Genomic DNA, 144,179 nt, shown 5'->3' on the forward strand with positions numbered 1-144,179 from the left:
TTCCATAGATGGAGACATTTATGGTGGCCTATCCAGAACTTTCCTTACAAGGGAAGGGAAGAAGGCCAAGCCCCCCCCCCCCCCCCCCCCTACAGTTCCCAAAACATCACTTACTCTTGATGCTCCACCAGATCAAGGTTGGGAAACAAGACATACAAAGATGTGAAGTTGTCGTTTTAAAAACTGTTCCCCCAAAGCAGTTATCAACCGATATCAACTGCTGCATCACTTGTAGGCATCAGGTCTTTATTAGATAACATTACATTACTCCACTAAATTTTGATTGTTTCTCCTGCACTAGATAACTGTGGCATTTTTTGAAAATAATATTTTAACTCATGTGATTTTTGAAAATAATGAACACATTCTTCCTGTTAATGTTACCAACACAATAGTTTTAGAATTATTCTAGATCTATGTCCAAAGCAAAAAAAAAAAAAATTGAATTTTTTTTTTTTTGCATGAAAATAAAAGCTACCAAAAACGCATTTTTGTCATTTTCAATTATTTTTTTTTACCTTAGAAAGACTCATTTTAGATGACTGAAAAAAAATTGGGCATATATATTACAAACTTTGCAGTAACTTTACCAATTTCTACACTTCTATGTTGTTTAGTTTAGAAAATATGGATTCTCAAAAATGGGACTTTTTGAAATCAGTTTTTTTTTTTACCAAATTTTGTTTTAAAAATCGCATACCTTTTTTTATTTATTGAGATATTTTTATAAAATTTGTGGCATAGAGCTTACAATTAAAAGTTCTTTCATGACATTCTCACTCCAGAACAGAGTTTCTTCCAGGCATCTCTTCGGGGGGGCTTTGCCCCCCCCGAAAATTTTTTACCGCCCCCCCGAACGAAATGAAATTTATATAATTTATATAGAAAATATATAATGTCCGCCCCCCCGAAGAAAGTTTACCGCCCCCCCGAAGATTTCAAGTGCCCCCCCGGAGAAAAAAGTCTGGAAGAAACACTGCTCCAGAAGTCTGCAATCAATAGTTAATTTCAGTTTGGACTACCTACTACTAGGAGCTCTGAAGTTAAACATACTTTAGTTTGTCGGCCTTATGGTCTGTCAGCCTTTTGTCCTACACCTGTTCTGATGAACATATATTTTTGTCCTTTTTTACTTTCTCGTATATACTAAGTATAAAGAAAGTCTTGTAATCGTGCACAAAAATCACTTAATATTTTAACAATTTTCACCGTATTACACCTCAGTCCTTCTTCACATCCGAAGTATAGAGGACTTATTTTAATCGGGCAAAAATTATCAATCCAGATTTATCAAAATTAAAAGGTTTTATGCGTAATCCAGTCTGAAAAACTGGGCTTTGCAATTCTGTCCGTATGTCTGTGTGTAAACACGATTACTTGAGTACCGTTACAGCTAGGTTGATGAAATTTCATATATAAGTATTTTATCAAAATCGTAGATCTGTATCAACTTTTGAGCGATTTCCGATAACCGGAAGTGGTACTTTTTCTACTTTGAATTTTTCAAAAGCCTATAATTTGAGTACTATTTCAGATAGGTAAATGAAGTTTCACATGTGAGTAAAAGATCTAATTTTCTAACTTCTGTTAAATTTTGAGTAATTTCCGTTGACCGGAAGTAGTAATTTACGCTACTTCCGATTTCTCAACAACAAAAAAAATGTAAATTTTTAAAGTACTTATAATATTGCGCACTAGTATGCACTTTTTTATTTGGCGTTCACTTGGTGTGCAAATCTTTTGTCTGCGAGATTTTATTCTATTTTTAAAACTTTAAGTACTTAAAATGGATTAATCCCCTGTTGTTTTATATAAGAACTAGCCGTCCCGGCCAGGCCCTGCTCTGGCTTCTGTGAAAAACCTTTCTGTTAAAGACCATTACCTGTGTGTTTAGTAATCATCATAAACCCGACATTACCCACCCAAACCACAACCAACCAAAACCAAAACAACAAAACGCAAACATAACGCTAACACAATTACAAATACAAACGAAAACAAAAACCTAACAACAAACCCAACCACAACCACCAATACAAACACAAAGAAAAAACAAACAAAAAAGCAAACGAAAACAAAAACCTAACAACAAACCCAACCACAACCACAAACACCAATACCAACCAATAACAACACACACAAAAAAACGAAAAAGCAAACGAAAACAAACCAAATCCAAACGCAAAACCAACCAAAAACACAAATCCAAAGAAAAAAACACAAACAAAAACGAAAAAAGAAAGGACAAAAACGAACCAAATCAAACCGCAACCACTAACGCAAACCCAACCTAAACACAAAGAAAACACTAACGCGAACATAAACGCAAAGTGCTCATAGTCTAGCCCGGTGCGGAATCGCCTGTTTTAGCTTAATAAACGACTATAGTACCCCAACTTATTCATAGTCTTTTGCACTCACTTAAACGAACGCGCCTGTTTCAATTTAATGAACAATTATAATACTCCAAGCTTATCCGTAAAATACCTACAACATTTGCACTTGATCAATCCCCGCTAATTATGTAATTTTTTTTTCCCAACACCAAAACAAAGTAATAAAAAGTAAATTTTTTCCACTAATGCAATGGTTTTATAAAGGGAAGTAATTGTGTTTTCCTAATTTATCAAAGTAAGTGCTATAGGACTAAATAAAGACATAATTAGAATTTTTGTAAAAGATGATATTTTTTTAAAACTTGTGTTTAATGAACATGCCGAAAATTATTACTTTCAGTTTGATAAATGAAAATTATTTCCCAAAACTTTCAATATTAATTTTTTAACTCATAAATTTAGACCATAAGGACTTTAATTATCTAACACTTAAATCCATCGAAGATCCACGACAAACATATGTGTTACATACAGAATTGAGCTTTATATATTAGATATTCGAGAAAGTTTAGGGGAGACCACTCGCGGTTTATTTCTCATTTACGTTAAAGCTACACTTGCTATTTTTTTTTTTTTTTTTTTTTTGCTAGGACTAGGACGGTGTAAAAAGTTTTACACACGATACATTTGAGATATTTTGTTTTTTCCTATTTGAATCGAATCATACGGGCTTGTTGCTGACCAGAAGAAAGCAAGCAACAGGCGGTTTTCTGTTGAACTCTGGTAGTTTGGTGCAGTGTTTCTTTCAGACTTTTTTCTCCGAAGGGGGGGGGGGCACTTGATATTTTCGGTGCATTTATATACGGTTTTTTTTTAATATTTGTTTTATTCCTATAAATAAAAAAACTGAAAACTATCGGGAAAATTCGTTTTTCTCCCTGGCGATATATCTTGACAGAGTCAATGTCACCTCCGTGCAGATGTCAAATGTGTATGGTGGGTGTGTCCAATGTGTGTGGTGGGTGTGTCCAATGTGTGTGGTGGGTGTGTCCAATGTGTGTGGTGGGTGTGTCCAATGTGTGTGGTGGGTGTGTCCAATGTGTGTGGTGGGTGTGTCCAAGGTGTGTGTGTCCAATGTGTGTGGTGTGTGTGTCCAATGTGTGTGGTGGGTGTGTCCAATGTGTGTGGTGGGTGTGTCCAATGTGTGGTGGGTGTGTCCAAGGTGTGTGTGTCCAATGTGTGTGGTGGGTGTGTCCAATGTGTGTGGTGGGTGTGTCCAATGTGTGTGGTGGGTGTGTCCAATGTGTGTGGTGGGTGTGTCCAATGTGTGTGGAGGCTGTGTCCAATGTGTGTGGTGGCTGTGTCCAATGTGTGTGGTGGGTGTGTCCAATGTGTGTGGTGGGTGTGTCCAATGTGTGTGGTGGGTGTGTCCAATGTGTGTGGTGGGTGTGTCCAATGTGTGTGGTGGGTGTGTCCAATGTGTGTGGTGGGTGTGTCCAATGTGTGTGGTGGGTGTGTCCAATGTGTGTGGTGGGTGTGTCCAATGTGTGTGGTGGGTGTGTCAAATGTGTGTGGTGACACATGGAGTGACTCACAAACAACTTGTTGCAGCCAACTCTTGGTTGAGTACACTGATTTACAGCAAACTATGCCAATACAAGGCTGACAGAGACAGAATGAAATCAAACTATGCCAATACTAGGCTGACAGAGACAGAATGAAATCAAACTATGCCAATACAAGGCTGAAAGAGACAGAATGAAATCAAACTATGCCAATACAAGGCTGAAAGAGACAGAATGAAATCAAACTATGCCAATACTAGGCTGACAGAGACAGAATGAAATCAAACTATGCCAATACAAGGCTGAAAGAGACAGAATGAAATCAAACTATGCCAATACAAGGCTGAAAGAGACAGAATGAAATCAAACTATGCCAATACAAGGCTGAAAGAGACAGAATGAAATCAAACTATGCCAATACTAGGCTGACAGAGACAGAATGAAATCAAACTATGCCAATACAAGGCTGAAAGAGACAGAATGAAATCAAACTATGCCAATACAAGGCTGAAAGAGACAGAATGAAATCAAACTATGCCAATACAAGGCTGAAAGAGACAGAATGAAATCAAACTATGCCAATACAAGGCTGAAAGAGACAGAATGAAATCAAACTATGCCAATACTAGGCTGAAAGAGACAGAATGAAATCAAACTATGCCAATACAAGGCTGAAAGAGACAGAATGAAATCAAACTATGCCAATACAAGGCTGAAAGAGACAGAATGAAATCAAACTATGCCAATACAAGGCTGAAAGAGACAGAATGAAATCAAACTATGCCAATACTAGGCTGAAAGAGACAGAATGAAATCAAACTATGCCAATACAAGGCTGAAAGAGACAGAATGAAATCAAACTATGCCAATACAAGGCTGAAAGAGACAGAATGAAATCAAACTATGCCAATACAAGGCTGAAAGAGACAGAATGAAATCAAACTATGCCAATACAAGGCTGACAGAGACAGAATGAAATCAAACTATGCCAATACAAGGCTGAAAGAGACAGAATGAAATCAAACTATGCCAATACAAGGCTGACAGAGACAGAATGAAATCAAACTATGCCAATACTAGGCTGACAGAGACAGAATGAAATCAAACTATGCCAATACTAGGCTGAAAGAGACAGAATGAAATCAAACTATGCCAATACTAGGCTGAAAGAGACAGAATGAAATCAAACTATGCCAATACTAGGCTGAAAGAGACAGAATGAAATCAAACTATGCCAATACAAGGCTGAAAGAGACAGAATGAAATCAAACTATGCCAATACTAGGCTGAAAGAGACAGAATGAAATCAAACTATGCCAATACAAGGCTGAAAGAGACAGAATGAAATCAAACTATGCCAATACAAGGCTGAAAGAGACAGAATGAAATCAAACTATGCCAATACAAGGCTGAAAGAGACAGAATGAAATCAAACTATGCCAATACAAGGCTGAAAGAGACAGAATGAAATCAAACTATGCCAATACAAGGCTGACAGAGACAGAATGAAATCAAACTATGCCAATACAAGGCTGAAAGAGACAGAATGAAATCAAACTATGCCAATACAAGGCTGACAGAGACAGAATGAAATCAAACTATGCCAATACTAGGCTGACAGAGACAGAATGAAATCAAACTATGCCAATACTAGGCTGAAAGAGACAGAATGAAATCAAACTATGCCAATACTAGGCTGACAGAGACAGAATGAAATCAAACTATGCCAATACAAGGCTGAAAGAGACAGAATGAAATCAAACTATGCCAATACAAGGCTGAAAGAGACAGAATGAAATCAAACTATGCCAATACTAGGCTGAAAGAGACAGAATGAAATCAAACTATGCCAATACAAGGCTGAAAGAGACAGAATGAAATCAAACTATGCCAATACTAGGCTGAAAGAGACAGAATGAAATCAAACTATGCCAATACTAGGCTGAAAGAGACAGAATGAAATCAAACTATGCCAATACAAGGCTGAAAGAGACAGAATGAAATCAAACTATGCCAATACTAGGCTGAAAGAGACAGAATGAAATCAAACTATGCCAATACAAGGCTGAAAGAGACAGAATGAAATCAAACTATGCCAATACTAGGCTGAAAGAGACAGAATGAAATCAAACTATGCCAATACTAGGCTGAAAGAGACAGAATGAAATCAAACTATGCCAATACTAGGCTGAAAGAGACAGAATGAAATCAAACTATGCCAATACTAGGCTGACAGAGACAGAATGAAATCAAACTATGCCAATACAAGGCTGAAAGAGACAGAATGAAATCAAACTATGCCAATACAAGGCTGAAAGAGACAGAATGAAATCAAACTATGCCAATACTAGGCTGACAGAGACAGAATGAAATCAAACTATGCCAATACAAGGCTGAAAGAGACAGAATGAAATCAAACTATGCCAATACTTACTAGGCTGACAGAGACAGAATGAACCAGTAGAAACTCAATTTTAGCCCTTATTTTGCGTAAACTGTAGTAGAAATTGATAACTATAACCAGTTAATATTTTAGCTTATTTCTAATGAGTTCAGTAATCAGAGAAAAGCAAAAACTTCTGATGGGGTTGTAGTCGGAGATATGACGTCATTTCAGGGTGGAGGTCTGGCTTTTTGTGATGTGTGATAAAGGAGGGGGAAGGGTCAAATAAAAGATGTGACATCATGGATGAATGCAGAGGCATAGTAGCTACCCTTCCCGGCGCCTGGGGACAAACTTTTCAATTTGCACCCCCCCCCTCCCCCTCAAACTTTCGATTTGCACCCCCTCAAACTTTCAATTTATTTTTCCAACCCATTTTGGCGCCCCCTAAGGTCGGCGCCCGGGGACATATGTCCCCCCCCCCCTGCTACGCTACTGAATGAATAACCTCTGAAATAAAATACTTATAGAATAATTTCATTACTCAGTATAGTTTTATTTACAAAGACAAGAGTTTGTTTCAAGCAATATCTTGAGCTGGTAAAATACTTATAGAATAATTTCATTACTCAGTATAGTTTTATTTACAAAGACAAGGGTTTGTTTCAAGCAATATCTTGAGCTGGTAAAATACTTATAGAATAATTTCATTACTCAGTATAGTTTTATTTACAAAGACAAGGGTTTGTTTCAAACAATATCTTGAGCTGGTTGGCTGATCAAAGCTAATGGTCCCAAACAACTTTTACAAAAACTAATAGTATTTAGCAATGCACAGAATGGCACAGATATCTGTCATCTATCTGGCACAGATATCTGTCATCTATCTGGCATCTATCTGGCACAGATATCTGCCATCTATCTGGCATCTATCTGGCACAGATATCTGACAGTTGTGTCAACTTGACCCAACTGTCCAGATGTCAGTGGTGGACAATCAACAGACGGGCACGTCCTTTAATTAGATGAATGGGTCAAGGCCACTTAACACAGCCAATCAGAAGGTCCTCTTCAACTAGCCAATCAAAAGGTCCTCTTCAACTAGCCAATCAGAAGGTCCTCTTCAACTAGCCAATCAGAAGGTCCTCTTCAACTAGCCAATCAGAAGGTCCTCTTCAACTAGCCAATCAAAAGGTCCTCTTCAACTAGCCAATCAGAAGGTCCTCTTCAACTAGCCAATCAAAAGGTCCTCTTCAACCTGCTGTTTTCCTCCTTGAGTCTCTGGATCTCCTCCAACAGGGCGGGGTTGATCTGGCATTCAGCAAACCCTAGCTCCATTCTCTTCTGAAAGGTCAAGGTCACAGAAACTTGACTGATACATTCATTAAGTTTTGTGCCAGTAACAAGTTTTGTGCCAGTAACAAGTTGTGTGCCAGTAACAAGTTGTGTGCCAGTAACAAGTTGTGTGCCAGTAACAAGTTGTGTGCCAGTAACAAGTTGTGTGCCAGTAACAAGTTGTGTGCCAGTAACAAGTTGTGTGCCAGTAACAAGTTTGGTGCCAGTAACAAGTTTGGTGCCAGTAACAAGTTTTGTGCCAGTAACAAGTTGTGTGCCAGTAACAAGTTGTGTGCCAGTAACAAGTTGTGTGCCAGTAACAAGTTGTGTGCCAGTAACAAGTTGTGTGCCAGTAACAAGTTGTGTGCCAGTAACAAGTTTTGTGCCAGTAACAAGTTGTGTGCCAGTAACAAGTTGTGTGCCAGTAACAAGTTGTGTGCCAGTAACAAGTTGTGTGTCAGTAACAAGTTGTGTGCCAGTAACAAGTTGTGTGTCAGTAACAAGTTTGGTACCTGGAGCTGAAAGACCTGTTTGATGAGCTCCACCTGCACACACCAGAACTCCTTGTGTATAAAATCCTTCAAGTCCTCCAGTTCCTCTCTGACCAGATTTCTCAGGAACTCCGCATGAAAAACTTCAGGATTTTTCTGCATTGAAATGTTTGTTGTGGGCTGGAAGAAGGACAAAATTTCAGAAAGGTTTGTTTCTGCCACACGTCTTATCTCACACAATGACCATCCTACCACCATCTTATACCACCAATCTACCATCATCTTATACCACCATCCTACCATCATCTTATACCACCATCCTACCATCATCTTATACCACCATCATCTTATACCACCATCCTACCATCATATTATACCACCATCATCTTATACCACCATCCTACCATCATCTTATACCACCATCATACCATCATCTTATACCACCAACCTACCATCATCTTATACCACCATCATCTTATACCACCATCATCATCCTACCACCATCTTATACCACCATCCTATGATCTTATACCACCATCATACCATCACAATCTTATACCATCCTACCATCTTATACCACCATCATACCATCACCATCTTATACCACCATCCTACCATCAACATTTTATACCACCATCATCTTATACCACCATCCTATAACAACCATCCTACCACCATCTTATACCAACATCATACCATCACCATCTTATACAACCAATCTGCCATCATCTTATACCAACAATCTACCATCATCTTATACCACCATCCTACCATCATCTTATACCACCATCTTATACCACCATCTTATACCACCATCTTATACCACCATCATAAATCACCATCCTACTACCATCTTATACCACCATCCTACCATCTTATACCACCATCATATACCACCATCTTACAATCAACATTTTATACCACCACCATACCATCATCTTATACCACCATCCTACCATCATCTTATACCACCAATCTACCATCATCTCATACCTCCGGCCTACCATCATCCTACACCACCATCCTACCCTCATCTTATACCGCCATCATCTTATACCACCATCCTACCATCATCTTATACCACCATCATCTTATACCACCATCCTACCATCATCTTATACCACCATCCTACCATCATCTTATACCACCATCTTACCATCATCTTATACCACCATCCTACCATCATCTTATACCACCACCATCTTATACCACAAATCTACCATCATCTTATACCACCATCATCTTATACCACAATCGTCTTATACCACCATCTACCATCATCTTATACCATCATCCTATACCACCATCATACCGTCACCATCCTACCATTCTCATCTTACACCCACATCCTACAATCATCCCATATCGCCATCCTACCATCAACATCTTAAATCACCATCCTATCATAAGCATGATCTACACCAACACACCCTACCACACCAACACACCCTACCACACCACCTCTACACCCTACCACACCACCTCTACACCAACACACCATACCACACCACCTCTACACCAACACACCCTACCACACCACCTCTACACCAACACACCCTACCACACCACCTCTACACCAACACACCATACCACACCACCTCTACACCAACACACCCTACCACACCACCTCTACACCAACACACCCTACCACACCACCTCTACACCAACACACCCTACCACACCACCTCTACACCAACACACCTTAACACACCACCTCTACACCAACACACCATACCACACCACCTCTACACCAACACACCATAACACACCACCTCTAAACCAACACACCTTAACACACCACCTCTACACCAACACACCATACCACACCACCTCTACACCAACACACCTTAACACACCACCTCTACACAAACACACCCTAACACACCACCTCTACACCAACACACCATACCACACCACCTCTACACCAACACACCCAACCACACCACCTCTACACCAACACACCTTAACACACCACCTCTACACAAACACACCCTAACACACCACCTCTACACCAACACACCTTAACACACCACCTCTACACCAACACACCATACCACACCACCTCTACACCAACACACCATACCACACCACCTCTACACCAACACACCCTACCACACCACCTCTACACAAACACACCCTAACACACCACCTCTACACCAACACACCTTAACACACCACCTCTACACCAACACACCATACCACACCACCTCTACACCAACACACCTTAACACACCACCTCTACACCAACACACCATACCACACCACCTCTACACCAACACACCATACCACACCACCTCTACACCAACACACCATACCACACCACCTCTACACCAACACACCTTAACACACCACCTCTACACAAACACACCCTAACACACCACCTCTACACCAACACACCATACCACACCACCTCTACACCAACACACCATACCACACCACCTCTACACCAACACACCATACCACACCACCTCTAAACCCTACCACACCACCTCTACACCAACACACCTTAACACACCACCTCTACACCAACACACCTTAACACACCACCTCTACACCAACACACCATACCACACCACCTCTACACCAACACACCATACCACACCACCTCTACACCAACACACCCAACCACACCACCTCTACACCAACACACCTTAACACACCACCTCTACACAAACACACCCTAACACACCACCTCTACACCGACACACCATACCACACCACCTCTACACCAACACACCATACCACACCACCTCTACACCAACACACCATACCACACCACCTCTACACCAACACACCATACCACACCACCTCTACGCCACCTCTAAACCCTACCACACCACCTCTACACCAACACACCTTAACACACCACCTCTACACAAACACACCCTAACACACCACCTCTACACCAACACACCATACCACACCACCTCTACACCAACACACCATACCACACCACCTCTACACCAACACACCATACCACACCACCTCTACACCAACACACCATACCACACCACCTCTACACCAACACACATTAACACACCACCTCTACACCAACACACCATACCACACCACCTCTACACCAACACACCATACCACACCACCTCTACACCAACACACCATACCACACCACCTCTACGCCACCTCTAAACCCTACCACACCACCTCTACACAAACACACCTTAACACACCACCTCTACACCAACACACCATACCACACCACCTCTACACCAACACACCATACCACACCACCTCTACACCAACACACCATACCACACCACCTCTACACCAACACACCATACCACACCACCTCTACACCAACACACATTAACACACCACCTCTACACCAACACACCATACCACACCACCTCTACACCAACACACCATACCACACCACCTCTACACCAACACACCATACCACACCACCTCTACGCCACCTCTAAACCCTACCACACCACCTCTACACAAACACACCTTAACACACCACCTCTACACCAACACACCATACCACACCACCTCTACACCAACACACCATACCACACCACCTCTACACCAACACACCATACCACACCACCTCTACGCCACCTCTAAACCCTACCACACCACCTCTACACCAACACACCTTAACACACCACCTCTACACCAACACACCATACCACACCACCTCTACACCAACACACCATACCACACCACCTCTACACCAACACACCATACCACACCACCTCTACGCCACCTCTAAACCCTACCACACCACCTCTACACAAACACACACTAACACACCACCTCTACACCATACCACACCACCTCTACACCAACACACATAGAACACCAACACACCCTAACGCAACACCATTACTACCAAAAGTTAGCAGATATCTGCCAAAATCTTGTATTTCTAATTTCATTTAGATTTTTACAATTTATTTCTGTATGAAAGAAATTATCCTTTGGTAAATCTTACATATAATAGCTACAACTATCAACCATCAAAATGTTAAAATCTGTGAAAACATGGAATGACAGTCACAAATGGGGGTTGTCTGTTGGAATGTGTGAATTCAGGTGTGTGATGTCAAGTGTGTGATGTCAGGTGTGTGATGTCAGGTGTGTGATGTCAAGTGTGTGATGTCAGGTGTATGATGTCAGATGTCAGGTGTGTGATGTCAGATGTCAGGTGTGTGATGTCAGGTGTCAGGTGTGTGGTGTCAGGTGTGTGGTGTCAGGTGTGTGATGTCAGATGTCAGGTGTGTGATGTCAAGTGTGTGATGACAGGTGTGTGATCTCAGGTGTGTGATGTCAGGTGTGTGATGTCAGGTGTGTGATGACAGGTGTGTGATGTCAGGTGTGTGATGTCAGATGTCAGGTGTGTGATCTCAGGTGTGTGGTGTTAGGTGTGTGATGTCAGATGTCAGGTGTGTGATGTCAAGTGTGTGATGACAGGTGTGTGATGTCAGATGTCAGGTGTGTGATATCAGATGTCAGGTGTGTGATGTCAGGTGTGTGATGTCAGGTGTGTGATGTCAAGTGTGTGGTGTCAGGTGTGTGATGTCAGGTGTGTGGTGTCAGGTGTGTGGTGTCAGGTGTGTGATGACAGGTGTGTGATCTCAGGTGTGATGTCAGGTGTGTGATATCAGATGTCAGGTGTGTGATGTCAGGTGTGTGATGTCAGATGTCAGGTGTGTGGTGTCAGGTGTGTGATGTCAGGTGTGTGATGACAGGTGTGTGATGTCAGATGTCAGGTGTGTGATCTCATGTGTGTTGTTAGGTGTGTGATGTCAGATGTCAGGTGTGTGATGTCAAGTGTGTGATGACAGGTGTGTGATCTCAGGTGTGTGATGTCAGGTGTGTGATGTCAGGTGTGTGATGTCAGGTGTGTGATGTCAGTTTTGTGATGTCAGATGTCAGGTGTGTGGTGTCAGGTGTGTGATGTCAGTTTTGTGATGTCAGATGTCAGGTGTGTGGTGTCAGGTGTGTGGTGTCAGGTGTGTGATGTCAGATGTCAGGTGTGTGATGTCAAGTGTGTGATGACAGGTGTGTGATCTCAGGTGTGTGATGTCAGGTGTGTGATGTCAGGTGTGTGATGTCAGATGTCAGGTGTGTGATGTCAGGTGTGTGATGTCAGGTGTGTGATGTCAGGTGTGTGATGTCAGGTGTGTGATGTCAGGTGTGTGATGTCAGGTGTGTGGTGTCAAGTGTGTGATGTCAGATGTCAGGTGTGTGGTGTCAGGTGTGTGATGTTAGATGTCAGGTGTGTGATGTCAGGTGTGTGATGTCAGATGTCAGGTGTGTGGTGTCAGGTGTGTGATGTCAGATGTGTGATGTCAGGTGTGTGATGTCAGGTGTGTGATGTCAGGTGTGTAGTGTCGGGTGTGTAGTGTCAGGTGTGTAGTGTCAGGTGTGTGATGTCAGGTGTGTGATGTCAGGTGTGTGATGTCAGGTGTGTGGTGTCAGGTGTGTGATGTCAGGTGATATCAGGTGTGTAGTGTCAGGTGTGTGATGTCAGATGTGTGATGTCAGGTGTGTGATGTCAGGTGTGTGATGTCAGGTGTGTGATGTCAGGTGTGTGATGTCAGGTGTGTGATGTCAGGTGTGTGATGTCAGGTGTGTGATGTCAGGTGTGTGATGTCAGGTGTGTGATGTCAGGTGTGTGATGTCAGGTGTGTGATATCAGGTGTGTAGTGTCAGGTGTGTGATGTCAGATGTCAGGTGTGTGATGTCAGGTGTGTGATGTCAGGTGTGTGATGTCAGGTGTGTGATGTCAGATGTCAGGTGTGTGGTGTCAGGTGTGTGATGTCAGGTGTGTGATGTCAGATGTCAGGTGTGTGGTGTCAAGTGTGTGATGTCAGGTGTGTGATGTCAGGTGTGTGATGTCAGATGTCAGGTGTGTGATGTCAGGTGTGTAGTGTCAGGTGTGTGATATCAGATGTAAGGTGTGTGATGTCAGGTGTGTGGTGTCAGGTGTGTGATGTCAGGTGTGTGATGTCAAGTGTGTGGTGTCAGGAGTGTGATGTCAGGTGTGTGATGTCAGGTGTGTGATGTCAGGTGTGTGGTGTCAGGTGTGTGATGTCAGGTGTGTGATGTCAAGTGTGTGGTGTCAGGTGTGTGATGTCAGGTGTGTGATGTCAGGTGTGTAGTGTCGTGTGATATCAGATGTCAGGTGTGTGATGTCAGGTGTGTGGTGTCAGGTGTGTGATGTCAGGTGTGTGATGTCAAGTGTGTGGTGTCAGGTGTGTGATGTCAGGTGTGTGGTGTCAGGTGTGTGGTGTCAGGTGTGTGATGTCAGGTGTGTGATGTCAGGTGTGTGATGTCAGGTGTGTTTACCTGTGTCGGGGCACCAGACTGGCCCAACATGAACTTGATCTCAGACTTGAGATGCTGGTGGTGCTCCCTGAACTGTTCACTCAACAGCTCCTGAACAAGGTGGCGGATGGACCAGACAGCAGGGGCGGAGCTCCCGTCTGATGACAAGACAGTAGGGGCGGAACTTCTGTCTGATGACGAGACAGACTTAACAGGGGTGCTGGTATCTGGAGACATTTGAGTAAAACATCTACAAGCACATGCTACTTGGTGTTAGCCCACCAGCCCACACTAGACAGACAGACAGACAGACAGACAGACAGACAGACAGACAGACAGACAGACAGACAGACAGACAGACAGACAGACAGACAGACAGACAGACAGACAGACAGACAGACAGACAGACAGACAGACAGACAGACAGACAGACAGACAGACAGACAGACAGACAGACAGACAGACAGACAGACAGACAGACAGACAGACAGACAGACAGACAGACAGACAGACAGACAGACAGACAGACAGACAGACAGACAGACAGACAGACAGACAGACAGACAGACAGACAGACAGACAGACAGACAGACAGACAGACAGACAGACAGACAGACAGACAGACAGACAGACAGACAGACAGACAGACAGACAGACAGACAGACAGACAGACAGACAGACAGACAGACAGACAGACAGACAGACAGACAGACAGACAGACAGACAGACAGACAGACAGACAGACAGACAGACAGACAGACAGACAGACAGACAGACAGACAGACAGACAGACAGACAGACAGACAGACAGACAGACAGACAGACAGACAGACAGACAGACAGACAGACAGACAGACAGACAGACAGACAGACAGACAGCACATCACCTACCACTTTTCTTTTCTGCTAGTTGACTGGTGTTTAACCTGAAGTAAGAAAATTTCAACAACTATTTAGTTGACAACCTACGTCTTCAAGTCAGCTATTTTGTTAACTTTAAGGGCATGGGCGGGTGATAAAAAGCAAATTATCCAAAATGGTTATTTATAAAACTAATACTTTTATATCTAGTATATAGTTATAACTCAGAGAGGTAAGTCTAAAATTTGAAAAATGGGCGAAAATTGCCTGCTGTTCCCATGGCGATGGTGGCCATCTTGGAATGTTTTACAATTTTAACATTGAAATAGCTTTTTTAGATATTATTGAAATTGATCCAAATTTTCTCTAGTTATTTTGTAAACATATACCTACAAAACTGATATTACAAATTTTTTAAAAATTGTATGGTTTTTCTTTTAAAGTTAAAATGGTGCATTTTTTGCACAAATTTCAATTTTTTACTTTCTTGTATAGAGAAAGTCTTGTAATCGTGCAAAAAAGAAAATATAGATTTTTACAAATCTCAACGTTTTACACCTCATGATACGGAAAAACATAATTTTGCAATCTTGTCCGTATGTCTGTCTGTCTGTGTGTAAACACGATAACTGGAGTACCGTTACGGCTAGTATGGCTAGGTTGATGAAATTTCATATATAAATATTTTATCAAAATCGTAGATCCTGATCAACTTTTGAGCGATTTCTGATAACCGGAAGTGGTACTTTTTCTACTTTGAATTTTTCAAAAGCCTATAACTTGAGTACTATTTCAGATAGATAAATAAAATTTCACATGTAAGTAAAAGATCTAATTCTCTGCCTTCTGTCAAATTTTGAGTAATTTCCGTTGACCGGAAGTACTAATTTATGCTATTTTCGATTTCTCAAAAAACGCATGTAAATTTATAAAGTACTAATAATATTGCACACTATTATGCACATTTTGTTTAGGCGTTCGCTTGGTACGCAATTCTTTTTTCTACGAGATTCTATTCTATTTTTAAAAGTTATTTAAAATCATGTCTGTATTCCGAGTTATATAAGAATATTTGAGAAAGTTTAGGGGAGATCACTCCCGGTTTATTTTAAAGTGACTTTAAAAAAAATATTTGTAAAAACTCAAGTATTTGAAAATATAATTGATCAGAATTGTTACTAACATGTATTTCTATAATCCTGTAAGTTTTTATTGAAATCGCATATGCCATCTTTGAGTTATTTTGATTTAAAGGGTAAATAAAATCCAAGATGTCCCCATCACCATGGTAATGGCAGGAAACTTTTGGCCATTTTGAACTTTTAGACTTAATTCTTTCAGTTATAACTTATATTCTAAATATGATAGCCTTAGGTTTATAAATAAGCATTTTGGATAATTTGCTTTTCATCACCTGTCCATGCCCTTAAGTCAGCTATTTTGTTGAGTACCCATGTCCTTAAGTCAGCTATTTTGTTGAGTACCCATGTCCTTAAGTCAGCTATTTTGTTGAGTACCCATGTCCTTAAGTCAGCTATTTTGTTGAGTACCCATGTCCTTAAGTCAGCTATTTTGTTGAGTACCCATGTCCTTAAGTCAGCTATTTTGTTGAGTACCCATGTCCTTAAGTCAGCTATTTTGTTGAGTACCCATGTCCTTAAGTCAGCTATTTTGTTGAGTACCCATGTCCTTAAGTCAGCTATTTTGTTGAGTACCCATGTCCTTAAGTCAGCTATTTTGTTGAGTACCCATGTCCTTAAGTCAGCTATTTTGTTGACTATCCATGCCCTTAAGTCAGCTATTTTGTTGAGTATCCATGCCCTTAAGTCAGCTATTTTGTTGAGTACCCATGTCCTTAAGTCAGCTATTTTGTTGAGTACCCATGTCCTTGAACTTTGATACTGCAGTCACAAGTTGACAGTACCTTGATTGTATCAGGTGACTTCCATTTGATCCAGGTGACTTAAGAGGTGTTCTGTCAGTCCTCTGGTGTGGGGGAGACGATCTGTCAGCCCTCTGGTGTGGGGGAGACGATCTGTCAGCCCTCTGGTGTGGGGGAGACGATCTGTCAGGCCTCTGGTGTGGGGGAGACGATCTGTCAGCCCTCTGGTGTGGGGGAGACGATCTGTCAGCCCTCTGGTGTGGGGGAGACGATCTGTCAGCCCTCTGGTGTGGGGGAGACGATCTGTCAGCCCTCTGGTGTGGGGGAGACGATCTGTCAGTCCTCTGGTGTGGGGACTCCCCATTCGGAGGAAACATTAGAGGACTGACATCCAGGTTGATGTCATGTGGAGGTTTGTCAGCTGTATGATACATTTTAAAAATGTCAACTGTATGATACATTTTTAAAATGTCAACTGTATGATACATTTTAAAAATGTCAACTGTATGATACATTTTAAAAATGTCATCTGTATGATACATTTTTAAAATGTCAACTGTATGATACATTTTAAAAATGTCAACTGTATGATACATTTTAAAAATGTCAACTGTATGATACATTTTTAAAATGTCAACTGTATGATACATTTTAAAAATGTCAACTGTATGATACATTTTTAAAATGTCAACTGTATGATACATTTTAAAAATGTCAACTGTATGATACATTTTAAAATTGTCATCTGTATGATACATTTTAAAAATGTCATCTGTATGATACAATTAAAAAATGTGAAAGCTTCTACACTTAAAAATATTTTGTTTTAGATATAAAAGCAACTAGGCTTAGTGGTTAAGTTTTAGGTTAAAAAACAAAATGTCTCAGATAGGTTATTATGGTTTAGGGTATCTATGTGTTTACCAAGTGAAGTTGCCAGTAGATTAGGGTTATCAGCAAACCCATGAACTGCAGTGCTGGAGACATGGGATAGATCATTGACTGAGTTCTCTGTTGATGCAAGAATCTGAACAAAATGAAAAGTACACATTATTCAGGGTACTGACCATGACTCCAGATATAATGTTCTCATTTCTACACTTTAAAGTTTGATCATGTCTGTATATATGTCTACTAGCTGTATAACCGTGCTCCGCCACAATGAATCTTTTTTAAATGTACCAACTTAAGGCTGCAGCCTTCTCAGCCCCCCCCCCCCTTACTGCCTGGGGCATCTGAGTTTTGTGGGTAAACATGCACACCAACAACTAAGATCCAATACAGCACCTCAACATCAAAACAAAAGGTCACACATTTTAAATTACATCATTTCCATCACATTGATGAAACGCTTCTAAAATGTCAATCAGGTTGAAACAGCGACCTAGAGGGGGTCTAAGTATGTCTGAGATAAATAACTAATTTAAAAATTGCTAAAAGCTTTGAATCAATGAATAACAAATGTGGTCTAGTAGGAAGTGTAACCATATAATACCTGCATAAGGAAGGAGTTATTGCCCATTAATGAACTGCTACCATGTAAACTGTTGATACTGTGAGAGTCATTACGCAGAGGAGAGAACACACCTTCACCTGGAAGATAGTGAGTGGACTCTAGTCAATGAGTGGACCCTGGTCAGTGAGCGGACCCTGGTCAGTGAGTGGACCCTGGTCAGTGAGTGAGTGGACCATGGTCAGTGAGTAAGTGGACCCTGGTCAGTGAGTGGACCCTGGTCAGTGAGTGAGTGGACCATGGTCAGTGAGTAAGTGGACCCTGGTCAGTGAGTGGACCCAGGTCAGTGAGTGGACCCTGGTCAGTGAGTGAGTGGACCCTGGTCAGTGAGTGAGTGGACCCTGGTCAGTGAGTAAGTGGACCCTGGTCAGTGAGTGAGTGGACCCTGGTCAGTGAGTGGACCCAGGTCAGTGAGTGAGTGGACCCTGGTCAGTGAGTGGACCATGGTCAGTGAGTGGACCCTGGTCAGTGAGTAAGTGGACCCTGGTCAGTGAGTGAGTGGACCCTGGTCAGTGAGTGGACCCTGGTCAGTGAGTAAGTGGACCCTGGTCAGTGAGGGGACCCTGGTCAGTCAGTGAGTGAGTGGACCCTGGTCAGTGAGTGGACCCTGGTCAGTGAGTGGACCATGGTCAGTGAGTGGACCCTGGTCAGTGAGTGAGTGGACCCTGGTCAGTGAGTGGACCCTGGTCAGTGAGTGGACCCTGGTCAGTGAGTGGACCCTGGTCAGTGAGTGAGTGGACCCTGGTCAGTGAGGGGACCCTGGTCAGTGAGTAAGTGGACCCTGGTCAGTGAGGGGACCCTGGTCAGTGAGTGAGTGGACCCTGGTCAGTGAGTGGACCCTGGTCAGTGAGTAAGTGGACCCTGGTCAGTGAGTGGACCCTGGTCAGTGAGTGAGTGGACCCTGGTCAGTGAGGGGACCCTGGTCAGTGAGTAAGTGGACCCTGGTCAGTGAGTGGACCCTGGTCAGTGAGTGAGTGGACCCTGGTCAGTGAGTGGACCCTGGTCAGTGAGTGAGTGGACCCTGGTCAGTGAGTAAGTGGACCCTGGTCAGTGAGTGGACCCTGGTCAGTGAGTGGACCCTGGTCAGTGAGTGGACCCTGGTCAGTCAGTGAGTGGACCCTGGTCAGTGAGTAAGTGGACCCTGGTCAGTGAGTGGACCCTGGTCAGTGAGTGGACCCTGGTCAGTGAGTGGACCCTGGTCAGTGAGTGAGTGGACCCTGGTCAGTGAGTGAGGGGACCCTGGTCAGTGAGTGAGTGGACCCTGGTCATTGAGTGAGAAGTCCAAAGTAAAATCTGACCTAAATGAGTGATGTCAGCAGCAGCAACAGATTTGTTATACATCCAAGACCTCTCATTCCCAGACTGCTCTGCTACTGAAGCATTGCTTTTGTTGCCTACAGGAGATAATTCAGTTTGATCACACACATATTTAGTGTATTCTACCTAAGACATCTAAACTTGTATTCTACCAAATACATGCTAGTACATATAAACATTTATTCTACCTAACACTTCCTAGTACATACAAACAAAAAAAATTTGTATCATTGTATTTTGTTTTCTTCACTAGTTTGTAACTTTCAATTATAAAGGTACTTTATCTCAATAAATTTATATGTACCACATTGGGTCTCTGATATTTATTTAACCATTAATAGTTTAATTTATGGTATTTCATAAATTATTTTAGGCCCTATTGCTTTTTCTGCAGTGTCACCTGTATGATCCCCTAATATTATTCCTGCTATATTTATTCTCTGACATTTTACATTTTATTAATACTCGTTAGATTTTCGTGATATCTTGTATTCTATGACTTAGTACAGTCTTCACAAATGCCCAGAAGACACTCGCATGAATGCCATTTTCCCAAAAATAAAATATTTAAATATATTATTAAGTAGAAATTCTTAATCCAATTATAATTAACAATTTGTTGATTGATAGAATTCTAATGATACAAACTGAGCCATACATAATACATTCTCAGCTATGTGAACAATGTCATCTGAAGAAAATTGTGCTCAAATATGAAGACATTGACAGAAAAGGAGAAATAATTTTGATTGTGGATCAATAGGTGCCACCAGTTACAATTCTCTTTGGGCTAAGGCAGGGGTCGGCAACCTTTTAAAGAGGAAGAGCCAAAAGTTACAATTTTCAAAATTTCCCTAGGTATAAAGAGCCACTAACATTTTTTTATTTCAAATATTTTATTTTTTTATTAAGATTATTAGTATTTGTTCACGGAGCTGGAGAGCCGCATCTTGATATCAAAAGAGCCGCATGCGGCTCGTGAGCCGCAGGTTGCCGACCCTTGGGCTAAGGTTATGATTCATCCTGTAATTTCTAATTTGTTTAAGGTAGCTTTTAGAGCCAACTTGGCTAGGTCTAGATAGCTTTTAGAGCTTTTAAATGCACTGAGAATAAGCAAATAAAACTAATTTGCACCCTTTAATAAAAGCTTTGGTTGCTAAAATTTGTAAAAGATCTCAGTTAGCAATGATCCTATAAGTTCACAGACTACTAGGTAAAATAAGTTCAAATAGACCAAGAAAAAAATGGCAGGTGTCAATGATCCAATAATTTCACACAGACCAAGAAAAATGACCAGAGGTCAGAATGATGTTGGCTCAACAAGGTGAGTGATGGTCATGGAAGCATTTATAAATGTAGTTTAGTCCAGCAATGGTCATGGAAGCATTTATGAATGTAGTTTAGTCCAGCAATGGTCATGGAAGCATTTATGAATGTAGTTTAGTCCAGCAATGGTCATGGAAGCATTTATAAATGTAGTTTAGTCCAGCAATGGTCATGGAAGCATTTATAAATGTAGTTTAGTCCAGCAATGGTCATGGAAGCATTTATAAATGTAGTTTAGTCCAGCAATGGTCATGGAAGCATTTATAAATGTAGTTTAGTCCAGCAATGGTCATGGAAGCATTTATAAATGTAGTTTAGTCCAGCAATGGTCATGGAAGCATTTATAAATGTAGTTTAGTCCAGCAATGGTCATGGAAGCATTTATAAATGTAGTTTAGTCCAGCAATGGTCAGGGAAGCATTTATAAATGTAGTTTAGTCCAGCAATGGTCATGGAAGCATTTATAAATGTAGTTTAGTCCAGCAATGGTCAGGGAAGCATTTATAAATGTAGTTTAGTCCAGCAATGGTCATGGAAGCATTTATAAATGTAGTTTAGTCCAGCAATGGTCATGGAAGCATTTATAAATGTAGTTTAGTCCAGCAATGGTCATGGAAGCATTTATAAATGTAGTTTAGTCCAGCAATGGTCATGGAAGCATTTATAAATGTAGTTTAGTCCAGCAATGGTCATGGAAGCATTTATAAATGTAGTTTAGTCCAGCAATGGTCATGGAAGCATTTATGAATGCAGTTTAGTCCAGCAAGTGCCGTCAAACTTGAAGTTTTTTACATCATCCAATCTGATTCTCTGTTTACCAGGTATCAGGGTCAGTTGGGCAAATAGAAAATATCAGGGTCAGTTGGGCAAATAGAAAATGAATGAAGCAGCGCAATAAATGCTGGCATATTACTGGACTGTTCCCATAACTGATGTTGATAAATGTTCAAATGTCCTAGTTTTATTTTTTTTTTTTACTGCAAACTGGAATTTTGCGTCAAGTTTAAGTCAAATTTTGAAAATTTTGAAAACATTTTATTCTCAAATCCCTATTTCCAGGATAACCAGGATAAGTGGTATGCCTGTATGTCATGAGATGACACCAGTGTGTCATGAGATGACACCAGTGTGTCATAAGATGACAAGCTCGAGTCAGTATTCCTACCTTCAGCTAGAGGTGAAAAAGCTTCTAGTCCAGTAAGATGGAAGTTGTTGAGCTGTGAGGTCCTGGGGGAGGAGTGGGCTGAAAATAGTGGAAACTAACATAAGGGCTACGTTGTTTAGAGAGTCTAACATAAGGGCTACGTTATTTAGAGAGTCTAACATAAGAGCTACGTTATTTAGAGAGTCTAACATAAGGGCTATGTTGTTTAGAGAGTCTAACATAAGGGCTACGTTATTTAGAGAGTCTAACATAAGAGCTACGTTATTTAGAGAGTCTAACATAAGGGCTACGTTATTTAGAGAGTCTAACATAAGGGCTACGTTATTTAGAGAGTCTAACATAAGGGCTACGTTATTTAGAGAGTCTAACATAAAGGCTACGTTATTTAGAGAGTCTAACATAAGGGCTACGTTATTTAGAGTCTAACATAAGAGCTATTATATTGAGAGAGTCTAACATAGATTGGGCTCAACTCACATGCATTTTGGTTCAAGTTTTCACTAGCTAAAGGTGTAGATGGAAGTTGTCTGCGACTGACATTATCATTCTTGGAATCTTCCTGAAAAGTTGAATATAATGGTCAACAATTGAACAAGTGTTGGTCAACCATTTTGTTGGTCAACCATTTAACTAAACTGTAGACAAACAACCTTAACCAACTTCTTAAAATGACAATGGTGCCTCCAGCCACCAAGAGCTGCTTTTGAACAGCAGATTTACTTGCACACGAGAACTTCTTCAGCCTTCAGTTCCCTCATACCCAGACATGATTTTACAATCAGTTCCCAAATACCCAGACATGATTTTACAATCAGTTCCCTCCTACCCAGACATTATTTTACAATCAGTTCCCTCCTACCCAGACATGATTTTACAATCAGTTCCCTCCTAACAGACATGATTTTACAATCAGTTCCCTAATACCCAGACATGATTTTACAATCAGTTCCCTAATACCCAGACATGATTTTACAATCAGTTCCCTCCTAACAGACATGATTTTACAATCAGTTCCCTCCTAACAGACATGATTTTACAATCAGTTCTCTCTTAACAGACATGATTTTACAATCAGTTCCCTCCTAACAGACATGATTTTACAATCAGTTCCCTCCTAACAGACATGATTTTACAATCAGTTCCCTCCTAACAGACATGATTTTACAATCAGTTCCCTCCTAACAGACATGATTTTACAATCAGTTCCCAAATACCCAGACATGATTTTACAATCAGTTCCCTCCTAACAGACATGATTTTACAATCAGTTCCCAACTACCCAGACATGATTTTACAATCAGTTCCCAACTACCCAGACATGATTTTACAATCAGCTCCCTCCTACCCAGACATGATTTTACAATCAGTTCCCTCCTAACAGACATGATTTTACAATCAGTTCCCTCCTACCCAGACATGATTTTACAATCAGTTCCCTCCTAACAGACATGATTTTACAATCAGTTCCCTCCTACCCAGACATGATTTTACAATCAGCTCCCTCCTACCCAGACATGATTTTACAATCAGTTCCCTCCTAACAGACATGATTTTACAATCAGTTCCCAAATACCCAGACATGATTTTACAATCAGTTCCCTCCTAACAGACATGATTTTACAATCAGTTCCCTCCTAACAGACATGATTTTACAATCAGTTCCCAACTACCCAGACATGATTTTACAATCAGTTCCCTCCTACCCAGACATGATTTTACAATCAGTTCCCAAATACCCAGACATGATTTTACAATCAGTTCCCTCCTAACAGACATGATTTTACAATCAGTTCCCAAATACCCAGACATGATTTTACAATCAGTTCCCTCCTAACAGACATGATTTTACAATCAGTTCCCAACTACCCAGACATGATTTTACAATCAGTTCCCTCCTACCCAGACATGATTTTACAATCAGTTCCCAAATACCCAGACATGATTTTACAATCAGTTCCCTCCTAACAGACATGATTTTACAATCAGTTCCCTAATACCCAGACATGATTTTACAAAGGCTGACAGGACAAAGGCTGACAAAGGCTGACAGGACAAAGGCTGACAGGACAAAGGCTGACAGGACAAAGGCTGACAGGACAAAGGCTGACAGGACAAAGGCTGACAGGACAAAGGCTGACAGGACAAAGGCTGACAGGACAAAGGCTGACAGGACAAAGGCTGACAGGACAAAGGCTGACAGGACAAAGGCTGACAGGACAAAGGCTGACAGGACAAAGGCTGACAGGACAAAGGCTGACAGGACAAAGGCTGACAGGACAAAGGCTGACAACGACTGACAGGACAAAGGCTGACAGGACAAAGGCTGACAGGACAAAGACTGACAGGACAAAGGCTGACAGGACAAAGACTGACAGGACAAAGGCTGACAGGACAAAGACTGACAGGACAAAGACTGACAGGACAAAGGCTGACAGGACAAAGGCTGACAAAGGCTGACAAAGGCTGACAGGACAAAGGCTGACAGGACAAAGGCTGACAGGACAAAGGCTGACAGGACAAAGACTGACAGGACAAAGGCTGACAAAGTATTAAGTTAGCCAGATAAGTGTATGTAAAGTATTAAGTTAGCCAGATAAGTGTATGTACAGTATTAAGTTAGCCAGATAAGTGTACAGTATTAAGTTAGCCAGATAAGTGTATGTACAGTATTAAGTTAGCCAGATAAGTGTATGTACAGTATTAAGTTAGCCAGATAAGTGTATGTACAGTATTAAGTTAGCCAGATAAGTGTATGTAAAGTATTAAGTTAGCCAGATCAACACATTACTTTCTATGGCTCTCCCAGACTTGTTTTGATACATTACCTTTTTGATGAAACTTAAATGGCGTACTGAAGATTTATGTGCTGCTAGACTGAAGACAGGAGTGGAGGCTTGGCGCATGTCATAGAAGAATATTTTCCCCCTGGACGTGCCAACAACAACAGTAGCCCCATCATGCATCATGTCCACAGATGTCAGTGGCTGCTCCGCAACAATGGTTTTCACAGGTCTGAAACAAAGTTCAAGTCAATACACACGTATAAAAACTACTAACTAGCCCGTCACTACACACATATAAAAACTACTAACTAGCCTAAATCAATACACACGTATAAAAACTACTAGCTAGCCCAAATCAATACACACGTATAAAAACTACTAGCTAGCCCAAATCAATACACACGTATAAAAACTACTAACTAGCCCAAATCAATACACACATATAAAAACTACTAACTAGCCCAAACCAATACACACGTATAAAAACTACTAACTAGCCCAAATCAATACACACATATAAAAACTACTAACTAGCCCAAATCAATACACACGTATAAAAACTACTAGCTAGCCCAAATCAATACACACGTATAAAAACTACTAACTAGCCCAAATCAATACACACGTATAAAACCTATTAACTAGCTTATCAATACACATGTATAAAAACTACTATAGTAGCTCACCCTAACCTTTAAAACTAAGATAGAAAAACTAAGATAGTGTAGAAAAATTGCAAAAATTACTATAGAAGAAAACATGTTCTATTTAGAAAAACACAAGTCGTTAAAAAAACAAGTACTAGAGTGAAAATCAGAGCAAAACTACAGGTCTTACGATTTGTTCTGGACATCATAAAAAATGGCTCTTTTGTCCAGGCCGACACTGACCATCAAGCAATCGTTGATGGGAGAAAATGCCAGATCTTTGGCAGGTGCCTGGTGGCTGGTACTGAAGGAATGCAGCAGACGTCTGGAATTGGTGTCCCAAACATTTATCACGCCGTCATCAGAGGCAGACACTAATGAAGCTTTACGATAGGGATTGTACTTCATTTGACGAATGGCCTGCACAATATACAGTTGACATATTTCACATCTGGGAGAGTATTTTACACTTGCTAGCTGACATTAAGAATATCAAGGTTGAAACAAAGGACCTGTTACTAAACAAAGAACTAACAGGTCCCAAACCATGAATCTAATTCCTAAACTAAATTAAGGACCTCTAATTGAATTTAACGATTTCTCAACTGAGAACCTGATTAGAGATGAAGTACCTGAGCCTTACATCAAAGGAAACAAGTACCTGAGCCTTACATCAAAGGAAACAAGTACCTGAGCCTTACATCAAAGGTAACAAGTACCTGAGCCTTACAGTACCTGAGTAGATGATGGCATCAGTGGACTACTAGCTTGACCTGTCACCACATTATACAACACAATTTCCCCACTCTCTGAGCCCAGGGCAATGTATGTATCATTCCAGTTCCATCTCACGCTGCTCACTGGCTGCCTGTGCTTCTGAGAGACAAAATATCTTCCCCTTAGATAAACAATATCTTCCCATTAGATAAACAATATCTTCCCCTTAGATAAACAATAGCTTCCCATTAGATAAACAATATCTTCCCCTTAGATAAACAATAGCTTCCCATTAGATAAACAATATCTTCCCCTTAGATAAACAGTAGCTTCCCCTTAGATAAACAATATCTTCCCCTTAGATAAACAATAGCTTCCCATTAGATAAACAATATCTTCCCCTTAGATAAACAATAAATTCTTAGATAAACAATAGCTTCTCTTTAGACAAAACAATATTTTCTTTTTAGATAAAAGAATATTCTCTCTTTAGATAAAACAATAGCTTTGTTTTAGAGAAATATTTCACCAATCAGTAGAATATAAAAATAAAACAATAAAAATAGATTTAAAATGTCCATTTGATAGCCCACAAAAAAAGGAATGAGCAAGGACTTACAGAGTATGACTTTTTGATAGACTGAGTCTTGCGATCCCAGATGTGTAGGGACCCATCCACACATCCGCACAACAAAAACCTAGAATAGGAGTTGTAATCCAAACACAGGCAGCCAGCCTGCACAAGAGATGGGTAAACATGGCATGATCAACATCAACATCATTGTCATATGACATGACCAACATTAACATCATTGTCATATGACATGATCAACATCAACATCATTGTCATATGACATGAACAACATCAACATCATTGTCATATGACATGAACAACATCAACATCATTGTCATATGACATGAACAACATCAACATCATTGTCATATGACATGAACAACATCAACATCATTGTCATATGACATGAACAACATCAACATCATTGTCATATGACATGAACAACATTAAAATCATTGTCATATGACATGATCAACATCAACATCATTGTCATATGACATGAACAACATTAACATCATTGTCATATGACATGAACAACATCAACATCATTGTCATATGACATGAACAACATTAACATCATTGTCATATGACATGAACAACATCAACATCATTGTCATATGACATGAACAACATCAACATCATTGTCATATGACATGAACAACATTAACATCATTGTCATATGACATGAACAACATCAACATCATTGTCATATGACATGAACAACATTAACATCATTGTCATATGACATGAACAACATCAACATCATTGTCATATGACATGAACAACATTAACATCATTGTCATATGACATGAACAACATCAACATCATTGTCATATGACATGAACAACATTAACATCATTGTCATATGACATGAACAACATTAACATCCTTTTAACAGGTGCACATTACATAAACAATATCTGACCAGAGGTGCACATCACATAAACAATAACTGACTAGAGGCGCACATCACATAAACAATATCTGACCAGAGGTGCACATAACATAAACAATATCTGACCAGAGGTGCACATCACATAAACAATATCTGACCAGAGGTGCACATCACATAAACAATATCTGACCAGAGGTGCACATCACATAAACAATATCTGACCAGAGGTGCACATCACATAAACAATATCTGACCAGAGGTGCACATCACATAAACAATATCTGACCAGAGGTGCACATCACATAAACAATATCTGACCAGAGGTGCACATCACATAAACAATATCTGACCAGAGGTGCACATCACATAAACAATATCTGACCAGAGGTGCACATCACATAAACAATATCTGACCAGAGGTGCACATCACATAAACAATATCTGACCAGAGGTGCACATCACATAAACAATATCTGACCAGAGGTGCACATCACATAAACAATAACTGACCAGAGACCCCACATCACATGAAAAGTACCTGCCACTGAAGCACTTACAGGCAGTGTAAAAGAGTCTGCAGGGATAGAGTGTGAGGCTTTAGTTAACCTCAAATGGACGGTCCTATCAGTGTTGCAACAGGTAGCTATGGAATGACCTGCAATTAAAGTTCTAGTTTAATTAGCTCAACTCATTAGTTATTTTCTTTGGTGGTTTTTTTTTTGGCAAGCTACCATTTGAACTGTAGTGAGTGCTGTGTGTGACAAGGTTTAACCACTGAAACACTGAAATTACCATCGTGGCTCCATGTCAAATCTGAGATTGGGCTGTCATGAGAATTGAACTGCTCAAGCAAGGAAAATGTGGGGGCGTCCCAGATTTTTGCCTCGTCACCTGTTGAGGCCAGGCAGATCATATTTCCTGAGGAGATCAAAACAAACTATTATATGGACTTTTCAGTACAAACTATATGCCTAGACCCCTACTAAATGCATTACTTTATGATTCACTTGATACTGTAGACCAGGGCCACATTAACTATCAAATATCAGTTTGGGGGCCAGAGTTTCTTCCACACATCTCTTCGGGGTGGCAAAGCTCCCCCCCCCCCAAATGAAATATAATTTATATAGAAATATTTATACAAATTTCAAGTGTGCCCCCCCCCCCCCCCCCCCAGAGAAGAAAGTCTGAAAGAAACACTGTCGGGGGACCGACAACACAAATTGTTCTTCATGTATTCCATACTTGAAAATGTTTGTTCACACAGGTATGTTGTTCCAAAATTTGAAAGACACTTTGATGCAAAAGTTTTCATTTTAGGAAAGTCTTCCTTGGCCAAATTTTTATAAAACCCACCCGCCCTTCTTTGAACTTGTCTCTAAGGAGGTCATTTGATAGTGATTCAATGACCTCCAGCTGCAGTTTATTTGGGCAACTGGCCACATTTGATTGTGATTCAATGACCTCCAGCTGCAGTTTATTTGGGCAACTGGCCACATTTGATTGTGATTCAATGACCTCCAGCTGCAGTTTATTTGGGCAACTGGCCACATTTGATTGTAATTCAATGACCTCCAGCTGCAGTTTATTTGGGCAACTGGCCACATTTGATTGTGATTCAATGACCTCCAGCTGCAGTTTATTTGGGCAACTGGCCACATTTGATTGTGATTCAATGACCTCCAGCTGCAGTTTATTTGGGCAACTGGCCACATTTGATTGTGATTCAATGACCTCCAGCTGCAGTTTATTTGGGCAACTGGCCACATTTGATTGTGATTCAATGACCTCCAGCTGCAGTTTATTTGGGCAACTGGCCACATTTGATTGTGATTCAATGACCTCCAGCTGCAGTTTATTTGGGCAACTGGCCACATTTGATTGTAATTCAATGACCTCCAGCTGCAGTTTATTTGGGCAACTGGCCACATTTGATTGTAATTCAATGACCTCCAGCTGCAGTTTATTTGGGCAACTGGCCACATTTGTTTCAAATGGGTTTTGAGTCTCACTTCTGCCTTTGAATCCAAGTCAGAAAATCACTATTGAAACTGCAGCTGGAGGTCTTTGATGATCTTTCATGGAAATGACCCGGGGGGACTCAGCTGTTGCTTCAGCCATGAAGACCTTGCACTGCTGAAAGTGCGTCAAGTTATTGTTTTGTACTTGTTCCGAAAACATGACAAGTTTGGATCTGAAGGCCTTTAGATGGGTGTATAGATCAGAAACTAGATTTCCCTCTCTTGTAGTTTTAGGTTCATAAAATTGAAATGACTAGTTTCATCTGCAGCAGAGGCCAATTTCTATACCCTCTCTTCATCAGACATTAATGGCTGTAGCTTGCCTTTACTTTACTTTTCTTAACTTAAATACTCTGCTTAGAACTTTCTCAAAAACTTAGCCATCTTACTGCTGTGTAATATGGTAAATCTTGCAATTCTCTGTTTTCACCTTTCAACATGTCCCTGAACTTCTATGGTCTTTTATCATATTATTTTAATTAACTTACATCAATGTGAATTTAAAGTACATAATCACCTTCAAATTTTACTGTTTTTGAATGATATAAGCAAAGAAATTAAAATCAGTTTAGCATTGTAGCCCTTTCTTGTTAGAAAGTAGCTGCGCTGGACAAAAATGACCTTTTAACTTTGACCAACAGTAACAAAACCACATAAGCTAGATGAAATATCTGAACTTTCTGTGAATGTATACAATATTGATAACATTTCAGCAAATTTTCAGCTAAATATTCCAAGTGGTTAAAAATTGGTAACAGATGTATGTTGTCTGTTGGAGAATTCTTCGTCACAAAATTAAGGGGGGGGGGGGGGGGGGGGGTACCATAGTTTCATGCCCATTTTTATTAAAAAAAATATTTTTTTTATCAACTTTGATCAGTGGGCATATTAAAGTATATAATAACCATCATTTATATTATCTTTAAAGAATAGGCCTATAGGCAAAGTTATCTAAAATAAGCTAGGCATTGTAGTTCTTTCTTGCAAGAAAGTAATTGCGCAGAATAAAAAGTACTTTTTGATTTTGACCATTACTGTAACATAACTACATAAGCTAAGTAAAATATTTTTACTTTCTGTGAATGTGTACATTGTTGGCATCATTTAAGCCAATTTTTACTGAAATATTCCATATAATAAAAATTTGGCAGCAGATTTAGTATTGCCTATATAAGACATTTGCTCAAAAATTTTAGGGGGGGTTGCCCTCTTGGTTAACATTGCTTTTAACAATTTTTCACATCCACTGAAATTAGTTGTATCTTACCCTTTTACCGATATGATAAGCTTGATCCTAGTGAATTTTTATTAAAAAATACCTGGTATTTAAAAAAGTTACAGAGGTTTTTGTTCACATCCAAAAAACAAGGGTTACAGAAATTGGAAAAACCCCATTAGGCCTATAAAAAAAACGTTAAAAAAACCGTTTGAGCTAAAATTAAAATATCTTTATTCCTGGCTAAACTAGCTCTATAAGATATAAGATGGTGCTATTACATTTTTCAATTTTTTAAAATTCAAATTTTATCCTTGTCCCTAATCACCCTAATCTGACTAAAGTTAGGCATTCCGACTTCCGCTGTTTCGATTCGGTATTCCACATCCGGACTTTTTGATGCAGACTTTATAAAATCTCGCCATTTTCTGAAGAATGCCGAATCTCACTGTTGGAATCGAGTTTTTAGAAATATTCGATATAGATATTCTGGTGTAGTCGTATTATATGTTTCAATTAGAAAGTTACCGCCATTATGACAATCTTAAAGCCGAAATCGATCGCACGATTCTAATGAGTTTATCTCGCGAACATGTCCCGTACGGTGCTGTCACATTTTAAATAAGTTTACGTATTAAACACATTATAAGTGTCTTGCCATTAGTTGTAAGTGTCCATTAAATAAACAAATATTATTATAATAACGGTTTTATGGCACTTACTACTTCTGTTTACGAGTTATCATACATGTCAAATCCCCGAGCTAGCGCTTCGGCCTTGACAACGCCATGGCGTCGGTTTAGCACCGCTTTACCTATTATCGATAAAATACACGCACTAATGCCAATGACGTAGTTTTTGAAGTTGGAAAGAATTTAAATTGTGGGTGGCACTGTTAAACTAGATAAAATACATTGATCAAGTTATCTATTAAAAATTAAAAACGACAGGCAAGAAGCTTAGGCTTACATTAACTAGTGTCAACGTTTTATAATTTTATCTCAAATAGCAGCAGTGGTATGCAAGCCTAAAGCCAATCACACAATTATATCCGATGTTACAGTGATATATTATTATATAAGTTATAACAAATAACAAGTTTAATACATAACTTTAAAAATTCATATAAAAAAAACTATTAGGCCTAGAATGATAAATTTGGTATTTTTATCAATGGGGTATATTATAGGATTAATCTGTGTACATTTTATCATTCTATGATAATTAGGAAAAATATCCCAACATTCCTAGACTAAAGTATCTAGTATCTACTAGATTTCTACATTTTCTAGGTCTAGATTTAGATTCTAGATCTAGATTAGTAGGTAGATAGTAGATAGATCTAGATCTAGATTATTCTAGCTAGATTCTAGATCTAGAAATCTAGATTCTGTAGATCTAGATCTAGATTCTCTATCTCTAGAAATCTAGGCTATTTTATATCTAAATTCTACATATAGATCGAAATCTAGCCTACATTGAATAATCGAATAATATTGTAGGCCTTTAAAATCTGAATTTATTATTTTTCCTAGTCTGGCGCCTTGCATTGAATTTTTATTTTGTTTTGATATTAGAGTTGTCGTTCCTAACTTAAAATTTCCAATCATTGCTTGTAGGCAGTCATAGGCGTCGTTAGTCCTAGATTCTAGATCTAGATCCACATTTTTCTTTCGCTTTTAAGCAAATGAAACTTAGGCTGTTGTGCGGCGTGCCTAACAACCGTCATTGTTAGGGAATGAAGTTTAGTTCAATCTACTTTTATATCAATTAATGATGAGCCAGCACTTTTTTTTACTTCTGCTTTTTATTTGTACACGCATTTACGTGGGTTGGGGGGGGGGGGCATCCACAAATGACGTCTTGCTTTTTTGGATTTTTATCTCCCCCAGCACACCGTCAAGCATCGTTAATGTGTGTATAATAGTGCGGAATAATTTATATATATATATATATATATATATATATATATATATATATATATATATATATATATATATATATATATATATATATATATATGTTGGGTTCTTCTGTCTAGGGGTGTATATATATAACAACAGACAAATATAACGTATACAACAGTAGATAACACTAACACTCTATAATGAGAATAATATTAAGATATTATATAATAACAGTACGGTAGAAAAATCAAATTAATTTAACTTTTTTTTTCTAATTTTGACAAAGGAGGTTATTAAAAAATGTGAATGCAACTATACGGTCGTCATAGAAGGAATTAATGTTGCAATAATATAATTAGCAAAATGTGAATGCAAATTATGCGGGTGTGTAAGAGGAAATTATTGTTAGAAAATTATAATTAGCATGGATTGATAAAAGGCAATCTTTTATTTATTTTATTCACTGAATGTACTGTTTATTACTTATAATTTTTAATCAACTATTCCGCACTATTATAGACGCGTCATCACGTTCATTAGGTGCGCAATGGTTTTAGTTATTAAACTCTATTGTAATTTTTTTTAATTTAAAGTACTGGGGAAAAAAATGTGTGAATTGATAAAGTGATATATGGTAGGTAAAACACGGATATTTTAAATACTGCCTATTATTTATACTGTTTACTAATTATTATTCTATCTTTCGGTTTGCGGACAAGCTGGGAGTTTTATAGGAGAGGCGTAGCGAGGGGGGGGGGGAGGGCATATGTCCCCGGGTGCCGACCTTAGGGGGCGCCAAAGTGGGGTGGAAATCTAAAGTTTTAGGGCGGGGGGTGCAAATCGAAAGTTTGAGGGGGTGCAAATCAAAAGTTTGAGCGGGGGGAATTTTAAATCAAAAGTTGTGCAAATCGAAAGTCTGAGGGGGATGCAAATTAAAAGTTTAAGGGGCTGGGGTGGAAATTGAAATTTTGACGGGAGGGGGTGCAAATCGTAAGTTTGAGGGAGGTTCAAATCGAAAGTTTGTCCCCGGGCGCCGGAAAGGGTCGCTACGCCTCTGTTTTGTAGTCATTCACTGTGTCAGACGCGTCCGCCGGCGCTAGGAAAGGGCGCGATTTGGAGCTACAGGCTAGACTGTGAGCAATATGCCTTTATGATTGCATTTAAATTGGGTTTATGTTATGAGTGTTGTGTTTGTTTTTTCGTTTGTGTTTTTTCTTTTTTGAGTTCGTTTGTGTTGTGTTTAGTTTTGTTCTGTTCCCAAGTTGGTACATTTAAAAAAAGATTACCGTGCCGGAGCACGGGATGCAGCTAGTATGTATGTAATATTGTTGGCCACTAACTCTTAAAGTATTTTTTACTGTTATAAACGTACACTACGCTTTATTACAAGTCTTTTATTTTCTAAGTGTTAGAAAATGTATATACTTACCAATCCAGTGTAAATTCTTCAGATTAACGTTTGCGCAAAAGAAAAAAAAACCGACCCCCCTCCCTCCCCTCATCTTGGTTTTTACCGGTCGCTGTTTCATAAGGGTATTTTAACGTTACGTAATCGAGGTAGAAAACAGTTAAATCAGAATATAAAGATTTGTGGCCGTTTATTTTCTTTGACTTCGAATATTTCAATACATTGTGTCGGCGCAGGGGTGACAGCCCCGCCAGCTCCCCCTCCTCAAGCTACGCCACTGCCACCCCGGCCACTCCAGCCTACCTCCCCTGAATTTCTGACATACATTTTAACTCGCCCTTCCCTAAAATAACCATATTTCATAAATCATATCAACGATAGGCGTCAGGCAAGGCTGCTTGTTTTCTCCCATCCTTTTCAATATCTCGTTCACATGACAAAACTTCTATTAGCACAAAAAACATGCGGTCACTGATGGTTTCTATACTTCTGTATGGATGCAAGGCATGGACCCTCAAAGCAGACTTCCAGAGAAGAATCCAGACCCTGGAAATGAAATGTGTACGCAGACTCCTAGGGATCTACACCGAGATAATATGAAGAAGTCTGGGGAATGAACACTAATGCGATTGGTCTTTTTCACTCGATTGAAAGTCTAATGAGCACAGTCAAAACAAGAAAATTGATTTGGTATGGGCATGTAACGCGAATCAACGGCAAGGGGAAGGCAAAGATGATACTGGATGGATGACATCAAGGATTAGATGGGTATGCCCGTCTCAGAACTAATAGGAGCGACAGAGGACCCAGATGGATGGACGAGAGTTATAAGGTCAACTATGCTGGCCTAACAACCCAAATAAGGATATAAAATTAAGTTGTTCTATAATTTTTATTACAATAAATAGGCAGATATCATGATATATCACCATCTCCTATCACCGACATGCAGTGTGGAACTCCAACTACTAACTCTGTCCAGATGGATTCACCTGCTAAAGGAATCTTTGGACACAAAGACTTAAAAAGAAACAGACATTTCTGCACAGATCATACTGCAATATCAAAAAATGATCATAGCATAGGATGAAACTCTTTAATACAATAAATATGTAGACTGCGCTTGGATCATAAATATCGGGACACAGGTTTACCTACACTGCCGCGTGAAAACCTTGAGTGTACATTAATCACTCACCGAAATAATGAGGTAGAACACACTTCGGTGACCGCCCATGTGTCAGGGACGTAGAGGGGCGCTTTCAGGAGCCCCCCCCCCCTCGAATACACTACAGCATCGGTGCCGCGTACGGCCCCTGGCTCCTTAAAAACTAACAGGCGCCATCGTGCCAAATAGCATCCTGTTAACAATAATGCAGATTGCGTCATTCGCAAAAGTGACACAAATGAACAGGATTTTTTTCCTAAACACGTAAAAAAATGATCTGACGAGTTTTAAACATCAGTGTGAATGATGCAATATGTAAGCGTTACTAATAGTCTATTATTAGATGCTCGATCTCAATTTCTGATTGATTGTCTAAAAAAAGATGCTAATTACATCATTCGCAAAGTGACGAAACTTTGGAATTTTTACGGACAAAAAGAAACACCACAGTTAATAATCTAACCTTGGTTAGTTTTTCTGATTATTAAAATAAAACGTATTACATGGCCCTCAGCGGCCCATGTGAGCATTTGGGGGCCGAAACTGAAATTTTTGTTTGCAGCCAAATCGCACCCTACCAGGGCGCCGGTGGACACGCCTGATTCAATTTAGTAAACGTTTGTAACGCCACATCCTATCTATTGTCTATCACGCTATTTAGACCCAACGTAGTCGCCATAGCGCTCACAGTAAAGAACAGTGCGCCAAATAGCATCCTGCCGGGGGGCCTCCCATGCAAAATTAAATCCCCCCTCCCACCACCATCCACACACTCCCACCTTTCACCCACCCCAGAAACCTTATCGGGAGTATTCATCAACTCCCTAAAGTTTTATGGCACTCGGATAAACTGTGTCGAACCGCAATCGTCTTTTATTTGTATATACCGTACATATAGAAAAATCGCACACTCCCGCGGCGCCGCCCTTGCGAAATTAAAAAAATATTTTTGCAGAACCCTTCCAGGTAGTGTTCTAATCAACTCCCCCAAAGTCTCATGGCTATCGGATGAACGGTGTCAAACCAAAATCGACTTTTATTTTTATACACCGTACATAGAGAAAAATCACACCCTCCCGTGGCGCCGCCCTTGCGAAATTAAATATGTTTTTTTAACAGAACCCTTCCCCGTAGTGTTCTAAAGAACTCCCCAAAGTTTGATGGCAATCGGATGAACGCCGTGAAACCGCAATCGACGTTTATTTTTATATACCGTATCTAGAGAAAATTGCACCCTCATGTGGCGCCGCCCTTGCGAAAAAAAAAAATGACTTTTTTACAGAACCCTTCCCTGGAGTGTTCTAATCAAGTCCCTGAAGTTTGATGGCTATCGGATGAACGTTGTGAGACCGCAATCGACTTTTATTTTTTATATACCATATATGTAGAGAAAACAAATCGCGCCTTGCCAGGGCGCCACCCCTGCGAATTTGAAAATGTTTTTAGCGCAGAAACCTCCCCAGGAATATTCTTAACATCTTCCCGAAGTTTCATGGCGATCGTGTGAACGGTGTCACCGTAATTCACTTTTACTATTTTTATATACCACATGTAGAGAAAAATCGCATCCTCCCGAGGCGCCGCCCTTGCGAAATTAAAAAAGAATTTTTGCAGAACCCTTCCCTGAATTTCTTTAATCAACTCCCCAAAGTTTGACGGCGATTGGATGAACAGTGTGAATCTACAATCGACTCTTATTTTTTATATACCGTTTATAGAGAAAAAACAAATCGCGCCCTGCCGGGGCGCCACCCCTGCTAATGTGAATTTTTCCCCCCCGCAGAAACCTCCCCAGCAATACAGAGGCGTAGCGACCCTTCCCGGCGCCCGGGGACTGTAATAGATTGAGATAATTGTGAGGTCAAGGGAACTCACTCTTCTGTATTAGTTATATTTATAATATTGTTATCTTGAGTGATGTCCCTTGTGTACTTCCTTCCGTCCTTCCGCCCTCTCTGGTATTACCATCATGATGTAGTTAGACCCATTAAATGTGTTATATACAACCACAGGCTTCTGTCGTCAATCTATTATAACTGGCGACGAAGGATAAACATCTACTAGAAAGAGCACCTACTTACGCAAAAAAGAGGTTTGCTAGAGCTTATTAGCTAATTATTTCTAGAATTATGGCGCTGTATGGCCAAATAAAACAATTTGATGCGAATGATGAAATCATTCAAGATTACCTAGAGAGGTTAAGCTTTTACCTAGAAGCTAACGACGTGACGATAGAAGCCAAAAAGAGAGCTGTTTTGTTAACAGTCATAGGGCCTCAACAATTTAGGCTACTAAAAGACTTATGCGCACCAGCTAATCTAACTACCAAGAGCTTTAACGAGCTGAGCAAATTGCTAACAGACCACCATGCGCCTGTGCCATCAAAGTTTCTATGTCGAGCTAGATTTGACAGTAGGACTCGTCAACCAAACGAGTCAATAACAGAATATGTTGCTGCTTTACGTCATTTAAGTAGATTTTGTGAATTTGGAGACACGCTGTCTGACAGACTATGTGAAAAGTTTGTGACAGGTGTAAACAGCCCTGATATTCAAAGAAAGTTGCTGCTCGAGTCAGATCTAAAATTGGAAAAAGCAATACAACTTGCAATGTCATTCCAGCAGTCATCAGATGCGGCGAGATCTTTAGCACCTTCAGAGATCCATGCAGTAAACAGCAGGTTAGTCAATAAACATCAACCCCATCAGAGCATTCCAACTTATGCTAAACAGCCTGCTCGTTCAAATCCTAGATCTAAATCTAGTAATAATTATCAAAAATGTCATCGATGCAAAGGTCCCCATGCATCTCATCGGTGCAAGTTCAAGTCTGCAACTTGTTATAAGTGCGGTAAGCAAGGTCACATTGCCAAGGCCTGCTTTGCAAAGTCTTCGTCTGTTGCTAAATCTAGCCATTCAAGACAGTACCGCAACCAAAAGCAGCACTATGTTAACTCTCACCAAGACTACCTAACCCAACCAATGAACCACTCTACCTGTGAAAATGCTCAAATTGATTTGCAGCCGGATTTCAGCCTGTTCTCTGTTAAATCAATAAGTCATGCTCCCATCAATGTACCAGTTTATATCAACGGTAAGAGCATCAGCTTCCAACTTGACACTGGAGCATCTCTAACAGTCATAACAAAGAAAGATTTTGACGCTGTCGCAGGAGGATCAGTGTCTCTACAGCCGTGTCACAAGTGTCTAACAACATACACTGGTGACAATGCTCCGGTAATAGGAGAGTGTATGGTTCATGTAAGTTATAATGGTCAAAGTGTTAAACTTCCTCTTCTTGTGGTTGAAGGAAATGGACCGCCATTACTAGGTAGGAACTGGTTAAGTGATCTTAAGTTAAATTGGGAGAGTATTTGTTCATTGAAGAATGTAAAAGAATCTAGTCTTACTTCACTAGATAAAGTTATATCTGAAAATAAATGTGTTTTTGGTAATTCAGGTTTACTAAATGATAGAACAGTGAAGTTAAGCATTAAAGATACAAATCCAAGATACTGCAAAGCTAGAGTTCCACCTTATGCAATGAGGAATAAAATTGAAAATGAGCTAAGTAGATTGGAATCTAATGGCATTATAAAGAAGGTAGACTATTCCGATTGGGCGACGCCCATTGTGCCAGTGTTAAAGAAGGATGGTTCTATAAGAATTTGTGGAGATTATAAAACTACACTGAATAAGCAAATAGAGCTAAATAGGTACCCTATACCTAACATTGAGGAAATCTCTTTGAATTTGGCAGGAGGAGACAAATTCACTGAATTAGACTTTAGTCATGCTTACACTCAACTAGAACTGCATCCAGATTCAAAAGTCTATACGACAATAAACACACATAAAGGACTCTACCAATATGAAAGACTATGTTTTGGCATATCATCCAGCCCTGGAATTTTCCAAGCTGTCATGGACAGTATTTTTAAGGACATTCCAAATGTTTGTGTTTACTTTGACAATGTGTACATAACTGGTAAGAATGACACTGAACATCTTAAAACACTTGATAAAGTATTAAAAATTGTTGGTGAAAAAGGTTTAAAGATAAACAAAGATAAATGTCAATTCATGTTGACAGAAATTAGTTTTCTTGGTTATATATTAAGCAAGCAAGGTATCAGACCTCAACCTGAGAAAACAAAAGCCATTAAAGAAGCACCCAAACCTGAAAATACCCAACAACTAAGAGCTTTTTTGGGCTTGATAAATTACTATGCAAAGTTCATAGGGAATCTGTCTGGTAAACTATCACCACTGTACAAGCTGCTACAGAAAAATGCAACTTGGCACTGGGGTAAACAACAAGAAGCTGCTTTTAACACAGCAAAAGAGGCTTTGTCTGCTGACACCTTACTAACTCACTATGACCCAGGGAAAAGACTTATATTAACATGTGATGCTTCACCAGATGGTGTAGGAGCAGTCTTGTCCCACATGGATGAGAAGGGTGACAGACCCATTGCTTTTGCCAGTAGATCTTTGAACCAGGCTGAGAAAAATTATTCTCAGTTAGATAGGGAAGGCTTAGGCATCATTTTTGGTGTTAAGAAATTTCATAAGTTTCTGTTTGGTAGGAAGTTCACCATCTTTACAGATCATAAACCATTGCTAGGTTTATTTGGAGAAAACAAAACCCTACCTGAGCATGCCTCTCCAAGAATTCAAAGATGGGCTATCACACTAACTGCATACAATTATGAATTGAAATACAAACCTGGATCTGAGAATAGTGCAGATAGTCTTAGCAGATTACCTTTAAAAAACCAAAGCCTGAGCTATGTACCAGAAGAAGTATTTGTTCTCTTCACTATCATGGATAACTCCAATATAAATGTGAATGATATTAAAAGAGAAACACAAAAAGATGAGTGCTTAATAAAAGTATATGAGTACTGTAAGAATGGTTGGCCTGAAGAGTCTGTGAATGATGACTTAAGGCCATATAAAATAAGAAATTAAAACCCTTTGTGAAGATAATATAAAAGATGGAGAAGATGCAGTCCATTATCAGTCAGAGTTGCCTAAACAAAGTATTTGTAACTTAATAAATGATTATGGTGATATGGCAATTTCAAATACATTAGTAAGAAGGAATGTGATCATCAAACAACTTTGCTAACATCATTAGCACTTACAGAAACTAAAAGGGTAACATCAAAAGAAAAGAAAAAGGATTTTTGCCATTTAATACACCCACTTCAAATGCTGGATCACAGTTGCAAAGTGATATTGTCCAGGATATTACTTTTAAACAGTATTTTTGGTTACCAAAAAGCACTATCAGATTACCTGAGGAAATTGATCAATCAAAGAAATCTATGTCAGTCAAGGATCTGAATAACAGCATAATACTTTCAGATGCCAATTCAAAAATAGTTCCATTAGATCATGACAAACATTCATTGAAAGAGAATTTGGTGTTAATAAGAATGTGTATCTAAGAAATTATGGGAGAAAGGAAAAATGGATACCAGGTCAAATTGTTCAATGTACAGGACCTGTGCCTTATAAAGTTAAAAATAACTTGTGCAGATAATAAGTGTGAATCTGCCAATCCCACCAGATCTGAACAGTTCACACCAACTCAGTTTGTTCTACAACCAGGTTCTGTTGATATGAGTGAACCAAGTTGTCTGGAGTCAGAAAATGTAAATTCTGGAGTTAATGATTTAAATCCTAGACCTCCTGAGATAGAGAATCCAGATGGTCAGAATCTTGAGTCACCAAATCAGAAGCCACTGAGAAGGTCAAGCAGGACAATCAAAGTCCCAAATAAGTTAGACCTATGATTCTAAAGGTCAAAAGGACTTTGACATTATTGTTTTGTATTTTGATTATGTTGTGGCATATTGTGCATTGTTTGTAAGGATGTAATCTACCATAGTGTTCATGTTACAATATAATTGGTGATTTTAGGATACTATCAATTGTTCTATTGAGAGATGTGTTATTGTGTTCTAAGGGTAAAGGGATGTAATAGATTGAGATAATTGTGAGGTCAAGGGAACTCACTCTTCTGTATTAGTTATATTTATAATATTGTTATCTTGAGTGATGTCCCTTGTGTACTTCCTTCCGTCCTTCCGCCCTCTCTGGTATTACCATCATGATGTAGTTAGACCCATTAAATGTGTTATATACAACCACAGGCTTCTGTCGTCAATCTATTATAGGGACAAACTTTCAATTTGGCGCCCCCCTTGAGAGCAAATTTTGAATTTGCACCCCCCCCCCCTCAAACTTTCGATTTGCACCCCCCTCAAACTATTTATAATGCAAAAATGAAACTAAAATGACATTTTAATTTGTTTTTACAACCCATTCTGGCGCCCCCTAAATCGGCGCTCGGGGACATATGTACTCCCTGCCCCCCCCCCCCCCCCCATCGCTACGCCTCTGCAGGAATATTCTTAACAACTTCCCAAAGTTCGACGGCGATGTGACAAGAGGTGTGGTAATGCATAAAAGACACACAGACACACACACACATACATTGCTTTTTATATAGATAGATAGATATAGATATATTAGATTGGATGGATGGATGGATGGATGGATGGACGGACGGACGGACGGACGGACGGACGGACGGACGGACGGACGGATGGATGGACGGATGGATGGATGGATGGATAGATTCGATGTACTGCTATTTAAATAATTATAAAGAAAAGCGTGGGTCGCTTCCAAAAATTTAGTGAAGGTATTTAATACCTTTGCACACCAAACGAAAGCGTAAAATGCGCGTATAATATCGCGGTAATTAGTACTTTATATAGGAAATTTTAATTAATTCTTAAAGGATTAATTAAGCATCCAATTAAGTCAAATTTGATGTAAGATTACATTGTCTTCGGGTCTTGAACCCCTGGCCAAGTTTAAGAGAAATTGGTCGGTTAGAAGTGGTCGAAATTTTGCTCGACAATGTCGATCCATGACGAAGCAGGACAAAAGACAGATAAAAGAACGACAAACAGAGGAATTAGTAAGTTACACGTAAAAGCTTGTAAAAAGCACACGATTAGATAATAAAATACCAGACATTGTCCTTTTAATGTCGATTTAACATTATAGGCCAAACAAGGTTATTCGTAACACTATTATTGTTGCGATGATAGTATGCAATATAGAACATTTTCTTTATTGATTGTTTATTGACAACAAATATAATTTAATAGATACTAGACTAGTTCAAATTAGTCAAATTCCACTCGCTGATTTAGAGATATCTAGATCTAAATCTTTTAATCTAGATTGGTAAGATATGTGGATAAAGATCTGTAAATCTAAATCTAAAATATAAACTAGATTTCTAGAAAAAAATCTGGCATATTTGTATAAGATTGTTCAGACTTCCGTATGCCTAACATAGTTGTAAATTTCTGGACTCAGGAGATTAAAAGTTTGATTTGAATGGGCTAAATATTAAAAATGAACCCACATCACATTCTCAAAGAAGGATACTTATTAGTTCAAGTAAGTAAATTCTGATAGATTATTTATTTATAGACTACATTTAGGGAATATAAGCTCTATAGTAGTTAGAATCTAGTAGTAGTCTATTCGGCCAATTCGGTAGGCCCCTATCCTAATTTATAAAAGCCCAATGTGCGCACATCTCTCTCTCTCTCTCTCTCTTTCTCTGTCCGCAAAAAATTTTCGCCGGACATCACGTCAGAATCGGCAGCGATATATCGAGAATTTTTTACGGACTTTTGTTGAAAATAATATGTTAGATGTTTTAAATGTATAACCACAATTTTACTTAAAGAAGAAAAATAAAAATTAAAGGCGTATTCGAATGTAGAGAAACAGTATTATTTATGCAACCGGAAAAGCATTAATATATGTGAAAAAGAACGCATAAAACTGTGACGTCACTATTGCTTATACATTAACTAATGACGTCATCTGCCGTGTTTAGAATGAAAAGAAATGAACTATTTCATTCTAATTTGATTTAGATCTACGTACACTATGAAATGTATACAATACAATTTTTCCGGCCTAAACTCATAAAATTTATTTTATGTACTAGGCATACTGCCTAGCTTCGCTTAGGTTTTCAAAAACATTTGATAATTTGAATAGTAATTATTAGGTGATGGATGAGGCGTGGAGTGCTTAAATGTAAACAGTAATGCTAATAATTTTAGAGAAGATGTTGTAGGCCTATGTTCTCATCAGCTTTCAGAGAAAGTGTTCGAAAGTACGCAATTTATAACTAAGATGGAAATAGAACTACAGAGGTTCCATGAACAGTATATCTCATAATTTATATTACATTGACTTTTAAAATTAATTTTTTATTTAATTATGATACGTAGCTTAATTAATAACTTATTTTTATCTAAAACAAATGCTATACTTTGTCGTTTTCTGTTTCTGTTTAAAATAGTATACAATTATTTGAAAAATAATTATTTAAAAAGGTTACCTCCCTTGGAAATTAACCGAATGACGTATCTCTGTGTTTACTTTTTTTTTAAACAAACAGTTACTATGCTTATATAAGAAAATACGATATATAAACATATTTAACGACTACAATAGCTTTTTCCGACGGGATTAAAGTTTTTTTGTTACCCTCCAGGGTCGGTCTACGACCTCAAATAATATTAACGGGATCGATCGTCAAATTATTTATATATATCTCATATAAGGAGAATTTCACTCGCGGTCATCTTTTAGCACTGGTCGAGGGCTTTGAGTCTGACCAACAGTTTTTCCATACGGCCTAGTCATCTATAGAAGTGTATGCAAAACATTAGCATGATGTACAGAGGTTAAGTAACGTAAAAATTGTGTTGAAATTACCCTGTTTTTTTCCATAAAATACAAAGATTATATAGGGAAATACGACTGGTCAGTTTTGACCCCTTTGCGAAGTTTTCCCAGATATGCCGAGTTTTTTGTGACACCCCAAGGCGTTCTCCTACCACCTCACGAAATAACAAGGGGGGTCGTCGGAGGAAATTTTTTTTCGTAATAGAGCTCATATTAAGAGAATTTCACTCGCGGTCACATTTTAGCCCTCGTCGAGGGCTTTGAGTGAAACCGACAGTTTTCCCTAAAGGTCAAGCCATTGACCTAAGAGTATGCAAAAATTTAGCCAGATATACTGAGTTTAAGTACCCTAAAGCCTGCGTTGAAATGACCCTCTGTTTTTCCAATAAAATACAAAGATTATATAGGGAAATACAACTGGTCAGTTTTGACCGCTTTACGAAGTTTTCCCAGATATGCCGAGTTTTTTGTGACACCCCAAGGCGTTCTCCTACCACCTCACAAAATTTCAAGGGGGGTCGTCGGAGGAAATTTTTTTTCGTAATAGAGCTCATATAAAGAGAATTTCACTCGCGGTCACTTTTTAGCCCTCGTCGAGGGCTTTGAGTGAAACCGACAGTTTTCCCTAAAGGTCAAGCCATTGACCTAAGAGTATGCAAAAATTTAGCCAGATATACTGAGTTTAAGTACCCTAAAGCCTGCGTTGAAATGACCCTCTGTTTTTCCAATAAAATACAAAGATTATATAGGGAAATACAACTGGTCAGTTTTGACCGCTTTACGAAGTTTTCCCAGATATGCCGAGTTTTTTGTGACACCCCAAGGCGTTCTCCTACCACCTCACAAAATTTCAAGGGGGGTCGTCGGAGGAAATTTTTTTTCGTAATAGAGCTCATATAAAGAGAATTTCACTCGCGGTCACTTTTTAGCCCTCGTCGAGGGCTTTGAGTGAAACCGACAGTTTTCCCTAAAGGTCAAGCCATTGACCTAAGAGTATGCAAAAATTTAGCCAGATATACTGAGTTTAAGTACCCTAAAGCCTGCGTTGAAATGACCCTCTGTTTTTCCAATAAAATACAAAGATTATATAGGGAAATACAACTGGTCAGTTTTGACCCACTTCCCGATTTTTCCGAGATATGCCGAGTTTTTTTTTGACACCCCAAGGCGTTCTCCTACCACCTCACAAAATTTCAAGGGGGGTCGTCGGAGGAAAAAATTTTTCGTAATATAGCTCATATAAAGAGAATTTCACTCGCGGTCACTTTTTAGCCCTCGTCGAGGGCTTTGAGTGAAACTGACAGGTCAGCCGTACGGCCAAGCCATTTACCTATAAACATGCCGAAAATTAGCGAGATGTAAAGAGGGTAAGTGCCCTAAAATCCGTTTTGAAATGACCCTCTGTTTTTCCCATAAAATACAAAGATTATATAGGGAAATACGACTGGTCAGTTTTGACCCACTTCCCGATTTTTCCGAGATATGCCGAGTTTTTTGTGACACCCTTAGGCGTTCTCCTACCACCTCACAAAATTTCAAGGGGGGTCGTCGGAGGAAATTTTTTTTCGTAATATAGCTCATATAAAGAGAATTTCACTCGCGGTCACCTTTTAGCCCTCGTCGAGGGCTATGAGTGAAACCGACATGTCTGCCCTACGGCCAAGCCATTTACCTATAAGCATGCCAAAACTTAGCCAGATGTAAAGAAGGTAAGTGCCCTAAAATCCGTTTTGAAATGACCCTCTGTTTTCCCCATAAAATACAAAGATTATATAGGGAAATACGACTGGTCAGTTTTGACCCCTTTACGAAGTTTTACCAGATATGCCGAGTTTTTTGTGACACCCCAAGGCGTTCTCCTACCACCTCACAAAATATCAAAGGGGGTCGTCGGAGGAAATTTTTTTTCGTAATATAGCCCATATAAGGCGCCGGTCAGTCGAGGTCAGTTTTGACCCCCTCTCCGTATATTTATCGGCCAACCGTCACCGGCCCTCGTGTTCTATCGTCCGAAGGCACCATCGTGCCAAATTTGACGCGCCTGCGGCGCCGGGAAGTGCCCTATCGGGCACTTGACCACTTTGCTTTATATATATAGATTTGGATTCTAGATCTAGAGATTCTAGATCTAGATCTAGACTAAATCTAAATCTACGCAATAACTAGACGTAGACGCTAAGATCTAGATTTAGACTCTAACTTCTCTAAAATCAATTCCAAAAATAAATTTCTATATTAGGACTAAACTATTTCAAGACTTATTTATTTTATACAAAATCTTTGTTTGGAACTGGCTAATTTGGGATAAAAAATTAATTTGAAAGAATAGGCATATTCGCGTAGGTTAAGATTATAAAATACGTGTTTCATTCTCCGTATTTTATAAGGTGCCTAAATAGCGTAGATGTTAGTGTACATTAAACCACGCAGGTGGTGCGGGTTCGAGACACAGCAAGTCAACTTGGTTAATGTATTCTTTTTTATTATGCTCGGGCTAAACTTAAAAAAAAATTCTTTTAGGAATCTAGATCTAGATTGTCGGGTGTCCGATAAGGCACTTCCCGGCGCCGCAGGCGCTTCAAATTTGGCATGATCTTGCCTTGGTGCGACAGAACACGGGGGCCGGTTGGCCGAAAAGTCTACGATGTGGGGGTCAAAACTGACCTCGACTGACCGGTACCTTATATGAGCTATAAATCGAAAAAAAATGTTGAGGTCGTAGACCGACCTTCGGGCGAATTAATTAAGCATTCAAATTCTCAATGTTTTCGAAAGCCTAAGCGAAGCTGGGCAGCATGCCTAGTATTCCTATAATAAAGTATAAATACTATTATACTATATTATATCATTATAGTATAATGATATAATCACTAGATCTAGTGACTAATCACTAATCATAAGTCATAAGTATTACTATTAAAGTAATCAATAATCAAAATTAATCATGCCTAATGAATGATGCCCAATCTCGGTAATCTTTCGCTTTGGCTTTAGGTACGTAAAATCGCCCACGACTTGTAATGTGAAAAACAGGTGACTCCTTAAAATTCAAATTTTAATAATTATTTCACATTTTGAGGAGGATTTATGTTTTTTAAAATACAAAAATGGGTAATCTATCGTTTTGGGTACGTAAAATCGCCCGCGGCTATTAATGTACGAAAACGTTACCTCAATGTCAAGGCTGTAATAGAAGTATATTGTCATATGTTTGTGTCAAATATTATAGATAAATGAATAATAAACCTAAATTGCTAAATCAATAGCTAAATATATCGATGTAGGCCAGAAATTTAAACAGCAGTGTCTGAGATCAAGATTTGCTATATAATAAACAGCAGCCATTTGTAAAATAGAGTGGCTTCCCCTGAATCTCGAGATATAAGCTTATATGTAGTTTTTAATTAGGCCGTAGTATTGTATTTTAAACAATGCTCATTCCGAGCCTTTTTTGTGCTAGATCTAATTAGGCATACTGGCAATTTTTTAGTTTTAGACTTGGTCAACTTCGTTAATGCTGTTGTGTTAGTTAAAAATATAGGAATTGTGTGTAAAATTTACGCAGTTACTCAGTTACTACGTAGAACGATATCAATAAATGAAGTATTAATTTCCTTTTAGCCGTCTTTTGGTACAAAATGTCTAATATTTTATTTACCAATACATCGTGGTGTGGCAGAGTAAACAGAACAGTGTGGTAGATGTCCTAGAATCTCCGAGTTCGAATCCGAAGTAAATCAGTTGTGCTTTATTTTATTTTTTTCACATTTGAAATGCCATGAGTGGTTTTATTTTTCTTTCGTTTTTAAAAATATCAGGCAAGCTTAAAGGACTTTAGGGCATAAACATTTGTTAGTCACTAAGTCAGACACATGAATCTTACGCAATTCTTAGAATCTAATACACACGGCCAAGTTCTCAAACACATGCTTTTTTTTTTTAAAGAAAGTTTTAAAGAGATAGGCCTACCCCTATTTAATTATATATATTTAAATATGCGAAGTTAACATAGGCGTAAAAATATGTTCAAATAAGAGCAAACAAAGATTGTAAACTAGAATCTGAAGGAGTTAAACATTTTTCCCAAAACAAAATCAAAACAAGTGCTACTATTATTAGCATACATATTGGACCTATACATTTTATAGACACACTAGATCTATATCTTGTGCAAGTATAATAAGTGTTCCTTCAATGTTTATTTTATTGAATTTGTAAGAATGATCGATTTTAATATTTAAAAAAAAATATTAGGCCTACATAATTATCATAAAGCACACTAAATCTGAAAAATAGAGTAGGCCTATATAGGCTCACGACATTTGGGGTCACGACATATTGGTTGCCGACAAAAGGGCTCCCAGCATATTTGACATTGTTGTTGTTAAACCTGCTCATCAGTGGCTTGACATTGTTGTTGTTAAACCTGCTCATCAGTGGCTTGACATTGTTGTTGTTAAACCTGCTCATCAGTGGCTTGACATTGTTGTTGTTAAACCTGCTCATCAGTGGCTTGACATTGTTGTTGTTAAACCTGCTCATCAGTGGCTTGACATTGTTGTTAAACCTGCTCATCAGTGGCTTGACATTGTTGTTGTTAAACCTGCTCATCAGTGGCTTGACATTGTTGTTGTTAAACCTGCTCATCAGTGGCTTGACATTGTTGTTGTTAAACCTGCTCATCAGTGGCTTGACATTGTTGTTGTTAAACCTGCTCATCAGTGGCTTGACATTGTTGCTTTCACTTTGTCACAGAACTCCAACAGGAAATGGAAGGCACGTTGGTTTGTACTGAGTGAAGATGAGTTGTCCTGTCAGCACAAGAAAAACAAGTCTATCACCATCAACTCTCTCCCTCTACAAGGAGCATCAGTCATCTCTCCATGTCCACACATTCAGGATTACAATACTCAGGTAAAAATGGTCCGGTAGCCATGGTCAGGTAGCAGTGGTCAGGTAGCCATGGTCAGGTAGCCGTGGTCCGGTAGCCATGGTCAGGTAGCAGTGGTCAGGTAGCCATGGTCCGGTAGCCATGGTCAGGTAGCAGTGGTCAGGTAGCCATGGTCAGATTTTGCCAGTTTGAGCAAACTTTGTGCTGCTTGTGTGTTGGTTTAATGGTAGCAATAAATATTTTGTGCTTTTTATGACCTCTGCATGTGCGGACAACGCCAAGCCCAGCCAACTTTCTGATGTGTACCTGAACTAAGGGGAAGGAAAGGTGTTATGTGCATAGAACTGACCACACTTCATTTGCTGAGGTCACAGAAACATGTGGACTCCATTTCCTCTCTCTTTTAGATCATCACATCCTATTGATAAACTTAACATATTTTGTCCATTATCTTTACCATTTGATCCTCTCTGTGCCTTGAACATTTAGCTGTTGTTTTGTAGGGTCTGTTGAAGCTTCACCTCCCTGATGGGGAAGAGCTGTACTTCCAGGCAGGCGGAGTAGAGGATAGGGATCGCTGGGCCCATGCTTTGGGGGCTGTCATCCGCTCACTTAGTACATCTAAAGAGGTATTGTCATATGTCATTATGGCTAGCTGGCTTTACGGTCAGATCTTGGAACTCAATGTAACCTATTTCCAATACATCAATTGAAGAATATCTGATTTTATTCTAATTCTCTGTCAAATGACACAACAGAAATGAAGCTTGATCACACAAGAGATCACTAAATTACTAATCCTATTTTAAAATAAATAGTTCTAGCAACTAAAAAATAAATAGTTCTAGCATCTAAAAAATAAATAGTTCTAGCAACTAAAAAATAAATAGTTCTAGCAACTAAAAAATAAATAGTTCTAGCATCTAAAAAATAAATAGTTCTAGCAACTAAAAAATAAATACAGGGGTGCCACTTCTCCGGGATATCCCGGATTTCCGGATTCGAGAATCTTATTTTTTTCCCTTTCCGGATTCGCAAGATTTGAGTTTGAAAATTTCCGGGTTTGCAGTTTAAAAAAAAAAATTAAAATTATTTTTAGCTTGAAAATTTTGGCATTGTAAAAATCGTTTTTATCAACACTCCCGCTAATGGCCCTTTCCGAAAAAAAAACGAATAGTAAATGACGTCACTAACAATCTCACGCGTACGCCATGGACCAAATACAAATCGGCTGTATCAGATGGGTGAGGCTGTAGACGGATCTTTTTGATGTCATTCGTAGTGTGGCTGTCTGGCTATTTATGAGAGGTTGGGGGTAAAATTAGCATTTTTTTACGTGACGTCATCAGTGGGCTACCGCTAGGCTGTGTAATAAAAACAACTAAATCATACAATTACAAGATCTAGCTCACTAGCATCGCCGATCGTCTTTAAAAAAAACAAACCAAAGATTTTGCTCCGATCTAAAAAAAATAAATAAATTTCTATTTGGTGTTACCAAAAGAAAAGAAAAAAAAACTATTTGAAGGACTATTTTGTGTATGAAACAGTACTGTGCTGTTTTCACTCAACTTTACCGTCACTTTTTAACACCTCTTACCCGCTTCTTCAAGGTCGCGTTGACCGTAAGACCTACGTCACGAGATCACGCGAGCACAGCCTGAGTCGTGTCTCGCGGTTAAGGCAGTTCTACAATCACAAGCGCTGTTTAATTTTAACGTGGTTATTTTTTAATAAGGGCCTACTTCTAGATTCAAGAGAAAAAAACTAGATCTGCATCGTTTTATATCATTAAACAAAATATGTAGGCCTGTTATAAGTCTGGAAGAAACACTGAGCCGGGTCTAGATCTAATTGGTTTTTTTTTCCACTTTGGTAACACGTCATTGAAATGTTTAAAAAAAACGTGAAGTACCGTGTTTGAGAAAATAGCCGCTATCACTGCCCCCTCCCAACCGCTTGTAAAAAAATCCACTTTTCACTTGGTCGGGCGGCTACATCTCTGACATGAGTATTACTAGCGTAGTTACTTCTAAAATTATTTTTAAAATTAACTTAATTCTGTTATTCCGCGATAAGAACTAACTTAAAACTTCTACGATATTTCTTTACGTCATCATGTATATCATAGGTGGGGACATTGGGGTCGTCCATAAATGACGTCACACTCGTAGCGGGAGGTCCGTAATTTTGTGATGAGGGGAGGGGGTGGGGTTCAGATGGTGTGACATCACACTTTTGCATTATCAAAAAGCTTTGTTAGAAAACGAAATTTAGCCGTTATTTTGCGTTTTAGAATATTGTTTCAATAAAGTGTAATAGGAATTGATTAAAATACTCTATGTTGACAGAGTTCAGACAAGATTTTGGAAAAATATCGTATTTTAAGAAAAATTCGACTGCAATTTTTAAGGGGGGGGGGGTTGTTGGCTAACGTGTGACGTCATTTTAGATGGCGGGGTCTGGTTTTTTGTTACGAAATGTGACCAAGGGGAGGTAGGAGGTAAAAATCGTCGAAAAAAAGCGTGACATCATTTGTGGATGACCCCATTGGTGGTTGATTGGGAAAACATGGTTTTAGGTTTTTGTTGTGGCTGTTAATAATTAAAGCCTTGATTAGCTACAGTAAGTCAACCTGTATTTAATACAGTGACAATCTCATTGGGGGTCTGCATATAGTGGGCTTATTATTCAGTAACAAGACGTAGAGGTTAGCAAAATATTTGTTACTTAACAGTTGGCTGACTTCACACTTTAAATCAAGCTAGGAAGCTCAAAAAATTTAAATACAGTTATATTATAAAAGCTGGCAGGGGGGGGGGGGGTTCTACAATAGCACATTATGGGGTAGGCCTAGAGATGGGACTAACATTGTAAATTAATTTTGTTGTATGCACAATCCGTTAAAGATTAATTTTTATTTGAAGCTTATCACAAAGAAAATAAATCCATTTTAAAGGAATGTAAATTGAACATAATATGAATCAAATGTCTAAAAAAATAATGAAATAATAGTCCATTTTATTTTGAAATTCTGCGCGAAATTAACTTTCAGGGTTTCAAAAATTTCAAATTTTAGTTTCAGGATTGGTAAAATTTTTTGATTCATTTTCAGGATTCACTTGAAAAATGAGTGGCACCCCTGTAAATAGTTCTAGCAACTAAAAAATAAATAGTTCTAGCAACTAAATAATAAATAGTTCTAGCAACTAAAAAATAAATAGTTCTAGCAACTAAAAAATAAATAGTTCTAGCAACTAAAAAATAAATAGTTCTAGCAACTAAAAAATAAATAGTTCTAGCAACTAAATAATAAATAGTTCTAGCAACTAAAAAATAAATAGTTCTAGCAACTAAAAAATAAATAGTTCTAGCAACTAAAAAATAAATAGTTCTAGCAACTAAAAAATAAATAGTTCTAGCAACTAAAAAATAAATAGTTCTAGCAACTAAATAATAAATAGTTCTAGCAACTAAAAAATAAATAGTTCTAGCAACTAAAAAATAAATAGTTCTAGCAACTAAAAAATAAATAGTTCTAGCAACCAAAAAATAAATAGTTTTTGCAACTAAAAAATAAATAGTTCTAGTAACTATAAAAGCGTATTATATCTGCTCATTTCTCAAGACCTTTTTTTTTTACAGATAATTCATGACAAAATGGCATTTCAAGATTTTCATACCTTTGCGAATGTTAGGTGGGACATTTTTCATATTATAAAGTTTCTAGACATGTCTTTCTCTTGTTATTATCCTGTGTGCTGTAAAATATGTTCACTGTTGTAACTAATGTCCACTGTTGTCACTACTAATGTCCACTGTTGTCACTAATGTCCACTGTTGTCACTAATGTCCAATGTCCACTTTTGTCACTAATGTCCACTTTTGTCACTAATGTCCACTTTTGTCACTAATGTCCACTTTTGTCTCTAATGTCCAATGTCCACTGTTGTCACTAATGTCCAATGTCCACTTTTGTCACTAATGTCCACTTTTGTCACTAATGTCCAATGTCCACTGTTGTCACTAATGTCCAATGTCCACTGTTGTCACTAATGTCCACTGTTGTCAATAATGTCCACTTTTGTCACTAATGTCCAATGTCCACTGTTGTCACTAATGTCCAATGTCCACTGTTGTCACTAATGTCCACTGTTGTCACTAATGTCCACTGTTGTCACTAATGTCCACTGTTGTCACTAATGTCCAATGTCCACTTTTGTCACTAATGTCCAATGTCCACTGTTGTCACTAATGTCCACTGTTGTCACTAATGTCCACTGTTGTCACTAATGTCCACTGTTGTCACTAATGTCCACTTTTGTCACTAATGTCCAATGTCCACTTTTGTCACTAATGTCCAATGTCCACTGTTGTCACTAATGTCCAATGTCCACTTTTGTCACTAATGTCCACTTTAGTCACTAATGTCCAATGTCTACTTTTGTCACTAATGTCCAATGTCCACTTTTGTCACTTATGTCCAATGTCCACTGTTGTCACTAATGTCCAATGTCCACTTTTGTCACTAATGTCCAATGTCCACTGTTGTCACTAATGTCCACTTTTGTCACTAATGTCCACTGTTGTCACTAATGTCCACTGTTGTCACTAATGTCCAATGTCCACTTTTGTCACTTATGTCCAATGTCCACTGTTGTCACTAATGTCCAATGTCCACTTTTGTCACTAATGTCCAATGTCCACTTTTGTCACTAATGTCCACTTTTGTCACTAATGTCCACTGTTGTCACTAATGTCCACTTTTGTCACTAATGTCCAATGTCCACTTTTGTCACTAATGTCCAATGTCCACTTTTGTCACTAATGTCCAATGTCCACTTTTGTCACTAATGTCCAATGTCCACTTTTGTCACTAATGTCCAATGTCCACTTTTGTCACTAATGTCCACTGTTGTCACTAATGTCCACTTTTGTCACTAATGTCCAATGTCCACTTTTGTCACTAATGTCCAATGTCCACTTTTGTCACTAATGTCCAATGTCCACTTTTGTCACTAATGTCCACTGTTGTCACTAATGTCCTCTTTTGTCACTAATGTCCAATGTCCACTGTTGTCACTAATGTCCAATGTCCACTGTTGTCACTAATGTCCACTTTTGTCACTAATGTCCACTGTTGTCTCTAATGTCCAATGTCCACTTTTGTCACTAATGTCCACTTTTGTCACTAATGTCCACAGTTGTCACTAATGTCCACTAATGTCCACTGTTGTCACTAATGTCCACTGTTGTCACTAATGTCCAATGTCCACTTTTGTCACTTATGTCCAATGTCCACTGTTGTCACTAATGTCCAATGTCCACTTTTGTCACTAATGTCCAATGTCCACTTTTGTCACTAATGTCCACTTTTGTCACTAATGTCCACTGTTGTCACTAATGTCCACTTTTGTCACTAATGTCCAATGTCCACTTTTGTCACTAATGTCCAATGTCCACTTTTGTCACTAATGTCCAATGTCCACTTTTGTCACTAATGTCCAATGTCCACTTTTGTCACTAATGTCCAATGTCCACTTTTGTCACTAATGTCCACTGTTGTCACTAATGTCCACTTTTGTCACTAATGTCCAATGTCCACTTTTGTCACTAATGTCCAATGTCCACTTTTGTCACTAATGTCCAATGTCCACTTTTGTCACTAATGTCCACTGTTGTCACTAATGTCCTCTTTTGTCACTAATGTCCAATGTCCACTGTTGTCACTAATGTCCAATGTCCACTGTTGTCACTAATGTCCACTTTTGTCACTAATGTCCACTGTTGTCTCTAATGTCCAATGTCCACTTTTGTCACTAATGTCCACTTTTGTCACTAATGTCCACAGTTGTCACTAATGTCCACTAATGTCCACTGTTGTCACTAATATCCACTTTTGTCACTTATGTCCAATGTCCACTGTTGTCACTAATGTCCACTGTTGTCACTAATGTCCACTGTTGTCACTAATGTCCAATGTCCACTGTTGTCACTAATGTCCAATGTCCACTTTTGTCACTAATGTCCAATGTCCACTTTTGTCACTAATGTCCACTGTTGTCACTAATGTCCTCTTTTGTCACTAATGTCCAATGTCCACTTTAGTCACTAATGTCCACTGTTGTCACTAATGTCCAATGTCCACAGTTGTCACTAATGTCCACTTTTATCACTAATGTCCACTGTTGTCTCTAATGTCCAATGTCCACTGTTGTCACTAATGTCCACTTTTGTCACTAATGTCCACTGTTGTCACTAATGTCCACTGTTGTCACTAATGTCCACTGTTGTCACTAATGTCCACTGTTGTCACTAATGTCCACTGTTGTCACTAATGTCCACTGTTGTCACTAATGTCCACTGTTGTCACTAATGTCCACTGTTGTCACTAATGTCCACTTTAGTCACTAATGTCCACTTTAGTCACTAATGTCCAATGTCCACTTTAGTCACTAATGTCCAATGTCCACTTTTGTCACTAATGTCCACTTTTGTCACTAATGTCCACTTTAGTCACTAATGTCCACTGTTGTCACTAATGTCCAATGTCCACTTTTGTCACTAATGTCCACTTGTCACTAATGTCCACTGTTGTCACTAATGTCCAATGTCCACTTTTGTCACTAATGTCCACTTTTGTCACTAATGTCCACTTGTCACTAATGTCCACTTTAGTCACTAATGTCCACTGTTGTCACTAATGTCCAATGTCCACTTTTGTCACTAATGTCCACTTGTCACTAATGTCCACTGTTGTCACTAATGTCCAATGTCCACTTTTGTCACTAATGTCCACTTTTGTCACTAATGTCCACTTGTCACTAATGTCCACTTTAGTCACTAATGTCCACTGTTGTCACTAATGTCCAATGTCCACTTTTGTCACTAATGTCCACTTTAGTCACTAATGTCCACTGTTGTCACTAATGTCCACTAATGTCCACTTTTGTCACTAATGTCCACTTTAGTCACTAATGTCCACTTTAGTCACTAATGTCCACTGTTGTCACTAATGTCCACTTTTGTCACTAATGTCCACTTTAGTCACTAATGTCCACTGTTGTCACTAATGTCCAATGTCCACTTTTGTCACCAATGTCCACTGTTGTCACTAATGTCCACTGTTGTCACTAATGTCCACTGTTGTCTCTAATGTCCAATGTCCACTTTAGTCACTAATGTCCACTGTTGTCACTAATGTCCAATGTCCACTTTTGTCACTAATGTCCACTTGTCACTAATGTCCACTGTTGTCACTAATGTCCACTTTTGTCACTAATGTCCACTTTAGTCACTAATGTCCACTTTAGTCACTAATGTCCACTTTAGTCACTAATGTCCACTTTTGTCACTAATGTCCACTTTTGTCACTAATGTCCACTTTAGTCACTAATGTCCACTGTTGTCACTAATGTCCAATGTCCACTTTTGTCACCAATGTCCACTGTTGTCACTAATGTCCACTGTTGTCACTAATGTCCACTGTTGTCTCTAATGTCCAATGTCCACTTTAGTCACTAATGTCCACTGTTGTCACTAATGTCCAATGTCCACTTTTGTCACCAATGTCCACTGTTGTCACTAATGTCCACTGTTGTCACTAATGTCCACTTGTCACTAATGTCCACTGTTGTCACTAATGTCCACTGTTGTCACTAATGTCCACTGTTGTCTCTAATGTCCAATGTCCACTTTTGTCACTAATGTCCACTTTTGTCATTAATGTCCACTGTTGTCACTAATGTCCACTAATGTCCACTGTTGTCACTAATATCCACTTTTGTCACTAATGTCCAATGTCCACTGTTGTCACTAATGTCCACTGTTGTCACTAATGTCCACTGTTGTCACTAATGTCCACTTTTGTCACTAATGTCCAATGTCCACTTTTGTCACTAATGTCCAATGTCCACTTTTGTCACTAATGTCCAATGTCCACTTTTGTCACTAATGTCCACTGTTGTCACTAATGTCCTCTTTTGTCACTAATGTCCAATGTCCACTTTTGTCACTAATGTCCACTTTTATCACTAATGTCCACTGTTGTCTCTAATGTCCAATGTCCACTTTTGTCACTAATGTCCACTTTTGTCACTAATGTCCACTGTTGTCACTAATGTCCACTGTTGTCACTAATATCCACTTTTGTCACTAATGTCCACTTTAGTCACTAATGTCCACTTTAGTCACTAATGTCCAATGTCCACTTTAGTCACTAATGTCCAATGTCCACTTTTGTCACTAATGTCCACTTTTGTCACTAATGTCCACTTTAGTCACTAATGTCCAATGTCCACTTTTGTCACTAATGTCCACTTTTGTCACTAATGTCCACTTTAGTCACTAATGTCCAATGTCCACTTTTGTCACTAATGTCCACTTGTCACTAATGTCCACTGTTGTCACTAATGTCCACTTGTCACTAATGTCCACTTGTCACTAATGTCCACTGTTGTCACTAATGTCCACTTTTGTCACTAATGTCCACTTTTGTCACTAATGTCCACTTTAGTCACTAATGTCCTATGTCCACTTTTGTCACTAATGTGGGGTTCGGCGTGGTCGAGTCGGTAAAGATCATGGTTGCTAAACCGAAAAGTACTCGAGTTCGAACCCTCGGGCAGATGCGGCTCTTTAGCTTGGGACAGCTACTCTTCTAGGAGAGACAACTCCAAAATAAAACAACTGCTGCCTTGTAGTTTGTTCTTGGTTGGACAAAGGCTATGGAAGCAAATCCAAAAAAAAAAGCAGGCTGAAATCGGAGTCAATGGCCTCAATGGCGCATAACCAGTTGACACGTAACGCTTAATTGTGTTGGAGGCGTGGTCGAGTCGGCAAAAAGCTCATGGTTGATAAATCGAACAAAGTCTCGAGTTCAAACCCACTGGCAGATAAATCTCGATCCCCTTCAACACTAATAATTAAGAACGAAGAAGAAGAAGAAGTCACTAATGTCCACTTTAGTCACTAATGTCCAATGTCCACTTTTGTCACTAATGTCCACCATGTTCAAACAAAGTACTGTTGTACCTTGTAGTGAAATTATTGGAGCCATCCAAGATCCAGATGCAGGCATTGAATCAGCCAATCACTTGCGAGGAGGAGTTGTCTTCAAAAATTGTTTTACAGGTTTGTCACTTACCCCAGCATACAAAGTAAAACAACCAAATAATAGAGTTAAAAAACCAAATGATATACAGAGTAAAACAACCAAATAATAGAGTTAAAAAACCAAATGATAGAGTTAAAAAACCAAATGATAGAGTTAAAAAATCAAATGATATACAGAGTTAAAAAACCAAATGATATACAGAGTTAAAAAATCAAATGATATACAGAGTTAAAAAATCAAATGATATACAGAGTTAAAAATCAAATGATATAGTCCTATAGAGTTAAAGCCAACAGAATGTTTGTTTTTTTAAGGGAAGGCAATAGTTGATTGGCTTCTGCGTTGGTCACTTGTGAGAAACCGTGGCAACGGATCAGCTATGGGCCAAGCTTTGTTGAAGTTGGGTCATGTCCAAGAGGTGGATCTAAAGGATGGAACTAGTGGCATCAGTCCCAGGTTTAATGATAATGACAAGCTCTACAGATTTGTAAGTCACAGTCATCTGATGTCTGTCATCTCATGTCTGTCTCTGTCATCTGCTAATAACTGCTACCCCATTTGTAACTTCATCTTTTTATGTAGCACTAGTATGGCGTAATATTTTAAGGGGGTTTCATCATCGCGTTACTAATATTATATTCTTAGACGTGTGACCTTGTTTTCTAAAACTGAGTTATTTAAATGTAAATAATGCCTGCGCTTGGATCATATTTATCGGGGCATGGGTTTACCTACATTACAGCATAAAAGCCTTGAGTGCATGTTAATAACTCACTGTAATAGTGAGATAGATCACACTGGATGGAGGTGAATGCATCTGATTTAATTTAGTGAGCAACTATAATGCCCCATCTAATCCATTGTCTATCGCACTGTTTAGAACGAACGTAGGCGCCATTGCACTCATGGGAAAGTACAGGTGAGGGCGCCAGGGGATGCGCCTGGTTCAAAATAGTCAACGATATAGTAGTATCACTTACCTGTTGTAGTTTAACAGCTGAATATAGTAGTATCACTTACCTGTTGTAGTTTTACAGCTGAATATAGTAGTTTCACTTACTTGTTGCAGTTTTATAGCTGAATATAGTAGTATCACTTACCCGCTATGCAAGATAAACTGATGCCAAGTGCTAACATAGCCGCTCTGGAACTCTGGGTGCCAAATAGCGTGTTGATGAAAATCGTACCCTCCCGGGCGCCGCCCATTACAAGTTTGAATTATTTTGTTCACAGAAACCTCAGGAGTATTTCCATTACCTCCCCAAAGTTTCATGACACTCTAATGAATAGTGTCAAACCGCATCCGACTTTTCTTTTTTTATATATACCCTATATATAGAAGAATTGAATCGTGCCCTACCGGGATAACACTCTTGTGAACTTAAAAATTTTTTTTATATATTCTCAACAACTTCCCAAAGTTTCATGGTGATGTGATAAAAGGTGTAGTAATGCATAATTGATAGACAGACAGACAAACAGACAGACATACATTGTTTTTTATATATATAGATAGATATACCGTATCTATAGAAAAATTGCTCCCTTCCGGGGTGCCACCCTTGCAAAACTAAGAGATATTTTTGCAGCAATCTCCCCTGGAGTGTTCATATCGATTACACAAACTTTGACAGCGATTGGATGAACGGTGTGAATCCGCAATTGACTTTCTATCCATAAGAGCAGATTTGGTCCATCCATCCCCAGACATCCATCAACTTGGGGGCCAAGCGCAACAGTTTTTATTTTGGTCCATCCATCCCCAGACATCCATCAACTTGGGGGCCAAGCGCAACAGTTTTTATTTTGGTCCATCCATCCCCAGACATCCATCAACTTGGGGGCCAAGCGCAACAGTTTTTATTTTGGTCCATCCATCCCCAGACATCCATCAACTTGGGGGCCAAGCGCAACAGTTTTTATTTTGGTCCATCCATCCCCAGACATCCATCAACTTGGGGGCCAAGCGCAACAGTTTTTATTTTGGTCCATCCATCCCCAGACATCCATCAACTTGGGGGCCAAGCGCAACAGTTTTTATTTTGGTCCATCCATCCCCAGACATCCATCAACTTGGGGGCCAAGCGCAACAGTTTTTATTTTGGTCCATCCATCCCCAGACATCCATCAACTTGGGGGCCAAGCGCAATAGTTTTTATTTTGGTCCATCCATCCCCAGACATCCATCAACTTGGGGGCCAAGCGCAACATTTTTTTTTTTGGTCCATCCATCCCCAGACATCCATCAACTTGGGGGCCAAGCGCAACAGTTTTTATGACAGTACAGACAGTGATTCAAGCTCCTCAGAAGATGAAGATGATGATGTTGACAAAGAGGAGCAAAAGATGAAGAAAGGAAAAGCTCTGAAAGATGCTTTTCTTGCAAAGAAGGTTGGTAGAAAACCAAGTTGCTGCTAGAAGTTTCCAACTGAGTAGATAAAGTAGAGTTGACTTGTTTCAGTGACCTCACCATAGGAGGGTTAGTGTGGGCAACTCCCTGCCTAGTGTCAGTTATTTCTAACTCAGGTGAACTCACTGTAAGCCTAGACCCTGTCTTGTTTGTAGGGAAAAAAATATGATGCTGGTCATTTTTAATAGCAGTCTAGGCATCAGCATGTAGCTTGACTACTACCAACATGATTAGTTAACTTCAAATTATTTTTTAGGCTTGTTTCCAAAACATTTATCTAATTTTAATTTAAGGTGTTCTGGTCAACCTTGGTCCCCCCTTCAAGTGAACTAAAATATCAAAATTAGATTCATTAGTGTTGTGGGTGTGTCCACTCATTAGTATTGTGGGTGTGTCCAGTCATTAGTATTGTGGGTGTGTCCAGTCATTAGTATTGTGGGTGTGTTCACTCATTAGTATTGTGGGTGTGTCCACTCAATAGTGTTGTGGGTGTGTCCACTCAATAGTGTTTTGGGTGTGTCCACTCATTAATATTGTGGGTGTGTCCACTCATTAATATTGTGGGTGTGTCCACTCATTAGTATTGTGGGTGTGTCCACTTATTAGTGTTGTGGGTGTGTCCACTCATTAGTATTGTGGGTGTGTCCACTAAGTCATGTGTGATAATTGCTGTGACAGCACACTAAGGTTCTTCATGTGGTGGTGACACAAACTGAAATGACCTGACCAACTGACCTGTAGTACAAACTGAAATGACCTAACCAACTGACCTGTAGTACAAACTGAAATGACCTGACCAACTGACCTGTAGTACAAACTGAAATGACCTAACCAACTGACCTGTAGTACAAACTGAAATGACCTGACCTGTAGTACAAACTGAAATGACCTGACCAACTGACCTGTAGTACAAACTGAAATGACCTGACCTGTAGTACAAACTGAAATGACCTAACCAACTGACCTGTAGTACAAACTGAAATGACCTAACCAACTGACCTATTTGCTACTTTGTTTACAGAAACATATCAGGAAAGGCTGGAGAGTGATGAAGGTCATTGTGAGGGAGTCTCCGCCTTCTCTACAGTATTACAGGGCCAAGTATGCTGCAGTAAGTCTTCTGTGGGGAGGGGGGAAGCTCAAGTACTCAAGTAGCTGCATGGGGGGGGGGGGGGGGGGCCTAAAATACTCAAGTATAGCTGCATAAGGGGGGGGCCTAAAATACTCAAGTATTGCTGCATAAGGGGGGGGGCCTAAAATACTCAAGTATTGCTGCATAAGGGGGGGGGGCCTAAAATACTCAAGTATTGCTGCATAAGGGGGGGGGGGCCTAAAATACTCAAGTATTGCTGCATAAGGGGGGGGGGGCTAAAATACTCAAGTATTGCTGCATAAGGGGGGGGGGGGCTAAAATACTCAAGTATTGCTGCATAAGGGGGGGGGCCTAAAATACTCAAGTATTGCTGCATAAGGGGGGGGCCTAAAATACTCAAGTATTGCTGCATAAGGGGGGGCCTAAAATACTCAAGTATTGCTGCATAAGGGGGGGGGGGCCTAAAATACTCAAGTATTGCTGCATAAGGGGGGGGGCCTAAAATACTCAAGTATTGCTGCATAAGGGGGGGGGGGGCTAAAATACTCAAGTATTGCTGCATAAGGGGGGGGGGCCTAAAATACTCAAGTATTGCTGCATAAGGGGGGGGCCTAAAATACTCAAGTATTGCTGCATAAGGGGGGGCCTAAAATACTCAAGTATTGCTGCATAAGGGGGGGCTAAAATACTCAAGTATTGCTGCATAAGGGGGGGGGGGGGGGCTAAAATACTCAAGTATTGCTGCATAAGGGGGGGGGCCTAAAATACTCAAGTATTGCTGCATAAGGGGGGGGGGGCCTAAAATACTCAAGTATTGCTGCATAAGGGGGGGCCTAAAATACTCAAGTATTGCTGCATAAGGGGGGGCCTAAAATACTCAAGTATTGCTGCATAAGGGGGGGCCTAAAATACTCAAGTATTGCTGCATAAGGGGGGGCTAAAATACTCAAGTATTGCTGCATAAGGGGGGGGGGGGCTAAAATACTCAAGTATTGCTGCATAAGGGGGGGGGCCTAAAATACTCAAGTATTGCTGCATAAGGGGGGGGGCCTAAAATACTCAAGTATTGCTGCATAAGGGGGGGCCTAAAATACTCAAGTATTGCTGCATAAGGGGGGGCCTAAAATACTCAAGTATTGCTGCATAAGGGGGGGCCTAAAATACTCAAGTATTGCTGCATGGGGGGGGGGCCTAAAATACTCAAGTATTGCTGCATAAGGGGGGCCTAAAATACTCAAGTATTGCTGCATAAGGGGGGGGCCTAAAATACTCAAGTATTGCTGCATAAGGGGGGGGCCTAAAATACTCAAGTATTGCTGCATAAGGGGGGGGGGGCTAAAATACTCAAGTATTGCTGCATAAGGGGGGGGGGGGGCCTAAAATACTCAAGTATTGCTGCATAAGGGGGGGGGGCCTAAAATACTCAAGTATTGCTGCATAAGGGGGGGGCCTAAAATACTCAAGTATTGCTGCATAAGGGGGGGGGGGGGCTAAAATACTCAAGTATTGCTGCATAAGGGGGGGGGGGGGCTAAAATACTCAAGTATTGCTGCATAAGGGGGGGGGGCCTAAAGTACTCAAGTATTGCTGCATAAGGGGGGGGCCTAAAATACTCAAGTATTGCTGCATGGGGGGGGGCCTAAAATACTCAAGTATTGCTGCATAAGGGGGGGGGGGGGCTAAAATACTCAAGTATTGCTGCATAAGGGGGGGGGGGGCCTAAAATACTCAAGTATTGCTGCATAAGGGGGGGCCTAAAATACTCAAGTATTGCTGCATAAGGGGGGGGCCTAAAATACTCAAGTATTGCTGCATAAGGGGGGGCCTAAAATACTCAAGTATTGCTGCATGGGGGGGGGGGCCTAAAATACTCAAGTATTGCTGCATAAGGGGGGGGGGGGGCCTAAAATACTCAAGTATTGCTGCATAAGGGGGGGGGCCTAAAATACTCAAGTATTGCTGCATAAGGGGGGCCTAAAATACTCAAGTATTGCTGCATGGGGGGGGGGGCCTAAAATACTCAAGTATTGCTGCATAAGGGGGGGGGCCTAAAATACTCAAGTATTGCTGCATAAGGGGGGGGGGCCTAAAATACTCAAGTATTGCTGCATGGGGGGGGGGCCTAAAATACTCAAGTATTGCTGCATAAGGGGGGGGCCTAAAATACTCAAGTATTGCTGCATAAGGGGGGGCCTAAAATACTCAAGTATTGCTGCATAAGGGGGGGGGGGCCTAAAATACTCAAGTATTGCTGCATAAGGGGGGGCCTAAAATACTCAAGTATTGCTGCATAAGGGGGGGGGGGGCTAAAATACTCAAGTATTGCTGCATAAGGGGGGGGGCTAAAATACTCAAGTATTGCTGCATGGGGGGGGGGGGGGCCTAAAATACTCAAGTATTGCTGCATAAGGGGGGCCTAAAATACTCAAGTATTGCTGCATAAGGGGGGGGGCCTAAAATACTCAAGTATTGCTGCATAAGGGGGGGGGGCCTAAAATACTCAAGTATTGCTGCATAAGGGGGGGCTTAAAATACTCAAGTATTGCTGCATAAGGGGGGGGGGCCTAAAATACTCAAGTATTGCTGCATGGGGGGGGGGCCTAAAATACTCAAGTATTGCTGCATAAGGGGGGGCCTAAAATACTCAAGTATTGCTGCATAAGGGGGGGCCTAAAATACTCAAGTATTGCTGCATAAGGGGGGGGCCTAAAATACTCAAGTATTGCTGCATAAGGGGGGGCCTAAAATACTCAAGTATTGCTGCATAAGGGGGGGGGGCCTAAAATACTCAAGTATTGCTGCATAAGGGGGGGGCCTAAAATACTCAAGTATTGCTGCATAAGGGGGGGGGGCCTAAAATACTCAAGTATTGCTGCATAAGGGGGGGGGCCTAAAATACTCAAGTATTGCTGCATAAGGGGGGGGGGGCCTAAAATACTCAAGTATTGCTGCATGGGGGGGGGGGGGGGCCTAAAATACTCAAGTATTGCTGCATAAGGGGGGGGGGGCCTAAAATACTCAAGTATTGCTGCATGGGGGGGGGCCTAAAATACTCAAGTATTGCTGCATAAGGGGGGGGGGCCTAAAATACTCAAGTATTGCTGCATAAGGGGGGGGCCTAAAATACTCAAGTATTGCTGCATAAGGGGGGGGGCCTAAAATACTCAAGTATTGCTGCATAAGGGGGGGCCTAAAATACTCAAGTATTGCTGCATGGGGGGGGGGGGCCTAAAATACTCAAGTATTGCTGCATAAGGGGGGGGGGCTAAAATACTCAAGTATTGCTGCATAAGGGGGGGGCCTAAAATACTCAAGTATTGCTGCATAAGGGGGGGCCTAAAATACTCAAGTATTGCTGCATGGGGGGGGGGGCCTAAAATACTCAAGTATTGCTGCATAAGGGGGGGGGGCCTAAAATACTCAAGTATTGCTGCATAAGGGGGGGGGCCTAAAATACTCAAGTATTGCTGCATGGGGGGGGGGGGCGGCCTAAAATACTCAAGTATTGCTGCATAAGGGGGGGGGGGCCTAAAATACTCAAGTATTGCTGCATAAGGGGGGGCCTAAAATACTCAAGTATTGCTGCATAAGGGGGGGCCTAAAATACTCAAGTATTGCTGCATAAGGGGGGGGGCCTAAAATACTCAAGTATTGCTGCATGGGGGGGGGCCTAAAATACTCAAGTATTGCTGCATAAGGGGGGGGGGGCCTAAAATACTCAAGTATTGCTGCATAAGGGGGGGGGGCCTAAAATACTCAAGTATTGCTGCATAAGGGGGGGGCCTAAAATACTCAAGTATTGCTGCATAAGGGGGGGCCTAAAATACTCAAGTATTGCTGCATAAGGGGGGTGTAACGGACACCTATCTACCAGCCAGATAGATGGTGAACGCCCCCGGATTCTTTTTTTGGGGTTATATGCAAATGACTTAAAGCCTAAATGAATGAACACTAACTCAACAACACAATAGGGCTCGATTTCGATGTCTAGGGAAAACTAGTGATACTATTGAAGTTAACAACTCATTCAATCTGCATACAACCTTTAATAAGCGAACACAGTTGTGGCAGAACACTAGGTTAAACGAGATAAAATATTTAATTTAGAAAATAACAAAACCCAACTTACAAAGCGTAAGAAAAAATACTATCACAGATTCTAACACTGTATAAAAATAACCACAGGTCACATAACACTGCTATAGCATCAAGAATCACTTGGCGACAAGTAATATAATACTAGAATACTAAAACAACTTAAGAAAGCATAGCACACTCAGGACTTAAGTTCTCTCACGTTCAAATGGTCAGAATGAATTGCCGGACAAAATGGACGGCCTGGTCAAGATGGACTGCCTCGTGCTGCCTGTGTGCGATCTAGTTAAAGACTTAGGCAACAGGGGAGATTATCCTCAACTCATGTAGCCATTGGTTGGGGTGGTCATCTGATCTGAATCAATCAATCAGATCTTGATGGAAAATTTCTTAGTCTTAGACACTCTTAGTAAGACAGTGGAAAAAACCCGGTTGTTGCACCATCAACCATATATGGTATTATAACAATGTTAAACTAAAACATTACTAGACCTAAGTAGGTCACAGGGGGGGGGGCCTAAAATACTCAAGTATTGCTGCATAAGGGGGGGGGCCTAAAATACTCAAGTATTGCTGCATAAGGGGGGGGGGCCTAAAATACTCAAGTATTGCTGCATAAGGGGGGGGCCTAAAATACTCAAGTATTGCTGCATAAGGGGGGGGGGGGCTAAAATACTCAAGTATTGCTGCATAAGGGGGGGGGGGGGCTAAAATACTCAAGTATTGCTGCATAAGGGGGGGGGCCTAAAATACTCAAGTATTGCTGCATAAGGGGGGGGGGCCTAAAATACTCAAGTATTGCTGCATAAGGGGGGGGGGCCTAAAATACTCAAGTATTGCTGCATAAGGGGGGGGGGCCTAAAATACTCAAGTATTGCTGCATAAGGGGGGGGGCCTAAAATACTCAAGTATTGCTGCATAAGGGGGGGGGGGCCTAAAATACTCAAGTATTGCTGCATAAGGTGGGGGGGCCTAAAATACTCAAGTATTGCTGCATAAGGGGGGGGGGGCCTAAAATACTCAAGTATTGCTGCATAAGGGGGGGGGCCTAAAATACTCAAGTATTGCTGCATAAGGGGGGGGGGCCTAAAATACTCAAGTATTGCTGCATAAGGGGGGGGGGGCCTAAAATACTCAAGTATTGCTGCATAAGGGGGGAGGGCCTAAAATACTCAAGTATTGCTGCATAAGGGGGGGGGGCCTAAAATACTCAAGTATTGCTGCATGGGGGTAAGTATGCTGCAGTTTGTCATCTGTGGAAGGGGGGTTGCTGAAACCAGTAAGCTCTGGGGGGGGGGGGGGCAAGTTATCTAACATCTTTTGCTGCAGATGTTTAGTGTCTTGAGTTTAATCTCCCATCAGATAACTACAGAGGAAAAATTCCCCACAAAAACCTTTCTCTTGGACTCGTGTAAAGTAATGGAGATCATCAAACCACCCAGTTCTAAAGGTTGGTTACTGACCTCTCTCACTGACATGTAGATTCTAAAGGTTGGTTACTGACCTCTCTCACTGACATGTAGATTTGTAACATGAGGTGAGTAATGGAGATCATCAAACCAGCCAGTTCTAAAGGTTGGTTACTGACCTCTCTCACTGACATTTAGATTTGTAACATGAGGTGAGTAATGGAGATCATCAAACCAGCCAGTTCTAAAGGTTGGTTACTGACCTCTCTCACTGACATGTAGATTCTAAAGGTTGGTTACTGACCTCTCTCACTGACATTTGGATTCTAAAGGTTGGTTACTGACCTCTCTCACTGACATGTAGATTTGTAACATGAGGTGAGTAATGGAGATCATCAAACCACCCAGTTCTAAAGGTTGGTTACTGACCTCTCTCACTGACATTTAGATTCTAAAGGTTGGTTACTGACCTCTCTCACTGACATTTAGATTCTAAAGGTTGGTTACTGACCTCTCTCACTGACATTTAGATTTGTAACATGAGGTGAGTAATGGAGATCATCAAACCAGCCAGTTCTAAAGGTTGGTTACTGACCTCTCTCACTGACATTTAGATTCTAAAGGTTGGTTACTGACCTCTCTCACTGACATTTAGATTCTAAAGGTTGGTTACTGACCTCTCTCACTGACATTTAGATTCTAAAGGTTGGTTACTGACCTCTCTCACTGACATTTGGATTCTAAAGGTTGGTTACTGACCTCTCTCACTGACATTTGGATTTGTAACATGAGGTCATAAGTGGATGGTAGATCACTGACATTTAGATTTGTAAAAACTGAGTGTACAAATGAATCTGATGAAGTTGAACTAATTGTGTGTACAAATGAAACTGATGAAGTTGAAAAAATTCTGTGTACAAATGAAACTGATGAAGTTGAACTAATTGAGTGTACAAATGAAACTGATGAATGAAGTTGAACTAATTGAGTGTACAAATGAAACTGATGAAGTTGAACTGATTGAGTGTACAAATGAAACTGATGAAGTTGAACTAATTGAGTGTACAAATGAAACTGATGAATGAAGTTAACTAATTGAGTGTACAAATGAAACTGATGAATGAAGTTGAACTAATTGAGTGTACAAATGAAACTGATGAAGTTGAACTGATTGAGTGTACAAATGAAACTGATGAAGTTGAACTAATTGAGTGTACAAATGAAACTGATGAATGAAGTTGAACTAATTGAGTGTACAAATGAAACTGATGAATGAAGTTGAACTAATTGAGTGTACAAATGAAACTGATGAAGTTGAACTGATTGAGTGTACAAATGAAACTGATGAAGTTGAACTAAATGAGTGTACAAATGAAACTGATGAAGTTGAACTGATTGAGTGTACAAATGAAACTGATGAAGTTGAACTGATTGAGTGTACAAATGAAACTGATGAAGTTGAACTGATTGAGTGTACAAATGAAACTGATGAAGTTGAACTAATTGTGTGTACAAATGAAACTGATGAAGTTGAAAAAATTCTGTGTACAAATGAAACTGATGAAGTTGAACTAATTGAGTGTACAAATGAAACTGATAAATGAAGTTGAACTAATTGAGTGTACAAATGAAACTGATGAAGTTGAACTGATTGAGTGTACAAATGAAACTGATGAAGTTGAACTAATTGAGTGTACAAATGAAACTGATGAATGAAGTTGAACTAATTGAGTGTACAAATGAAACTGATGAATGAAGTTGAACTAATTGAGTGTACAAATGAAACTGATGAAGTTGAACTGATTGAGTGTACAAATGAAACTGATGAAGTTGAACTAAATGAGTGTACAAATGAAACTGATGAAGTTGAACTGATTGAGTGTACAAATGAAACTGATGAAGTTGAACTAATTGAGTGTACAAATGAAACTGATGAAGTTGAACTAATTGAGTGTACAAATGAAACTGATGAAGTTGAACTAATTGAGTGTACAAATGAAACTGATGAAGTTGAACTAATTGAGTGTACAAATGAAACTGATGAAGTTGAACAAATTGAGTGTACAAATGAAACTGATGAAGTTGAACTAATTGAGTGTACAAATGAAACTGATGAAGTTGAACAAATTGAGTGTACAAATGAAACTGATGAAGTTGAACTAATTGAGTGTACAAATGAAACTGATGAAGTTGAACAAATTGAGTGTACAAATGAAACTGATGAAGTTGAACAAATTGAGTGTACAAATGAAACTGATGAAGTTGAACTGATTGAGTGTACAAATGAAACTGATGAAGTTGAACTGATTGAGTGTACAAATGAAACTGATGAAGTTGAACTAATTGAGTGTACAAATGAAACTGATGAAGTTGAACTGATTGAGTGTACAAATGAAACTGATGAAGTTGAACTGATTGAGTGTACAAATGAAACTGATGAAGTTGAACAAATTGAGTGTACAAATGAAACTGATGAAGTTGAACTAATTGAGTGTACAAATGAAACTGATAAAGTTGAACTGATTGAGTGTACAAATGAAACTGATGAAGTTGAACTGATTGAGTGTACAAATGAAACTGATGAAGTTGAACTGATTGAGTGTACAAATGAAACTGATGAAGTTGAACAAATTGAGTGTACAAATGAAACTGATGAATGAAGTTGAACAAATTGAGTGTACAAATGAAACTGATGAAGTTGAACTGATTGAGTGTACAAATGAAACTGATGAAGTTGAACAAATTGAGTGTACAAATGAAACTGATGAAGTTGAACTAATTGAGTGTACAAATGAAACTGATAAAGTTGAACTGATTGAGTGTACAAATGAAACTGATGAAGTTGAACTGATTGAGTGTACAAATGAAACTGATGAAGTTGAACTGATTGAGTGTACAAATGAAACTGATGAAGTTGAACTGATTGAGTGTACAAATGAAACTGATGAAGTTGAACAAATTGAGTGTACAAATGAAACTGATGAAGTTGAACAAATTGAGTGTACAAATGAAACTGATGAAGTTGAACTGATTGAGTGTACAAATGAAACTGATGAAGTTGAACTGATTGAGTGTACAAATGAAACTGATGAAGTTGAACTAATTGAGTGTACAAATGAAACTGATGAAGTTGAACTGATTGAGTGTACAAATGAAACTGATGAAGTTGAACTGATTGAGTGTAAAAATGAAACTGATGAAGTTGAACAAATTGAGTGTACAAATGAAACTGATGAAGTTGAACTAATTGAGTGTACAAATGAAACTGATAAAGTTGAACTGATTGAGTGTACAAATGAAACTGATGAAGTTGAACTGATTGAGTGTACAAATGAAACTGATGAAGTTGAACTGATTGAGTGTACAAATGAAACTGATGAAGTTGAACTAATTGAGTGTACAAATGATGTTCCCATTCAGGCAGCAGCAGTACAAGCAGTGGAACCAGTCAGGGCACCATGTGCCCTCGCTTTCGACTAGTCATCCGCAGTAAGAAAGGCAAGACCTTGACATTCCAGATGAAAGACGAACAAGAGAAAGTGGAATGGTTGGGGGTCCTCTCTGACCTCTGCAGCAAGACAGGGGGAGGGGACGTCTGCAGCAAGATAGGGGGAGGGGACGTCTGCAGCAAGATAGGGGGAGGGGACGTCTGCAGCAAGATAGGGGGAGGGGACGTCTGCAGCAAGACAGGGGGAGGGGACGTCTGCAGCAAGACTGGGGGAGGGGACGTCTGCAGCAAGACAGGGGGAGGGGACGTCTGCAGCAAGACTGGGGGAGGGGACGTCTGCAGCAAGACAGGGGGAGGGGACGTCTGCAGCAAGACAGGGGGAGGGGATGCCGCAGGAGCAAGCACCTGATGATTCTTCCCCCAAGTTGTGTGGAGTCCCATCTCTCTCCTGTGCTAGTCAATGACTTTATCTTTCATCTATTTATAGCTGGATGCTCCAGTACATGTGGCTACCTACTTGTCTATTTATAGCTGGATGCTCCAGTACATGTGGCTACCTATGTGTCAGATTTGCCCTCTCTAGACATTGATAAGCTGATCAATTCAGTCTAACATTCCTGTTCCAGTGTGGAATAGAAACCATTTTTGGGAGACTTTGAAAGAAATTTTCCATGAATCTGTTTAGATGTCTGACTCAAAGTTTTCCTTGCAGTTCTTATCTTTGTCCAGAACTTTAACAGCAGCACAACCCCCATATTGTAGGTCAATCATATTTTCATTCCATTTCTCTGTCCACTAATTAACCCTAATTAGCCTGAGCGCTGAGCACTTGCTATGATATTGCTAAGAATGAGGCCTATGTTGTAAGGATGGCAACGTGCATTTGTTTCATCTGCCAATGATTAGGATAGAGAGAACTCATCAGTCTAAGACCATGTGTTACATTTGCCAATCATTAGGATAGAGAGAACTCATCAGTCTAAGACCATGTGTTACATCTGCCAATCATTAGGATAGAGAGAACTCATCAGTCTAAGACCATGTGTTACATCTGCCAATCATTAGGATAGAGAGAACTCATCAGTCTAAGACCATGTGTTACATCTGCCAATCATTAGGATAGAGAGAACTCATCAGTCTAAGACCATGTGTTTCATCTGCCAATCATTAGGATAGAGAGAACTCATCAGTCTAAGACCATGGTGAAAGATATAACATCAAGCAATTCTCTAAAACTGTCACAGTCACTCATTTGTTAATTAGATTTACAATTTTTACATTTCCTTGCAATCTCTAATTTCCCCTGGAAGATTTCAGAAATGCCTTCATATGTTGGGGAAATTGAGTTAAAGTATTATTGACAACAACTTACTGGTTTGTCACATCAAGTTATTACATATGTATTATAATTGCGATCCTCATTATAGTCAATTATACTTATGAATTTGGTGTCTAGTTTATTATAGTCTTTTTAATCTTACCTTGTGTGTTCAACTTATGGAGTGAAGGTCATTGAGAAATTATGCTGAAGGTCATTGTTTGAGCAAGTTATACTGAAGGTCATTGTTTGAGCAAGTTATACTGAAGGTCATTGAGCAAGTTATACTGAAGGTCATTGTTTGAGCAAGTTATACTGAAGGTCATTGAGCAAGTTATGCTGAAGGTCATTGTTTGAGCTAGTTATACTGAAGGTCTGAGTTTCAGGCTATTTGGTTGTTGTTGTTTTTTTTGCCGATCAGTTTCATCCTTGGTTGGCAGCAGACCTGCATCAGTACAAATATTCTTAATTAATGACATTCATAACATACTTATTCCCAATAAATGACATACATAACATACTTATTCCCAATAAATGACAGTAATAAATTAAGTATTATTAGGTATTGTTTATAGTAAATTATAGCCTGTATGTTGGCTGGCCAGGATTGTATGGCCTGTATGTTGGCTGGCCAGGATTGTATGGCCTGTATGTTGGCTGGCCAGGATTGTATGGCCAGGATTGTATGGCCTGTATGTTGGCTGGCCAGGATTGTATGACCAGGATTGTATGGCCTGTATGTTGGCTGGCCAGGATTGTATGGCCTGTATGTTGGCTGGCCAGGATTGTATGGCCTGTATGTTGGCTGGCCAGGATTGTATGGCCTGTATGTTGTATGGCCTGTATGTTGGCTGGCCAGGATTGTATGGCCTGTAGTTGGCTGGCCAGGATGTATGGTGTGTGTGTTGGCTGGCCAGGATTGTATGGCCTGTATGTTGGCTGGCCAGGATTGTATGGTGTGTGTGTTGGCTGGCCAGGATTGTATGGCCTGTATGTTGGTTGGCCAGGATTGTATGGCCTGTATGTTGGCTGGCCAGGATTGTATAGTGTGTGTGTGTGTGTCGACTGGCCAGGATTGTATGGCCTGTATGTTGAATGGCCAAGATTGTATGGCCTGTATGTTGACTGGCCAGGATTGTATGGCCTGTGTGTTGGCTGGCCAGGATTGTATGGTGTGTGTGTGTTGGCTGTCCAGGATTGTATGGCCTGTATGTTGGTTGGCCAGGATTGTATGGTGTGTGTGTTGACCGGCCAGGATTGTATGGTGTGTGTGTTGGCTGGCCAGGATTGTATGGCCTGTATGTTGGCTGGCCAGGATTGTATGGTGTGTGTGTTGGCTGGCCAGGATTGTATGGTGTGTGTGTGTTGGCTGAGTAACCCAGCTAGTCCATGTGTGGAAGAGAAATCTAGTCATATGTTTACAAACCTGATCAAACTCACATCAACCCAGCCATCATCTGGTCAAACCATCTGATCCAACCCCCCAACCACCATCTGATCCAACCCCCCAACCACCATCTGATCCAACCACCCAACCACCATCTGATCCAACCCCCCAACCACCATCTGATCCAACCACCATCTGATCCAACCCCCCAACCACCATCTGATCCAACCCCCCAACCACCATCTGATCCAACCCCCAACCACCATCTGATCCAACCCCCCAACCACCATCTGATCCAACCCCCCAACCACCATCTGATCCAACCCCCCAACCACCATCTGGTGATCCAACCCCCCAACCACCATCTGATCCAACCCCCCAAACACCATCTGATCCAACCCCCCAACCACCATCTGGTGATCCAACCCCCCAACCACCATCTGATCCAACCCCCCAACCACCATCTGATCCAACCCCCAACCACCATCTGGTGATCCAACCACCATCTGATCCAACCCCCCAAACACCATCTGATCCAACCCCCCAACCACCATCTGATCCAACCCCCCAACCACCATCTGATCCAACCCCCCAACCACCATCTGATCCAACCCCCCCAACCACCATTTGATCCAACCCCCCAACCACCATCTGATCCAACCCCCCAACCACCATCTGATCCAACCCCCCCAACCACCATCTGATCCAACCCCCCAACCACCATCTGATCCAACCCCCCAACCACCATCTGATCCAACCCCCCATCTGGTGATCCAACCCCCCAACCACCATCTGATCCAACCCCCCAACCACCATCTGATCCAACCCCCCAACCACCATCTGATCCAACCCCCCCAACCACCATCTGATCCAACCCCCCAACCACCATCTGATCCAACCCCCCAACCACCATCTGATCCAACCCCCCATCTGGTGATCCAACCCCCCAACCACCATCTGATCCAACCCCCCAACCACCATCTGATCCAACCCCCCAACCACCATCTGATCCAACCCCCCCAACCACCATCTGATCCAACCCCCCAACCACCATCTGATCCAACCCCCCAACCACCATCTGATCCAACCCCCCAACCACCATCTGGTGATCCAACCCCCCAACCACCATCTGATCCAACCCCCCAAACACCATCTGATCCAACCCCCCAACCACCATCTGGTGATCCAACCCCCCAACCACCATCTGATCCAACCCCCCAACCACCATCTGATCCAACCCCCCAACCACCATCTGATCCAACCCCCCCAACCACCATCTGATCCAACCCCCCAACCACCATCTGATCCAACCCCCCAACCACCATCTGGTGATCCAACCCCCCAACCACCATCTGATCCAACCCCCCCAACCACCATTTGATCCAACCCCCCAACCACCATCTGATCCAACCCCCCAACCACCATCTGATCCAACCCCCCAACCACCATCTGATCCAACCCCCCAACCACCATCTGATCCAACCCCTATACATCTCCACAGCTATCCTCACCTCTCAGTTTTGACTTTCTCCGTCCTCTGCCATTAGGCAACTATTTTATTGATATCTATACCAGAGTCAAGGCTGTCTAGATAAATATCAAGGCTGTTGGCTCCATTGGTTTTTTCTCTTGCTGTTTGAAGCCATTGACACATGTACAAATATCTAGACTACATATGTACACTTGTGTATGTCTTGTGTACTGCCCATTAGTCTTGAAAGAGAAGTTGGTCAGTTCCTTTGACCTTTACATCAGAAAGTTATATCACACATTCCAAAAACTCCCAGCATAATTTTAATTGTCTGCAGTGTTTAAAAAGATACTGGTGTTCTCATGACATCTTTGACTGGTGTTCTCATGACATCTGTGACTGGTGTTCTCATGACATCTGTGACTGGTGTTCTCATGACATCTGTGGCTGGTGTTCTCCTGACATATGTGACTGGTGTTCTCATGACATCTGTGACTGGTGTTCTCATGACATCTGTGGCTGGTGTTCTCCTGACATATGTGACTGGTGTTCTCATGACATCTGTGACTGGTGTTCTCATGACATATGTGACTGGTGTTCTCATGACATCTGTGATTCATGACATCTGTGGCTGGTGTTCTTGTGACATCTGTGACTGGTGTTCTCGTGACATCTGTGACTGGTGTTCTTGTGACATCTGTGGCAGGTGTTCTCATGACATCTGTGACTGGTGTTCTCGTGACATCTGTCACTCATGACATCTGTGGCTGGTGTTCTCATGACATCTGTGGCTGGTGTTCTTGTGACATCTGTGACTGGTGTTCTTGTGACATCTGTGACTGGTGTTCTTGTGACATCTGTGGCTGGTGTTCTTGTGACATCTGTGACTGGTGTTCTCATGACATCTGTGACTCATGACATCTGTGGCTGGTGTTCTTGTGACATCTGTGACTGGTCTTCTCGTGACATCTGTGGCTGGTGTTCTTGTGACATCTGTGACTGGTGTTCTTGTGACATCTGTGACTGGTGTTCTCATGACATCTGTGACTGGTGTTCTCATGACATCTGTGGCTGGTGTTCTCCTGACATATGTGACTGGTGTTCTCATGACATCTGTGACTGGTGTTCTCATGACATATGTGACTGGTGTTCTCATGACATCTGTGATTCATGACATCTGTGGCTGGTGTTCTTGTGACATCTGTGACTGGTGTTCTCGTGACATCTGTGACTGGTGTTCTCATGACATCTGTGACTGGTGTTCTCATGACATCTGTGGCTGGTGTTCTCCTGACATATGTGACTGGTGTTCTCATGACATCTGTGACTGGTGTTCTCATGACATCTGTGGCTGGTGTTCTCCTGACATATGTGACTGGTGTTCTCATGACATCTGTGACTGGTGTTCTCATGACATATGTGACTGGTGTTCTCATGACATCTGTGATTCATGACATCTGTGGCTGGTGTTCTTGTGACATCTGTGACTGGTGTTCTCGTGACATCTGTGACTGGTGTTCTTGTGACATCTGTGGCAGGTGTTCTCATGACATCTGTGACTGGTGTTCTCGTGACATCTGTCACTCATGACATCTGTGGCTGGTGTTCTCATGACATCTGTGGCTGGTGTTCTTGTGACATCTGTGACTGGTGTTCTTGTGACATCTGTGACTGGTGTTCTTGTGACATCTGTGGCTGGTGTTCTTGTGACATCTGTGACTGGTGTTCTCATGACATCTGTGACTCATGACATCTGTGGCTGGTGTTCTTGTGACATCTGTGACTGGTCTTCTCGTGACATCTGTGGCTGGTGTTCTTGTGACATCTGTGACTGGTGTTCTTGTGACATCTGTGACTGGTGTTCTCATGACATCTGTGACTGGTGTTCTCATGACATCTGTGACTCATGACATCTGTGACTGGTGTTCTCATGACATCTGTGACTGGTGTTCTCATGACATCTGTGGCTGGTGTTCTCCTGACATATGTGACTGGTGTTCTCATGACATCTGTGACTGGTGTTCTCATGACATCTGTGGCTGGTGTTCTTGTGACATCTGTGACTGGTGTTCTTGTGACATCTGTGACTGGTGTTCTTGTGACATCTGTGACTGGTGTTCTCATGACATCTGTGACTCATGACATCTGTGGCTGGTGTTCTTGTGACATCTGTGACTGGTCTTCTCGTGACATCTGTGGCTGGTGTTCTTGTGACATATGTGACTGGTGTTCTTGTGAGATCTGTGACTGGTGTTCTCATGACATCTGTGACTGGTGTTCTCATGACATCTGTGACTCATGACATCTGTGACTGGTGTTCTTGTGACATCTGTGACTGGTGTTCTCATGACATCTGTGACTAGTGTTCTCATGACATCTGTGACTCATGACATCTGTGGCTTTTCTCATGACATCTGTGGTTGGTGTTCTCATGACATCTGTGGCTGTTCTCGTGACATCTGTGACTGGTGTTCTCATGACATATGTGACTTGTGTTCTCATGACATCTGTGGCTGGTGTTCTCATGACATCTGTGACTGGTGTTCTTATGACATCTGTGACTCATGACATCTGTGGCTGGTGTTCTCGTGACATCTGTGGCTGGTGTTCTTGTGACATCTGTGGCTGGTGTTCTTGTGACATCTGTGACTGGTGTTCTCATGACATCTGTGACTCATGACATCTGTGGCTGGTGTTCTCGTGACATCTGTGGCTGGTGTTCTTGTGACATCTGTGGCTGGTGTTCTTGTGACATCTGTGACGCATGACATCTGTGGCTGTTCTCATGACATCTGTGGCTGTTCTCGTGACATCTGTGGCTGGTGTTCTCATAACATATGTGACTTGTGTTCTCATGACATCTGTGGCTGGTGTTCTCATGTCATCTTTGACTCATGACATCTGTGACTGGTGTTCTTGTGACATCTGTGGCTGGTGTTTTCATGACATCTGTGGCTGGTGTTCTCATGACATATGTGGCTGGTGTTCTCATGACATCTGTGACTGGTGTTCTCATGACATCTGTGACTCATGACATCTGTGACTGGTGTTCTCATGACATATGTGACTGGTGTTCTCATGACATATGTGACTCGTGGCATCAACACTAACTTGATTTAGGCAAGAATTCTTTCAATGTGCCTTCCCTGTTTTGACCGCTGATGTTTGTGTTTGTTTGTTTGTTTGTTTCTTTGTCTTCTGATTGTTCACTCCCAAAAACATGGGTTGAGAACAAAGTTATTGTTCAAGTAAAGATGTTTTCAACCATTCTAATGATTGTATCACTAGAGATGTGTTCAACCATTCTAATGATTGTATTACTAGAGATGTGTTCAACCATTCTAATGATTGTATCACTAGAGATGTGTTCAACCATTCTAATGATTGTATCACTAGAGATGTGTTCAACCATTCTAATGATTGTATCACTAGAGATGTGTTCAACCATTTTAATGATTGTATCACGAGAGATGTGTTCAACCATTCTAATGATTGTATCACTAGAGATGTGTTCAACCATTCTAATGATTGTATCACGAGAGATGTGTTCAACCATTCTAAAGATTTTAGCCATGTAATGACCTGTCAAGATAATGCTGTGATTGTTTGGGTCTACGGGTTTGTTCTAATTGTCACATGTTCGCTGGCACACTCTGGATGTCATGTCACATTTATTGTAGGTCATCTAGATATTAGCATACATACATGCTTGCATTTTGTTTATCTTTTTAACATGATCTGCGGAATCAATTAAATTTTTTTCTACACACATGCAAAATAGCGTTTTTTTTTAAAATCTTACCCTTAGTGTCTGACCACACTACCCCATGTAGTGTCTGACCACACTACCCCATGTAGTGTCTGACCACACTACCCCATGTAGTGTCTGACCACACTACCCCATGTAGTGTCTGACCACACTACACCATGTAGTGTCTGACCACACTACCCCATGTAGTGTCTGACCACACTACCCCATGTAGTGTCTGACCACACTACCCCATGTAGTGTCTGACCACACTACCCCATGTAGTGTCTGACCACACTACCCCATGTAGTGTCTGACCACACTACCCCATGTAGGGTAATCCAGGGCAGTTCCACACCCTACTTTAATTTTCTAATAATCATGTAATTTATTGTAATAGCGCTAATTCATTACTTTATGAAATGTATACTTGTACACGATATATTTATAAGATGGTAAAAGAATACATAGAGAATTCTCAAAACAAAAACAGATTTTAGATGGGTTTTTTTAAATACGAAAACAAGGAAGGTAGGGCGATTCCTACTGTAATAAAAAAGCCTAACTAATGGACCTTTATTTGAGTGGCTGCCGGTCACGTGATCCGGATATTTACTATCAGTTTCCCTTCACTGCTGATTAAGACTTACACTCAGTGAATGAATCAGTTCTATGCTGCTTTTTTGGGTACACAAACGACTCAGCATTGATTCATTAGTCCCCCATTTAAAACCTAGTTATTTCTTCCAGGTCTGATAGAAGATATAAGAAAAACAAGTTAATAAAAAGTCTAGTGACAATTTAAGCGCAGTTTCCTTAATTATTTTTTTGTGACCGAACGAAAGGATATTTTTGAAAACTTTCTTCGGCAATATTGTTCTAAATTATGGCAGGAATCGATTGGTAAATGTTTGAAGTCGCTAAGTGGTCTGGTTTGTGCCAGGCTTTGTCTGCTGACACCTTACTAACTCACTATGACCCAGGGAAAAGACTTATATTAACATGTGATGCTTCACCAGATGGTGTAGGAGCAGTCTTGTCCCACATGGATGAGAAGGGTGACAGACCCATTGCTTTTGCCAGTAGATCTTTGAACCAGGCTGAGAAAAATTATTCTCAGTTAGATAGGGAAGGCTTAGGCATCATTTTTGGTGTTAAGAAATTTCATAAGTTTCTGTTTGGTAGGAAGTTCACCATCTTTACAGATCATAAACCATTGCTAGGTTTATTTGGAGAAAACAAAACCCTACCTGAGCATGCCTCACCAAGAATTCAAAGATGGGCTATCACACTAGCTGCATACAATTATGAATTGAGATACAAACCTGGATCTGAGAATAGTGCAGATAGTCTTAGTAGATTACCTTTAAAAAACCAAAGCCTGAGCTATGTACCAGAAGATGTATTTGTTCTCTTCACTATCATGGATAACTCCAATATAAATGTGAATGATATTAAAAGAGAAACACAAAAAGATGAGTGCTTAATAAAAGTATATGAGTACTGTAAGAATGGTTGGCCTGAAGAGTCTGTGAATGATGACTTAAGGCCATATTAAATAAGAAATAAAAACCTTTGTGAAGATAATATAAAAGATGGAGAAGATGCAGTCCATTATCAGTCAGAGTTACCTAAACAAAGTATTTGTAACTTAATAAATGATTATGGTGATATGGCAATTTCAAATGCTTTTAAAGAGAATACATTAGTAAGAAGGAATGTGATCATCAAACAACTTTGCTAACATCATTAGCACTTACAGAAACTAAAAGAAACTAAAAGGGTAACATCAAAAGTAAATACCAAACAGAAGAAGCTAAAGGTGACAATGAAAGAGTAAACAGGTTATTAGCCAAATACTGCACAACTCCTCATATAACAACAGATGTTGCACCATGCGAATTGCTATGTGGTAGGAAAAATTAAAACTCATCTTGACCTACTACATCCAACTGTTCAAAGGTCTGTTTCCCAACATCAACATACACAAAAAGTAAATCTTGACAAATCATCCATTGAAAGAGAATTTGGTGTTAATGAGAATGTGTATCTAAGAAATAATGGGAGAAAGGAAAAATGGATACCAGGTCAAATTGTTCAATGTACAGGACCTGTGTCTTATAAAGTAAAAACAAATGATGGACTTATTGTCCGTAGACATGCAGACCAGTTAAAAATAACTTGTGCAGATAATAAGTGTGAATCTGTCAATCCCACCAAATCTGAACAGTTCACACCAACTCAGTTTGTTCCACAACCAAGTTCTGTTGATATGAGTGAACCAAGTTGTCTAGAGTCAGAAAATGTAAATTCTGGAGTTAATGATTTAAATCCTAGACCTCCTGAGATAGAGAATCCAAATGGTCAGAATCTTGAGTCACCAAATCAAAGGCCACTGAGAAGGTCAAGCAGGACAATCAAGGTCCCAAATAAGTTAGACCTATGATTTTAAAGGTCAAAAGGACTTTGACATCATTGTGTTGTATCTTAATTATGTTGTAACATATTGTGCATTGTTTGTAAGGATGTAATCTACCATAATGTTCATGTTGCAATATAATTGGTGATTTTAGGATACTGTAAATTGTTCTATTGAGAGATGTGTTGTGTTTACTAAGGGTAAAGGGATGTAACATATTGGGATTTGTGAGGTCAGGGGAACTCACTCTTCTTGTATTAGTTATATTTATAATGTTGTTATTGAGTGATGTCCCTTGTATTTATCTATCATTGTTCCTCTTCCGGTTAACAAATAAAGATGGCTACATGCTGATGGCTTCTGTCTCCGTTGTGTATTCCTAATCTATTATAGAAAGGAACTAGCCAGTGCATTTATAATTGTAATAATACAGACTGTTACAGTAAGTCTGCTTGCTCCTAGCCACCTTAAATAGCTGTAGGTAATTTAATTGCAAACAATATATGAATAGATAAAATTCTATTGCGATGCAAAGCTTAAGAGCGGACATATCAGAATTTGTCTTTTTGGTATGAATGGACTTAAATTAAGTAAAAACACCAAAGCTAGTTAGCATACACATGTAAACACATCATTACTTCCATACTGCAGTTATAGAAGCTATAAGACCAGTCTGGAGAAGACCTTTCCAAGAAATAGATGCTAACAAAGTGTCTAGTTAGGTCAGTGGCGTGCAGAGCTATGTTGCTGCCCGGGGCAAACCCAAAGGAAGATGCCCCCATAAATTGTATATATATATATATATATATATATATATATATATATATATATATATATATATATATATATAAATTACGGTGTTAAAAGCGTTAGTAGCCCTACAATTGACGATAAATTATAACACATTATGTTATTAATCAGAATACGAATAGAAAAGCATTTTAAAAAATTGACTTAGCTGAACTCTTGAGAAGACTCCATGCATATATATCCAAAAGAATGACTGACTCATTCGGGGAGGGAGAAAACAGTTTGGGGACATGCCGGATGTTGGGGGGGGGGGGGGGAGGGGCTATATGCCAAGCCCAACAAAAGAGTTTACAGTTTCCATTACCCTACCGGGGTCGGGCTGCGGTCACCGTTGAATTAAATTGGAAAAAAACTAAAAGGTCAAAGTTCGCCATTGTTTATTGCTACGACTGAGGCCACGGTTGATGTTAGGCCTAGTGAGTTACCCCCCTCCCCATCTCGAACTTGAACAATGCTGTATTTTTTAGAAACACATTAGTGTCACACCTCGTGTGCAGGGAAGAGAACCACGGTCGCCGGGTGATTGTTTGGTGGCTGGCGATGGGTCGATTGAGTGAGCCCTTCCCCCTCCCCCTCCACCCCATTGTACCTGGTATGTAAATTTGGGATACCCTATTGCATTCTGACCAATGTAGGTGTATTTTTTTGGATGCCTGTACTAGTTACGGACCTAAAAAATGCTAGTCTTGTCTCGTACGTCGAAGTAGTCGGATACGTAGGAATAAAGCGTCTCGTCTTAACTCGATACATTGAGAAAATATCGATACTAGTCATAGAGCACAGCGATTTCTGCTTGTGCGCATTGTCGATGTTTGATAGAATTTTTGTATCGCTAAACTTGGGGCCCGCACTTAATGGTCGGCTCTAGGCCCCAAGTATTCATATGCAAACCCTGTGTGGGAATTAATCCAGTAACGGCTACCAGGGTCGTTATAACTCCCACAATTCATTAAATCAACGTGGACTCACTTTACAGATGGCTCTACTATTTATAACATCAGTTCTATTTAAGCGCCCATTTACTTTACAGATAACTCTACTTTGCATTAAAATACTTTAACACAACTTTTAGTATGCCCTACAATTGATAAAAAATAAAATGGGCACAATTGTTTGAAATGATATCACTACAATGTATATTAAAAATCTGTTGATGCTTATTCTTGAGGGTGTCCTTACAGTGTCTCAAAAACAATACGGACATTCTTATTCTTTAGTATATTCATATGCATCAAACCGAATAAATTCTCTTGGGTGCCCCTACAAGTTATCTAAAAATAATACGGTGTGAGGGTGGGGGTTTTAGAGGCCGGAACGAATGAATCCAATAACACACAGTTCAAGTTCAACTATAATTGTTCTTTATTAAAATGATATATATATATTCAAGTTTCTACCTAACTGATCTACACTGTACTATTTACTTCTACTACTGACTGTTCATACCACATGCTACCTACTACTACGCACTCCCATGACCAATCCTAACACTAACTGTTCTCTACATTCTACAACCTAACACCTTCTACCTTCGCTAGCTAATCATGATCTCCTAACTATCTACATTCTCGGCCGTCTCTGACCGCTACCTAACAACTCCTGGCCTATCGCTCTACTGACCCACGCCTCAGTGGTCAGCTGACCGTCCCACGTGACCGGTCAGTCCTGTGCGCCCATTGGCCTCTCTAACCAACCAACTAGGCCTATAGTCTGTTTCTGCTAACCTATATCTGCTAAACATGTCTGACGTAATCTTGCGTCATCACATATCTCCCTCCCTTTCTGTAGCTGACAAATTATATTTTTCAGCGTCTACTACTAATCTAATACATCAACAACTATCTATCTTACTACTCTATTCTATCCCTAACATCAATCATATAAATCAAATAAAAAATGGGACAGCACAGTTTACAAAAACATAAACTCTTGTGTCTGTGTTCTTGAAGAAATGTCATTGTTCTAGTTCCTGAAATCTTGTGGTGTGACTGGTGTCTCTGCTTGCTAATGTATGTCTATGTTATGGTATGTGTGAAGCCAATCATGTGTAACTCAGTTCTGGCTAGGTTGTCGTGTACTGGCCTTGAGCTAATCTTAGTAGAATGTGTAACTGGTTGAACGGGCTCTGCGAGCAGTGTAAGTGTATGTGTATGTGTTATGTAATTGTTGTCGTTCCTCTGTGGTGGGTGGGTTGTGGCGAGTTTTGATGTAAATTCCCGTGAGGCGGGTGTAGGCGTAACTTCGTTGGTCAATGTGATGACGCAACAATCTCATCTCAACGCTGGTTGAGATGTCCACGTAGACTGGTTACACGATGAACTGGAGCTGTCTGATGCGGTGGCGAACAATGACGTAACATTTTGACTTGGACGATGGTTCGTCTACCCTTTGTACGTGCCGACGTAGGTAGTGTACGTAGCTGGCGGTCTGTTATTCAACCCCAGTGCGGGGGAGAAGCGATGGCGATGCGTCCGCTGTCTTGACCAGGGCAATTCTCTGTTCAGTAGGGCTGTCCGCTGTCCAGGTAATTCAACGTAATCAGGGCTTCAGGTGGCGGCACTCTTTGAAGTGTCTGTTATCTCGTCTCATTCTGAATAAGCGTAGTGGGTCTGAAATGGTATTACGAGACCATAAGCAATGGTTTTACGTGACCATCTTAGTGCCCGCGCAGACAAGTATTCAGACAGAGGTACCTTCCATTAAAAAAAAAACCTCAATCCCAAATTTATACGTGCTGAACATTTGTCTGGCGGCATAAAAAACATAAAAAAATAACATTACAACATATAACCAATTAAAAAAAAACAGTACACTCTAATCTAACAACAATCTGTAAAGCCTAATAAACTCAATAGACGTAAACACTACTAGAGCTTAGAAATAGCTTCACAAAAAGAATAGACATGGGAGTGTGTATCGTGCCATTTCAACACGTGATCATATAGTGGAGCAGCTCTCACTATCTGACTTCTGACAAAAAACTGGCTGGCTTGACTTAATGACTGACTTCACTTTTGACTTCAGTAACTTGACTTATTTCACTTTGACTTCAGTAACTCGACTGACTTCAAATTAACGACTGACTTCACTTTGGACTTCAGTAGCTTCACTGACTTCAATTTACGACTTATTTCACTTTGACGACTGACTTCACCTTGACGACTTCAACTACTTCAATTTGACGACTAACTTGACCTAGACGACTGATTTCACTAAGTGACTTTAATTCGACTTCAACGACATCACTGACTGACTTTGACTTCAATTCAACTTAAAGGACTTCAACGACTGACTTAAACTTCGACGACTTAAACGTCTTCACTTTGACTTCAAAGACTTTTCCTTGACTTCAACGACTTCAATATGACTTCAAAGACTTCACTTTGACTTCAACAATTTCAATATGACTTCAAAGACTTTAACTTTGACTTCAAAGATTTCAACGACATCACTTTGATTTCAAAGACTTCACTATACCTTCGACGATTTCGCTTCTTCACTATGACCTCAACGACTTTAATATAACTTCAAAGACTTTTATTTGACTGCAACATGACTTCAACTAAGTCACTATGACCTCAATTACGACTTCAACAACTTATTGACTGACTTCAAATAACTTCTATGACTTCAGTTCTGACTAATACTTCACTGACTTCAATAACACATTGACTTCAGATCGACTACACTGACTTCGACTTCAAATATATCGACTTCACGCCGATTTTCTCGACTACTTAGATTAACACAAAAACTCGACTTGACTTCACTATTATGTCCGTTGTTCAAAATCATTTATGGGGACGGTCCGGGTCAAATTCCTGGTCATGGGGTTGGTGTTCTGGGGCAGATGCGTGTTATCTATTTGATGTACTTTCAGTTTCACTAATTCTAACGCTAACTCAGCTTTTGTTCTTGACATGTTTTACTATCTTGACTATCTTGTTTTCTAACTCTAAAGATGTTTCAACTTCTACTCCTGTTTTGTCTAATGGTATGCCCTGTTTATAGCATTGAAACTCTGCCTCCATGGTTGTGTATGTGTGTGTGTGTGTGTTGAGGAAAGTAAACAAAACTAAGGCAACAGGGCGTAACAACAGAATGTGTAAGGCAGAAAAACCGCTGGTACAAGCTATCCAGCACGAGTCTAAACCCAAACGTTTAAAAAAAATGATGGAAGGTACTTATCTTTTTGAACATGGTGACTGTTCCCTTGTATTGGTAATCCACTCGTTCCGGTTGAAGAAACCCGCTGTTGTGTTGAGTTATAGGAAGCTGTACACCAGTACACTCCGTCATGAGTAACCGATATACTGTCTTTCCTGTCCTCGACCCGCGCTCCACCAGTTGTGAGGGTGGGGATTTTTAAGAGGGCGTCACGAATTAATCCAACAACACACAGTTCAAGTTCAACTATAATTGTTCTTTATTAAAATGATATATATATTCAAGTTTCTACCTAACTGATCTACACTGTACTATTTACTTCTACTACTGACTGTTCATACCACATGCTACCTACTACTACGCACTCCCATGACCAATCCTAACACTAACTGTTCTCTACATTCTACAACCTAACACCTTCTACCTTCGCTAGCTAATCATGATCTCCTAACTATCTACATTCTCGGCCGTCTCTGACCGCTACCTAACAACTCCTGGCCTATCGCTCTACTGACCCACGCCTCAGTGGTCAGCTGACCGTCCCACGTGACCGGTCAGTCCTGTGCGCCCATTGGCCTCTCTAACCAACCAACTAGGCCTATAGTCTGTTTCTGCTAACCTATATCTGCTAAACATGTCTGACGTAATCTTGCGTCATCACATACGGGCTTACTTCATCTGCAAATGCCCTTTTAATCACAAGCAAAAATAAAATAAATTTTTCGAAAATCGCTCTAATGCAATAAAGTGGTTTAAATTGTTCGTTCAATGGCCAGTGGTTAATATAAAAGTCATGCGTTTAGGTATATTATATAAAGAGACAGTGTTAGTAAGCACACAAATTTAGACAAATTACAATATCAACAAGCATTAGTGATTAAAATTAAAACAAATAGAAAAACATTGACAGATTTGGACACTATATAATTAGTTCGAATTGTGGGAAAAACACCGTTTTCGGCTATAGAATCCAAGAGAAATGTCTCTCAAATGTAATAAGAACGCTCAGTAGTGTGGGGTTTAGGGGTGGGTGACAGTAGATGCTTTGAGCTTTGGGGTGGGTGAAAGTTGGGGGGGGGGGGTGAGGTGAAAGATCACGCAGACTGTGCATTTAAATATATGGCTATGGGATGAAACATCCCAAAAAAAAAGTCTCCAGATTCGAGTACTACATTACTGGATCTCTGGCCGTGCCAATAGAGCGTCTAGGTTTACATTACCGGTCTTACAATAGAAGGTTTGTGCCTAAAGTGAGGGGGGGGGGGGAAACAAGTGACAGCCAGCTACACCTTATTTATGTGTTTTTGGACAGTACGACCGGGCGGCCGCGAATGCCGGTAATTAAGAAGTGTGAGACTTAAGGACAACTTTAGAATGAAGTTAACTCGGCCCGGCCCAGTGTATCAAAACAGTACGGACTTGAAAGTTTGTATTTAACCGTACACAAAAATCCAAATGGCCATGAATAAAGAATATCATTAGAATAAGAAAAAACCAAGAGGCTGTGTGCTTAATCAGTCAACGAATGCCGTTACGTCCATCAAAATGAATAAGGATGCCCTACAAACATTATGCAATGAATAGAAACATAATAAAGATGCCCGATAAAATATTAAGCGAACAAGGGCATAATTACTGTAGGAATGCCCTTCAGACATTCAATAATGAATATAAGCATAATAAATATCCGATAATATATAAACGAATATGGGCATAGTTGCTGTAATTATATAAATACAAACGTGAATACAAGTAAATTACTTTAAAGTTGCCCTGACGATATATAAAATGAATGCGGGCATAATTACTGTTTGGATGCCCTTCAAAAGTATTATGATGAATATAAGCAAATTACATTAAAGATGCCCCTACAGTGTGTAAATTATAATCATGGGCTTTAATACTCTATGGATGACCACAAAGTATAAAATGATTATGGGCGTGTTTTCTAAAAGATGCCCCTACAGTGTGTAAATTATAATCATGGGCTTTAATACTCAATGGATGACCACAAGTGTATAAAATGATTATGGGCGTGTTCTCTAAAAGATGCCCTACCTACACAAGTATCAGATACTCTATTAATTGAAAGACTGCATACATTTATTCGGGGAATATCAATGACTACTACACCACTACCCTTCACCGATGCCCCTTTCTCCCTGAAGGTTGTACGACACGACAGACAGTATGATGACTATATCAGTGCCATGTGTTGATTGTATATACACATTTCGGTTTATTTGGCAAATTTTGATAATTTGATAATTCTGCCTAGGTAGACAAACCTTAGTAGACATTTAGCTTTCCTAAAAAAAAAAAAAAAAAAAAAAAATTAAAAATTAAAAAAAGAAAATCATTTTTTTACCCCCTTTGGATGCCCCTTTGATGTGGCTGCCCGGGGCCTGGGCCCCCTCCGCCCCCCCCCCCTCTGCACGCCACTGAGTTAGGTACACCCAAAACCAGAATGCGTCACTCAACAACATGATAGGGACGTGATTCACAAAGAAAAGGAATCATTCTGTAATATCAGGAGACTTCTGTAGCAATGGCAGCAGCTATCTTTAATAATGGAACACTAAACTGGTGGCTTGCTGAATATAAAGTATACTGTTACCAAATTTGGCATCTGTAGGTCTAATAGTTTATTTTTGGTAAATATTTTTAGAAATGTAACTGTTCTGGCCGTATGTGCCACATTAAACTTTTAAAAATAGAATATAATCTCGAAGAAAAAAAAAGAATTGCGCACCAAGTGAACGGCAAACAAATATGTATATAATTATGCGAAATATTATTAGTCTAATATATAAAGCTCAATTCGGTATGTAACTTGTAATAAGTAAAGTGTAAAATGTTTGTCGCGGATACTACATGGATTTAAGTATTAGGTTATTAAAGTCCTTATGGTCTAAATTTATGAGTTAAAAAATTAATATTGAAAGTGTTGGGAAATAATTTTCATTTTTCAAACTGAAAGTAATAATTGTCGGCATATTCATTAAACACAAGTTTTAAAAAACATCATCTTTTACAAAAATTCTAATTATGTCTTCATTTAGTCCTTTAGCACTTACTTCCCTTTGATAAATTAGGAAAACACAATTACTTCCCTTTATAAAAAACATTGCATTAGTGGAAAAGAATTTACTTTTTATTACTTTGTTTTGGTGTTGGGAAAAAAAATAATTACATAATTAGCGGGGATTGATCAAGTGCAAATGTTGTAGGTATTTTACAGATAAGCTTGGAGTATTATAATTGTTCATTAAATTGAAACAGGCGCGTTCGTTTAAGTGAGTGCAAAAGACTATGAATAAGTTGGGGTACTATAGTCGTTTATTAAGCTGAAACAGGCGATTCCGCCCCGGGCTAGACTGTGAGCACTTTGCGTTTATGTTCGCGTTAGTGTTTTCTTTGTGTTTAGGTTGGGTTTGCGTTAGTGGTTGCGTTTTGATTTGGTTCGTTTTTGTTCTTTCTTTTTTCGTTTTTGTTTGTGTTTTTTTCTTGGGTTTGTATTTGTGTTTGTGGTTGGTTTTGCGTTTGAATTTGGTTTGTTTTCGTTTGCTTTTTCGTTTGTTTTTTTCTTTGTGTTGGTATTGGTGTTTGTGGTTGGGTTTGTTGTTAGGTTTTTGTTTTCGTTTGTATTTGTAATTGTGTTAGCGTTATGTTTGCGTTTTGTTGTTTTGGTTTTGGTTGGTTGTGGTTTGGGTGGGCAATGCCGGGTTTATGATGATTACTAAACACACAGGTACTGGTCTTTAACAGAAAGGTTTTTCACAGAAGCCAGAGCAGGGCCTGGCCGGGACGGCTAGTACTTTATAAATTCACATGCGTTTTTTGAGAAATCGTAAATGTAAGCCCTGCTAGATTGTAGGAAAAAAGTCACAGGAAAAAAAACACAGGGAAAAAAAAACAGAAAAAAAGTCACAGGCAAAAAGTCACAGGAAAAAATGTCACAGGAAAAAAGTCACAAATATATATTTGCATGATATTTGTTAATACTTTTATGTATTAAATATTTAGAGAGTGCAAATTAACTTAGGATTAATTAAATGTAATGTAATGTTTGTAGGCTGTATACGCATAGGAATTTTTATAATTCCTCTAAAAATATTTATTATGAAGTATGTAGGCCTAGATTGTAATTATTTAAACTTAAGATTAGTAGCATTTAGTAGAATGTTCCAACGTCCTCGGTTTTCATCGTGTTTTTTTTTAAAAATACCAATATTAAATTACCGTGAAATGGTAAGTTTATCTGACTTGCTGCCCTCAACTCATGGCAACAATAGTTATGTTTAGTTCAACCACCTTTACTGCCCACATTTATCACACTCATTACATAACAAAACTTAGGATCAAAACAGAAAGCCGACAAGGTTCAAAGGCTGTCATTGACGCGTAACGTCAACAACACATAATATGTTCGGACAATGCCTACTGAGGAGAGGCCGACCAGAGAATAACCTACGGCAAAATGTGCCTAAATTTCTTTTATAATTAACTTTTCTACCGTGTATTTAACTAAATACAAATCTCGACGTATTTCACCTCACTGATACGGAAAAACATAATTTTGCAATCTTGTCCGTATGTCTGTGTGTGTGTGTGTGTGTGTGTGTGTGTGTGTGTATCTGTCCGTGTGTAAACACGATTACTTGAGTACCGTTACAGCTAGGTTTGTGAAATTGCATATATAAGTATTTTATCAAAATCGTAGATCAGTATCAACTTTTGAGCGATTTCCGATAACCGGAAGTGGTGCTTTTCCTACTTTGAATTTTTCAAAAGCCTATAACTTGAGTACTATTTCAGATAGATAAATGAAATTTCACAAGTAAGTAAAAGATCGAATTATCTGCCTCCTGTCAAATTTTGAGTAATTTCCGTTGACTGGAAATACTAATTTACGCTATTTTCGATTTCTCAAAAAACGCATGTAAATTTATAAAGTACTAATAATATTGCGCACTATTATGCACATTTTGTTTTGGCGTTCGCTTGGTGCGCAATTCTTTTTTCTATGAGTTTCCATTCTATTTTTAAAAGTTTGAGTAATTAAAAGTCATGTCTATATTTCAAGTTATATAAGAATATTCGAGAAAGTTTAGGGGAGATCATTCCCGGTTTATTTTGCATGATTACAATACTTCCTCTATACTTTGTATACGAGAAAGTTAAAACGATTAAGCTAACGTAAATATCAATTAAAGTTAAAAATGTAAAATATTAAAAGTGCATGGGTTATAGTTATAGATCTACTTATGTTAGGAAACTTGAAGTTGAATGCAGACAAAATAAAATAATTATTAAAATTGCTTCGATCGTGAATCGAAACTGTAAATTAATTTACTTAAAAAAATAATTCAGTGTATAGGGTGTGGAATTACCAGAGGCGTAGAATAGGGGGGGGGGGGGGGGTTGGGTGGCTGCCCGGGGCGTTAACTCTAGGGGGCGCCATAAGGGGTTGAAACAAATTTAAGCTCATTTTAAGCTGCGTTTTAAATTATAGCCTAATCACTCACAGTTAAGAAATTTAACGGCTACAAGCCTTTCCATACTGATTTAGCTGTTTTCTACCTTGAATGTGTAACTGTAAAACATATAGGGCGGGGGAGGCCTACCTTTAAGAAACAGTGACCGGCATAAACTAGTTTCCATTTTTTCCTTGGGGGGGGGGGGGGGGGGGGGAGGGAAGGGGTGGGGGGGGGGGGGGCGCTTTTTCGCTGAATAAAATCGGAAGGATTTACAGTCGATTGATGAGTCGATAAACTTTACCGTTTATAAAAGAAAAATTGTATTAAAAAGTATTGTGTAACAGTAAAATAAGAAAAGGGTGGTGGGTGGGGCGCTTTTTCGCCAAGGTAAATGGGAAGTCTATACACCAGAACGGAGAGTAGATCAGAGGCGTAGCTATGGGGGGGGGGCAGGGGGGTACATATGTCCCCGGGCGCCGACCTTAGGGGGCGCCAAAATGGGTTGTAAAAACAAATTAAAATGTCATTTTAGCTGCATTTTTGCATTATAAATAGTTTGATGGGAAGGGGGGGGGGGGATGCAAATCGAAAGTTTGATGGGGGTGCAAATCAAAAGTTTAAGGGGGGGGCGTCAAATTGAAAGTTTGTCCCCGGGCGCCGGGAGGGGTCGCTACGCCTGTGGAGTAGATAAATCGCTTAACACTTAGAATAGAAACCAATACTATTTACGCGTATTGTACGATTTCACTAGGCAGTTTTGTTAAGGGCGACTAGTTCTTTATAAGATTCTTACTATTCTCTCGACTTCAACGTAAGAGATCAGATAAGTTTACTTAATTGCTTTTCATCTTGCCTGGATCACTGTATTAAGAAGTCGATTCTCTCTGCCGAAATTTTAAGAGCTAAAAAAATTAGTCTATTGTACAGAATAGATCATTTTTTGATTGCTTGTTTACTAACAAGTCCCTGCAATTTTCATATAGTTAGGGCCACTAGAAATATTAAACGAGGTGAAAACCAAAAACTTATATTATAGGATTAGTAGCGCAATACAGGCCCTGTTCGCCTACCCCCCTCCCCCCCCCCCCACACACACACTGAATGCCAATGCCTGTACAGTAAATAGGGGACTGGGAGCCTTTTTGGAACTTTTAATTATTTCTACAGTAGAAAATTAACTGGATTTCCTTTTTCTTTTTAACATTATTTACATAAAAAACTAATATTAAAATTCCAAGTTTTAGTTTTGTTAAAGAGAAAAGGGACCTCTATGTGCCTTGGGCCCCTATGCCAAGAGTTTCTTACCGAGGAATGGTAGGTGATATGTAACTTCAACTTTGGAATCAAGCAAAAGTGTTGGTGTCGTTGCTTTAAGCGTAGCTCTATGCTTTGCTGTTCATTTTGAAAAAAATGTAAACGCATACATGTTTCAGTCATTTATAAATTTAGGCATGGATATCATAGGCCGGAGCAAACCTAGCCGTGTAGAAGCGTACCGTTCGCGTATCTCTTACGACAAGATACTTCTGTCTGATGGCAAGACGCCTGTGTCTGATGGCAAGACGCCTGTGTATGATGGCAAGACGCCTGTGTATGATCTTCGTCTTCTCCGATTTAATTTTTAGCGTTGGAAGGGCTCCCCTCCAACGCAATTAAGTATACCTGTCAAGTGGTTATGCGCCATTGAGGCCATTGACTCCGATTTCAGCCTGCTTTTCTTTTCTGGATTTGCTTCCATAGCCTTTGTACAACCGAGAACACAGCAGTTGTTTGATTTTGGAATTGTATCTCCCTGAAGAGTGGCTGTCCCCAGCTAACGAGCCTCATCTGCCCGAGGGTTCGAACTAGAATGTTTTCGGTTTAGCAACTATGGGCTTTACCGACTTGACCACGCCGAACCCTTTAGTGTCTGATGACAAGACCGCTAGCCACCAACAGCCTTAACCATCAAATGTCACTAACAAGTCATACCTTGTGCTTTGTCACCACAAATCAATATAAATTAAAAATGTCACAACATATAACATTGCCCCCAATTAAACATGTCACAATAAATAAATTAAAATATTCAGCGCGTATAATCTAAAATGGTGTTTTCACCTCTTTTTACGATGAGCCTAAGGCGTGACTAATGCCAATATGTTTTTCATTAAAAAAAATTGTGATCCAATATTTCTCACCGTAATTAATATTTCTTTGCGCAACTAAGATAATTAGTTACACAAGAAGAAGTGTGAAATCCACTTTCTCCTCGTTCGATCTTTTACGGCAGATGAGTTGTGGCGATCCACAAGGGGGGGGGGGGGTGGGGGCGTCTGGCGGTCTACGCTGTAGCAAGAACTAATTGCTATCTAACAAATATTTGAACCCACGATTATCGTGTTATCGATTAGTTCTCTAAGTGCTGACCCTAATTTTGTTTAGATTGCAAACACGCAGCTGTCACGTCGCGCCCTGCATAGGTTTTAAACCTTTAATCAAACAATTTGGATGTTGTCTTTCCGTTCAGTTCCACGGTGAAAAACAGATTACATGAAGTTACAAGAAATAATTGAAGTCGATAATATTGAGAGGAAGAAAAACAAGTATAAAAGCACTCATTAGCTCATACTAGTTTAGCGGCTCTCTTTGTGACCAGCTTTTGGTCTGTGGGTCTAGTTGAGCAGCTTTTGGTCTGTGGGTCTAGTTGAGCAGCTTTTGGTCTGTGGGTCTAGTTGAGCAGCTTTTGGTCTGTGGGTCTAGTTGAGCAGCTTTTGGTCTGTGGGTCTAGTTGAGCAGCTTTTGGTCTGTGTGTCTAGTTGAACAGAAGGTTCACGTATTAGCGACTATTGTTGGCACCGTTCAAATGATGTATTTATAAGGCTTTAAAAAAATAACGTACATCATATTGTTACGTGACGTCTGGCCTTAACCTTGAACTGTAAACTTGGGACGTGTAAATATTTTTAAATGTTTGTTTTGTTTTGAAAGAGACACGTCGTGGTTGGGACACCATGTCTTTGAATAACAATGTCGAAGATGGTGACACAGCCAACAGTAGCCACAGTGCTAACGCCCCTGAACCTCTGGTTAGCCCAGAAGTCTTTAACTATTTCATGACGGCAGTGATGGACGTCGTGTGCTCTCTCATAGCCACGTTCGGCATCGTCTCCAATGTCATCAACATTGTTGTGTACGGCAGGCAGGGCGTTAGGGAGAGTGTCAACATAACCTTCATCGCCCTCTCGCTCTGGGACCTCTGTAACTGTATGCTGTGTCTTGCCACTGTCGTCTGCTTCATCATCAATGACCACTTCCCCTCAGCCGAGGTGGACGTTCTCGCGGTGCAGTACGTGTACATTGGCTACACTCGGGGATGCACATACGCTCTCTCCACACTCGTCACAGTCTACCTGTCCATTGAGAGGTGTATCTGCATCATCTTCCCATTCAAAGTCAAGGACATTTTCACCAGAGCACGCTCACTTTGCACAAATCTGGGCATTCTCTTGTTTGGTGTCGCCTGCTTCTCGCCGGCCTGGGCTAGCCAGGGTTTGCAGTGGCAGAGGGAAGCAACTCTCAATGTCTCTCGTCTGGTGCTCTGGGTCTCCACCAGCAGACGACAGGTCGATCTCTTCGTAGACACATTCAATGGCGTGGTGCTCCCCACGGTGGCTCAAGTGGTTATCACTGTTACATCGGTTATCATGATCTCTGGAGTCAGAGCGTCCTCACAGTTTCGTGCCAGAGCACCAAAAGGAAAGGACAGCGGCAGCTCTACCATGGGATCCGTTGTTGGGGGCCCGGGCAGCTCTACAAGGGCAGTTGGGGGCCCCGCACCACGACAAGGGCCCCAGAGGACAGTGGCTGGACCAACAGAGCAGACCCTACCAAACAAGGACGGAAAGGTGGCCAAAGTAGTCGTTCTGGTGGCCGTGATCTTCTTCATGTGCAACTTGCCCGTGCTACTGGTAGCTTACACCCGCCCCTTCGTCCCGGACATGGACGTGGGAAAGGCGTACTACAGCCTGTACCTCATGGTCTACACTGTAGTCTACGTCTCGGGGCTGGTCAATGCGAGTGTCAACATCTTTGTTTATTATTTTGTCAGCAGTAAATTCAGATCAACTTTTATGGACACGTTTTGTAGCTGGGGCCCTTTCTGCAGGCGCTAGGGAAAATAATCTTTTGTAAGTCCACTCATATCCAGTTTAGTTTTAGCTTACATTAAAGTTATCTTATTAATATATTATGGACTTTGCTCGTCTATAAATCGATATATCAAGGGAAATTACTCGGTCAATATTTTATAGCGTGTTTATACATTTGAAATCGTCTTACAATTTTATTCTTAACTGACACCGGTTTTTAACATTGTTTTAATTAGTAGCCTTTTCCATTACTAATTAATACTTTTCAAATGCTACACTTCTTGCACATGCGCTGATATATAATAATCATCCTGCATGTACCATGGGAACGAGCAAAGATGCACCGAACACAGAACAAGCTAAGAATTACGATCAATGGGAGGCAAAAATTCAGATTTTAATGTTCGTATTTTTATTACAAGCTTTTATTTAACTCACTTCCTCGTCAGTCTGTCGTCAGTCGTCAGTCTAGACGGAAACGCAGGAGTGAAAATTCGGACAGTTCTACTTGACCGACACGATTCACAGTTGGCACGTGGGTCAAGACATGAAGACAATGCAATCTGAAACTAAATTTGACTTAATTGGATGCCTAATTGATTTTTTATGAATTAATTAAAATTTGGACCGAATTAGTAGGCATGTCTAGCCAACCACACCACACGCGTCATCAATAGCTGCGCCATCACGACCACGTAATGGCTGCGTTCAAAAACCATTGCGCGCCTACTGAACGTGATATTCAGTAGGCGCGCAATGGTTTTTAGTCATGTAACTCTATTGTAGATAAAACATGTAAAGTACTGAAAAAAAAATTCATAAAAAACGTTTTTAATAACAAGCTTTTATGTAATGATGCACTAAAAAGTAGAAAATAAATTATAGACTACTGTTTAAATAACTATAAAGAAAAGCGTGGGTGTCTTCCTTAACATTAGTAAAGGTATCCAATAGATACTAAAGTGACCCACGCTTTTCTTTATAGTTATTTAAACAGTAGTCTATAATTTATTTTCTACTTTTTAGTGCATCATTACATAAAAGCTTGTTATTAGAACGTTTTTTATGAATTTTTTTTAAGTACATCAAATGTATGAGCCACCCGTCCTTATATGTGTGTGACGTCATTTGATGAAGACTTCCGTGTCGATGAAATTCATTGAAGTTGAGAGATATGGCCCGGGGTGGTGGTACATCTGATGTGAACCTTGTGTAAAATTGCAGGTTTCTCGATGGTGCGTTGAACCCAGCAACTGGTGGCAAACTTTAGTTTTTCTTTTGGCTTTTGCTTGGTTATCCAACACCTTAAAACTAGTATATCTATAATATAAGTATAAGGAAGAGACCCACGCTTTTCTTTCTAGTTACTTAAATAGTAGTCTATATTTTATTTTCTACTTTTTGGTGCATTAGTACATAAAAGCTTGTTATTAAAACGTTTTTATGAAATTTGTTTTAGTACTTTACATGTTTTTTTTTACAATAGAGTTTCATGACTAAAAACCATTGCGCGCCTATTGAATGTGACGATGCGCTATTGAACGTGATGACGCGTGTGGTGTAGTTGAATAGAAATGCCTACTAATTTGGTAACAATTTTAATTACTTCATAAAAAATTATTTCGGCATCCAATTAAGTCAAATTGAATGTCACGATGCATTGTCTTCATGTCTTGACCCACGTACAAATTAAGAACCGTATCTATCAAGTAGAAGTGCCTGCAATTTCGCTCCGGCGGTTCGATCTAGACTGACGACAGACAGAGGAAGCGAGTTAAATAAAAGCTTGTAAAAAAATTCATAAAAAACGTTTTAATAACAAGCTTTTATGTAATGATGCACTAAAAAGTAGAAAATAAATTATACACTACTATTTAAATTACTATAAAGAAAATCGTGGGTCACTTTAGTACTTTAGTACCTATTGGATACCTTTACTAATATTTGAGAAGAGACCCATGCTTTTCTTTATAGTAATTTAAATAGTAGTGTATAATTTATTTTCTACTTTTTAGTGCATCATTACATATAAGCTTGTTATTAAAACGTTTTTTATGAATTTTTTTTCAGTACTTTACATGTTTTATTTGCAATAGTGTTACAAGACTAAAAACCATTGCGCGTCTATTGAACGTGATAGCGCAGCTATTAAACCTGATTGAACGTGATGACGTATGTGGTGTGGTTGGATAGACATGCCTACTAATTCGGTCCAAATTTTAATTAATTCATAAAAAATTAATTAGGCATCCAATTAAGTCAAATTTAGATTCAGATTGGATTGTCTTCATGTCTTGACCCACGTGCCAACTGTGAATCGTATCGGTCAAGTAGAACTGTCCGAATTTTCACTCCTGCGCTTCGATCTAGACTGACGACAGACAGACTGTCGACAGAATGAGAATGTCGACATCTGTCGACAGACTGTCGACAGAGGAAGTGAGTTAAATAAAAGCTTGTAAAAAACCTTTATTGCAACGAGCTTTTAAAATTCACTGAAAATAAGAAAAAACTAATTTGCTTTTTTCCCATAAAAGCTTTGGTCGCTAAAATATGTAAAAGATCTCATAACCAAAGCTTGTTGTTAAAAACAAATGTATTTTATTTGTTTAATTTTCTTTTTTAGTGACTGCTAATTTATGAATTCGACGCGACTAAAAATATTTGCTTTAATAATTATCATTAAAAAAGTTAAAAAAAACACGTTTTCTGATTGAACTAAAAAGTAGAAAATAAATGCTATACATCACAATAATGCAAGCGATCACCCTACTATAAGCGATGAAAAACGTGGGGCGCCGAAGTAAAAGTTTTTTATCGGTCATTGTTAATATAAGATGTAAAAGTTATATTACTATTGATTAGATAATACTATTGACTTTTATTAGGGAGCTTGTAGAGAGTCAACAGTATTAGAAACTGTAAGAAAATCACGGCGCCCCACGTTTTTCATCGCTTATAGTAGAGTGATCGCTTGTATTATTGTGATGTATAGCATTTATTTTCTACTTTTTAGTTCAATCAGAAAACGTGGGTTTGTTTGCATTAAAATCTTCCTATCGATTTTATCTTTTCGCAGTCACTTTTTTTTTGGGTAAACGAAGACAACTCGTAAAAAACACGTGCCTTGAACCCGTGTCGAGTGGGTTAGCAATCGTGTGCCCAACCACTCGACCATATCGTCTCCCCCATACTGGCCACCAGTTGTTACGGTTGTTTGTACACAAACACCGCGTGACCAATACTCAGTAAGCCAAAAGAGGGAGAGTACCGAACCTTGTTTTCATCAAATTACAATTACTGGGTTATGTTCCCTTTTCCCACGTTTTTTGTACAAATATATAGCGGTCTAAAATGATCAATAAAATGTTTCCATGGATCAATTTAGTAATAATAACAATTGAATATTCTATTGTCATCGGAAACAAAGCTTCCCTGAAAATTTCAACAAGCTAGCTAACTGGGAAGTGCCCGAAATTTCGATCGCAAGATTTGATTGGAGAACCAAACAAACAAACAGACGCGAAAGCAAGTTAAAGAAAACGTGGGGAAATACCATCAGTAGCTCGCGATAGCTAAAAGACGATTATCTGCCCCGTGAAAGCAGCCGTCCGTGACCATACTTTACAGACGACAGCAAGTTCTTAATCTTGCTACCTCTTCATATTTACAAATAGCTTAAAAACTCGATTATATGCCGCAAATAGCCTTCACTAGATCGACCGGCTCTACGATTTTAAACATTCTCGTGAACCACAGCTCACCAGAATGTCGGGTGGTCGGGTCTAGCTAGTTATCTCCCCTTCTGTTATTTGATATAGATTATAATAATCTATTGAGTCATTTAATTTTGTTATCTCCCCTTAGTTTCGAAATACGTTAATTAATTTTTAATAACTAATAAAACATTTTATTAAATTAAAAAAATGATAGGCTTGTATTATCATAGAAGTGGAATGCATCTGGAAAATGTGAACGAAATCGCTACATTAGAAATAGGTCAAAATCGAGTTACAAGATTTGCTACAAATCCATAAACAAAGAAACACAAACAAACCAGAAGACATTCCCAGTGAATGCCACGGCACATACGTTCGTTTTAAAGGGTGCAATGTGCGATGGGTATGTATGATGGTCTACTGTAATTATTCACTAAATCGAATAAGACGCGTCCGTCTGCGCCCAGGCAGGTGCGATTTGGCACCCCGGGACTCCACCCTTGAGCAGATATCGCTACATTCGTTTTAAAGCGAGCCAGGGTCGTACCTGGCGCCCCTACGGTAGTGTAACCGTACCTGGCGCCCCTACGGTAGTGTAACCGTACCTGGCGCCCCTACGGTAGTGTAACCGTACCTGGCGCCCCTGCGGTAGTGTAACCGTACCTGGCGCCCCTGCGGTAGTGTAACCGGTAACTCCTGAGAGCGCCCGAAAAGCCCCTGACTATTATGGAAGGTGGTTCACGTTCACTCATACGGCATGTCATGGACACACACGCACCCCAACCACTCGGATTCAAGAAATATCGAAGCACTCTTGTTTATAATGAATAACGCACTTTTAGAAAACAAAGTCACACTTTTAAAAATAACTTGTTGTAACTCGAGGAAACCACACTGTAGAATTTTGTCACTTTGCGAATGACGCAACCTGCATCAGAGGCGTAGCGAACCTTCCCGGCGCCCGGGGACAAACTTTCGATTCGCACCCCCCTCGAACTTTTCATTTGCAACCCCCCCCCCCCCCCGAACTTAGCGAATGATGCAATCTGAATAATTGTTTACATGAACCAACCAGAAAGTGAGATCACGTGTTTAAAAGTACATTAGTAAAATTAACAGGTTTCATCGGTCACTTCGATGTATATAAAAGAACTAGCCATCCCGACCAGGCCCTGCACTGGCATCTGTGAAAAACCTATCAGTGACGGACCGAGACTTGTGTGTTTATTAAGCAGTATAAACTCTTCATTTCCCGGGTTTAGGAAACATTACTTTTCAAATTGAATGTCTACATTCAGATACGGACGCGAACACAAACGCAAAAATAAACGTAATCACAAACCAAAACAACAACACACACACAAAAGTAACACAAACACAAGCTCAAACACAAACATAAAAGCAAACACAAAAGCAAACGAAATACAAACGCAAACCGCAACACAAACTCAAAATCAAATGTAACACAAACGCAAGCAATAACGTAAATGGAAACATAAACGTAAACATAGAGGACATTTAGGAACTGTTATTTTAACTGTTATTGATAAAAAATAATAATTGGTAAACAGTACATCTAGTGTATAAAACAAATAAAAAGGCTTTTTTTTTAGAAGTCAGAAATAGCGTAAATTACTACTTACGGTCAACGGAAATTACTCAAAATTTGAAAGAAGGCGAAGAATTAGATCTTTTACTTACATGTGAAATTTCATTAATCTATCTGAAATAATACTCAAGTTATAGGCTTATGAAAAATTAAAAGCAGAATAAGTTCCACTTCCGGCTACTGGAAGTCGATACAGAACTACAAATTTGATAACATACTTATATGTGAAATTTCATCAACCTAGGTGTAATGATACTCAATTTATCGTGTTCACAGACATACACACACACACACGCAGATATACGGAAAAAATCACAAAACTGTTTTCTGACCCAGGGAGGTGTAAAACGTCGAGATTTGCAAAAATCTCGATTTATTTTTTTGCACGATTACAATACTCCCTCTATACTTCGTATACGAGAAAGGAAAAAGGTTAGACATATGTATTTGCATGCAGAGGCGTAACGAGGGTGGGGCGGGGGGTGCGGACCGCATCGGGTGACACCATTTAGGAGGGTGTCACCGTGGCAAAAAAAAAAATGCAAAATGTACAGAAAAAAATGATTTTTGCCAGTTCCATTGATGATCAATTAAAGTTAAATAGTCTTTTAAGTACAAATCGACAATTATTACTAGAGGGTGGGGGTGACACCATGAGGTGAACGTTCTAACTATAGAGAAAAACAATGCTACATCCAACTGAATTATTAACATACTATAGATGAACATCATTACTATTATGTTTGCAGTGATTAAAGCTTATGCACATACATGTACGCGAATGCGGCCTATATTTAAATTATAGAGTCCTTTCATATGACGTCACGTCCGTTCGTGATACCTACGTCCGCCGCCACGCTGGTGTACACCAGACGTAAACACAATCAGCTGTTCACCCGCGCTGGCCGCGTTCACTGTATGTAAAGAACCGCACCCGCGGAAAAGGAAAAATGCGTTAAAAAACTTGAACTCTTAGGAATTGAAGATCCTTATACAGTTTCGTAGATAATATAAATATGTGGCCAACATTTCTAAATAAAAATACTGTTAGTAATACTGTTTGCGTTTAGAGTTTAAGTAGACGAATCTGATCAAATGCAGTTCTCGATACTTTGTTTCAGGTAAGGACAGTAAAATAATAAACTTCATTTTAATTCTAAAAGATAATTATTAATAAAACAAATATGCTCGACCTTCACAAATACTAATAGTAAAAGACAAAGTCAAAAGTAATAATAAGAATAATAAGATCTAATAGTAGGCCTAATAATAGTGTTTTAATATCTAGATCTAGAATCTAGCTCTAAACATGGCGTAAACAAAATTCGGACCACATATCTAGATTCTGGATTTAGGGTGACTGGCTCCGCTGACATAGAATTTAGAATCTACTTCTTTACTTAAATTTAATTACAAAATTTAGATCTACATTCTATTCAAAATACACCCATAATAAATCAAAAGTAGTCATAGTAGGCCTAATAAAGCATGTAATTGTCTCTAAGATATAAAATCTCGCTCTACAATCTAATCATTTTTTTAGCAAACGAAATTTTCTGAAATTGAAATAGATTGTATGACTAGACTTAGATCTAGAATCTGCTACTTAAATTAAATTTTAAAAAATGTATACAAGCATGTAATTGATATTATTGTAGTAGAAGACTTTAATAAATTACTATGGCCTACCTACTTTGTGTCTTTTTACAGCAATATGTATCTGATACTGGACTGAGTTTAATTAAATTAAAATGCATATCTAGTAATTAGTCTACTAAGTTTATGTAGCCTAGTAGTAGAATCTAGATCATACCAGCCAACAACAAATAACCACATTATTATTATTTGGTTAATGATTAGGCTAATTTAAAAAAAAAAATCCACTGTTTATAAAAGAAACAAATCAAGCTAGAAACATTATAAGTGAGATGGTTTAGAATAATAACAATGGACCCAGTCTACAATTGATACAATTGCAGGTCTACATAGGGCCTACAGTCTAGTAGTTTACAGTAGGCACCTAGTGTGTAGCTAGTACACTAGTGTGTAGCTGTCCAGAGTTAAGATTCTTAATGCTTTCCCCTGATAAGCCATGTGTGCTATAAATGACATAACATGACATCGAGGTGAGAAATGTTGAAGGGAGAGCAGTGGGACTTTCCCCTTTGTTCTCCCTGCTGGGCCCTGAGGGTATCACGGAGGTGAGAAATTTTCAGGGGAGGGCAGTGGTACTGACTCCTCTTTGCTTTTATTGAGGGTTGAACATCAGTATTAATGTGTCTGATCACTTCCCTGCTGGATTATAAGGTCTTAAATTGTATAACATGCTACCCAGATTGGCTGAGATCTAAGAACAGCAGTGGTTATTACCCATGAATTATATTAGCCGTTGTAGTGTGGGTTTTTTAGGAGTTAAGTGGTCTTACGTTTGCTACAGTAGTGTGGTTGTACTAGATCTGTTGCTACTAAATCTTGTACTTAACAGAGAATCTATAATCTACATTAATCAGATTTAGATAACCTATAATATACCTACTTAAACTCTTAACGCAAACAGTATTACTAACAGAATATTTATTTAGAAATTTCGACCACATATTTATATTATCCACGAAACTGTCAAACAGTATAAGGATCTTCAATTCCTAAGATTTCAAGTTTTTTAACGTATTTTTTCTTTTCCGCGGGTGCCGTTCTTTACACACAGTGAACGCGTCCAGCGCTGGTGAACAGCTGATTGTGTTTACGTCCGATGTACACCACTGTGGCAGCGGACGCAGGTATCACGTGATTTAGGTCACGTGTTTGCAAGGACTCTATTGGCCTAAGTAGGCCGTCACATACACACAAATATATATATATATATATATATATATATATATATATATATATATATATATATATATATATAGGTAAAACTCCATTTCAGCGTATTTTACTCTCCGCTTGTCGTTTACCTCCAGTTGAGCGTATTTTATTATAATAACCGAAACACATCAAAACATTAGGAAAACACGATTTATTTATTTGTATTGTAGAAATGAAATTTATATAATTTATATAGAAAATATTATACTTTTAACAGTGTCCGCCCCCCCCCCCCCCGAGAAAAAAAGTCTGGAAGAAACACTGACGCAATGCTTTATTTATAGATAACTCTTTATTTATTTTATTTAGCATTGTTTCCCCTAGATCAGGGGTTCCCAACCCTGTGCCCGCGGGCGCCATGGTGCCCGCTGAACGATTCGTATGTGCCCGCCTCTCACTATTCGACAGAGACAGAATTTTTTTTCCTAAACATTATTTTTAAATATGATTTATTTTTATTCATTTGTTACAGTTTTAATTATTCTTTTTTTGACTGCCTAGGTTTATTAAATATGTTTGATACTTGTCCCAACGTGCCTAGCGGCGAGCCAGACTGCACTATTTACGTTTTGTAAATACATCTCTCTGTGTGTATGCAATTTGAAAAAAAATGCCAAATAATTTTATTATTTTGAAACAGTTGTGTTTATAATTTATTAATACATTATGACTATAATATAATAAAAAAAATAAGAAAATAAATTATGGTAAAATGTTAAATAACAAGTTATGGAAGGAGTTTGTCGATTTAAAAAAAGGTGGTGCCCGCCACCCTATCGATATTTTTAGAATGTGCTCTAGAGTAGAAAAAGGTTGGGAACCCCTGCCCTAGATCTAGATCTATATTATATTTTATACATCAGAGTAGCCAGCCCTTTGTTTACAAGGGTGAAGTAGTAAACAAACTAGACCGTAAACCCGGAAATATACTTTAACGATTTATTTATACTAGATCTAGATCTAGTTTTAGAAATATCGCTTTATGACATGTAAGTTAAAAATACTTTTTTTTCATGACCTTTGTTAGTAGAACGTAGAACCTATCTATAGCGACACCGAAGTCTGATTTGAATCCGGGCTGCTAAGTATTAGTAAGGGGCGTACGGCGTAAAGGTAATCTATCGTTTTGGGTACGTAAAATCGCCCGCGGCTATTAATTAATGTACGAAAACGTTACCTCATTGTCAAGGCTGTAATAGAAGTATATTTTGATATGTTTGTGTCAAATATTATAGATAAATGAATAATAAACCTAAATCAATGGCTAAATATATTAATATAGGCCAGAAATTAACTTTAAACATCAGTGTCTGCAAGCAAGATTTGCTATATAAACAGCAGCCATTTGTAAAATAGAGTGACTTCCGCCTGAATCTCGCGCTATAAGTCTATAAAAATAAAACTTTAACAAGATGGCTGCTATAGTAAATGAGCATGGTTGCATCTGTTGGAAACATCGCTGGTGTTCATTTATTACTGAAAAGTTTTAATTCAATTGTTTAAAAACAGGTACATAAATGAAACAAGGAAACATTTTTGTATTTTTCAAAACATAAATCCTCCTCAAAATGTGAAATAATTATTAAAATTTAAGGAGTCACCTGTTTTTCACATTACTAGTCGCGGGCGATTTTACGTACCCAAAACGATAGATTACCTGGGTTATAGATCTAAGTAAAAGTAGGCCTATAGCTGGTAATTTTTAATGTATAGGCCTACAATTTTTTTTAGCTTAATCAATTGTATACTATACTTTCTTACTAACTATACTAATGAATTTACTATTAGACTATTAGTATTAGTCTCATACTTATGAGTTATTAACTTAATCCTCATTACTCCCTGTGGAGTATAGGGCAGGGCAATCACAAATCTCCGCCATTCCACTCTGTCCTCGACGAGCCACTTCAATTCGTGCCTGGTCTTGCCAAATCAATTTGAAAACTATTTAAAAAATCTGTCTAGAATTTATATTCCTGATTTTTTTTTTACCAACAATTCTTATTAATTGTAAATTCATCAATAATAATGATATTCTTTCCCATTTAAAAGCTTAATTGAATGGTAGAGCATTTGGCTGCTCTCCCAAATGTTTTGAGATTTTAATCTCTGTTCAAAGTTGTGATTGTAAGATGTCCATGAGTCCACTCAGTTCTGATGGGTACCTGACTTATGTTGGGGAAAGTAACAATATTAAAAAGACAATTCAATTACTGTATAAAATTTATGTAGATTTTAATAGAGCACTTTTGTTTCATAATTTATTATAAATATTCATAAAAATTATCGTTTTAGATTTTATAGAATTTTCACCTTTGTAGTCACTTTTCCCTCTCTATATATTTTTTTATTGAGCATGTGTGAAGCCCTGTTATAGAAATAGTTTTTTTTTTAAAGTTCTAATTAAGCTAGAAATATAAACATGATATCAGTGGAAAGCAGGCATTCTCCTCTAGCTAAGTGAAATGGATTCAGGATAAAATACTCAAAAATTTTATGTGTCACTTTTACCAGGTACTAGCATGAGACATTTATTTTTTTGTATTTTATCCCAAATCCAATTTCCCACAGGACAGGAAATTAAATCACAATTCTAACAAGTTTATGTTTTATTTCTTTTTTTTATTGAATTGTCTTTTATTAATTAGTTTTTTTTTTAAATTTAGACTCTCTTTTTCATTAAATTAAGTAGTGTTTTTACTTCTTCCATTTCATTAAGTTAATCAATGTTTTTAATTCATCCATTTCATTAAGTTAATTAGTGTTTTTAATTCATCCATTTCATTAAGTTAATTAGTGTTTTTACTTCATCCATTTCATTAAGTTAATCAATGTTTTTACTTCATCAGATACAATGAAGACTACATGGAGTCTACCTTGTCTATTAGTCAACAAAAACACACTGTTTATTCTTATTTGTTTGGTAAAAGGTAACAAATGCTATATATAATAAATAATATATGTGTAAAATAATTTGTATATAATTGTAAGTTAATTTGTTGTATAATATTTTTTAGCAAAATTGGACAGTACTAAACAACAAGTTTTATTTCCAGCGAACCAATCATTGATTCACTGAAACCCAATCATTGATTCACTGAAACCCAATCATTGATTCACTGAAACCCAATCATTGATTCACTGAAACACAATCATTGATTCACTGAAACCCAATCATTGATTCACTGAAACCCAATCAATGATTCACTGAAACCCAATCATTGATTCATTGAAACCCAATCATTGATTCATTGAAACCCAATCATTGATTCACTGAAACCCAATCATTGATTCACTGAAACCCAATCATTGATTCACTGAAACCCAATCAGCCCCAAGTCTGTCCACTCTATGCCCCTTGTGTATACTATAAAATTAAGCCTCTTGTGTCTACCAATAATTATGCCCCTTTGCCAATGCTAAAATTATGCCCCTTGTGCTAGCTATTAAAGGACTGCTTTTCCCCAGACACTTTGAGTGCCTGTACAGCCAACAGCTCCCAGACTTTTGATGTTATTGAAGAAAGTAATTACGACAGGTCAGGTAGTTTCTATTTGCACCTAACTTTGTTCTTGTTTTATTTTTTTGTCTAATACATGAAGACTGTGAGTTGGTGCACCAGTAAACCTTGAGTTGGTGACCTTGAGTTGGTGCACCAGTAAACCTTGAGTTGGTGCACCAGTAAACCTTGAGTTGGTGCACCAGTAAACCTTGAGTTGGTGACCTTGAGTTGGTGCACCAGTAAACCTTGAGTTGGTGCACCAGTAAACCTTGAGTTGGTGCACCAGTGAACCTTGAGTTGGTGCACCAGTAAACCTTGAGTTGGTGCACCAGTAAACCTTGAGTTGGTGACCTTGAGTTGGTGACCTTGAGTTGGTGACCTTGAGTTGGTGCACCAGTAAACCTTGAGTTGGTGACCTTGAGTTGGTGCACCAGTGAACCTTGAGTTGGTGCACCAGTAAACCTTGAGTTGGTGCACCAGTAAACCTTGAGTTGGTGACCTTGAGTTGGTGCACCAGTAAACCTTGAGTTGGTGCACCAGTAAACCTTGAGTTGGTGCACCAGTAAACCTTGAGTTGGTGACCTTGAGTTGGTGACCTTGAGTTGGTGCACCAGTAAACCTTGAGTTGGTGCACCAGTAAACCTTGAGTTGGTGCACCAGTAGAGTTGGTGCACCAGTAAACCTTGTTTATATCTTGCACAGGACCTACGCCTCCATCACTGAGGATGGGAAGCGGCCGCTGGGTTTCATGAAGGCAACCTGGTTCTACAACCAGCCAGACAACCCTTGTGTCCAAATTACAGCAGCAGCCAACAAAAGAGTTGAATTAATGGTCAGTTTTGGTGGATGGTCAGTTTTGGTGGCCGGTCAGTTGAATTAATGGTCAGTTTTGGTGGATGGTCAGTTTTGGTGGCCGGTCAGTTTTAGTGGCCGGTCAGTTGAATTAATGGTCAGTTTTGGTGGCCGGTCAGTTTTGGTGGTCGGTCAGTTGAATTAATGGTCAGTTTTGGTGGCCGGTCAGTTTTAGTGGCCGGTCAGTTGAATTAATGGTCAGTTGTAGTGGCCTGTCAGTTTTGGTGGCCGGTCAGTTGAATTAATGGTCAGTTTTGGTGGCCGGTCAGTTGAATTAATGGTCAGTTTTGGTGGTCGGTCAGTTTTAGTGGCCGGTCAGTTGAATTAATGGTCAGTTTTAGTGGCCGGTCAGTTGAATTAATGGTCAGTTTTAGTGGCCGGTCAGTTTTAGTGGCCGGTCAGTTTTAGTGGCCGGTCAGTTGAATTAATGGTCAGTTTTAGTGGCCGGTCAGTTTTAGTGGCCGGTCAGTTTTAGTGGCCGGTCAGTTTTAGTGGCCGGTCATTGAGAAGACAATCAGTCAGAACACTAGACAATCAGTCACAAGACAAGTTGGGTTTTTTTTTATTTAGTAGTGTTGAATTATTTTTTTTTAGTACATTTGGTTCCTATTTTCATTTAACAAATTTTATAAACTGTTAGCTTTTTTTTTGTTTTCATTGTGTTCATTAAGTTCATAGACTAATGTTAGGATTTTAGCCATAGACTAATGTTAGGATTTTAGCAATAGACTAATGTTAGGATTTTAGCCATAGACTAATGTTAGGATTTTAGCCATAGACTAATGTTAGGATTTTAGCCATAGACTAATGTTAGGATTTTAGCCATAGACTAATGTTAGGATTTTAGCCATAGACTAATGTTAGGATTTTAGCCATAGACTAATGTTAGGATTTTAGCCATAGACTAATGTTAGGATTTTAGCCATAGACTAATGTTAGGATTTTAGCCATAGACTAATGTTAGGATTTTAGCCATAGACTAATGTTAGGATTTTAGCCATAGACTAATGTTAGGATTTTAGCCATAGACTAATGTTAGGATTTTAGCCATAGACTAATGTTAGGATTTTAGCCATAGACTAATGTTAGGATTTTAGCCATAGACTAATGTTAGGATTTTAGCCATAGACTAATGTTAGGATTTTAGCCATAGACTAATGTTAGGATTTTAGCCATAGACTAATGTTAGGATTTTAGCCATAGACTAATGTTAGGATTTTAGCCAGTCTGGTTTTGACCAGGCTTGCACTGACCAGATAGTTTAAAGATAAGGGACGTAGATTAGTCCAGTCAGGGCTTACATTTATTCTGTCTAACATTATCTTATTCAATTTTTTTGTGTAGTATGAAACAGTACCAAAGGCCAAGTTATTCTGTCTAACATTATCTTATTCAATTTTTTTGTGTAGTATGAAACAGTACCAAAGGCCAAGTTATTCTGTCTAACATTATCTTATTCAATTTTTGTGTGTAGTATGAAACAGTACCAAAGGCCAAGTTATTCTGTCTAACATTATCTTATTCAATTTTTTTGTGTAGTATGAAACAGTACCAAAGGCCAAGTTATTCTGTCTAACATTATCTTATTCAATTTTTTTGTGTAGTATGAAACAGTACCAAAGGCCAAGTTATTCTGTCTAACATTATCTTATTCAATTTTTTTGTGTAGTATGAAACAGTACCAAAGGCCAAGTTATTCTGTCTAACATTATCTTATTCAATTTTTTTGTGTAGTATGAAACAGTACCAAAGGCCAATTTATTCTGTCTAACATTATCTTATTCAATTTTTTTGTGTAGTATGAAACAGTACCAAAGGCCAAGTTATTCTGTCTAACATTATCTTATTCAATTTTTTTGTGTAGTATGAAACAGTACCAAAGGCCAAGTTATTCTGTCTAACATTATCTTATTCAATTTTTTTGTGTAGTATGAAACAGTACCAAAGGCCAAGTTATTCTGTCTAACATTATCTTATTCAATTTTTTTGTGTAGTATGAAACAGTACCAAAGGCCAAGTTATTCTGTCTAACATTATCTTATTCAATTTTTTTGTGTAGTATGAAACAGTACCAAAGGCCAAGTTATTCTGTCTAACATTATCTTATTCAATTTTTGTGTGTAGTATGAAACAGTACCAAAGGCCAAGTTATTCTGTCTAACATTATCTTATTCAATTTTTGTGTGTAGTATGAAACAGTACCAAAGGCCAAGTTATTCTGTCTAACATTATCTTATTCAATTTTTTTGTGTAGTATGAAACAGTACCAAAGGCCAAGTTATTCTGTCTAACATTATCTTATTCAATTTTTGTGTGTAGTATGAAACAGTACCAAAGGCCAAGTTATTCTGTCTAACATTATCTTATTCAATATTTTTGTGTAGTATGAAACAGTACCAAAGGCCAAGTTATTCTGTCTAACATTATCTTATTCAATTTTTGTGTGTAGTATGAAACAGTACCAAAGGCCAAGTTATTCTGTCTAACATTATCTTATTCAATTTTTGTGTGTAGTATGAAACAGTACCAAAGGCCAAGTTATTCTGTCTAACATTATCTTATTCAATTTTTGTGTGTAGTATGAAACAGTACCAAAGGCCAATTTATTCTGTCTAACATTATCTTATTCAATTTTTTTGTGTAGTATGAAACAGTACCAAAGGCCAAGTTATTCTGTCTAACATTATCTTATTCAATTTTTTTGTGTAGTATGAAACAGTACCAAAGGCCAAGTTATTCTGTCTAACATTATCTTATTCAATTTTTTTGTGTAGTATGAAACAGTACCAAAGGCCAAGTTATTCTGTCTAACATTATCTTATTCAATTTTTGTGTGTAGTATGAAACAGTACCAAAGGCCAAGTTATTCTGTCTAACATTATCTTATTCAATTTTTTTGTGTAGTATGAAACAGTACCAAAGGCCAATTTATTCTGTCTAACATTATCTTATTCAATTTTTTTGTGTAGTATGAAACAGTACCAAAGGCCAATTTATTCTGTCTAACATTGTCTTATTCAATTTTTTTGTGTAGTATGAAACAGTACCAAAGGCCAAGTTATTCTGTCTAACATTATCTTATTCAATTTTTTTGTGTAGTATGAAACAGTACCAAAGGCCAAGTTATTCTGTCTAACATTATCTTATTCAATTTTTTTGTGTAGTATGAAACAATACCAAAGGCCAAGTTATTCTGTCTAACATTATCTTATTCAATTTTTGTGTGTAGTATGAAACAGTACCAAAGGCCAAGTTATTCTGTCTAACATTATCTTATTCAATTTTTGTGTGTAGTATGAAACAGTACCAAAGGCCAAGTTATTCTAACATTATCTTATTCAATTTTTTTGTGTAGTATGAAACAGTACCAAAGGCCAATTTATTTTGTCTAACATTATCTTATTCAATTTTTTTGTGTAGTATGAAACAGTACCAAAGGCCAAGTTATTCTAACATTATCTTATTCAATTTTTTTGTGTAGTATGAAACAGTACCAAAGGCCAAGTTATTCTGTCTAACATTATCTTATTCAATTTTTGTGTGTAGTATGAAACAGTACCAAAGGCCAAGTTATTCTGTCTAACATTATCTTATTCAATTTTTGTGTGTAGTATGAAACAGTACCAAAGGCCAAGTTATTCTAACATTATCTTATTCAATTTTTTTGTGTAGTATGAAACAGTACCAAAGGCCAAGTTATTCTGTCTAACATTATCTTATTCAATTTTTTTGTGTAGTATGAAACAGTACCAAAGGCCAATTTATTCTGTCTAACATTATCTTATTCAATTTTTGTGTGTAGTATGAAACAGTACCAAAGGCCAAGTTATTCTGTCTAACATTATCTTATTCAATTTTTTTGTGTAGTATGAAACAGTACCAAAGGCCAATTTATTCTGTCTAACATTATCTTATTCAATTTTTTTGTGTAGTATGAAACAGTACCAAAGGCCAATTTATTCTGTCTAACATTGTCTTATTCAATTTTTTTGTGTAGTATGAAACAGTACCAAAGGCCAAGTTATTCTGTCTAACATTATCTTATTCAATTTTTTTGTGTAGTATGAAACAGTACCAAAGGCCAAGTTATTCTGTCTAACATTATCTTATTCAATTTTTTTGTGTAGTATGAAACAGTACCAAAGGCCAAGTTATTCTGTCTAACATTATCTTATTCAATTTTTTTGTGTAGTATGAAACAGTACCAAAGGCCAAGTTATTCTGTCTAACATTATCTTATTCAATTTTTTTGTGTAGTATGAAACAGTACCAAAGGCCAAGTTATTCTGTCTAACATTATCTTATTCAATTTTTGTGTGTAGTATGAAACAGTACCAAAGGCCAATTTATTCTGTCTAACATTATCTTATTCAATTTTTTTGTGTAGTATGAAACAGTACCAAAGGCCAAGTTATTCTGTCTAACATTATCTTATTCAATTTTTTTGTGTAGTATGAAACAGTACCAAAGGCCAAGTTATTCTGTCTAACATTATCTTATTCAATTTTTTTGTGTAGTATGAAACAGTACCAAAGGCCAAGTTATTCTGTCTAACATTATCTTATTCAATTTTTGTGTGTAGTATGAAACAATACCAAAGGCCAAGTTATTCTGTCTAACATTATCTTATTCAATTTTTTTGTGTAGTATGAAACAGTACCAAAGGCCAAGTTATTCTGTCTAACATTATCTTATTCAATTTTTGTGTGTAGTATGAAACAGTACCAAAGGCCAATTTATTCTGTCTAACATTATCTTATTCAATTTTTGTGTGTAGTATGAAACAGTACCAAAGGCCAAGTTATGGTAAGTTGTTTTGTTTGTGTATGGGTTGTAGAGGAACTTTCAAATCACTTCCATGACTTATTGGTCCTCTTTAACTAGTACTAGTCTAATATGGTGGTGCCTAAAAAGCTGATTTAAATTTGTTTTAAGCAAATTAATTTAAATTAAAAAAACATTTTCTTCTCTTAATTATTATTAAAATCAGGCATACTAAAACATGAGACAGATATAAAAAGAAATATATAAAAATTATGAATCTAAGTGCAAAAAACATAATGAAAAAAACATGAGAGACCATAAGACTAACCTCAATGTTTAAATACTTTTGACCGGTTTGCAGTATATGAAGTTTCTCTTTTCATACCTTTAGGGGGAATAAATGTGTTAAAACATATTTTAGTGAGATTTGTTATCTCATGGTGGATATACTTTGCGAAGAAATAGGTTGAATTTTTAAATAAGGAAATGGTTTCAATAATTAATTTATATTATACTAATATATTATATATATTTATATATATATAATTATTATTTTATTTTGCGGGTGGGGGGGGGGGGGGGGCTTTTTTCTAGTTCCGCCACTGGTTAATCTGTTTCATGGGGGGGGGGTGTTATACCATTTTTGTAAGGGGGTTGGAGGGTAAGTTATTTTGTGGAGGGGTATGTTGTTTTGTTTGGACAGAGGGGGGGGGGGGGGGGGGTTAGTTACATTTTCATCTCCAAGTTTATTCCCATTAAAAATAGTTAAGATTGAGTTCCAATGAAAGTCATTTCAAGTTTTACATTTTGTCTCTCTGCAGTGTCAGTTTCCAAGGACCAAAACTCTGCTCAGATTCAGGAACAGTAAGTCTGATTTTCTAGTCGTATGTACTTGTACACAACAGTTGCTAAACCTGGAGGCGGCTCCAAAATAGTGGGAGCACTTGGTTGGCTCACAAAATAGTGGGAGCACTTGGTTGGCTCACAAAATAGTGGGAGCACTTGGTTGGGAGAGGCTCACAAAATAGTGGGAGCACTTGGTTGGGAGAGGCTCACAAAATAGTGGGAGCACTTGGTTGGGAGAGGCTCACAAAATAGTGGGAGCACTTGGTTGGGAGAGGCTCACAAAATAGTGGGAGCACTTGGTTGGGAGAGGCTCACAAAATAGTGGGAGCACTTGGTTGGGAGAGGCTCACAAAATAGTGGGAGCACTTAGTTGGGAGAGGCTCACAAAATAGTGGGAGCACTTGGTTGGCTCACAAAATAGTGGGAGCACTTGGTTGGCTCACAAAATAGTGGGAGCACTTTGTTGGGAGAGGCTCACAAAATAGTGGGAGCACTTGGTTGGGAGAGGCTCACAAAATAGTGGGAGCACTTGGTTGGGAGAGACTCACAAAATAGTGGGAGCACTTGGTTGGGAGAGGCTCACAAAATAGTGGGAGCACTTGGTTGGGAGAGGCTCACAAAATAGTGGGAGCACTTGGTTGGGAGAGGCTCACAAAATAGTGGGAGCACTTGGGAGAGGCTCACAAAATAGTGGGAGCACTTGGTTGGCTCACAAAATAGTGGGAGCACTTGGTTGGGAGAGGCTCACAAAATAGTGGGAGCACTTGGTTGGCTCACAAAATAGTGGGAGCACTTGGTTGGGAGAGGCTCACAAAATAGTGGGAGCACTTGGTTGGCTCACAAAATAGTGGGAGCACTTTGTTGGCTCACAAAATAGTGGGAGCACTTAGTTGGGAGAGGCTCACAAAATAGTGGGAGCACTTGGTTGGCTCACAAAATAGTGGGAGCACTTGGTTGGGAGAGGCTCACAAAATAGTGGGAGCACTTGGTTGGCTCACAAAATAGTGGGAGCACTTTGTTGGGAGAGGCTCACAAAATAGTGGGAGCACTTGGTTGGGAGAGGCTCACAAAATAGTGGGAGCACTTGGTTGGGAGAGGCTAACAAAATAGTGGGAGCACTTGGTTGGGAGAGGCTCACAAAATAGTGGGAGCACTTGGTTGGGAGAGACTCACAAAATAGTGGGAGCACTTGGTTGGGAGAGGCTCACAAAATAGTGGGAGCACTTGGTTGGGAGAGGCTCACAAAATAGTGGGAGCACTTTATTGGGAGAGGCTCACAAAATAGTGGGAGCACTTTATTGGGAGAGGCTCACAAAATAGTGGGAGCACTTGGTTGGGAGAGGCTCACAAAATAGTGGGAGCACTTGGTTGGGAGAGGCTCACAAAATAGTGGGAGCACTTGGGAGAGGCTCACAAAATAGTGGGAGCACTTGGTTGGGAGAGGCTCACAAAATAGTGGGAGCACTTGGTTGGGAGAGGCTCACAAAATAGTGGGAGCACTTGGGAGAGGCTCACAAAATAGTGGGAGCACTTGGTTGGGAGAGGCTCACAAAATAGTGGGAGCACTTGGTTGGGAGAGACTCACAAAATAGTGGGAGCACTTGGTTGGCTCACAAAATAGTGGGAGCACTTGGTTGGGAGAGGCTCACAAAATAGTGGGAGCACTTGGTTGGGAGAGGCTCACAAAATAGTGGGAGCACTTAGTTGGGAGAGGCTCACAAAATAGTGGGAGCACTTGGTTGGGAGAGGCTCACAAAATAGTGGGAGCACTTGGTTGGGAGAGGCTCACAAAATAGTGGGAGCACTTGGTTGGGAGAGGCTCACAAAATAATGGGAGCATTTGGGAGAGAGAGGCTCACAAAATAGTGGGAGCACTTGGGAGAGGCTCACAAAATAGTGGGAGCACTTGGTTGGGAGAGGCTCACAAAATAGTGGGAGCACTTGGTTGGGAGAGGCTCACAAAATAGTGGGAGCACTTGGTTGTAGCCAGCACCAGACCAGTCACATGAGGAGGATATCTTTCTCATGTGTTAGCTGACACCATTTAGGGGGGGGGGTAACACTAAGGCAAAAAATAGCAAAATATATAAAGAAAAACAATGATCTTTCGAGTTAAATGAATGATTTATTAGTTAAATAGTCTTCTGAGAGCCAAGTTGACAAATCCCGACAAGATTGGGGGGGGGGGGGGGGGGGGAAGGAGGAGTGGGTGACACCATGACGTAAACTGCTAACGATAGAGAAAACAATGCCAAATCCAGCCGTATTAACAACCTACTATAGATAAACATCTTTAGTGTTATCTGTGCACAGTTTAAAGATATCAAGGGGGGGGGGGGGGTGACACCAACAAAACGTTGTAACATTTGCCTGAGGAAAAAGCTTTAGATGAGAATTGTAATAACTGATATATTAATTGACTTTTGGGATAGGGGTGACACCAAGTTTAATAATTTTCTACTATAGCAATAATTTTTCACTTGAATTAATAATAGAATCAGGCCCTCAATGCTTATTCTAGGTGGATTAATATAAGTTGACGCCGTCGACAAAAGGTAGGGGAGGGGTGACACCAAATACACCGTCCACCGGAGTGGATGAGAATGAAACCACCTGGCGACGCCATTGCATGGGCTAGTAAATATTTCTAATATAAATAACTAGAGCTACACATGTAGGATAGAGCAATGTGGTGGGGTATAGAGATAATCATTGAATCAAGTTGTGGCTAAATAATAGCAATGCATGGTCATAGCAAGAGGATAATAAATGCTGACAATACAAGACATATGGCATAAAAAGCTTGATGATGATGTCTAGTGTTTTAAATAATCAAATACCTTCTGTAAAGAAGGGGGTGGGGGGGGGGTGGGGGTGGAATAGCGTCAGGTGCGCTGAGCAAGGGCGGTGATCATGGTGAGCGAGTTCTTCAGTTACCGGCCCTTTTATCGCACCAGCCTGTCCCATAAGCCTTTTCTCTCTGCTAGGGATGAGGCACATCATAGACTTAGCTCGGCTGAACAGTACGCTCAGGGGGGTCCAGCTGACCGGTGGGGGGGGGGGGGGGGGAGAAAGGGGGTAAGAGGCAGAACATAGGTAAGGGGTAGGGGTGGAGGTCGTAACAAAAATGGCAGTACCACCACATTACTTGCACAGTAAAAAGTAAAGAACTTATGGAAGTTAAGCTAGGTAAAAAAGTAAATAACTTAAAGGCCTGCCGTGTCTTCTCTGTTACAATGTGGTTACACATTCATGCACTGTTTGACCTCTGACCACCCGATAACCTATGACCTTGTGAATGTTTGACCTACAGGGTCAACAGTACCAATGTTTCCTTGCCCAAACCAATGTGGTCAGGCTGGAGTTTTCTGGAGACACGGGAGTGGAGTCTGACATCCAGTTTTGGTATCGATTGGTTATAGGACCAGGTAAGCTGTTCAATGATTGGTTATAGGACCAGGTAAGCTGTTCAATGATTGGTTATCGGACCAGGTAAGCTGTTCAATGATTGGTTATAGGACCAGGTAAGCTGTTCAATGATTGGTTATAGGACCAGGTAAGCTGTTCAATGATTGGTTATAGGACCAGGTAAGCTGTTCAATGATTGGTTATAGGACCAGGTAAGCTGTTCAATGATTGGTTATAGGACCAGGTAAGCTGTTCAATGATTGGTTATAGGACCAGGTAAGCTGTTCAATGATTGGTTATAGGACCAGGTAAGCTGTTCAATTATTGGTTATAGGACCAGGTAAGCTGTTCAATGATTGGTTATCGGACCAGGTAAGCTGTTCAATGATTGGTTATAGGACCAGGTAAGCTGTTCAATGATTGGTTATCGGACCAGGTATGCTGTTCAATGATTGGTTATCGGACCAGGTAAGCTGTTCAGTGATTGGTTATCGGACCAGGTAAGCTGTTCAATGATTGGTTATCGGACCAGGTAAGCTGTTCAATGATTGGTTATAGGACCAGGTAAGCTGTTCAATGATTGGTTATAGGACCAGGTAAGCTGTTCAATGATTGGTTATCGGACCAGGTAAGCTGTTCAATGATTGGTTATCGGACCAGGTAAGCTGTTCAATGATTGGTTATAGGACCAGGTAAGCTGTTCAATGATTGGTTATAGGACCAGGTAAGCTGTTCAATGATTGGTTATCGGACCAGGTAAGCTGTTCAATGATTGGTTATAGGACCAGGTAAGCTGTTCAATGATTGGTTATAGGACCAGGTAAGCTGTTCAATGATTGGTTATAGGACCAGGTAAGCTGTTCAATGATTGGTTATAGGACCAGGTAAGCTGTTCAATGATTGGTTATAGGACCAGGTAAGCTGTTCAATGATTGGTTATAGGACCAGGTAAGCTGTTCAATTATTGGTTATAGGACCAGGTAAGCTGTTCAATGATTGGTTATCGGACCAGGTAAGCTGTTCAATGATTGGTTATAGGACCAGGTAAGCTGTTCAATGATTGGTTATCGGACCAGGTATGCTGTTCAATGATTGGTTATCGGACCAGGTAAGCTGTTCAGTGATTGGTTATCGGACCAGGTAAGCTGTTCAATGATTGGTTATCGGACCAGGTAAGCTGTTCAATGATTGGTTATAGGACCAGGTAAGCTGTTCAATGATTGGTTATAGGACCAGGTAAGCTGTTCAATGATTGGTTATCGGACCAGGTAAGCTGTTCAATGATTGGTTATAGGACCAGGTAAGCTGTTCAATGATTGGTTATAGGACCAGGTAAGCTGTTCAATGATTGGTTATAGGACCAGGTAAGCTGTTCAATGATTGGTTATAGGACCAGGTAAGCTGTTCAATGATTGGTTATAGGACCAGGTAAGCTGTTCAATGATTGGTTATAGGACCAGGTAAGATGTTCAATGATTGGTTATAGGACCAGGTAAGCTGTTCAATGATTGGTTATAGGACCAGGTAAGCTGTTCAATGATTGGTTATAGGACCAGGTAAGCTGTTCAATGATTGGTTATAGGACCAGGTAAGCTGTTCAATGATTGGTTATAGGACCAGGTAAGCTGTTCAATTATTGGTTATAGGACCAGGTAAGCTGTTCAATGATTGGTTATCGGACCAGGTAAGCTGTTCAATGATTGGTTATAGGACCAGGTAAGCTGTTCAATGATTGGTTATCGGACCAGGTATGCTGTTCAATGATTGGTTATCGGACCAGGTAAGCTGTTCAGTGATTGGTTATCGGACCAGGTAAGCTGTTCAATGATTGGTTATCGGACCAGGTAAGCTGTTCAATGATTGGTTATAGGACCAGGTAAGCTGTTCAATGATTGGTTATAGGACCAGGTAAGCTGTTCAATGATTGGTTATCGGACCAGGTAAGCTGTTCAATGATTGGTTATCGGACCAGGTAAGCTGTTCAATGATTGGTTATAGGACCAGGTAAGCTGTTCAATGATTGGTTATAGGACCAGGTAAGCTGTTCAATGATTGGTTATCGGACCAGGTAAGCTGTTCAATGATTGGTTATAGGACCAGGTAAGCTGTTCAATGATTGGTTATAGGACCAGGTAAGCTGTTCAATGATTGGTTATAGGACCAGGTAAGCTGTTCAATGATTGGTTATAGGACCAGGTAAGCTGTTCAATGATTGGTTATAGGACCAGGTAAGCTGTTCAATGATTGGTTATAGGACCAGGTAAGCTGTTCAATTATTGGTTATAGGACCAGGTAAGCTGTTCAATGATTGGTTATCGGACCAGGTAAGCTGTTCAATGATTGGTTATAGGACCAGGTAAGCTGTTCAATGATTGGTTATCGGACCAGGTATGCTGTTCAATGATTGGTTATCGGACCAGGTAAGCTGTTCAGTGATTGGTTATCGGACCAGGTAAGCTGTTCAATGATTGGTTATCGGACCAGGTAAGCTGTTCAATGATTGGTTATAGGACCAGGTAAGCTGTTCAATGATTGGTTATAGGACCAGGTAAGCTGTTCAATTATTGGTTATAGGACCAGGTAAGCTGTTCAATGATTGGTTATCGGACCAGGTAAGCTGTTCAATGATTGGTTATAGGACCAGGTAAGCTGTTCAATGATTGGTTATCGGACCAGGTATGCTGTTCAATGATTGGTTATCGGACCAGGTAAGCTGTTCAGTGATTGGTTATCGGACCAGGTAAGCTGTTCAATGATTGGTTATCGGACCAGGTAAGCTGTTCAATGATTGGTTATAGGACCAGGTAAGCTGTTCAATGATTGGTTATAGGACCAGGTAAGCTGTTCAATGATTGGTTATCGGACCAGGTAAGCTGTTCAATGATTGGTTATCGGACCAGGTAAGCTGTTCAATGATTGGTTATAGGACCAGGTAAGCTGTTCAATGATTGGTTATAGGACCAGGTAAGCTGTTCAATGATTGGTTATCGGACCAGGTAAGCTGTTCAATGATTGGTTATAGGACCAGGTAAGCTGTTCAATGATTGGTTATAGGACCAGGTAAGCTGTTCAATGATTGGTTATAGGACCAGGTAAGCTGTTCAATGATTGGTTATAGGACCAGGTAAGCTGTTCAATGATTGGTTATAGGACCAGGTAAGCTGTTCAATGATTGGTTATAGGACCAGGTAAGCTGTTCAATTATTGGTTATAGGACCAGGTAAGCTGTTCAATGATTGGTTATCGGACCAGGTAAGCTGTTCAATGATTGGTTATAGGACCAGGTAAGCTGTTCAATGATTGGTTATCGGACCAGGTATGCTGTTCAATGATTGGTTATCGGACCAGGTAAGCTGTTCAGTGATTGGTTATCGGACCAGGTAAGCTGTTCAATGATTGGTTATCGGACCAGGTAAGCTGTTCAATGATTGGTTATAGGACCAGGTAAGCTGTTCAATGATTGGTTATAGGACCAGGTAAGCTGTTCAATGATTGGTTATCGGACCAGGTAAGCTGTTCAATGATTGGTTATAGGACCAGGTAAGCTGTTCAATGATTGGTTATAGGACCAGGTAAGCTGTTCAATGATTGGTTATAGGACCAGGTAAGCTGTTCAATGATTGGTTATAGGACCAGGTAAGCTGTTCAATGATTGGTTATAGGACCAGGTAAGCTGTTCAATGATTGGTTATAGGACCAGGTAAGATGTTCAATGATTGGTTATAGGACCAGGTAAGCTGTTCAATGATTGGTTATAGGACCAGGTAAGCTGTTCAATGATTGGTTATAGGACCAGGTAAGCTGTTCAATGATTGGTTATCGGACCAGGTAAGCTGTTCAATGATTGGTTATCGGACCAGGTAAGCTGTTCAATGATTGGTTATAGGACCAGGTAAGCTGTTCAATGATTGGTTATCGGACCAGGTATGCTGTTCAATGATTGGTTATCGGACCAGGTAAGCTGTTCAATGATTGGTTATAGGACCAGGTAAGCTGTTCAATGATTGGTTATCGGACCAGGTAAGCTGTTCAATGATTGGTTATAGGACCAGGTAAGCTGTTCTATGATTGGCTAATTTGTTGAAATAATCTGATCGGATTAGTCATTTAATCAATGTTGAAATGATCCTGGAATTTTCTGCCTCTGCCCACAGAGAGTGCTACAGACCCCAATGACTACTGGTGTGATGGACGAACTAAAGATGAGTTTCCGTCCTCTCTGAAGGAGCTGCCCCAAGACTACCCCCTCAATCTGGCCCCCACCCAGGCTTACAACACAGGGGACAGCCACACCCAGCCCTGCTGCCTTCTTTTCATTTCTCTGTACATCACTCTCTATCATATTGTGGCTGGTAACTTTATGTAGCTAAACCATCTCTTTACATCACTCTCTATCATATTGTGGCTGTTAACGTTATGTAGCTAAACAATCTCTTTACATCACTCTCTATCATATTGTGGCTGGTAACGTTATGTAGCTAAACAATCTCTTTACAACCTTGTCAGTAGTCTTATCATCCATGGCTTTAAAACTATTAACAAACACTAGAACTTGGTTAACATTTGATTTTATTTTTTTTTCAATTTTAATTCCAATAACATCTAGGTTTGAACATTTCAAATGTATATTGATAGATACGTCTCTAGTGATGATCAGTGTGTTCACTTGATTGTTTGAGGCCGTCGGCCATCTTTGAAATAAATCTTTCATATAGTGCAGGGGTCTCCAAACTGCGGACCGGATGCGGCCCGCGAGGTCTTCTCATCCGGCCCGCGGTGATCTTTTTGTCCTCGGAAAAAAAATTGTTTGTTAGAGGTGGCTGAGGAGTGAGGAGCTTTGCCCAGAATACTCAAAACAATTTGAAAATGTAGATTTGGGTGCAAGTACCATTGCCCGTCGTGTTGCAGACATTGGTGAAAACATTGTAACTCTAATAGCGAAAAATACAAGCAAGTTTCACTATTTTTTAATTGCAATGGATGAGTCGCTGGACTACTGTTCCACATCTCAACTGCTTATGTTCATTACAGGTGTGGATGAAGACAATAACAGCACAAAAGTTGGCTTCCCTACATAACTTGTATGGCACTGTTACCGGAGATGATATATTCAATGAGATTAAAAAAACATTTGCTAGTTAAAACTTGGACTGGACTAACCTCAGCTGAATGTTGATGGAGGAAAGTACATGAGTGGCTTAAAGAAAGGCTTGGTTGGACAAGGGAATGAGAAAAACATTCTACAACCAATGTTCCTACATTATTCACCATCAAGGTCTGTGTGCTTAATATATGGGCATTAGCAGTGGACTGAATACAGTGGTGAAGATGGTGAATTTAATAAAGCCACATGGGCTCAACCATAGATAGTTCAGAGATGTATTGAAAGATACAAACACAGAATTGCAAGATGTACCCTATTATTCAGCAGTAAGATGGCTAACTTGTGAGAACATTTTGAGCAGAGTATTCAGGTTAAGAAAGGAAATAGGTGACTTCCTGGAAAGTAAAGGCAAGCTACAGCCATTAATATCTGATGAAGAGATGGTATAGAAATTGGCCTCTGCTGCAGATGAAACTAGTCATTTCAATTTTCTGAACCTAAAACTACAAGAGAGGGAAATCTAGTTTCTGATCTATACACCCATCTAAAGGCTTTCAGATCCAAACTTGTCATGTTTTTGGAACAAGTTCAAGCCAACAACTTGACGCACTTTCAGCAGTGCTAGGTCTTCGTGGCTGAAGCAACCACAGAGTTCCCTACGTCATTTGCATGCGAGATCATCAAAGACCCCCAGCTGCAGTTTCAGTAGCGGTTTTCTGACTAGGATTCAAAGGCAAAAGAAGTGAGACTGTTTCAAAGCCCATTTGAAGCAAATGTAACCAGTTGCCCAGATGAACTGCAGATGGAGGTTATTGGGTTGCAAGAAAATAACTTCCTTAGAGACAAGTTTTAAAAACGGCGGGTGTTTTTTTGTAAGTGTTTGCCCAAGAACAAACTTGGACCTCGAGTGTGTTGTCGGCCCCCGACAGCGTTTCTTTCAGACTTTTTTCTCGCATGGTGGGGTGGGGTGGAAGGTGTGGGGGCGGTAAAAATCTGAATATATTTCGATACAAATTATATTTCGTGGGGGGGGGGGGGGGGGGGGATCCGCCACCCCACAGATATCCATGGAAGAAACTCTGGCCCCCGAACTGATATTTGATAGTTAACGCGGCCCTCGGGCTGAAAAGTTTGGAGACCCTGATCTAGTGCAAAGAATTGATTTGGCACAATGAAAGTATTTTGTTGGGTTGTTGCTGTTTTTGTAATGTAACACTACCAATGTAACACTACCAATGTAACACTACCAATGTAACACTAACAATGTAACACTAACAATGTAACAATACCAGTGTAACTACCAATTTTACATTTCTTGTCAAATTATGTTTGGGTTGACACTTAAACTTGCAGTGTCTCACACTCAATCACACACAATCACATACATTACAATCACGCAACAGATATTCACATATTTCCATAGGCCAGTCTAGATCCACTGCCCAAATATTGCTGTTATTCAGATAACAGATTCAAACTTTAGACATCACACTGACCAACACAACAACTGACCAACACAACAGCTGACCAACACAACAACTGACCAACACAACAACTGACCAACACAACAACTGACCAACACTACAACTGACGTAGCTATGTTTCCCATGAAGAAACATTTTGAAAAGCTCTCTAAAGGGACCTGACTTGGATGGAGAACTAGGAAAGTTTGTCAACATGGTTTTCTCCCTTTGGTGGGCGGATCTCATGATGTCTCCCTACCACAACAACGCGACATAACTTTATTCTGCTTGTATATTTTAAAACTGTTTTCCTTTATATTGAACTTCATTGTGGGTTATTTGTACCAGTGGTGTTTTACTTTATATAAGCCATGGGCTTTACTACATGGTGAACGATATTAGTGACAAAGAAAAGAAAAACTAAATAACTAAAAATCCGACACATTTAACATAACATAGGTTAACAATACCTATTAGAACAACCAAATTATATATATAATTAGTCAACACAGCACCTTATTAAATGCACACACTGATTAAGAGACTTAAATGACACAGTTAAAAATCCGGCTATTCAGTGGTATTTATGTTTTTTTAAAGTAATTTGTATTAATTTTGGCTGTGAAAATAGTATACATTTCATAGCGTACTTCTTTATAAGTTGATCTAAATCAAATTTGAAATAAATAGTTAATGTCTTCAAGTTCTAAAATTGGAAGATGACGGCATTAGTGTTGTGTACTTTCCGTAGTTTAAAAAAGTGGGGCATGTGACGTCATTGTTTTTTGCGTGCTTGTCACAATAATAAACACTTTTCCAGTTGCCTAAGTAAAAATGTTTTTCTACATTCCAATAAGCCTTTATTTTTATTTTATTTCTTTAAATAAAATTTAGTTTATACATTTAAAACATCCAATATATTATTTTCAATAAAAGTCCGTATCTTTAACTTTAAGTTCTCCATATATCGCTGAAGATACTGATAGACTCGGGACATATTTTGCGGACAGAAAGAGAAGTGCGTCATGGGCTTGTATATATTTGGATTGAAAATCCTTGTGGGTTATTTGTATCAGTGGGTTTTTTCTTCTATTGTACTAGGTTTTTTTTTCACGGTAACATTTTTCTACACATTTTTTTCTAAAACTTTTCTACACAATTTACTACAGATTATCACACTTCGAACTGAGCAGGTCTCAGGCAATATTGAAAAATAATAAACATATTTAAATGAGCTTCTTATATTTGTGCATACCAACTTCATTTGTGAGTAGTGTGGTGTGCGCGGTGTGGTGTGGGTAGTGGTGTGCGCAGTGTGGTGTGGGTGCCAGATACATGTTTGTGTGTGTGTGGCTAATTACTTTGGTCATAGTTAAATAAATATTCAGCCATAACGATAGTACATTCTGTGGCCATCATACCCATTGTGTACATTCTGTGGCCATCATACCATTGTGTACATTCTGTGGCCATCATACACATTGTGTACATTCTGTGGCCATCATACACATTGTGTACATTCTGTGGCCATCATACACATTGTGTACATTCTGTGGCCATCATACACATTGTGTACATTCTGTGGCCATCATACCATTGTGTACATTCTGTGGCCATCATACCATTGTGTACATTCTGTGGCCATCATACCCATAGTGTACATTCTGTGGCCATCATACCCATTGTGTACATCCGTTGATTACATACATTTTTTACCAGTGGCCATCACACCCGTTGACCACTTCTTACCAACACGGACACTGAGATAAAATTCTGGTAAGGGGGGGGGGGACTTCCGTAATGGCATACAAGTAAATAGGCAAGCATAGACCAGGTAAACATTACCAGGAGGGCAGGCTAAAGGTCAGCAGGCTAAAGGTCAGCAGGCTTCTGCTTACACGTCTTGGGTGGAGTTACATCCAACTTTCTCCTGACCGAGTTGGCCCACAGGTACCTAGTATGTTGGCCCACAGTTAGGTACCTAGTATGTTGGCCCACAGTTAGGTACCTAGTCTTCTAGGCTGCGTGGTAAAAATATTTCACAACTGCTCATATACGAAACTGACGTATAGTTTATGGTGACTTTTTATGCAGCACAAGCGTACCCGTCCCCGTGCGTTGCCGCGGTCTCAGAAGAAAGTCTGACGGCTAGTCACAACATAGCCCGGGACGAATCGCACCCTGCCCGGGCGCGGTAGGACGCGCCTGATTTAATTTACTGAACGACCATAATACTATATCTTATCCATATTCTATCGCACTCTTGAAGAGGATATGCTCCTTTTTTACTTTTTCCTATATACGAAGTATAGAGAAAGTCTTGTAATCGTGCAAAAAATAAACCGGGAGTGATCTCCCCTAAACTTTCTCGAATATTCTTATATAAAACAACAGGGGATGGGAACTCGGGATATAGTTATGATTTTTAATCCATTTTAAATACTTAAACTTTTTAAAATTATAGAATCTCATAGAGAAAAAGAATTGCGCACCAAGCGAACGCCAAATAACGATGTTCATAACAGTGCGCAATATTATTAGTACTTTATAAATTTACATGCGTCTTTTGAGAAATCGGAAATAGCGTAAATTAGTACTTCCGGTCAACGGAAATTACTCAAAATTTAACAGAAGGTAGAGAATTAGATCTTTTACTTACATGCGAAATGTCATTTATTTATCTGAAACAGTACTCAAGTTATAGGCTTTTGAAAAATTCAAAGCAGAAAAAGTACCACTTCCGGTTATCGGAAATCGCTCAAAAGTTGATACGGATATACGATTGTGATAAAATACTTATATATGAAACGTAATTTTGCAATCTTGTCCGTATGACTGTGTGTTTGTGTGTGTGTGTGTTTTTGTGTGTGTGTAAACACGATAACTTGAGTACCGTTACAGCTAGGTTGATGAAATTTCATATATAAGTATTTTATCAAAATCGTAGATCCGTATCAACTTTTGAGCGATTTCCGATAACCGGAAGTGGTACTATTTCTACCTGAAAAAATTACCAATGCCGGACTGTGGAGAAAAAGTGGGCAAGATCCTATTGGTAAAATACAAAAGTGCAAATGGTGATTGGCCGGACACATGAGACATCAACTAACTAGCACATGACCAGACAGGCTCGAGACTGCCCAAAGGAAAGAATAAAGTCGGTAGACCAAAACAAATTTGGGAAAAAAGTTATCTGTAGGAGAAGAAGAAGCAGCCGGAATAATGTGGACCCAACTTGGAGGAATCGCCCAGAACCAAGCACGGTGGAGAGCTGTGGTTGCGTCCCTTGGCTCCACAAGGGATCCACAGGAAAGTTGCTGATGAATTGAAGTCGATATCTACTTTGTAATGGCGTGTGTGTGAGGGGGAAACAACGATCGAGTGATAAGAAGGAAAGAGTTATCTGGTGTCAATAAAAGAGCTCTTTAGTTTTCTCAAACCTAAATAACTACATAATGTACGGACAATGAACAAATATTTTGTTTCAAAGAGTAATTTAACTTTTCAACTACCACTGTGAATAGAATGCTCTCCCCCCCCCCCCCCCCCCCACAGTCCCACCCTCACCCCAGCTTGAATAGATAACATAGAAGTCTTTATTCAAGTTTACCCTAAGGCTGTACAGGACGACTTAATGCCCTTGGCGTATCGCCGGCCTAACAAGTCTATCAGAAACAAAACAAGATAAATGTTTGTGTGGCGAGGCCAAAGTTCGGGTTCATTTCAAATAGAGGACAGAGCCGACTCCAGCAGTAGTTGTATTTGTTCAGCAAATTCTTAGTTCAAATCTTTTCTTTCTTGCGTTCTCCACATGCTATCACACGCCCCCCCCCACCCCTACATCAACCACATTTTCCCGTCTTCGTTATAACTGACATTAACCCCCCCCCCCCCCACTGTACATGACCCGCCCCACCCCCAAATTTGTGTAGTAGAGTACGTTGTGTTTTGACCAATTACTACTATAAAATATTGTTCTCAGACAAGTATAGATTTTAAAAAAGATTATCTTTTCCCGTTTGTACCCAAGACACATAAGGCAGATGATGTAGAGTTAATATGTTGATGTTCATGATTCTGGTTGAGGTTGTGGTGAGGGTTATCGTTAGGGTGTAAGTTGATGTTGATGTTGATGTTCCTGTTCATGTTCATTGTTTGTGTTTCTGTTTGTGCTTGTGATAGTGGTTGGCTAGGGCAAGGTTTAGAGTTAGGTTTAATGTTATATATATTTTCTCAAAATATTTGCATATAGAAATTAAATTGGAAACTAAAAATATTTATTTCCAAAAAGACGAGCAGTGTTAACACACAGTCACGGTCCTTTTTTCTTTTTATGGAGGCCAGTGCAGGGCCCGGCCGTAACGGCTAGTACATTATTGACAACATATTTGACAAAAGAACACAAAGAAATAATGTTTACTTTCATTTGGTTAACTTCTGTATAGCTACTCAATCTCAAACTGTGATAGATTAGAATCACTGACGAGAAGCCACATTGGTTGTTAACAGTAGTTTATTCACACCATGAGGAGAGAGAGAGAGGGCGGAAGTGACGAGACACTTATATACATAAACATGTAAGGGACATCACTCAAGATAACAATATAAATATAATACTAATACAGAAGAGTGAGTTCCCTTGACTTCACAAGTCTCACTATATTACATCCCTTTACCCTTAGTAAACACAACACATCTCTCAATAGAACAATTTACAGTATCCTAAAATCACCAATTATATTGTAACATGAACACTATGGTAGATTACATCCTTACAAACAATGCACAATATGTTACAACATAATTAAAATACAAACAATGATGTCAAAGTCCTTTTTGACCTTTAAAATCATAGGTCTAACTTATTTGGGACTTTGATTGTCCTGTTTGACCTTCTCAGTGGCTTTTGATTTGGTGACTCAAGATTCTGACCATATGGATTCTCTATCTCAGGAGGTCTAGGATTTAAATCATTAACTCCAGAATTTACATTTTCTGACTCTAGACAACTTGGTTCACTCATATCAACAGAACTTGGTTGTGGAACAAACTGAGTTGGTGTGAACTGTTCAGATTTGGTGGGATTGACAGATTCACACTTATTATCTGCACAAGTTATTTTTAACTGGTCTGCATGTCTACGGACAATAAGTCCATCATATTTGTTTTTACTTTATAAGACACAGGTCCTGTACATTGAACAATTTGACCTGGTATCCATTTTTCCTTTCTCCCATAATTTCTTAGATACACATTCTCATTAACACCAAATTCTCTTTCAATGAATGTTTGTCATGATTTAATGGAACTATTTTTGAATTGGCATCTGAAAGTATTATGCTATTATTCAGATCCTTAATTGACATAGATTTCTTTGATTGATCAATTTCCTCAGGTAATCTGATAGTGCTTTCCTGGTAACCAAAAATACTGTTTATGGGTAATATTCTGGACCATATCACTTTGCAACTGTGATCCAGTATTTGAAATGGGTGTATTAAATGGCAAAAATCTTTTTCTTCTTTTGATGTTACCCTTTTAGTTTCTGTAAGTGCTAATGATGTTAGCAAAGTTGTTTGATGATATAACTTTATCTAGTGAAGTAAGACTAGATTCTTTTGCATTGTTCAATGAACAAATACTCTCCCAATTTAACTTAAGATCAACTAACCAGTTCCTACCTAGTAATGGTGGTCCATTTCCTTCAACCACAAGAAGAGGAAGTTTAACACTTTGACCATTATCACTTACATGAACCATACACTCTCCTATTACCGGAACATTGTCACCAGTGTATGTTGTTAGACACTTGTGACATGGTTGTAGAGGCACTGATCCTCCTGTGACAGCGTCAAAGTCCTTCTTTGTGATGACTGTTAGAGATGCTCCAGTGTCAAGTTGGAAGCTGATGCTCTTACCGTTGATATAAACTGGTACATTGATGGGAGCATGACTTATTGATTTCACAGAGAACAGGTTGAAATCCGGCTGCAAATCAATTTGAGCATTTTCACAGGTAGAGTGGTTCATTGGTTGGGTTAGGTAGTCTTGGTGAGAGTTAACATAGTGCTGCCTTTGGTTGCGGTACTGTCTTGACTGGCTAGATTTAGCAACAGGCGAAGACTTTGCAAAGCAGGCCTTGGCAATGTGACCTTGCTTACTGCACTTATAACAAGTTGCAGACTTGAACTTGCACCGATGAGATGCATGGGGACCTTTGCATCGATGACATTTTTGATAATTATTACTAGATTTAGATCTAGGCTTTGAACGTGCAGGCTGTTTAACATAAGTTGGAATGCTCTGATGGGGTTGGTGTTTGTTGACTAACCTGCTGTTTACTGCATGGATCTCTGAAGGTGCTAGAGATCTCGCTGCCTCGGATGAGTGCTGGAATAAACTTGCGAGTTGTATTGCTTTTTCTAATGTTAGATCTGACTCGAGAAGCAACTTTCTTTGAACATCAGGGCTGTTAACACCTGTCACAAACTTTTCACATAGTCTGTCAGACAGCGTGTCTCCGAATTCACAAAATCTACTTAAATGACGTAAAGCAGCAACATATTCTGATATTGACTCGTTTGGTTGACGAGTCCTACTGTCAAATCTAGCTCGACATAGAAACTTTGATGGGGTAGGCGCATGGTGGTCTGTTAGCAATTTGCTCAGCTCGTTAAAGCTCTTGGTAGTTAGACTAGCTGGTGCGCATAAGTCCTTTAGTAGCCTAAATTGTTGAGGCCCTATGACTGTTAACAAAACAGCTCTCTTTTTGGCTTCTATCGTCACGTCGTTAGCTTCAAGGTAAAAGCTTAACCTCTCTAGATAATCATGAATGATTTCATCATTCGAATCAAATTCTTTTATTTGGCCATACAGCGCCATTATTCTAGAAATACTTAGCCAATATGCTCTAGCAAACCTCTTTTTTGCGTAAGTAGGTGCTCTTTCTAGTGGATTATTTATCCTTCGTCGCCAATATAATAGATTGGAATCACTGACGAGAAGCCACATTGGTTGTTAACAGTAGTTTATTCACACCATGAGGAGAGAGAGAGAGGGCGGAAGTGACGAGACACTTATATACATAAACATGTAAGGGACATCACTCAAGATAACAATATAAATATAATACTAATACAGAAGAGTGAGTTCCCTTGACTTCACAAGTCTCACTATATTACACAAACAATTTACACTTTTAGTTTTGTGGAAGAAATGTATACATTTTTATAATGGGAGAGTAAATAAAATTTATTGATTAAATTTTTATGGTAGGGGGAGGGGGGGGGGGGTAGTAATTTAAAGGGAAATAATTGTAATACTTTAATATCTAAGTTTATATTTAAATTACATTCTTTCTTTTCGGTGCCGAGTGCAAAGATTTGTTGAGGTTAACGTTTTACTACTATGTTTTTTTTTATGTCAAGTTCACACAGAGCTCTATGGTAACTAATAGCGCTATCTTATAGATCAACACGCATTTCTTTTTACTTTCTCGAGAAAGTATTGTAATCGTGCAAAAAAAAATCGAGATTTTTACAAATCTCGACGTTTTACACCTCACTGATACGGAAAAACATAATTTTGCAATCTTGTCCGTATGTCTGTGTGTGTGTGTGTGTCTGTGTGTCTGTGTGTGTGTCCGTGTGTAAACACGATAACTTGAGTACCGTTACAGCTAGGTTGATGAAATTTCATATATAAGTATTATATCAAAATCGTAGATCCATATCAACTTTTGAGCGATTTCCGACAACCGGAAGTGGTACTTTTTCTACTTTGAATTTTTCAAAAGCCTATAACTTGAGTACTATTTCAGTTAGATAAATGAAATTTCACATGTAAGTAAAAGATCTAATTCTCTACCTTCTGTTAAATTTTGAGTAATTTCCGTTGACCGGAAGTAGTAATTTACGCTACTTCCGATTTCTCAAAAAACTAATGTAAATTTTAAAAGTACTAATAATATTGCGCACTATTATGCGCTTTTTTATTTCGCGTTCACTTGGTGTGCAATTAATTTGTCTACGAGATTTTATTCTATTTTTAAAACTTTAAGTATTTAAAATGGATTAAAAATCATGTATATAGCCCGAGTTCCCATCCCCTGTTATTTTATATAAAAATATTCGAGAAAGTTTAGGGGAGATCACTCCCGGTTTATTTACAATTATCGCCGGTTTTTCAGTAATAATTTAAGTGCGATGGTTAAATACATTTTAGGGAAAGATTATTTGCAATGACCATCTTTAATTTTTCTTTTGACTACATTAATATAAATAACACATAAACACAATAATAGATTATTGTGTATGGGTCTATTATAGTAAAAAATATAGCAATAAAAATGTAATATTTTGGTTTAATAAAATAATAAGAACAGCTTCCAATAATTTGATGTAAAAATTAATTAATTTGTAAAAAAAAAAATATATATACTTCAATACAACTACAGTTTAAAAAAATAATTGTAAAATGCTCTTTTACGGAAAATACCTAAGACTTTCAGTGGCGGAACTAGAAAAAAAGGGCCAACCCGCAAAAAAAAAGTTTGCCCCCCCCCCTATATAGTTGTTTTGGGCTGATGGGAAAGTTTTGGTTGGATTCAGCCTATAAAAGATGAAGGTTGGATAGTGTGAGGTCTCTTACACACACATAGCTAGGGCTAGAGGCTAGTCGAGGCCTTCTGGTAGCAGCCTTAGGGTTGGCCGAGGGCTGGCTCAGTGGCCCAGCTGATGTAATGTTGATATGGCCTGGTGTTCACACAAGCGGCCCAACGTCTTGTTCACTGTAGATATGTGCTTTGTCCAGATGTTTATAACTGTGGCCTGATGTTTAGACTAGTGGCCAATGTTGTACCGGTGGCCAAACGTCTTGTCCCGGTAGATACGTGTCTAGATCCAGTGGCCCGATGTCTCGATCCAGTGGCCCGATGTCTCGATCCAGTGGCCCGATGTCTCGATCCAGTGGCCCGATGTCTCGATCCAGTGGCCCGATGTCTCGTTCTGGGGCCCGATGTATGTCCTTGTGGCTGGGGAATCGCCCTGCATTTTGTGTGTGACGAACTAGATCGTGTAGAACACTCGTGTAAGTTCATGAAAGGATGTAATTGTGTTTGTATCAGGTTCTCAAGGGGGATCGACGTGGTCTCTCGCGCAATGGATTTTTTTTTCATAAGAATTTTGCCGACAATAGCGTGTGTTAGATTGTCGGAGAAGGAGGACTCGGCTTTTACAATGGTATAAAAACAAAGGTATAAAGAATATACAAGAGCATGGGATGGTTGTCTATAGAATAAAGATAACCCAACCGCAGCTACAGTATTCATTTTACAAACAACCATCGAGTCAAAAATGCAAGAAAGTTAAATATAAGAAATGGATTATGGTCGGCCAGTGAAGGCTGGGAAGTTATATCCTTAGCGTTGATTATGGTCGGCCAGTGAAGGCTGGGAAGTTATATCCTTAGCGTTGATTATGGTTGGCCAGTGAAGGCTGGGAAGTTATATCCTTAGCGTTGATTATGGTCGGCCAGTGAAGGCTGGGAAGTTATATCCTTAGCGTTGATTATGGTTGGCCAGTGAAGGCTGGGAAGTTATATCCTTAGCGTTGATTATGGTCGGCCAGTGAAGGCTGGGAAGTTATATCCTTAGCGTTGATTATGGTTGGCCAGTGAAGGCTGGGAAGTTATATCCTTAGCGTTGATTATGGTCGGCCAGTGAAGGCTGGGAAGTTATATCCTTAGCGTTGATTATGGTCGGCCAGTGAAGGCTGGGAAGTTATATCCTTAGCGTTGATTATGGTTGGCCAGTGAAGGCTGGGAAGTTATATCCTTAGCGTTGATTATGGTTGGCCAGTGAAGGCTGGGAAGTTATATCCTTAGCGTCCTACTGTACGGAACAATAACAATGTCTTTAGCGTCCTGCTGTATGACATAAGGCCGACATCCAAAAGGCAGACAGCCAAAAGGCCGACATGATATAATCCACACACAACCGCTACAAAATAAAAACATTTTTTTAAAAAAAAATCTGCCTCGTAAATTATATAATTTTTCAAATAAACATAATTTTTTTTTGAGGGATAATAAATTTGATTTCGTTCTTTGCACTTTACGTAAAAAAACCACACGATTTGTAGAAAAGAAATTTTGTTTTTTTCAATGATAAATATTGAGTTATCTAAACATCAATTTTAGTTAAAGTACAAAAATTAAAAGCACAAGAACACGACACGAAGGTGATGAAATGTTTTTTTACTGTATGCGAATAGTATGTCCGCCACAGTCGGGTGCCATTGTTTATCAACCTGTGACGGCTTGTCAAGTCTAACTAGGCAGTGTTTCTTCCAGACTTTTTTCTCCGGGGGGGGGGGGGGTGCACTTGCTATTTTCAGTGGGGAGGGGAGCGGACAACATTTTCAGGGGGGGGGGGGGGTGGCAGACACTGGTAAAAGTTTATGTTTTCTATATCAATTCCATTTCGTTCGAGGGTGGGGCGGGGGGCGGTAAACAATCAAAGAAAACAAACAAACAAACAAACAAACAAACAAACAAACAAACAATCAAACAAAGAAACAAACACGTCTGGCTAAATGTTGGACAGAAGGGACTAAGGGCCATTACTCCCAGTATTTGCCCGAGTCTAACAACCAAAGGGCCATTACTCCCAGTATTTGCCCGAGTCTAACAACCAAAGGGCCATAACTCCCCAATATTTGTCCGAGTCTAAGAACCAAAGGGCTATAACTCCCCATTGTACCACGCCAGCTGGTCGTGACATTGAGGAACTAAATCTGCACTGATGGCGGGGGGGGGGGGGGGGTAGTAGGTTCTTCAGGGTCACAAAGTTAACCTATCCACAGGTGGGGGGGGGGGTAGTAGGTTCTTCAGGGTCACAAAGTTAACCTATCCACAGTTGGGGGGGGTAGTAGGTTCTTCAGGGTCACAAAGTTAACCTATCCACAGGTGGGGGGGGTAGTAGGTTCTTCAGGGTCACAAAGTTAACCTATCCACAGGTGGGGGGGGTAGTAGGTTCTTCAGGGTCACAAAGTTAACCTATCCACAGGTGAGATTGTCACCCCAGGCTGTTGTGTGTCTGAAGAACTTGTTATGTAACAACGCCTTTAGACACCCAACACTGAGAACGTGTTGGTAGATTAAGGTCACTTTTGGATGGCCCTGGGAGTTTAGAGTCACTTTTGGATGGCCCTGGGAGTTTAGAGTCACTTTAGGATGGCCCTGGGAGTTTAGAGTCACTTTTGGATGGCCCTGGGAGTTTAGAGTCACTTTTGGATGGCCCTGGGAGTTTAGAGTCACTTTTGGATGGCCCTGGGAGTTTAGAGTCACTTTTGGATGGCCCTGGGAGTTTAGAGTCACTTTAGGATGGCCCTGGGAGTTTAGAGTCACTTTTGGATGGCCCTGGGAGTTTAGAGTCACTTTTGGATGGCCCTGGGAGTTTAGAGTCACTTTTGGATGGCCCTGGGAGTTTAGAGTCACTATAGAAAGGTATGGCATAGTAATCTCTGCGTGTCGATTAAACAAACATCAAATAAGATTTTTTTCCCCAGCTGAATGTAAGATAAACAGTTCTAGGGTTTCGTAAGACAGTGGAGGTCGTTAGAACGAACCAGAGGTACTAGAGACACTACACGCCTGCAGACACGAATGATGTCACGCCACTGTCTGTCTGATCTAACCCACCAACAAGACACGCCCCTGTCTGATCTAACCAACAAGACACGCCCCTGTCTGTCTGATCTAACCAACAAGACACGCCCCTGTCTGTCTGATCTAACCAACAAGACACGCCCCTGTCTGATCTAACCAACAAGACACGCCCCTGTCTGATCTAACCCACCAACAAGACACGCCCCTGTCTGATCAAACCCACCAACAAGACACGCCCCTGTCTGATCAAACCCACCAACAAGACACGCCCCTGTCTGATCTAACCAACAAGACACGCCCCTGTCTGATCTAACCAACAAGACACGCCCCTGTCTGTCTGATCTAACCAACAAGACACGCCCCTGTCTAATCTAACCAACAAGACACGCCCCTGTCTGATCTAACCCACCAACAAGACACGCCCCTGTCTGATCTAACCCACCAACAAGACACGCCCCTGTCTGATCTAACCAACAAGACACGCCCCTGTCTGATCAAACCCACCAACAAGACACGCCCCTGTCTGATCTAACCAACAAGACACGCCCCTGTCTGATCAAACCCACCAACAAGACACGCCCCTGTCTGATCTAACCAACAAGACACGCCCCTGTCTGATCTAACCAACAAGACACGCCCCTGTCTGTCTGATCTAACCAACAAGACACGCCCCTGTCTGATCTAACCAACTAACAAGACACGCCCCCCCCCTTACAAAAAAAACGGGAAGGCAAATTATATTTTACATTACCTAGAACAATGCACCTTTTCAACACCCCCCCCCCCTCTCAATTCCTCCCCCCCCCCCCACCACCAGACAGAACTGTCCGCCCTTTGAGACCCATGGGACGCCTGAAGATCGCTCAGCCGTGGCCACTGGTTTGACAACAATCGCCGGAGTAATGCCCTTGTCATCTCACTGTCATCTCACTGTTATCTCAGCGTGTGAGAATTTATCTCTCCGCTATCGCCCGCCTCACTGGGCTGGTCAGCGTCGAGCAGGCCGTCACCGAACCCGCTACCATCGTCACCATCGTCACCATCGTCACCGTCGTCACCATCGTCACCGAACCTGCTACCATCGGCATTTCTTGGAAACTTACACCAGCTGACCACCCGCTACAGGTAAGGCAGACATAGTTTTTCCAAACTTACAGCCAGGTAATTAGAGGCTAATTTAATGGAACAATATTACCTTGTTTGTTGTGACTTTAATTAGTTGGTTTTAAGTTCAGTTCATTTGATTTACCTGTAGGGTAAACACAATACCCAAGTATATACCCATATATATATATATATATATATATATATATATATATATATATATATATATATATATATATATATATATATATATATATATATATATATATATATATATATATATATGTATGTATTCCGTGTATAAAATGTTTTGTTGGTTATGGAACGGGGTAAAGGGGTTAAGTCAGTGCATAATACGAACAGACTAGCAGGGTTTGGATTAGGGCTTACATCTGTTAGGTTCGAGGGTTAGGTCTTACATTTGTAAGGTTCGAGGGTTAGGTCTTACATTTGTAAGGTTCGAGGGTTAGGTCTTACATTTGTAAGGTTCGAGGATTAGGTCTTACATTTGTAAGGTTCGAGGGTTAGGTCTTACATTTGTAAGGTTCGAGGATTAGGTCTTACATTTGTAAGGTTCGAGGATTAGGTCTTACATTTGTAAGGTTCGAGGATTAGGTCTTACATTTGTAAGGTTCGAGGGTTAGGTCTTACATTTGTAAGGTTCAAGGGTTAGGTCTTACATCTGTAAGGTTCGAGGGTTAGGTCTTACATTTGTAAGGTTCGAGTGTTAGGTCTTACATTTGTAAGGTTCGAGGATTAGGTCTTACATTTGTAAGTTTCTCTTGAATTAGACACGGATAACACACTTATTAGTGTCGCTACACGGTGTGTTGACTAATTAGTCTGGCGCGCGATGTGTTGACCTGATAAGTGGATGACACGTCCAGTGTTATCAGACCCACCCCCTATCTGCCCAGCACGTCAACAGCACAGACCATCACATATTTAGTCCACCAATACAAAATACAGACCATCACATATTTAGTCCACCAATACAAAATACAAACCATCAAATATTTAGTCCACCAATACAAAATACAAACCATCAAATATTTAGTCCACCAATACAAAATACAAACCATCAAATATTTAGTCCACCAATACAAAATACAGACCATCACATATTTAGTCCACCAATACAAAATACAGACCATCAAAGATTTAGTCCACCAATACAAAATACAAACCATCAAATATTTAGTCCACCAATACAAAATACAAACCATCAAATATTTAGTCCACCAATACAAAATACAGACCATCAAATATTTAGTCCACCAATACAAAATACAGACCATCAAAGATTTAGTCCACCAATACAAAATACAAACCATCAAATTTTTAGTCCACCAATACAAAATACAGACCATCAAATATTTAGTCCACCAATACAAAATACAGACCATTAAATATTTAGTCCACCAATACAAAATACAGACCATCAAATATTTAGTCCACCAATACAAAATAAAAACCATCAAATATTTAGTCCACCAATACAAAATACAGACCATCAAATATTTAGTCCACCAATACAAAATACAAACCATCAAATATTTAGTCCACCAATACAAAATACAGACCATCAAATATTTAGTCCACCAATACAAAATACAGACCATCAAATATTTAGTCCACCAATAGAAAATACAGACCATCAAATAGTATACCAATAGAAAATACAGACCATCAAATATATAGTCCACCAATACAAAATACAGACCATCAAATATTTAGTTCACCAATACAAAATACAGACCATCAAATATTTAGTCCACCAATACAAAATACCACCCACCAACCCACCCACCAACCCACCCACCAACCCACCCACCAAGCCATAAAATACCACCCACCAAGGCTGTATGTGGCAGGGGGAGGGTTGTATGTTGCAGTGGGAGGGTTGTATGTGGCAGTGGGAGGGTTGTATGTGGCAGTGGAAGGGTTGTATGTTGCAGTGGGAGGGTTGTATGTTGCAGTGGGAGGGTTGTATGTGGCAGTGGGAGGGTTGTATGTGGCAGTGGGAGGGTTGTATGTTGCAGTGGGAGGGTTGTATGTGGCAGTGGAAGGGTTGTATGTTGCAGTGGGAGGGTTGTATGTGGAAGGGTTGTATGTTGCAGTGGGATGGTTGTATGTGGAAGGGTTGTATGTTGCAGTGGGAGGGTTGTATGTGGCAGTGGAAGGGTTGTATGTTGCAGTGGGAGGGTTGTATGTGGCAGTGGGAGGGTTGTATGTGGCAGTGGAAGGGTTGTATGTTGCAGTGGGAGGGTTGTATGTTGCAGTGGGAGGGTTGTATGTGGCAGTGGGAGGGTTGTATGTGGCAGTGATAGGGTTGTATGTGGCAGTGGGAGGGTTGTGTGTGGCAGTGGGAGGGTTGTATGTTGCAGTGGGAGGGTTGTATGTGGCAGTGGAAGGGTTGTATGTTGCAGTGGGAGGGTTGTATGTTGCAGTGGGAGGGTTGTATGTGGCAGTGGGAGGGTTGTATGTGGCAGTGGGAGGGTTGTATGTTGCAGTGGGAGGGTTGTATGTGGCAGTGGAAGGGTTGTATGTTGCAGTGGGAGGGTTGTATGTGGAAGGGTTGTATGTTGCAGTGGGAGGGTTGTATGTGGAAGGGTTGTATGTTGCAGTGGAAGGGTTGTATGTGGCAGTGGAAGGGTTGTATGTTGCAGTGGGAGGGTTGTATGTGGCAGTGGGAGGGTTGTATGTGGCAGTGGGAGGGTTGTATGTGGCAGTGGGAGGGTTGTATGTGGCAGTGGGAGGGTTGTATGTGGCAGTGGGAGGGTTGTATGTGGCAGTGGGAGGGTTGTATGTGGCAGTGGGAGGGTTGTATGTGGCAGTGGGAGGGTTGTATGTGGCGGATTGTATGTGGCAGGGTTGTATGTGGCAGGGTTGTATGTGGCAGTGGGAGGGTTGTATGTGGCGGATTGTATGTGGCAGGGTTGTATGTGGCAGGGTTGTATGTGGCAGTGGGAGGGTTGTATGTGGCAGTGGGAGGGTTGTATGTGGCAGTGGGAGGGTTGTATGTGGCAGTGGGAGGGTTGTATGTGGCAGGGTTGTATGTGGCAGTGGGAGGGTTGTATGTGGCAGTGGGAGGGTTGTATATGGCAGTGGGAGGGTTGTATGTGGCAGTGGGAGGGTTGTATGTGGCAGTGGGAGGGTTGTATGTGGCAGTGGGAGGGTTGTATGTGGCAGTGGGAGGGTTGTATGTGGCAGTGGGAGGGTTGTATGTGGCAGTGGCAGGGTTGTATGTGGCAGGGTTGTATGTGGCAGGGTTGTATGTGGCAGTGGGAGGGTTGTATGTGGCAGTGGGAGGGTTGTATGTGGCAGTGGGAGGGTTGTATGTGGCAGTGGCAGGGTTGTATGTGGCAGTGGGAGGGTCGTATGTGGCAGTGGCAGGGTTGTATGTGGCAGTGGGAGGGTTGTATGTGGCAGTGGGAGGGTTGTTTTGGGCAGTGGGAGGGTTGTATGTGGCAGTGGGAGGGTTGTATGTGGCAGTGGGAGGGTTGTATGTTGCAGTGGGAGGGTTGTATGTGGCAGTGGGAGGGTTGTATGTGGCAGTGGGAGGGTTGTATGTGGCAGTGGGAGGGTTGTATGTGGCAGGGTTGTATGTGGCAGGGTTGTATGTGGCAGTGGGAGGGTTGTATGTGGCAGTGGGAGGGTTGTATGTGGCAGTGGGAGGGTTGTATGTGGCAGTGGGAGGGTTGTATGTGGCAGTGGGAGGGTTGTATGTGGCAGTGGCAGGGTTGTATGTGGCAGTGGGAGGGTTGTGTGTGGCAGTGGGAGGGTTGTATGTGGCAGTGGGAGGGTTGTATGTGGCAGTGGCAGGGTTGTATGTGGCAGTGGGAGGGTTGTATGTGGCAGTGGGAGGGTTGTATGTGGCAGTGGGAGGGTTGTATGTGGCAGTGGGAGGGTTGTATGTGGCAGTGGGAGGGTTGTATGTGGCAGTGGGAGGGTTGTATGTGGCAGTGGGAGGGTTGTATGTGGCAGTGGGAGGGTTGTATGTGGCAGTGGGAGGGTTGTATGTGGCAGGGTTGTATGTGGCAGGGTTGTATGTGGCAGTGGGAGGGTTGTATGTGGCAGTGGGAGGGTTGTATGTGGCAGTGGGAGGGTTGTATGTGGCAGTGGGAGGGTTGTATGTGGCAGTGGGAGGGTTGTATGTGGCAGTGGAAGGGTTGTATGTGGCAGTGGGAGGGTTGTATGTGGCAGTGGGAGGGTTGTATGTGGCAGGGCTGTATGTGGCAGGGTTGTATGTGGCAGTGGGAGGGTTGTATGTGGCAGTGGGAGGGTTGTATGTGGCAGTGGGAGGGTTGTATGTGGCAGTGGGAGGGTTGTATGTGGCAGTGGGAGGGTTGTATGTGGCAGGGTTGTATGTGGCAGGGTTGTATGTGGCAGTGGGAGGGTTGTATGTGGCAGGGTTGTATGTGGCAGTGGGAGGGTTGTATGTGGCAGTGGGAGGGTTGTATGTGGCAGTGGGAGGGTTGTATGTGGCAATGAGAGGGTTGTATGTGGCAGTGGGAGGGTTGTATGTGGCAGGGTTGTATGTGGCAGTGGGAGGGTTGTATGTGGCAATGAGAGGGTTGTATGTGGCAGTGGGAGGGTTGTATGTGGCAGGGTTGTATGTGGCAGGGTTGTATGTGGCAGTGGGAGGGTTGTATGTGGCAGTGGGAGGGTTGTATGTGGCAGTGGGAGGGTTGTATGTGGCAGTGGGAGGGTTGTATATGGCAGTGGGAGGGTTGTATGTGGCAGGGTTGTATGTGGCAGGGTTGTATGTGGCAGTGGGAGGGTTGTATGTGGCAGGGTTGTATGTGGCAGTGGGAGGGTTGTATGTGGCAGTGGGAGGGTTGTATGTGGCAGTGGGAGGGTTGTATGTGGCAATGAGAGGGTTGTATGTGGCAGTGGGAGGGTTGTATGTGGCAGGGTTGTATGTGGCAGTGGGAGGGTTGTATGTGGCAATGAGAGGGTTGTATGTGGCAGTGGGAGGGTTGTATGTGGCAGTGGGAGGGTTGTATGTGGCAGGGTTGTATGTGGCAGTGGGAGGGTTGTATGTGGCAGTGGGAGGGTTGTATGTGGCAGTGGGAGGGTTGTATGTGGCAGTGGGAGGGTTGTATGTGGCAGTGGGAGGGTTGTATGTGGCAGTGGGAGGGTTGTATGTGGCAGTGGGAGGGTTGTATGTGGCAGTGGGAGGGTTGTATGTGGCAGTGGGAGGGTTGTATGTGGCAGTGGGAGGTTTGTATGTGGCAGGGTTGTATGTGGCAGTGGGAGGGTTGTATGTGGCAGTGGAAGGGTTGTATGTGGCAGTGGGAGGGTTGTATGTGGCAGGGTTGTATGTGACAGTGGGAGGGTTGTATGTGGCAGGGTTGTATGTGGCAGTGGGAGGGTTGTATGTGGCAGTGGGAGGGTTGTATGTGGCAGTGGGAGGGTTGTATGTGGCAGTGGGACGGTTGTATGTGGCAGTGGGAGGGTTGTATGTGGCAGTGGGAGGTTTGTATGTGGCAGGGTTGTATGTGGCAGTGGGAGGGTTGTATGTGGCAGTGGAAGGGTTGTATGTGGCAGTGGGAGGGTTGTATGTGGCAGGGTTGTATGTGGCAGTGGGAGGGTTGTATGTGGCAGGGTTGTATATGGCAGTGGGAGGGTTGTATGTGGCAGTGGGAGGGTTGTATGTGGCAGTGGGAGGGTTGTATGTGGCAGTGGGAGGGTTGTATGTGGCAGGGTTGTATGTGGCAGTGGGAGGGTTGTATGTGGCAGGGTTGTATGTGGCAGTGGGAGGGTTGTATGTGGCAGGGTTGTATGTGGCAGGGTTGTATGTGGCAGTGGGAGGGTTGTATGTGGCAGTGGGAGGGTTGTATGTGGCAGTGGGAGGGTTGTATGTGGCAGTGGGAGGGTTGTATGTGGCAGTGGGAGGGTTGTATGTGGCAGTGGGAGGGTTGTATGTGGCAGTGGGAGGTTTGTATGTGGCAGGGTTGTATGTGGCAGTGGGAGGGTTGTATGTGGCAGTGGAAGGGTTGTATGTGGCAGTGGGAGGGTTGTATGTGGCAGGGTTGTATGTGACAGTGGGAGGGTTGTATGTGGCAGGGTTGTATGTGGCAGTGGGAGGGTTGTATGTGGCAGTGGGAGGGTTGTATGTGGCAGTGGGAGGGTTGTATGTGGCAGTGGGAGGGTTGTATGTGGCAGTGGGAGGGTTGTATGTGGCAGTGGGAGGGTTGTATGTGGCAGTGGGAGGGTTGTATGTGGCAGTGGGAGGGTTGTATGTGGCAGTGGGAGGGTTGTATGTGGCAGTGGGAGGGTTGTATGTGGCAGTGGGAGGGTTGTATGTGGCAGTGGGAGGGTTGTATGTGGCAGTGGGAGGGTTGTATGTGGCAGTGGGAGGGTTGTATGTGACAGTGGGAGGGTTGTATGTGGCAGTGGGAGGGTTGTATGTGGCAGTGGGAGGGTTGTATGTGGCAGTGGGAGGGTAGTATGTGGCAGGGCTGTATGTGGCAGGGTTGTATGTGGCAGTGGGAGGGTTGTATGTGGCAGTGGGAGGGTTGTATGTGGCAGTGGGAGGGTTGTATGTTGCAGTGGGAGGGTTGTATGTGGCAGTGGGAGGGTTGTATGTGGCAGTTGGAGGGTTGTGTGTGGCAGTGGCAGGGTTGTATGTGGCAGTGGGAGGGTTGTATGTGGCAGTGGCAGGGTTGTATGTGGCAGTGGGAGGGTTGTATGTGGCAGTGGGAGGGTTGTGTGTGGCAGTGGCAGGGTTGTATGTGGCAGTGGGAGGGTTGTATGTGGCAGTGGGAGGGTTGTATGTGACAGTGGGAGGGTTGTATGTGGCAGTGGCAGGGTTGTATGTGGCAGTGGGAGGGTTGTATGTGGCAATGAGAGGGTTGTATGTGGCAGTGGGAGGGTTGTATGTGGAAGGGTTGTATGTGGCAGTGGGAGGGTTGTGTGTGGCAGTGGGAGGGTTGTATGTGGCAATGAGAGGGTTGTATGTGGCAGTGGGAGGGTTGTATGTGGCAGTGGGAGGGTTGTATGTGGCAGTGGGAGGGTTGTATGTGGCAGTGGGAGGGTTGTATGTGGCAGGGTTGTATCTGGCAGTGGGAGGGTTGTATGTTGCAGTGGGAGGGTTGTATGTGGCAGTGAGACGGTTGTATGTTGCAGTGGGAGGATTGTATGTGGCAGTGGAAGGGTTGTACGTTGCAGTGGGAGGGTTGTATGTGGCAGTGGGAGGGTTGTATGTGGCAGTTGGAGGGTTGTATGTGGCAGTGGGAGGGTTGTATGTGGCAGGGTTGTATCTGGCA

At 40.1% G+C, this 144,179-nt stretch overlaps 5 protein-coding genes across 13 annotated transcripts in view; 4 read left to right on the top strand and 1 right to left on the bottom strand.

Annotated features, from left to right (window-relative positions):
* Nucleotides 1-6,921: 6,921 nt before the first annotated feature.
* On the bottom strand, nt 6,922-32,909 carry LOC131942210 (protein NEDD1). Of its 4 annotated transcripts, none has more exons than XM_059301949.1 (17): nt 32,802-32,909; nt 28,880-29,005; nt 28,645-28,742; nt 27,238-27,354; nt 26,637-26,777; nt 26,092-26,321; nt 25,297-25,483; nt 22,949-23,030; nt 22,472-22,549; nt 19,962-20,057; nt 18,646-18,743; nt 18,075-18,177; nt 17,193-17,571; nt 15,299-15,333; nt 14,429-14,598; nt 8,132-8,290; nt 6,922-7,628 (listed from the first exon to the last, which is right to left on the bottom strand). In XM_059301949.1, the coding sequence occupies exons 2-17, from the start codon at nt 28,998-29,000 to the stop codon at nt 7,524-7,526; spliced, it is 2,199 nt and encodes a 732-aa protein (XP_059157932.1). In that variant the 5' UTR covers nt 29,001-29,005; nt 32,802-32,909; the 3' UTR covers nt 6,922-7,523. The 4 variants fall into 4 exon arrangements, with proteins under 4 accessions (XP_059157932.1, XP_059157930.1, XP_059157931.1 ...); XM_059301947.1 differs by lacking the exon at nt 32,802-32,909 and adding an exon at nt 31,376-31,470 and having other exon boundaries at nt 6,923-7,628; nt 14,429-14,634; XM_059301948.1 differs by lacking the exon at nt 32,802-32,909 and adding an exon at nt 30,626-30,707 and having other exon boundaries at nt 6,923-7,628; nt 14,429-14,634.
* Nucleotides 32,910-43,173: 10,264 nt separating this feature from the next.
* LOC131942209 (pleckstrin) lies at nt 43,174-71,478 on the top strand. The gene is made up of 10 exons (XM_059301944.1): nt 43,174-43,297; nt 49,364-49,522; nt 50,003-50,128; nt 53,145-53,197; nt 58,540-58,631; nt 58,929-59,101; nt 60,853-61,005; nt 62,046-62,135; nt 67,575-67,662; nt 71,042-71,478. Exons 1-10 carry the CDS (start codon nt 43,253-43,255, stop codon nt 71,476-71,478), a joined length of 1,416 nt encoding a protein of 471 aa, XP_059157927.1. The 5' UTR covers nt 43,174-43,252.
* Nucleotides 71,479-94,862: 23,384 nt separating this feature from the next.
* Nucleotides 94,863-96,023, top strand: LOC131942202 (cholecystokinin receptor type A-like). Its single transcript, XM_059301934.1, has one exon. The coding sequence runs from the start codon at nt 94,863-94,865 to the stop codon at nt 96,021-96,023; it is 1,161 nt and encodes a 386-aa protein (XP_059157917.1).
* Nucleotides 96,024-105,069: 9,046 nt separating this feature from the next.
* LOC131942203 (uncharacterized) lies at nt 105,070-125,376 on the top strand. 3 transcript variants are annotated; one of them, XM_059301935.1, is made up of 8 exons: nt 105,070-105,184; nt 107,045-107,125; nt 107,664-107,733; nt 108,400-108,529; nt 113,327-113,355; nt 114,135-114,177; nt 117,473-117,587; nt 121,722-125,376. In XM_059301935.1, the coding sequence occupies exons 1-8, from the start codon at nt 105,178-105,180 to the stop codon at nt 121,931-121,933; spliced, it is 687 nt and encodes a 228-aa protein (XP_059157918.1). In that variant the 5' UTR covers nt 105,070-105,177; the 3' UTR covers nt 121,934-125,376. The 3 variants fall into 3 exon arrangements, with proteins under 3 accessions (XP_059157918.1, XP_059157920.1, XP_059157919.1); XM_059301937.1 differs by lacking the exon at nt 105,070-105,184 and adding an exon at nt 105,236-105,308; XM_059301936.1 differs by lacking the exon at nt 105,070-105,184 and adding an exon at nt 105,437-105,704.
* Nucleotides 125,377-136,772: 11,396 nt separating this feature from the next.
* The window catches only part of LOC131942200 (microphthalmia-associated transcription factor), a 53,715-nt gene continuing 46,308 nt past the window's right edge, over nt 136,773-144,179 (top strand). For 2 of the 4 annotated variants that reach the window (XR_009386723.1, XM_059301929.1), the window contains exon 1: nt 136,774-136,926. The gene's annotated coding sequence lies outside the window, so the exon portion shown is untranslated. Of the gene's footprint in view, nt 136,927-144,179 lie in introns of all 4 variants that reach the window. The other 2 variants (XR_009386722.1, XM_059301931.1) reach the window with 2 other exon arrangements.

The sequence above is a fragment of the Physella acuta genome, unplaced genomic scaffold, assembly GCF_028476545.2.
Source record: "Physella acuta isolate Inbredline_101_S28 unplaced genomic scaffold, ASM2847654v3 ptg000394l, whole genome shotgun sequence".
Lineage (NCBI taxonomy): Eukaryota > Metazoa > Mollusca > Gastropoda > Physidae > Physella > Physella acuta.

What these genes read in the sequence shown, in the direction of transcription:
- LOC131942210 (XM_059301947.1), bottom strand. Translation starts at nt 29,000, where the DNA reads ATGATCTGCCTGGCCTCAACAGGTGACGAGGCAAAAATCTGGGACGCC. An exon ending in TTTTTCACCTCTAGCTGAAG is followed by an intron (nt 20,058 to 22,471) that starts GTAGGAATACTG and finishes TATCTCCTGTAG; the next exon opens with GCAACAAAAGCAATGCTTCA. An exon ending in ACTAGCAGAAAAGAAAAGTG is followed by an intron (nt 14,635 to 15,298) that starts GTAGGTGATGTG and finishes AAATGTCTCCAG; the next exon opens with ATACCAGCACCCCTGTTAAG.
- LOC131942209 (XM_059301944.1), top strand. Translation starts at nt 43,253, where the DNA reads ATGAACCCACATCACATTCTCAAAGAAGGATACTTATTAGTTCAA. An exon ending in ATGCTTTTCTTGCAAAGAAG is followed by an intron (nt 61,006 to 62,045) that starts GTTGGTAGAAAA and finishes CTTTGTTTACAG; the next exon opens with AAACATATCAGGAAAGGCTG. An exon ending in ACAGGGCCAAGTATGCTGCA is followed by an intron (nt 62,136 to 67,574) that starts GTAAGTCTTCTG and finishes ATCTCCCATCAG; the next exon opens with ATAACTACAGAGGAAAAATT.
- LOC131942202 (XM_059301934.1), top strand. Translation starts at nt 94,863, where the DNA reads ATGTCTTTGAATAACAATGTCGAAGATGGTGACACAGCCAACAGTAGC.
- LOC131942203 (XM_059301935.1), top strand. An exon ending in GAAGAAAGTAATTACGACAG is followed by an intron (nt 107,734 to 108,399) that starts GTCAGGTAGTTT and finishes TATCTTGCACAG; the next exon opens with GACCTACGCCTCCATCACTG. An exon ending in TCTGCTCAGATTCAGGAACA is followed by an intron (nt 114,178 to 117,472) that starts GTAAGTCTGATT and finishes TTTGACCTACAG; the next exon opens with GGTCAACAGTACCAATGTTT.